The sequence below is a fragment of the Musa acuminata genome, chromosome BXJ2-9 (assembly GCF_036884655.1).
Source record: "Musa acuminata AAA Group cultivar baxijiao chromosome BXJ2-9, Cavendish_Baxijiao_AAA, whole genome shotgun sequence".
Taxonomy (NCBI): Eukaryota; Viridiplantae; Streptophyta; class Magnoliopsida; order Zingiberales; family Musaceae; genus Musa; species Musa acuminata.
In genome coordinates, this window is record NC_088346.1 from 47465998 (window position 1) to 47609263 (window position 143266).

General features: G+C 37.5%; 15 protein-coding genes across 20 annotated transcripts in view; 7 read left to right on the forward strand and 8 right to left on the reverse strand.

Annotated features, from left to right (window-relative positions):
• Positions 1-4018: 4018 nt before the first annotated feature.
• Positions 4019-31113, reverse strand: LOC135623720 (pantothenate kinase 1-like). Its single transcript, XM_065126978.1, has 17 exons — positions 30801-31113; positions 30548-30667; positions 29171-29211; positions 25074-25190; positions 24462-24581; positions 24274-24368; positions 24103-24196; positions 18790-18921; positions 15754-15866; positions 15420-15549; positions 14058-14180; positions 13868-13962; positions 13702-13795; positions 10591-10716; positions 7319-7431; positions 6923-7118; positions 4019-4453 (listed from the first exon to the last, which is right to left on the reverse strand). Exons 1-17 carry the CDS (start codon positions 30928-30930, stop codon positions 4304-4306), a joined length of 1989 nt encoding a protein of 662 aa, XP_064983050.1. The 5' UTR covers positions 30931-31113; the 3' UTR covers positions 4019-4303.
• A 3027-nt stretch (positions 31114-34140) lies between these two features.
• LOC103999189 (protein PHOTOSYSTEM I ASSEMBLY 2, chloroplastic) lies at positions 34141-42817 on the reverse strand. Of its 2 annotated transcripts, none has more exons than XM_009420856.3 (5): positions 42641-42817; positions 41347-41432; positions 38730-38913; positions 35891-35983; positions 34141-34722 (listed from the first exon to the last, which is right to left on the reverse strand). In XM_009420856.3, exons 1-5 carry the CDS (start codon positions 42744-42746, stop codon positions 34592-34594), a joined length of 600 nt encoding a protein of 199 aa, XP_009419131.1. In that variant the 5' UTR covers positions 42747-42817; the 3' UTR covers positions 34141-34591. The 2 variants fall into 2 exon arrangements, with proteins under 2 accessions (XP_009419131.1, XP_064983051.1); XM_065126979.1 differs by having other exon boundaries at positions 41347-41416; positions 42641-42815.
• Positions 42818-43753: 936 nt separating this feature from the next.
• Positions 43754-45650, reverse strand: LOC135623918 (AAA-ATPase At4g30250-like). Its single transcript, XM_065127382.1, has one exon. It carries the CDS (start codon positions 45518-45520, stop codon positions 43934-43936), a length of 1587 nt encoding a protein of 528 aa, XP_064983454.1. The 5' UTR covers positions 45521-45650; the 3' UTR covers positions 43754-43933.
• A 5122-nt stretch (positions 45651-50772) lies between these two features.
• Positions 50773-52955, forward strand: LOC135622214 (uncharacterized). Its single transcript, XM_065123862.1, has 4 exons — positions 50773-51190; positions 51281-51562; positions 51858-52595; positions 52725-52955. Exons 1-3 carry the CDS (start codon positions 50978-50980, stop codon positions 52389-52391), a joined length of 1029 nt encoding a protein of 342 aa, XP_064979934.1. The 5' UTR covers positions 50773-50977; the 3' UTR covers positions 52392-52595; positions 52725-52955.
• A 934-nt stretch (positions 52956-53889) lies between these two features.
• Positions 53890-57042, reverse strand: LOC103999191 (replication protein A 70 kDa DNA-binding subunit A). Of its 2 annotated transcripts, none has more exons than XM_009420859.3 (2): positions 56576-57042; positions 53890-56134 (listed from the first exon to the last, which is right to left on the reverse strand). In XM_009420859.3, exons 1-2 carry the CDS (start codon positions 56833-56835, stop codon positions 54511-54513), a joined length of 1884 nt encoding a protein of 627 aa, XP_009419134.2. In that variant the 5' UTR covers positions 56836-57042; the 3' UTR covers positions 53890-54510. The 2 variants fall into 2 exon arrangements, with proteins under 2 accessions (XP_009419134.2, XP_009419135.2); XM_009420860.3 differs by having other exon boundaries at positions 53890-56145; positions 56576-56714.
• A 4649-nt stretch (positions 57043-61691) lies between these two features.
• Positions 61692-62934, reverse strand: LOC135622154 (transcription factor MYB1-like). The gene is made up of 3 exons (XM_065123799.1): positions 62737-62934; positions 62462-62591; positions 61692-62332 (listed from the first exon to the last, which is right to left on the reverse strand). Exons 1-3 carry the CDS (start codon positions 62867-62869, stop codon positions 61813-61815), a joined length of 783 nt encoding a protein of 260 aa, XP_064979871.1. The 5' UTR covers positions 62870-62934; the 3' UTR covers positions 61692-61812.
• A 478-nt stretch (positions 62935-63412) lies between these two features.
• LOC135622206 (F-box protein At3g56470-like) lies at positions 63413-64822 on the forward strand. Its single transcript, XM_065123852.1, has one exon. The coding sequence runs from the start codon at positions 63463-63465 to the stop codon at positions 64651-64653; it is 1191 nt and encodes a 396-aa protein (XP_064979924.1). The 5' UTR covers positions 63413-63462; the 3' UTR covers positions 64654-64822.
• A 1804-nt stretch (positions 64823-66626) lies between these two features.
• On the reverse strand, positions 66627-74722 carry LOC103999427 (uncharacterized). 2 transcript variants are annotated; one of them, XR_010491570.1, is made up of 7 exons: positions 74583-74722; positions 74331-74500; positions 74194-74256; positions 74054-74073; positions 73933-73977; positions 69893-69990; positions 66627-67822 (listed from the first exon to the last, which is right to left on the reverse strand). XR_010491570.1 is itself a non-coding variant. In XM_065127421.1 (6 exons), exons 1-6 carry the CDS (start codon positions 74653-74655, stop codon positions 71137-71139), a joined length of 447 nt encoding a protein of 148 aa, XP_064983493.1. In that variant the 5' UTR covers positions 74656-74722; the 3' UTR covers positions 71079-71136. The 2 variants fall into 2 exon arrangements, 1 of the variants encoding a protein (XP_064983493.1); XM_065127421.1 differs by lacking the exons at positions 66627-67822; positions 69893-69990 and adding an exon at positions 71079-71212.
• Positions 74723-91976: 17254 nt separating this feature from the next.
• On the forward strand, positions 91977-93125 carry LOC103975033 (F-box protein At3g56470-like). Its single transcript, XM_009389943.2, has one exon. It carries the CDS (start codon positions 91977-91979, stop codon positions 93123-93125), a length of 1149 nt encoding a protein of 382 aa, XP_009388218.2.
• A 15912-nt stretch (positions 93126-109037) lies between these two features.
• Positions 109038-110186, forward strand: LOC135622107 (F-box protein At3g56470-like). Its single transcript, XM_065123747.1, has one exon. It carries the CDS (start codon positions 109038-109040, stop codon positions 110184-110186), a length of 1149 nt encoding a protein of 382 aa, XP_064979819.1.
• Positions 110187-111162: 976 nt separating this feature from the next.
• Positions 111163-114931, reverse strand: LOC108951212 (uncharacterized). 3 transcript variants are annotated; one of them, XM_065123599.1, is made up of 5 exons: positions 114459-114931; positions 114322-114384; positions 114182-114201; positions 114043-114087; positions 111163-111446 (listed from the first exon to the last, which is right to left on the reverse strand). In XM_065123599.1, the coding sequence occupies exons 1-5, from the start codon at positions 114735-114737 to the stop codon at positions 111371-111373; spliced, it is 483 nt and encodes a 160-aa protein (XP_064979671.1). In that variant the 5' UTR covers positions 114738-114931; the 3' UTR covers positions 111163-111370. The 3 variants fall into 3 exon arrangements, with proteins under 3 accessions (XP_064979671.1, XP_064979670.1, XP_064979669.1); XM_065123598.1 differs by having other exon boundaries at positions 111163-114087; positions 114459-114628; positions 114711-114927; XM_065123597.1 differs by having other exon boundaries at positions 111163-114087.
• Positions 114932-116742: 1811 nt separating this feature from the next.
• On the forward strand, positions 116743-120659 carry LOC103999193 (protein OXIDATIVE STRESS 3 LIKE 1). The gene is made up of 2 exons (XM_009420862.3): positions 116743-117308; positions 119917-120659. The coding sequence occupies exons 1-2, from the start codon at positions 117034-117036 to the stop codon at positions 120401-120403; spliced, it is 762 nt and encodes a 253-aa protein (XP_009419137.2). The 5' UTR covers positions 116743-117033; the 3' UTR covers positions 120404-120659.
• Positions 120660-127233: 6574 nt separating this feature from the next.
• LOC135622108 (putative F-box protein At4g22180) lies at positions 127234-128526 on the forward strand. The gene has a single exon (XM_065123748.1). The coding sequence runs from the start codon at positions 127234-127236 to the stop codon at positions 128524-128526; it is 1293 nt and encodes a 430-aa protein (XP_064979820.1).
• A 10948-nt stretch (positions 128527-139474) lies between these two features.
• LOC103999194 (pectinesterase-like) lies at positions 139475-141501 on the forward strand. The gene is made up of 2 exons (XM_009420863.3): positions 139475-140556; positions 140664-141501. Exons 1-2 carry the CDS (start codon positions 139578-139580, stop codon positions 141356-141358), a joined length of 1674 nt encoding a protein of 557 aa, XP_009419138.2. The 5' UTR covers positions 139475-139577; the 3' UTR covers positions 141359-141501.
• A 283-nt stretch (positions 141502-141784) lies between these two features.
• Positions 141785-143266, reverse strand: part of LOC103999196 (aquaporin NIP2-1) — a 2956-nt gene continuing 1474 nt past the window's right edge. Inside the window, exons 3-5 of the mRNA XM_009420864.3 lie at positions 142617-142811; positions 142446-142507; positions 141785-142252 (exon numbers count right to left, since the gene is read on the reverse strand). Coding sequence (XP_009419139.2) covers positions 141988-142252; positions 142446-142507; positions 142617-142811 — 522 coding nt within the window. The 3' untranslated portion in view covers positions 141785-141987. The remainder of the gene's footprint in view (positions 142253-142445; positions 142508-142616; positions 142812-143266) is intronic.

The window sequence follows — 143266 nt, forward strand, 5'->3', positions numbered from 1 at the left end:
TGTTTTAAGCAAGGTTCGTTGTACCGTACCGAACGATATACTCTGGTGTATCGAATATTTTTTTATTTTTTTATACTGTAGTAGTGCTACAGTATAGTACTGTAGCATTATAGTAGTACCGGGCGGTTCGCGTATCGGTAACCTGTCGGACCGGTATATACTGTCCGATACGGGCGGTATGCTTCGGTACGACAAACCTTAGTTTTAAGTAATCTCGAAAAATAAAACAGTGTTCTCGAGGACTACACTTGGTATGATTCCTGACTACTCTTCGCATTATTTGTGCAGAACTAAATAGTGGCACCAAATCTTCTACGAAACGAGGAAACGCTTCCTAGGGAGCGGTACTTTTGCCTTGTGTCATGTAAGCCCTGTATTCTATTGTAGAGTTCATTTTCCATGTGGGTCGAGTAAACGGTGTTGGTTGCTTGTTAAATTGGTATTCCTTTGATCTTTAAAGAAAGCCATATCCAAGTAATGACAAATAAAAGAGATGCAGATTGGTATTGGTATTCTCTTGATCCGTAAAGAAAGTTGATTGGGAATATATTGTATGTCAATCATCGATCGTCTTTAGGTCATTTTTCATCTGATTGCTCATGTCGATAGGAGTTTAAAGTAGACAATTTGGGACAGTTGAGAATGATTAGAGATTGTCTTCTCATATAATATTTTACGGAATATTCTCTCTCTTTGAGATCAGGTATAAAAACTAGTATTCAATACAAGGTGAAGAGGCCGACTTTTTTATGACTACTCGTGCTTGTACTCTAGGATTTCGAGTTACTAACTGGGGTATTAGCAGGATCAGGTCGGGAAATTTTTTTTAACCTCGATCTTAATGTAGGTGATACCTTGGGAGTGCTACGTTTCTACCTCGAAGCAACCTTGGGTAACCTTGTGCATATGAGTTTGGATTACGTTGGGTTGACCAAGATGTATGATATTTTCGCTCATTATATTGACAATTGACATTAGAAGGAGGGCCCGATGTTGCAAGAACGCTCACCAACCAACCCTCTCAATGAACGCTTGAGCGATGAGGCTTTGCCAAATCCATAGTATTTTCGCTCAAAGGGGGGCAATAGTCACTCTTTCTGCATGTTGATGCATCCACCTTAGCTTAAACTTCCATGTGATAGTGGCGTTTGTTCAACGACTCAGGCCTTTCACTCTTGGGGTTGACCTCGAGCCACTTGCTTGACCTTTTTAAGGTGTTCTTGAACCTCACCTAGCGTGTTTAGACACTAACAAGCATGATACAAGTCGTCGCTCCACTTTTGCCATAGCTAGCCCAACAAATGATGCCACTAGCTTAGCTATGGTCAAAACGTCAATCGCCAACAACACCAATTCTCGTAGGGGTCCTTCCACTCGATGTGATGCCAACATCCCAAGAGCGCCCGAGGCCCATGGAATCACCGGCTCCGAGGGCACATCGCTCCTCAACTATAGAGTTCAGTGGACTATATCTCCATTGTACCCCACTTGAATTCGAGACCCAATCGGTAGATTTGATGGAGGATTCCCTATGAATTTAGCTACGACAAATGGATTGACGTTTGGAGGAGATACGATGAGAATTTCAACAATTTAGAAGGGAACGACAAGTTGAACCCACATTGGGTTGGTTGCTATTCACCTAGGAAATCTAGGAGGAATTGATCTCTGCAAACTTCTGCCTCCCATCATTGGAGGCATTTGATGGTAGTGCTGACCCATTGGAGCACATTGTCGCTTTCCGCGCTCAAATGTCATTGTATAGCACTTCAGATGCCTTGATGTGCCGTGCGTTCCCGATCACATTAAGAGGCTTGGCACGAGAATGGCACGCCCGTCTAAAGTCACTCTTTATTAGTTCTTTTGCTTAGCTCACAAGGGAATTCAAGTTTCACTTTCCTCAAGAACGTGCTCCCGAGGCTATCGACAACAACGTAACTCAGACTTAGGGTAAAATATGCTTGTGGTGTGTGACTAGGAAAAACTCGACCCATGTGAGGAGAAATCCACCACGATAGAGGCATAGGACAAAATGTGCTCGAGGCGTGAGTCGAAAAAAATTAACCCACGTGAGGAGAAACTTACCATGATGGGGAGTATAGGGCAAAATGTGCCTGAGGTGCATGAGTGGGGAAAATCCGACCCGCATGAAGAGAAACTCACCACGGCCTGAGCACACGACAAAATATGGGCAAGGTGCGTGAGTCGAAAAAACTCGACCTACATAAGGAGAAATATGTCACAGTAATGATATAGGGTAAAATGTGCTTGAGACATGAGTTGGGAAAACCTGATTCACATTAAGAGAAATCTACCATGATAAAGGTACAGGGCAAAATGTGCTTGAGGCATGTGTCGCGAAAATCTAACTCGCGTTAGGAGAAATCTACTACGCCAAAAGCGTAAGACAAAATGTGCCTGGGGCATATGAGTTGGGAAAACCTGACCAGTATGCGGAGAAATCCGCTATAATGGAGGCATATGTCAAAATATGCCTGAGGCGCGTGAGTTGAGAAAACCCGACCCTTGTGAGGAGAAATTCATCACGACGGAGCCACAAGGTAAAATGTACCAAAGACACGTGAGTTGGGAAAATCTAACCCACATGAGTAGAAACTCATTATAGTTGGGGCGTAAGGCAAAATATGCCTGAGGTGCGTGAGTCGGAAAAACTCGACCTACATGAGGAGAAATCCGCAACGTCAAAAGCATAAAGGCAAAATGTGCCCGAGGTACAAGTGTCGAAAAATACAACCCGCATGAGAAGAAACTCGTCATGACGAAGACAGAAGGCAAAATGTGCTCGACGCACGTGAGTCGTGAAAACCTGACCCGCATGAGTAGAAATCCACAACGACGAAGGCACAAGACAAAATATACATGAGGTGCATATCAAAAAAATTTGACTCACGCGAGAAGAAATCCTTCACGGCAAATGTGTTAGGCAAAATATGCCCGAGGCACATGTTAGGAAAGCCCAACTTGCATGAAAAGAAACCCACCACGAGGGGCACAAGGCAAAATATGCCCGAGATGTATGAGTCAGGAAAACTCGACTCTCGACTCGCATGAGGAGAAATCTACCACGACAAAGACACAAGACAAAATATACCTAAGGTGTATGATTCGAAAAAATCCAACCCACGTGAGGAGAACTCCGTTACAACGAAGATGCAAGTCAAAATATGCTTGAGGCATATAGTTGAAAAAACTTAACCCATGCAAAGAAAAATCCACCGCAATGGATGCATAGTGCAAAACATACCTGAGGTGTGAGTAAGGAAAACTCGACTCTTGTGAAGAAAAATCTGTCATGGCGGAGACACATGACAAAATATGCCAAAAGCGTGAGTCAAGAAAATCCGACCCATATGAGGAGATCCCATACGTCCTCATGTCACATGAACTAAACGTGGCACTTCGAACCCCTTTCATAAGAGCCCTGAAGCACATGCCTTGGGAGGGGGTGATATATGATAAAAAATATACTGTCAACTAATCATCATCTAATACGTAATCGTCATGTGAAATCTAGGTGACTTTCCATCCGTCTACTTACGTGAACAAAAATCTAAAACATGTCTAAGGCAAGCAATTTGGGGTTATCCCCCCTTTGTCGCCCACATAGACAAAGGACTAAAAGAAATTCGTTGGGAGCAATTAGAGACTACCTCCCTATAGAATATTTCACGAAATATTCTCCTCATTTTTAACCAAGTATAAAAGCTCATCTTCAATATGAAAGGACGAGGCTGAATTCACAACTCAATCCAGAGATCAACATCAATAATATTTTCCGTCGTCAAAAGTCATATCCAAATAACAACAAATGAAAGAGATGCAACGTATCGAACCACTACAGTGGCTCGTTTTGGACACAGATCAATGTGAAGAGGTTACCCAAATGGACAACCAAATAATAGTCTTCAACATTGTCCATTATTCACTATAGAATGAGATATACAATAATAAAAAGGAGAACAAAATAGCTACGGATTAATGTGAAGAGGTTCCCAGATTGATAACTGAACCAAATAATAGTCTTCAACATTGTCCATTATTCTCTAAAGAATGAGATATACAAATCATATGTTTTTAATAAAAAGGAGAACAAAATAGCTTGAGTACGCACATGAGACAAATCATATGTTTTGCATGAAAATTGATAGAATATCGCCAGAGACTACAACTCTAATGTTTTTAACCATAAGAGTACAAATAAAAGCTTAGAGACGAGAAATGACACCGAACCTATGTTTTTAATGAACGCAAGCTTGTTGACTATAAATTTCATGGTAATGGTCTAAGAGCTTTGCGATTTGTCCTGTTGCAACTTCTCTAACTTGGCTCTCAGCTCGGCATTTTCATTTCGCAATCTTTGCACTTCAGCATTTAGTTCTGTGTTCTCGTTCTGTAACCTCTCCGCTTCTTTCTTCAAGTTCATACTACCACCCTGAACAAGCAAAGAATAAGTTGAAATTTTACTCATATTTTCCCAACTTAAATATACAGTAAAAAAGAAGGTACCTAGTTCTTACTTTAAAATATAACCCTACTAATTGTCAAAGCTAAGAAAATAAACAAATGGATAATTTATCATCTTACAGATAACTTTACTAGTTACAAAAGCTTGCTATAAGCATGGATTAGAAAATGAACATGAAACTAGGGGGAACAAAGATACAAAACAAAAGATCTATTAAGATAGATTACCCTTGGAATCTAATAGCAGAAACTTGTGTGACCAACATTTGCTATTTTGTTGTCACAAAAATTACACTCAAGTGATCTCATAATTCTTGAAATATTTTAGAAACTTACGCTGAAAACGCAAAGGAAATAAATCAGAGCAACAAGAAGAATAAGCCAGTCTTAAAGAGGCTTGCCTATATGATATTAAAAAAACATTGACACCATACAATCTAGAGTCTAGTGCATTAGTTTCATCCTTTTTATGCTGGTCCACTCTTGTTCAGGTATGTGTTTGTACAAGCAAAAATATTCAGCCAGCAATACCAAAGAACTCTTTGACAGCCTAGAATTCTTTGCACAGAGAATGTAGAAGAGGAAGAGGTTGTTAGCAAGAATAATAAAAGATGAATGGTGAACTCAAGAGAACCATCGATACATTGCAAATTTTAATAGCATTACATGAATTGTTTGGGGAAGTAATGGGAATCAATATATAATTGAGATATTAAATATACATAACAAACATATGCTACTTCCGTAACTAATTGTACAAAGATTCTTAAATATTTTGCTCTTTTTACTTCCTCACTTTCAGTTTCTCACTAACTTCTGTAACTTCAGATTTATGTGCAACTGGTATAGCCTCTCTCTCCCTCTCTCTCTCTCTCTCTCTCAATTGCTTCTTTAGCTTGTTATCTTTTTGTTATCAGAACAGGCATAATTTTACTTCAACATATAAAGTTCAGAGAAGTTATTTGGGAAGGCCCCAAATCTTGACCTTGCACAAACTTGTAATTAGTTCAGCTACACTATGATATTAGAATTCCAAGACCATGCAATCATTACGGCACTGTATTGGTTAGTATGCAGTCTTTTGTATTAGAAGAAACAAATAACAAATTGAACCCACAATCATCCTGAAGATTAGCAAGTTCTTACAAATTTATTGAACCACAGTTTTCTAGGCACCCACTTCCTAAAGCCTCAATTAAGAGAAACAGAGTAATAAAACTATATCTAGAAGGTATTCCAGTTATTCATTCATATTCTGTGAAACTCATTTGTTTCATGGTTTACACCACGAGAAAAAGGGAGTTCTAATGCATGAGCCTTATTCCATGTCTATTCTATAATATAGAAGCTTTCAAATAAGATTTTAAATACCAGTCGTACCAATACATACAAACCAATATTTAACAGTTTGAACAAATACCAGGTATCAAAAGGTATCCATCAAAAGTCATGGGAAGTCCAGAAATGATTTTGACCTCATACTAAAACTCAATTTTCAACATCTTTTCCAAAAAGCCATACTGAAAGTGTGTTACTAAACAACAGATAGTTGCAAAAGGATCTTTTTTTGCTTCAAAAGCTAGATAAGGCCTTTCCAAAAGTTAAGCCAAACATGCCCTTACAACTTATTTTTGTAAAACATAGAAAACTTTATAAATAGACATGACTGAGGACCCCTGGTTATAATTATGTAAGCCAGTAAATTAAGGGCTTCTTATAATTTCATCAAGAATTATCTAGGCACCATAAAATCCTTTCAAACATAGATAACTTCATATCTGATATAGCACGTTGTAGCCTTCCAGTTGAAAGAGAAACATATTTCGCACCCATATATATTATATAGTAAATCTTTTTTCTAGAATTTGGATTTTTTCAAACTTCAAAACAAGACTTAAAACAACTTGACATTCATGAGAGAGGTACTGGGATACAACTTATACGACTAAAGAGACGATGAAGGCAAAAACATGGACAAACCACTTAAGCTCGTCATTCCGACTTTTGACATTTATTTACATTACTTACCCAGTGTGAATCTTCATTTGATCGACAATCATGGTACGAGGAAAAACAAATTATCTAAACAATATTTGAATATATCAAGGAACAAAGATCATCTTATAAACTTAGACAAGATATAGCATACCTAAGATTTGCTAATTTTAACACAATCTCAGAAATACGAACTCATTGATAAAAGTATCATGTCCTCCACTATGCCTAGCTAACAATTTGGTCATCAAGTTACTTCTCTGCACTTTTTGAATATCAATAATTGCATATGCACTAGTTGAAAGCTTGGAGTATATGATGCACATAATACAAGAAATGATAAAAACCATCTAAATATGATTCCAGTTATGAAGAAACAAAATGGAGCTATTTGGCAAGACAATGTCACAAATTATAAAACGAGTTCTGTTTCATCACTTACATTGTTAAATATCTGTCTTGGTGAATAAGAAGATGGAGAGTTTCCTCCAATATAAGGAGCACCTAGCAAAACTTGTTTCATGACTTCCTTTGTTGCGAAGTCATCAATACCCATGTTCTCATAACTCCAAAATGCACCTACAGCTCCTAAAAACCCTTCGTGACATAAAAAGGTTGTTTGTAGCTGACCTTTTGACCTGAAGGATATTAGAAAAATTATATATATGATGAATAAACATTAAAAAATTTGCTTAAAAAATATAATCTAATAAATGATTGAGAAACTGTTATATTAACACTAGTAGTCAATATTTGAAATTTAACAGAATGAGTGGAAGAGATATTTAAAGAACAAAAAAGGACTTTAATCAATTCTCTAAGGATAAAGGTGAATTACCAATATTTCATTGAACAAGAAATCTTGTCCATAATCTTTTCATGACCACATATGTAAGTTCCTCGGAAGAAAATTTTCTTGAGCCCTGAGAGCTTTGCCACAAAACAGGATATCTGGAACAGATTCATAGCTTAGAAGTGAGAGAACACACTTAAAATTGCCAGAGAGCTGAAGAAATGCACCTTGACCAGTTAGGTATGATGAAAAATAAAGAAGATAATAATCTAAAGTCAGGTCTTAAGTTGCATTAAAGTAACATAATCATGTCAACTTGCATGAAGCAACACTAGAATAAAAAATGTCAAATGAAGTCTCTTGTTTCTTTTAGTAATAAGAGAAAATTCACCAATCTAAATCATTTTGACAAGGAGAATGTGCGACAGAAAAAAAAAAGAAAAAATATTGATGACCACTATAATTTTAACAAATTTAAGCAGACTCTGATAATATCTTTTACAGGAATTCCTGAAATAATTTTCTCCAGTCAGTTATGGTTTCCTGGAAAACATCCACTATTTTGTATGAGGTTTGTTTCTTTCAGATTACAGATTGACCCCTTGCACGAATTTTATGATTTGCAAGGTAAATAGCTTGAAGAGGAGCTAGCTTCTCGGAAAATAGGTGCCTTGGGTTTCAGAAGGACATAGTAGCTTTCTCCACGTGCATATTGTTGAACCTGGCATAGCTACAGCCTGTAGTAGCAATTATTTTAAAAATTTTGTTTCAGGAGTCTACGCAGCATAGTTCTTGCTGCAAATGAGAATATGTGATGGGCACCAGACTAGACATAAAAGGTTGGGATGTTACAGTATATAAGTTGCTGAAATCTAACATCTTCAAAGAAAAATTGATAAATAAAATTTCAAGAGCTATTGGTACCACATAGTGCTTAACAATTTAAATCCATTAGACTAAAAAGAAACACATGCCATAAATCATAACTCAGAAAGATGTATTTATATTTCAGATCCTCATTCTTCAACCTGAATGCAATTTACCTAGAGTGAATTGTTAAAAATGGCCTTTTGCAACTGCTTTTCAGGTTCAATTTGGATAAGAATCCTCCCAATAATTATCAACTCTAAGATCACTACTAAACTAATATGAATTTAACTAAACTAGAAGACGAGAAACATGCCTATTTTTATATGGCTACTAATGCCCCCGATACTCTTATCCTGCTTCGAAAACCAAACTGGTCTAGCATAATTCCTCAAATATAGATATATACACTAAAAAGTAAAAGACCCTCATTGTATCATCTATTGTTAACTGTTTCTGCCATCCGCTGCTCCCCAAAGCTGGTTGAATGAAGAAGCCCTCACAAAGATACTAGGGTGACGACAGTGGTTGACACTGGCATGGTGGATATGGTTTTGGCAACACTCATTGGATGTTGAGAAAGATAAGAACATTCAAAAAGCTGGGTAGAACATCTTGCTTTAATACCAAGATGTCAAAATTAAGACTCCAGCAAGTCTTTCTCCAATTCGAGGAGAAAAAGCCTCCTGAATTACAAGCTAAAGAATTTACCTACAAAAATAAATTAACTTACTGTGTAGAAGACAAAGAAAATATCAATTTATCTACAAAAATAAAATTTTACTGCATAGAAAATAAAGAGAACATCTAAGTTTGAGCCCTCAGGTTCACATCAATATATATAGTTAATGAAGAGAACTTGCAGGAGAAATATACAATTTGCTGGTAATCTCATTACTGTCCAAATTAAAACAAAACTAACATCTAAGAAACTTCAAATATTATCGCTGCTAATAGCTAAGCAACTAACTCTCATGTCCTATAACCATATCAGGACTCTTACACATTAAATAAACCCAAAAAATACTATACACAACAACTAAAAGCCATAACACCGTGTCTGGAATCAGTTACATGGATCATTTCCTGCTATTAAGCATTGTGTCTAAAAAGACTTCAATCTCTGAAAGAGTTACTATAATTAACAATGAAAATGCATCAAAAAATCATAGAACAAAAAAGGTACACCCTAAGCTGTTGTCTTATTGCCATAATGAACCCAAAGAGTTCTTGAGCTGATCTGGCTCAAAAAGATTCCAAAGAATGAACCCAAAGGGTGCTGCAGCATTGTATCATTTGTCGACCATATTTTTCAATGATTAAAAAAAAAAACATATTTATTACATTGTTTTAGGAAGAAATCAAAGTTTTCTGCAATATCTCAAAAACTGATCAGACCATCCTGTATTTACAAGTCCGACCAACGAATGGGACATGAACCAAGCAACTTCTCCTGGTCCCATCTGAAACTTAGGTTGCTAGATGGGACATGAACCAAGCAACTTCTCCTGGTCCCATCTGAAACTTAGGTTGCTAGGTGGTAACGTTAGCAACCTAGCTTACCACCAGGTTTAGACTATTGAAGCGTCTACCTGGCCTACCTCTGGTTACTGTATCCAACAGGTACCTATTAAGGGCCTGTTTGACCTCCCTATAAAATTCCTTTTTCACCCTCTTTCAGTCTTTCCACCCTAATTTCGTATCTTTTCACTCCCTTTCTCCCAACCTACTTCCCCTCAAAGTCTCTCCTAGACCCTCTCAAGTTAGCCAAGTTACTTGTAGTGTTCTAGTATCAAATCTTAAAAGCTTGGTTTTATGTACATAAACATGCTTGTTTGTAAATGCAAGACATTTTATCAGATTCAATCACTTGTATGCCAGTTGACTTGCGCTATTATGTTAAGCTTATTGAACCAAATCTCAAGATTTACATTTTTCCGAAGATAATTTTTCAAGGAACTGGTAAATTACACAAGCTGGAAGATCTATAAGTCGAGGATGATTGTACCATTACATGAAAGCATACCAATATCTTTCAGGCATTGTAAAAGTGCATGCCATGCTAGATAGCATGTCCACGCACCAATCAGTACACTACAGATAAAAATTTTGTTTAGTCATGTGTTTGCACCTCTATCACAGGTTTGCATGGCATGTACTGTTATCTTTCTAGCATGGGACTTGACAATACAGCTGCTTGGTATGACAATCTTTGCAACAAATTACTGGGCGCTGAATTTTTTCAATTTGAAAACTTCCATATTGATGCAAGAGTAAACAGAAGTTACATATGATGAAAGATGCATATGGGATTATTTCCTCTGGGCATCACTTTTTTACTTTCTAGCTAAATTTTACAGCTTATTTCCAATAAGAATTTCCCTATGGGCTTGTAAAATCAACCTACTGGTATTTTCAAAGTTCAGCTGTGACTAGCATCTTATACTTACTTGTCCAATATTGTATGTGAAAGCATTCAAGAGAGCTGCAGCAAGATCCTCTGCTTTGTAATCCGAAAGCTTGTTTGAAGTTACTTTCCCGAAGCTAGATGCAGTTGTTGATGCTGGAAGACCATGCTATGATTTTATAAGAAAAAGTGAGTTACAATGGATAAACGTGATAAGAGAAAAGAACAAATGATTGATGCACCACATAAACTTGCTAGGTTTGGTTCATAACATATACATCTGTAAAATTAAAAAGAACCTGCAAAAGTGCTGTAAAACAGAAGTTTCTTTGTGATTGATTCCAATGCGTCATTGTTGTCATGTAGTCTAGAACAACCACTTTTGCTTACTTATGAACTTAAAAACAAGGACTAATGTTAGCCTCTAAGGTGAATTGGATACCAACAATAAGGACCATCATAAGCTAATAATGATCAATATAGGTTGTAGAAGAGCACAATCCCATAAGCTTTTAGCTTTTCCATAATCTCACACTATTTGGGTAGGATTCTTGAAAATCATTTGACAAAATGAAGGCTGTCACAGTTGAAGAGTTTAGTGTTTCAAGGAAGGATCCTCTTTTCAGTTGTTCAATGGAAAATAGTGAAAAATAGGGATATAGGCATGAATTCTGTTATTAATATTTTAGAGATTTATGTGGAGCGGACATCACTAATTGGGTTTGGCTAAAAGATCAGATGGAATTTACGTTAGTGGACATCACTAACAGTTTGGCCTTTGAACCTAGTCTTCTCCCTGTTCCACCCTTTAATGTAATATGTTTTTGGAGCATTGAAGAAAGAATTTAATTAAGGAAAAGAACATTGAGATTAACTTTTGATATATTTCCTTTGAAGTACTCGGAATGCCATTGCTCCTAGGTTTTCATCCTATGCATTTTAAGTATAACATATTATTTAACAAGAGAATCTCCCAGGGGAAAGAAAAAAACAAACAGAACAAAATAAAACAAAAAGTTTGGACATAGAAAGAAGGGGCAAATGAGATTCAATTAGTAAAAGAAGAAGAAGAAACAAATTCCTATCAAGAAGATATGGCAGTCATAATTCCCAACAAAACATGATATCAGGGTCATCAATTAAAATCGAGGATGGACAAAGTACAACATGATTAAATTGAAAAGCTAATGATATCTTATACTACTGTAGGATGAGCTTTAGTTAGGTGTCTAAAAAATTCACAAAGTAGGTTGGGCAATTGAAACTCAACATCAGTCTCAAAAAAGAAAAAAAAATCAAAATTTTCATAATCACATTTTATTTAATGAGAGAGCCTCTCAGTGAAAGGAAAAGAAATATCAAAAGTTTAGAGACAGAATGAACAGGCAAAAGAAACTCAATATCACAGTGTTGCAAAAGATATAAAACAAATTCCCATCAAAACAAAATGACATTCAGGTTAAACTATGTTTTTGGGACCATTAATTTAAGTTAGGGGTGGCCAAAACAAAATATGATTTGATTGAAAAGCTGCTAGGTTTCTATCCCATTCTAGGGTGAGGTTATCCTGGGTGTCAAAAAAGGTTAATAGAATAGTAATATGAAGACACTATCTGTCACGATCCAAGCCTGATGGGCTAACTAGGCTATCAACTTCGTTTGGTCTAAACCACTAACTAAAATGCTTAAGCTGAAATTTATAGTAGTACACTCATCAGACCCTTATAAGTCAATTTTAATCTTACCTACTTTCGATGTGGGACTAATCAGAGGTGTTACAATCACCCCCACTCAAAGGCTTGACGTCCTCGTCAAGGCCCAACATAATCTAGATCAGGCCCTAGCATAGTGCATGTGAGGCGTAGCCCTGTGGTGGCTCCATGCCGTGACGAGTCCTCTAACTCCGTCTACGGGTAGCCCTTTCCTACTCGGACCCCTCACCGACCAAATGCTAGGTCGGCTCTGATACCAAATGTCACGACTCGAGCCCTAGCCTATCAACTTCGTTTGGTCTAAACCACTGATCAAAATGCTTAAGCTGAAGTTTATAGTAGTACACTCATCAGACCTTTATAAGCCAATCTTAATCTTGTCCACTTTCGATGTGGGACTAATCAGGGGTGTTACACTATCATCTCTTAAATTTAAACAAGCATCTCTAAAATTTCATCAAAACCAAGATGAAATGGGAACTAAATGAGAAGAGATATAATTTACCAAGTTCAGAGAAAGAGCTCTATTCTCCATTCAAAATATGAGATAAAAATTACATCATGTTGAAGGAGCTAAAATCAAAATATTAAAATTAGTATGGCAGGCCATGTACCCCATGTAGTAGAAAAATTGGTGATATGGATTAAATAGAGAAAAGAAACATATCATCATCCATTTTTAATCAGATATGAATTTGGTTACTCATAGCAAAGCATAGTAAATGATGCAACCTTATCTGTCTTAAATGGCCTCGAATATGAACTGGATATATAATGGATACAAATTGGAATGGGATTAAAATATGTCTCAAATGAGTCCGCGATAACATTATATAGATAATTAAGAAACTATTCAAAACTATCAATCATTGTTCTCAGATGGGAAAAAAATTAAAGCAAACACAAAAAGCAAAAGAAGCATGCAAAAATAGTACATATAGTGTACATAGACAAACCTATCAAATAACAGCTTTTCTACAATTAATTTGGCTAAATTCAACATTGCAAGGTATATTCATATATTTGGAAACTTGAAGAGGTTGGAACCTGAAGAATATTTGTGCTCATCTCCAAAAAATTTCAGATAGCTATATTCAAATATAGAACAAATGTGACAAAACATGAACTTATGCAACCATTTCCATCTCTAACTGGATATGGAAACAAATCTGGATGAGTATTATCCGACCGAATTTCACCCCTATCTCATATGGTGAAGGTTTACAATATAATTTGAAATACTTGGTATGTGAAAAAAACTGCAGAAAGTCTCAAGAGCTTTTTATTTTCAATTTTTATAGAGCAATTAATTAAGCCACCTGTATTGTTAATATAAGTGATAAAATAATTGATGATGGTCATTATTAGTGATTAATACTGAATCACCTATTTTTCTAGTAGATCATAACTGCTTTATAATGAAGATACTGAGGGAAATATACCTTTGGATAACCCTCCTTTCCATATATGTCCCCAACAGTCAAATCTACTGCTAGATTATTACCTCTCTGGCTAAGCTCCAAGAACTCTTCATAACTGCAGAAAGGAGATAAGGAATACATAAAGGCAAAATAATATAAAGAATGGAACTTTTCAATCAAACGCTACCTTGTACACCCTGTCAACAGTCTTGCAAGGCCAAGTATAGTACCACCTCCCAGATGTGTCCCAATAATACGTTCAAATTTCCATTTCCCGATCACCTGCTTCATGCCTTCGCATTAATTTCTATGTTATAAAGAAAATTTAGTCATCAATAGAAGTTTAAACTATTACTTCATTCATATTAAAGAAGTACCTCAATCATGCTAACACCTGAGCCAACATTGACAAGAAGATATGGAAATATGTTGTGTTCATTGGGGTCAGTTGTCACACTTTCATCAGAATTTGAGGAAGGTTCATGTAAATCTTGATCTTCCTGTCAAAATAGGGACAAAACTAAAATGTAAGAGCATATCTAAGGCTTTCTTTATTTTCTTAAAGTGGAAATGATCAATTATATTTTTTAAGTTTTAACTAATAATATTAGTACCAAACGATTAAGACAACTTAGAAGAGAAATAACATGCAGAACATAACCATTCATTGCTTCAGTTCCGTACGTAAAACATGCTCTATACAAAAAGGGGATAAAAGGACAACATGACCTGACATAATATTATACTCCCAAATCGTAAATCAAAGAGCACCTAGAAGTTATTATGGTCAATGCTCCATGTTTCACATGGCAAGGAATATCTTAAGCAAGGACTATGAGTCAGAAGGCATCATTCACTTGATAACCACATTCAGCTTGATTAATCTAAAGAATCAAGCCCATTGACACAAGCTGTAATTAAGCGAGAATCTTGCTTTGTTTAGCATAATTACCAATAACTAAAGAAATCAGAAAACCAAAAACAAATGAGTCCAGTTTGTTGGAATCAAACAGATTGGTACTGTTAATTGTTCTTGGAAGCAAGATTTGCCGTACCGAAGCATACCGCCCATACCGGGCGGTACGTACCAGTCCGACAGGTTATCGGTACGCATACCGCCCGGTACCACTACAGTACTATAATATTATACTGTAGCACTGCTATAGTATGAAAAAATAAAAAAATATTCGGTACACCGGGGCGTACCGCTCAATACGCCCTGATGTACTGTTCGATATACCAGTACCGTACCATACCGAGCCCGGGTCGAAACGTCGGTACGGTACGATACAACGAACCTTGTTTGGAAGAATCATAAAATGCACTTGGACTATCTATAACTGAGATAGAAGGGAAAATCAAGAGAACTGAAGTAGAAGCAATTATTGCCTAAAAGTACTATAAAGAGAGCAAAAAAGAAAATAATACAAACAATCTTGATAGTACAACCACATTTCAATCCCTACTTTGTTTATATCTTCAAGGATATTGAAACTTAAACTTTTACAGAAATATTATTCTGCCAAACTACAGAGAGAGGGGGCTCTATCTTCCAAGACATTTTCCAGAACAAACCAGTGCAGTCAAAATAAAGATGTCAACAAATGAACTAACTTAAAGAAACGAGTATAAACTTAAGCATAAGCCAGTTTTCATCAGCCAATGCTAATCTATGACAAACATAATCTAGAGAATATCCACACAAAATGGATATATTTTTAATTTGTAATGAGACTTACTTTATCGTTCAAATGTACATCTACCATTTCAATATCTTCGATACCAAGTTCCTTATAACTCATTAAAGCACCAAGAGCTCCTAGAAATCCCTCATGGCGCAAGAAAGTTGCTTGCATTTGACCCTTTGACCTGAACACAAAAATAAAATCTAAGCCCGGCGAAAAACATAATCCCTCCAAGGCTCCAACTCAGAATTTTATAAGCTGCTCTAAAAAAAAATTCATATGTGTAAAAATACGTAAAATTAAAAAGAAATGATACGTCAAGTATCATTGCTGGATGATCAAAGAACAGCGTTAACTAATGTCCTAAGAGACACAATAGAATACTCACCAATAACTAATAGCATAAGATATGTTGTCCATTGTGCTGGGATGTCCACGAATGTAAGATCCTCCAAAGAAAACTCTATTAAAACCTAAGAGCGCTGCTACAAGAAAAGCAACCTGAAATGTACACATCATAAAGAAAAACACAAGTTAGTCTTTGATCAATTCTCTAACATAATATTTTTGTCTTTTTATCACATTCTTCATCCTTTCTTTCTTTTTCTCTGACTTGTATTCTTTTTTACTACACTTTTTTTCTAATTCATTCTGCTTTAGCCTTTATATGTTAAAAAACTAGGGATTATTGTTTCTTATATTGGTGGAAGTTGGAAATTACACTGTAGGTCTCCTAGGAATAGATTAAGACAATCTCATAGCCTAGAGAGATCATTTCTCAAACATGGATAGATTAAGAATGCTGCTACAAGAAAAGCAATCTGATATCTACAGATATAAAGATGAACAAAAGATATCATCCTCAGACATAATAGGTTTTGCTTTGTATCACATTCTTCATGCCAGACATATACAAGTTGTTTTTCATTTTTCTGCTTTTCTTGTTTTTTCTGATTGTATCTTTTTTTACTTCATTATTTTTTTCTAATTTATTCTGTTGAGCCTCCAAATGTGCACAAAACAAGGATTACCATTTCCTTTATTGCTCGAAGTTGGAAATTACACTTTGTAGGTTTCCTATGAATGGATTAGGACAATCACATAATAGTTACGGCTTGTATCACACTTCAGACTTATAAAAAGAGTTATTTTCTTTGTTTATCTTTCCGATTGGATGTATTTCTGTTACCTCATTTTTTTTCTAATTTATTTTGTTTTAGCCTTCAAATGTGCACAAAATAGAGATTTTAGCCTCCATTTCTTGTATCACATTTTGAAGTTGGAAATTACAGTATGTAGGTCTCCTAGGGATAGATTGGGATACTCCCATAGCCAAGAAAGATAATTTTCTCAAACATAAATTTACCTATGATGCACTACCAGTTTCAATGACCTACTAGACTGGTAGGTCAATATATGCTACTATATATATTGACCTGAACCACCAGGCATTAATAAATAAATAAATAAGGATGTATAATAGAAAAGTACAAGATTATACGTACACTTGGTATTTATTAGGGGTCAGCACATACCTGTACAACCAATATTTTAATCCTTCTAGGCCAAGCAAAAAGAAGTGTATCATCAACAAATTACAAAAAGAGTATATTTTATCAAGTATTATGCTTCCCCAAATCTCTAATAATGTTTTATTGTCTCACAGAAAGAACTCCTTTAATCTTTGGGAAATAGGAAAATGGAAATGGGAAATAGGGACACCTTGTTTTAATCTTCTTCATGTAGGAGACTATTTTGCAGCTGACTCACTGATTGAAACATGTTTTGGGAGCAAAATTCATAGTTCAATTCATTTTTCTACTTATTTCTTAAAATATAGCTTTTGGGGAGTTCCAATAAGACATTGGATGCTAATTTAACAAAAGACTTCTGAATATTTAGCTAGATAATAATTCCTTTAATATAGTTATTGCAGCTGTAGGGTTTGTCATTTCGGGTACCAGACCATCTTGGAGATTTGTTGGCACCATACATACCAATCTATATTAGTGTACCGACACATGATATGCCGGGGTGTGCCGATGGGGACTCGAGCGAGCTGCATCTTAGTGGAGAGTCGAACAGGTATGTACCGCCCAAGTTGGTACATGCTTCGTCATGAAACAATTACTAGATCCTAGACACTTAAAAGAAGAATGTTGGAAAATGACGTATTAGATCTGGCAGGATCTTTTTCTTAGTATCACCAAACTATGAAGCTTGAAAAAAAGCTATTAGGTGCTTTTAAAAAATACATAGTAAAATATCTTCAAAGATTCACTTTTTAATTAACCATTCTTAATAAAGGAGATGATGGAATTAAATAAAGTTCTTGTCTTCGCCTTGATATCTAATCAAGTCAATTTAGTTTATGAAGGAAAGATGATTCTCTGGACATGAAAAATTTTTACCAGCCATGAAGTTTAACAAAGAGAATAGAAAAAAGAGGAAGAATATCAGCGATTGATAAAGTTAACATACTTGCAAAATAACACAATCTCTCCAGATTGTGATGGGCATATATGGTGCACGACGCTCCCACAATGTGAGGTGTGGGGAGGGTCTCTGTTTTCCAGTTTGTAAAGGAACAACTTTATTGTATCAAAGCCCACCCTCTACATATACTTAATTTCCGAATTCCTTTTATCTTTATCTTCTGCCAAGTCCTTGTGGAATATTTTAGTTGGCCAACCACTAGTTAAAATGAACTACTATATGCCATCAGAATTGATAGATGTATTAGTTCATCTTTTTCATGGAAAGCATATTTATTTAGATTCACAAATTCAAGTGGATAAATCTAAGAGAATACCTGTCAAAAAATCAAGAGTAGCTAGTAAACAGAAGATATAGATGTATAATTTGTAAAAGTTGCCAAGAAAAGAATAATTATGTTCTAACACAAAAACAAGGTGTGTGATAGAAAACATTAAATCTAATATATTTGTTGTCTGAAAGTGTCCAAGTCTTCAAGGTATTATGTTGGTTTCTATTTTTGGCAAATGCATTTCTGTTGCATTCTGGAATTGTTGTGGCATGCAAGGATTATACCATAAAAAAATAAAGAGACTCGTACACTTGACTAAAAGCCAAAGAAAATTCTAGGCTGATTGTTTGACTGAGGTTTTACCAAAGCAAGGGCCTTCGTTCAAAATAGATAAACTATATAATCAAGTGCAAGAAACTGGATAAGCTTTTATGACAAAGTGTTAAACTAAAATTGTGTGTACCAAAATTCTTGGAACATGAATTACATGCAATAAACCTAAAATACTATCTACTAATCAAAACTTAATTTCAATGTTTAGAAAAGAAGTAGGTGAGAATAATAATCTCAAATCAAGATTTGACTGGCTTGATCAACCTTTCCTCAAAAAGAAAATATTTACTCAAGCATACAATAAACTGAGAAAGCCATACATACTTGTGCAATATTATAAGTAAAAGCACTCAACAATGTAGTAGCAAGATCTTCAGGTTTGTAATCTGAAAGTGTCCTTTTTGATGTTATCACCTTCCCAAAGCTTGAAGCAAGGGTTGATGCAGAAAGACCTTGCTGGGGCAATTTGGTTAGACATAACCCAGTTAGATAAGTACAAAAAAGACGATGTTGGACCACCATAAGTATTATAAATTGCCACTTGTCATATATATATATATATATATATAATATTTTGAGCCAGTGATTCACCAGATAATTTATGAAACTAAGCATCTATTCATGACATCCAATACGTTACTAGATAGCATAACTATCTTGAGCATCCATGACATAATAAATAACATGTCTTCCTCCTTTATAGAATTAGGTTATATCTTTTATCTGCAACTTTATATCTGTTCAGAGCTGTCCCAGCAGCAAAACAGTAGTTAGTTGGGAACTAGCATAAAAGTTTGTCAAAACAAACATAAAAAATAGACCATTATCAAATACAATGGAGCAAGATCATCATTATGAAGTAACATGTTGCATCAATAATACATTTCAAAACACACTAAATGTGACCCACAACATTAGTGAACAAATTCAGTGACAACTAAGATTTTAGCATGAGGATTGCCATCAGAGAGGTTAGTCCAAGATCATAAATTTAAAATAGAAACATAAAATATAAAATCAGTAAAAAATTCAAGATATGACTGAACTGAATCATAATAAATGTCAAAATAAATCACATGTTTCAAAAAGAAGCTGAATGCCCATTTATTAGATTTCTCGGGCTCTTAAGCCAACTTAACTCTTTCAGAAGGAAACAAAATCAAACAAAGTTTGCATAGTCTACACCTACCTAAGACAGACTCCTATTTCTATGGTGAAAAGTTCTACATTCTTTAATATCACTGTCAAAACTTAACAAGAGTATCATCAAAATCAACCCCTAAAATCATTAGAAATAAAAAAAAAATTCAAAGTCAGATCTAGCTCAAATGAACTCAACTTAGATCCAACTAGACAGTAAACGAACCTAATATAGATGTAATCGATTTGCATAATTCACTATCTTGTCCTTAAGATATTCACATGTCTAAGTCCATGATCAACACAAGGAGCTCCAGCAATCAATAATGCATTGTGGTGCATGCACTATGATCTGTTGAATTGAACAACTAATTTTCATCTGCAACCAACACAACAAACCTTATAAAATTTGATCTCTGTGACCTTGAGATATGCATTCATCTATGATAGATAAATTCGGTTTAGAAAGGCAAACTATAAGAATTTGGTCCCTTAACCAGAAGCAGCTTACATTGTAACATCTTGACTAGTAATTGAACAATTTGATTCCGAATCTTAGAATTCAATTCATCAATTTAATCATGTGGTAGACCTCTTGTTTCCCTCTTGCTGTCGGATGACTTCTAGCACTTCATATCATCCTCATTGGGATGACCTACATGACGAACACAATATATTGATCAGTATTAAAATGTGAATATTCTATGTTCATAGAATGAAATGGAGAGTCTCTAGATATTTGAGTGTCCTATCTTCAATTAATGATACAGAGATATGGTTCAAGTCTCTCCACATCAGGGATTGTCTTAATATTAAGAATCTCTAGAATGTTGTCTCATGACCACTTCATACATGTTTCGATGCTTTCAAGATTCCACAAATTCTTCTTACAAGCTCGAAATCAATGTTGGCATCATCCCCGAGACCCTCATGGTCACCATCCATGGCCATCACATATGTCCACCTATCCATGGCCGCCACAAAGGACTAATATTTGGTAATTGTCCAGCATTGAAATTTTGAACCATGACTAAAAAAAGTTCTATTACATAAAAGTGAGTCAGTTCAGGCAAACTGAAATAAGAATCTTCATAGGAAACAATTATCTCCATGTGCCATATGTTGATAGAATATTTGAAGCTTTAGAAGCAGAATGAAAGCTAATGGACAAAAATTTGTTTGTCTTTCGGAGCTACAATCCACCTGCTTGCTTTCCTATCTTCTCTGAACCATACTACACTAGCATTTCTACTTCTGGTAAAGTTTTTCTTTTCCATTCTGGGCTAAAAAGAAGAGAATGGTGAGACCATATGTTTGATCAATCACTGGAGCATGTATTTCTGATGCAGTTTCTTTGGATCTACAATGGAGAAATGAGGAAAGAGCCTATGAATTAGAGGAAGAGAAGAGAAAAAAAAAACAAGAAAGATAGGGATGGACAAGAGAGAGATGCCCAATCAAAAGAAGGGCTCAATGATGAAGAAAACTTAAACATCATATATGGTCTCAGTGCCATTCACTCAACACAAGAGAAGTTAAATGACATTTATAACAAATGATTCCTTCAGCTTTAAGTTAACTAAAATTATTCAAAATGCAAGTATATAATTAGATAGAGTTTTTACTTAATTTAACTTGTCTAAGACAGACTCACTTACAATAAAGACCCACTATATCTTATACTTTAGAAGGATAAAATATCAAAAAAATCACACCAAATATTACCAATAATAAGGTTTCAAATATTGGTTGATATGTATTGTAGCAACCAGTGTTTACTAGTCTGAGCAAGGATCATGTACCGACTGGTATTTACTGGTCCAAGCAAGGATCAACATCAGACCATATGGTCTGGTACTGATCAGTATTTAAATTTTTAATATTTTCTTCAGCTAATAATAGGTGGTATGAACTATGAAGTACACGAGTATTATGTCAGTCTAGTAGATCACCAAATCCAGTATCGAACTAAGATTTAAAACCTTCTGAACTTATAAAGATTACAATCAAACTCTGATCTAACTCAAACAAACCTAACATAAGACTATAATATAGCCCAACTTCCTAGCATAGATGAAACTTGGAAGAAGCTGACATTAGTATAGTGTGAAGATTGATGACTAAAGACTTTAAAAATTGGCTAAAGTTCTTGGGGAAAATAAGTGTAATGAAGCATCTTGAAAGTGTAAAAGTTAACGAGTGATAAAATCCAAATGTAATTGAAGATAAAGAAAATGTTAAACATCAACTTATTAAGTGCTAAAACTAAGATCAAGGAGGTGCAATAATTATGAGATAAGATGCAACTAGCAAGGACCTAGCTTTTGATGTTATCCATACAAAAGTTTACAAGATTGAAAATCAATTTGCTTAAGTAGTTACAATCAAAATTTAAACAACTACAAAGGATGCCACCTTACAATTGAAGGTGTAGCATTTGGGTATACTGTAAGAACAAAGGATACATAGAACTTCACAACTCATCAAGCAATTAAGTTGGGCAATCATATATAACTTTGGTTGAGAGTGAATGAACCAAGATTAAACGATAATTATTCCAAAATTAATTTTGTGTTGTTAATTTAGATAGAAGAGAAGTAAAAAATCTTAAACTATTTTAACAAACATGGAAAATTTTAATATAGTTATTAAAGAAATAATGAGAGAAATTTTAATCTAGAGAGGAATAAAACATCCTTGTAATCGTAACATGAATTAACAAGTTTTTGCTATTGTAAAAACAAGAAAAGGTGACAATGAGTAAAATTTCTATTATTACAGGGTTGTATCAAGAGCAAACCTCAAGTCCCTTACCTTCTTATCCATGGTGAATAAAACTTATTAGAATTGTTTATGATGAAGTCCCATAGTGCACAGTTTCATTAAAGAAAATTTTATAATCACCAATACTAGAAGAACCTCTAAATTACTCTGGTAGACAACGGATTTAATTAATGACCAAGATGGATTTAAGTTTAACTTATATCACAGAAAGAGAGCACATCTAAAATATGCAGTCAAGTAAATTCAGAAAAAAAAAAAAAGAAGAAGCTTGATACTAGGAACTATAGTTTGAGATTGAGGAACTAATTTTCATATGCAAAGATTGAAGAAAAAAATACTTCTCTAAATTAAGATATTTAAAATGTTAAAGTACAATGTAGAATACACCTTAGATTAAAATGAAAGTTTCACTAATCAGTTATATAACAATCTATTCTTTTTGGTAAGAGTTGATAGTGGAAGGGATAATTTATGATAGATGAGGATGTTGAGATAACTCTCTGGAACAAGAAACATTGACCAAAACATCTATTAAGGGTCCACAAATGCACTGATAGGACAAGGACAGTGATATCAGAGATAATAGGAGGGGTAGAAGAAGATCAAATGGATAATTAGTAAAGAATACGATGACAATTGGATTGTCCAGTTTCATGGACCTCAATAGATATTAAAAGAAAGAAAGAGTCCATATAATCAATCCAAGATATTAGGGAACAACAAATTGTGTATAACTGATCCAAGATGTTTGGGAACAGTTAAGCAACTATATATGAAGGTCATGGTCCATTTGTTGGACTTAACAAGATTATAAACTATTTCTCATGTTACTAGATTGTTCTAAGCAAGGTATGCAATTTCGTATCGTACCGGAGTTTTGACGTTCACTCGGTACGGTACGAAACTGTATACCGAGCGATATACCGCTCGGTATATATATATATATATATATATATATTTCATTCCGTCTGGTAACGGGCGGTCCGTGTACCGATAAGCTGACGGACCGGTACATACCGCCTGTACCGGACGGTATTATTCGAAATTGCATACCTTGGTTCTAAGTTCACAACAAACAATGACATGCTAAACGAGAATAAAACACAAGGTCTAAAATCATGATCTAAACCCCATCTCCCAACACTACTGTGAGTTGGTATCACCCAGACCAAGAGAAAAAGGGAGAGAGAAGGGGAGGAGGAGAGAAAAGGAGGAAGGAAGAGGATTGATAAAAGGCAAGGATGAGCCGAGGAGGAGGAGGAGGAGGTGGAAGGGGAGGAGAAGCAGAGAATGAAGGAGAGGCAAAGTTGAAAGAGGAAAAGGTAGAGGAGGAGAAGCGGAGAGATAGGAAGAAATCACAGAGGAGGTATTGAGGAGACAGGAGGTAAGGAGGAGGAAACCGAGGAGCACTAGAAGCGGAGGAGGAAGCAACAATGCAGTGGGGTATTGGCAATGACATGGTGGGGTGGGTACTGTAGATCCATGAAAGAGACTGAGAAAGAATGAAAGAGAGAGAGAGGAGCATAAGAAGATAGAAAATTAAAATAAAAAGAATAAATTTCAAGGAAAAATTAAAAATAATAGGGGTATCAAACAGTGGACCTACTGTTTGGTGCCTCCAGTTTCAACCATTAAAATTGATGATATGCCTGGTACAGCAAGCATACTGGCCATCATACTTTAACTAGCAAACTTTATTATATAATCTCATACCTGTTCACTAACTAAATCTCCACAGATATCCTTCACAATTAAGTCAAGTACTAGATTATCCCCTTGCTGACTCAGCTTCAAGAATTCATCATAACTGTACACATTCAGGTTACATGATTCAAAACCAAATCAAAACCTTTGAATAAAAGCATATGATGGAAGCAAAATTACCTCAAGCAACCTGTTAAAAGTTTTGCTAAACCAAACATTGTGCCACCACCAATATGTGTTCCGGTTACCCGTTCAAACTTCCTGTTTCCTGTAACCTGCATACCATTATATGCAAACACCTTATTGGATTTATGCAATTAGCAAATGGTTGGTTGAAGTATCACAAAATAGTACCATATGCAAGTTACCTTTATGAGACCGACACCTGAACCAATATTGACAAGGAGGTAGGGAAATAAGTTGTTTCTGTCAATTTCTACAGGTTGCCTTTTCCCATCCATGTGTGTAAAAGATTCTCCAGGGATTTCCTGCCCATAAATAACAGTTAATGATTTAATCTAAAGAAGCTATCAAAACTCCTGAAGAATTGTTCCAATATCATACATGTAGAAACATTTATGCTTATTTGACTGATACAGTACCAGCAAAGTAGTAGAAAAACATTACTTTAGCAAAAAAATTCTGATCTATAAAGTTATGATTAGAGCAGTATAACAAATACATTAGTTGTTTAAGCAGAGTTATTCAGCTTTAAATTTGCTTACCTGAGTTCTGACATTCCACTCACCATGTTTAACAGTACAACATGATATGCAATGAGAAGACCTGCAGTCTCTAAGTGTTATCATCAATGCTAAAAGTATAACACTAATACAAAAACACATCAATTTCACAAAGAAAGAAGACGCAACTCATTTAATGGGATAATCAACCTGATCAATCATTAGTAAAAGAATTGACTACTATATTGTAATGCAAATCAGTAACACAAGAATCATATGAGAGTTTCAGCAGTAGACCTTCAACAAAAAGTTGGCTCCGGCTACAACACTATCAATTTCATCCAGCTTATCAAGACTGACACCTAGAATCTCCTTGAATCTGCCAGTAAATTTAAATGCTCCACCACCTGTAGCCTAATCAAGCATTGAGAACACATTAATAGAAAACCAGGTCCAATCACTCAGCTACAATTTTTTTAAAAGGAGAACAGTATGCAATATTCTAGTATAAGAGAGGCATTTAAGCATTTAAAATCTATGTCGAACAATTACCATTATTAACATGTCTAGGTGTCCCAATTTTAAAGTTGAGATGAGAGCTTTTTACTAGATTGCTTGATAAGAGACTCGATAATGGTGGAAAATAAAAAAGCATAGATCATGTCAACTTTTATTCTCTCTACTTTCTTTATTCAAGAGCATGTCAATTGAGAACACCAGTGTATCTTATCAAAATTTATATGAAAATTAATTGAGTGCCATTGTTGTGAGTCCGACTTATACAGATTATTCCTACATGCATAAGGTCCTAAAGAAACAAAGGAAAAGAGCTAGTTAGTCAGTGACAATTGTGATAATTGAAAGTTTAGCATTGTCAATATGGGCAGGGGTGAAACATTATAAATGTTATTTTATGTGTTCGTAAAGTTTCTCTTATACAAATGAAAGTTTAGTTCTGTTCAATCTGGCATATGTCTGTTTCTGAACAAAATGTCATAATTTTCATTCTTTGTTATGGTCTACGTTTGCTGTATCACCCAAAACGGTACGTACCAATCCGGGCATAGGCTGATATGTGGACCTCCTGTTTCGGGCAATCTAGTTAAAATAATAAAAAAATTCAAAAAATTGGTGGGGCCCTATCCAAAGCAGCCTTAAAAAATAAAAAGAAAAGGATTAGGGCTTGCATTCACGAACCCTCTTCTTGCATAAGATGTTGCCACCTTGCCATCACCGCTTCACCACTACTACTTCGACGCTTCCTCGCTGCTGCTGCTGCCACTTTGACACTACCGTTGTCTTGCCGCTGCCACTTCACTCTGCTCTTTTCCTTCTCTTCTTTCTTCTACTTCCTTCCTCCCTCCTTCCTCCTCTATTCCTCCACCGCCCCTTCCCCTTCTCCCCCTTTTTCTTCTTCACCAAGCCACCGATACACACCAGCATACCATGTGTCAATATACCGGTATAGACTGATACTCACCGGTCCAAAAAATAGCCGAAACGGGTTTGGTACCCAAAAAGGCAATCCTTGGTTATGGTTGTCTTTCTAAGTAGATTCTCTGTGTAAACTATTTTTATGCATTCTCTTTGCTACTATGTGTTGCCTTAATTGTCAAAGTTTTGAGCGTAACTTGCTGATGGATAATGTACACTTCAAATACATTGATCTAATGGTAGTGGAGCTAGATCCACTTAACAAAACTTGAAGGTTTGGAACCTTACCTGAAAATTTGAAGATGTCAGTTAGACTTTTATTGTTTCATAACAAGGTCTATTGAGTCTTATCATATTCTCACCACTTATCATTTGTGAAAAAAATGATGGATAATGTGTCCAGAAAACAAGACACTAAGGAAAATAAACAAAACCATGTAAGGATATAAACAACTACCTGTTTTTTTTAAGTTGAATTTATGCAACAATTTCAGCAATATATGGCTTTGGAGTGAACATATCATACTACACTTAGCATATGGTGCATGAATCATAATAATCTACATCTATTTATCGTTGAATACATGAAATATATATATATATATATATATATATATATATATATATATATATATATATATATATATATATATTATTCATGATACTTCTCTTTACTTGTTTCTTCATACATATCACATAATTTGTGTCATGTGAACACTAAAGGTTAACGAACTTTCTCCAAACTATTTAGAAGAACAGTCACTACCAGGTATGTTTTTACCGCCCAATACATACTCGTTACTGGGCTTGTACTAGGTGATAAGTGTTGTTTATAGGATTTACCTGGAGGTGAACCATGTACCAGACCAGAACCGCCCATCTGGTTAGGATTGGTCCATGTCCTAGCAACTGAACGAACTGATAAATCAACAGCAGTCCGCGTGGTTTTGCAATCTATAGTCATGCATCTCAATTACAAGGATCAAAGTATGCTAGACTTTCTTTTGAAAAAAATTTATTATTGAGACATTTGCTGCTTTTGAAAATATTTTCTTATTTCCTTAGTCTTCATTATCTAAAAGCCAACAACTAAGAAATAACTTGCTTTATGTGTTAGGTTTGTTTCCTTACACCAGGGTTTGCTGTACCGACACATATCGCCTAGTACGGGTGGTATATAATGGTCCGACATGGAACCGGTACGCGAACCGCCGTATACTAGGCAATACCATTACATAACCCCATATCATCCGATACACAGTCTGTACTAGTCAATAACGGTCAAAATCTGACCATTACCGACCAAGGGCTGAGATTGCCCTATTTCAAATAGTCAAATTGACCGTTTGAACCATTGAAAAAGGTTTTTAAACCCTTTCCTCCCCCCTCTTTCAACCCATTTCACTCTCTCAATCTCTTCAACTCTCTCAATCTCTTAAACTCTCTCAAACTCTTTCTCACTTACATCTCTTTCTCATTCTCATATTTTCACTCTCCTAAGCTCAACAAAACTATGATTTATGGATTAGATCAAATTTGAGAGGCTAATTTGGGAGGATTAAAAGGAAGAATACTCTAATCAAGAGATATGTATTCTCTTTCTAGATTTTTATTGATTTATGAGATGATTAAGCATATTCTATGTTGTTAATGACTTAATGTCTAATATGTTGTTTGATATGATTTTAGTGATAGAATAGTATTAATTAAAGAGTAATTAAGGACTTAATGTTGTGATTAGTGTGTTTAATGCTTATTTTTTTGAAATTAGACACTTAATGAGTCAAATCTTTGTATTTCATGCATATTAAGGTGATTTATATGTTTGTGATGATCTAATAGGTGTAATTATATTTTAATTAAGATTTTTAATACTGTGATTAGTGGTTTTAATGATGATTTAATCAAATTTTGATCAATATTGGGTCAATTCAATATTTTTAATACCTATTAGGATGTTTGACATGTTTATAGTGATGAAAGAGGTCTAATTATGTTAATGCTGCGATTAGTGTCTTTAATTATGATGATATCGAAATTTGACCCATATTGGGTCAATTAAATGTTGGTACACCTCGATATGTACCGTACCGACACATGGTCGATACATTGGTACAGACCAGTTCCGCAATCCTTACCTTACACTACAAATAACAACATTATCTAGACATGTGGTTGATAATATAATCCTTACATTACCTTTAAATATATTAAGCTTATCTAAGACTAGTAAGAGAATAAGTAAAAAATATTTAACATTCATATGCAGGAGTTTTTGAATAATTTCTGAGACAAAAGTAAGTTTAACTAGAAGAGGATAACATGGTACATGAGTTATCCACCAATGTGATGTTGGGGAAAGTCAGTGTAGGCCCCTACAAGAAGCAATGTTTCTGTGAATCCAAACCTTGGCCAACCAGATTGTAAAAGAACAACCTTACAGTTACAGAAATGCTCACCCTCACAAAAGTAAGTTTGACAACTAATTTCTTGTACAATCTTGGTATCAACATCCTAACAGTATCTATCCTGCATAAAAGTACTCAGCACTAAAATAGACTAACATCCTATGATAGATTATAATTAACAATTACTCTTGTTAAAGGAATTGTCAAATCTAGATCACATTTCTCGAGATAAAATTCCTTACCAATTTTTTCAAATCCCACCAAGCACTAGTTCGATCACACAACCGGTTCTACAAGAAAATTTATGTTCCAAAAAGCAAAATAAATTTTTACAAGGAATTGAAATAATTTAGTAATTGGTTTTTCATGTAACATAACAAATTTCTATATGGAAATTTTGAAAGGGAAAATTTATTTGCTTTCTGTAACACATAAAACAATAACCTCATCTGAAACATCCTGCTCCATCATGATTCATGCAAGGAGATTGTAAATCATGTATGGAGAATAACAATCACAGAAATACAAAAAGGAGACAAAAAAGTGTGTAACCTTTATTGTTGCATGTCCATTTGATGGTTCCGCAGAAAAACCTGCCAAAATGAGTTAAGACTTAATAGTATTCAGCAAACTGTATCACAAACTAATGAGTGATGACATATGAAAATTTCAATAAAAACACTAAGCAGAACACACATATTCTGGTTCCATTAACTGTAAAACTTATGATATAAACCGAAAAAAAGAAGCCTGTGATACTTGGAGAAGAACATGGGAATACATGTCTCACACAACTTGCTTGGGTCCTTACCAAGTTTATATGGCTTCATGAAAGCATCCCTGAAAGGGGATATCTGACAATATGTGCTGGTGAGCTAAGGTGAAGATGTACATAAAAAAAAATGACTTATGAGCATGACCTTTTGTCTGCTGAACTATCAGGACAGGATATGTTTGACTGCATGAAAATAACAGGTTAAGAAGTACAAACACTGAGGATTTCCAACTCAAGACTACCAAATATACTAGCATTTAATTCTTTAATTCTCTCTAGAGCTAGGTTACATTTAAATTATTTAATAGAAAATCAATGAATTAACAAAGAATCCTCCCTCTAGTTCGATGATTCCTCCAGATCCTGCATTTTAATGATACCATTTATAATTCAGTATCTTATTCCATTATGAAGTTGATATGCCCATTGGTCATTACTACACCTCCAGCAATTTGTTGATTTCCTCAATGATGTAGCATGGATCATGCGTTTTCCAGTCCTTCATTATATCTATGTTGCAGCTTTGCAAGTCTCTTCATTTTTACTAGAATCCACTTGGTTCACTATCATCATGCATATAAGTGAATCAGTGATGCCAATCTTCCACATGCATCTCTCGTGTAAGGCGAGGAAAAGAGTGCCAAAATACAGTTATACAGTCCTCCAGAATTCTTCAAGAACTGTGATAAATCATTTCGTAGAAGCAGGTAGAGATTTCTGGAATTTGTCATAAGAGACAACTAGAATTTGACTGACTCAGGGCAACCACTTGTGTAAATATGCTGAGGTTTAGTAGTTCTCTTCTTGTTATATGCTGATTTTTGTGAAAGAATCCATTTTACACATTTTTGTTGGATATTTGGCTACTTGCATTAGTTCATTCATATTATCTTCAACTGCAGAATTAGTGGATCTTTCTATACTAGCTAACCAAGCTTTGAATCGTATAGATCAGCCAGGAAAATTGTACACTCCTGGCACATCTTAATTGAATTTTCACTAAAGTTTTAAACTAAAATGTATTAACAAAACATGACGTGATCGTGCGCATCACATGCTGTCATATTATATACCCTTTTATCGTATTTACGTAAAATTGTAATATGGAAAAAAAAAAGGTTAAAATTGTAATAAGGAAAAGAATAAAATCACACCATTGGGGGATATAAGCTTTTTGGACCGGATGAAATCCAAGCAATCATGAAGGCGCCTCCGTTCGAACTTCACAAAATGTAGAAGCCCTTCCGAGAAATACACCAACTTAATCAGAGTCCCTACGGTCACCAAGAAATCATGTCAAAAAAATTCAGATAGGGGGATTCCTATTTGAGGCTGATTACTATGCGAATCCATGCTAGGATCGAAAATTCAAATACCAAAGCATGCCAAGAAATCAATTGCAGCTACCTCCAATGTCGAGCGCAAGGAGGGATGAATCCGGAGGCTGATTGGGGAGGAAGATAGGAGGATTCCTCTCGTCGAGATCGCCACGAATCTCCGCGCCGCCGAGGTTGAGATTCGCGGGACATCCTGCCATGATCTCAGAGCTGGAAACAGAACAATTTTTAGTTTGGTGGCATTGGCGATCAGCGGATCGGATCCGAAATGGAGAGGAGCGGGCCAAACAACTACGGTGGAGGTAGGGTTTCTGTAATCATCATCATCATATTAATAGGGAGCAGATAAGAACCGAGAAGGTGCACCTACCAACATCGTTGAATTCAACATGCACAGAAAAATACAGTCGATCGCTGCAAGCATTGACCGACGGACACAACCCTTTTGAATAAGGCAACCGTACGGTAGAAGACAGTTGTCAAAGAGTACATCCCCTTGCAGCAAATCGGATAGCAGAAGTCTTGTTTTGGATCCGAATGAAACATTTCTGGAAGCCAATTAACGCATGTGCGATCAGACGCGCTTTGACGGCAAGTAAATGCGGGGAAGAAAGAAGAATCAGACTGCATCTATCGCACATCCCATCATGCGTTTGCCAATGCATTTAAAATCAAATATGGTTCAATGCATATATATATATATATATATATATATATATATATATATATATATATATATATATATATATATATATATATATATATATATATATAACCTGGATATTACATGACAAATGCTACCTCACTTAATATTATCTAAAATTACAAAATTACCAAGATGAACATGATTTATATATTCTATAATATAAAATTTTATTTATTTATTTTTTAAAACTTTTCTTTATATTTACCTATAAGGTTGAAATTTTATTTATTGTATATCTAGGTCATATGAATTTTTTTAAAGATTACATATTTTTATTTACTTATTAATTTAAAATAAAATATATGTATTCACTCTTGAATAAATATTTAAAATATTAGAAGGATAAATTTATCATATAATCTTTAATATATTTTTGAAATATAATTTTGTCAAACAACATTTACGTGAGTACATACTTCAAATATAGTTTTCATCTATTATTTACCAATCACTCAAAGCACTTCACAAAAACACATTCACTCAAGTCTTCTTATCCAAATGCATATTAAAAATATAAGCATATTTCTAAACATACATGTATGTATATACATATATACATATATATACATATACATATATACATATACATATATATATATATATATATACTAAACACATTTAATGGTGGTTAACTAGGCTTTTCAGAGGGATATTAAGGGGAAAATATATTAGTTTTTCTTGCAGGGGTATATGTGTCAGTGAATTCAGGGAAATACCATACATTTTGAGTTTTTCTTGGATGGAACCTTTTTTATTATTATTTTCTTCTCCTCAAACTCCTTTTTCTGTCTCTTCAGTTAAAATTCCCCTCTTCTAAAAGCTCCAATTCATTAAATCACTGGCTATCCTTAAATATATTATATTAAAAATTTTAAGAAAATAGTTATTAAATTTTGAGAAAAATTCTTATCCATATCAAATAGTTATAATTGGTAAGTAATTTTTAGATATTTTTAATTGAAAACTAAGTTGCATGGGAGGCATTTTCTATTAGTTGGAATGAATACACTGAATCCAATACCAATAATTCCAACATTCCAACATTAATCACTAAATCAATTTTATATTTATTTTTATTTTACATTATAATAATAATAATACAAGCATGAAAGAAACTAAATCGAAGATATTAAATAGTAAAATTACAGGATCTTCATCACTTACCTTTATAAAAAAGAAAAAACAACCATCATTGAATGTAAATGATAGAAACTATATTTGTTAAGGCAGGAAGAATATAAATGAAACTGTGACAGAGTATTATTGCATGTATATTGAATGATATAAACTGCAATTATGTTGGCGTCTATGAGAAGCTCAAGATATGTTCAACTTATCTTGTTTGCCACAGCCATGCTCATCACACATTATGATGAGTGAACTCCAATCCATCATGCAGGAGTTGTCATGTTTTGAGAAACAAAAACAGAGTTGAAAGCTCCATCTCAATCTACCCATACTCTTGACTTAAATTCTTAGAAAGTGAACAACATTGTTTCTAGGGTCAACTTAAATGTTGGGACCATTGAAATAAATGGGCATGTTAGCTCTCTCTGGGGAGAAACTTGGTTGTCCTAAACACCTGTGTTAGAGTGCTGCTCTTTCCATATTCTTGACTTAGTTTCTGGGAGAAGTGACCAACATTGTCTCAGCAATTAATTCAAGGTCAGCTTACATGTTGGGAACATTGACATAAATGAATATGGTAGCTATTTGGGAAGAAACTTTATAGTTTTAAACACTTCTCATATAATTGATTTGATAGTTTCTGAGAGAAGTAAACAACATTGTCTCTAACTATCAATTCAAGGTCAACTTACATGTTGGGAACATTGATGTAAATGGAAATGCTAGCTAATTAGGGAAGAAACTTGGGAGTCTTAAAAGACTTCTGCTGGCAGTCCCCAACATGAGAGCCAATTCCATCATTCATATCATCACCAAGATAGTGAGAGGCAACCCAATCCCTTAGCAAACAACAAATGAAAATAGTATAATATAATATTCAGCTGAGTGATCTGAGGAACACAGCAGCTTCATGTGGTTGAGCAAATTAACAAGCCATTATCCGAGCTAATTTAATCCCATGCCTTAACATGGTTGAAAGAGACTTCATTTATCATCATGGTAATTTTTATAGATCACAATGACAATTTTACGAAATCATTTATGATGATGGAAATTGATTGTCATACTAAACATGCTCATGCCTTCCTCGTCTGTCTTAACGCTACAATGTAAGAGCTTTCTTCTCCATGGCACTTATATTTTATATGCTATATAAGATAATAATTAAAAATATATGAACATATTTCTGCCAACTCAGTTATGGAGACTGACAAGGTTTGAATCTTTATTCCACGTATTCAAAAAGCATAGCTAATTTTGACCAGTAAGACCCTGCTGGATCATAAAGTTTTGGAATCAAAACTTCATCATTTATCTTAAAAAAATAAAAAAACATCTGTATGAATCTTATCTTTAAAAATGACTTATTGTAAGCTCCAAAATCTCTAAAATTTCAAATAATACTGATTAAACCTAACAAAGTATTAATTATGTCATGGGTGGGTGCCATTTCCACTTGGTACATGAGAACACATTACATGAGTCATTGGTAAGAGGGTGGAGTATCAAAATACAAGTAGAAAAAATGATAGGAAATGCTACAATGGAATCCACAACTTTGTAGTAGTTTCGGAAATAATAAGAAACAAATGAATATTCATAGCAAAAAGCAAGTTGGTTCATAGTATATATATATGCTCACATGTCTCTCAAGCATGAATCACCATTGACCCAGAAATAGGAATACATTAGACCTTTTTACCAGTTGAGCTCAAAATATGCTTCTGCACAAACATTTGTGATCTGGTATATACATTAAGGAAATATTTTTTTCTAAATCAGCACTGAAGCATTTGTGAAAAATCCAGACTATACTAACTTCTTGTTGTGTGCATCCTTTTTCCATCAACAGGTTGGTTGAAGTTAACAATCAACCTTGTAGGTATGCTCATAAGCTCCACAAAAGAATCCATATAACCATTGCTTTGGTTGGAATGGTAGATCATGTAATCAAACATGTAGTTCTGCTACAAATAAGAAATTATGGGCAATAAACTGCAAGCTGTCGAACATGCCTGGAACAGTAGTCAAGATGTGGGCAACAGCCTGCCATTATACATCTTCTCTAGCAACTTTCGTGCCTCTGGTCGCCGAAGAAGCCCCTTGTTGTTGGGCAAGCCTGTGCCAAGACAAACTGGGCAGACCAGCTTTCCACGACCTGAACCATCATGTATAGCATTCTACTCAATGAGTCTAAATTTAATAAAGTGGTCAATCCTTTTAACAATAAAAAAGGACATGTTCCAAAGTTCATGCATGAGGTCGATTTTCCAGAACAAAATGAAGCTGGCAAATAAATAAATAAATACAAGGGCATCTTGTAGGTGAAGGAGAACCATTGAGTCCATTAGAAACTTCAATTTTCAATGATGGCTAAAGGAGCAAATGTTTAATAATAACAAATGCACATAACAATTTATGACCTAAACTATAAACTTTTAGAATTTAGATAAATGAGGAATGCTAGCAGAAGTTCATCACAAGTTTATAGCTGCATGCTGAATCACAAGCTTCTTTTAGCGCTACCTCATCAAAATTCAAAATATAAGCATAAAATTTGTGCAGATAAGAGTTAAGTGTGACAGGATGAGTAAAACTACCATATAAAGCTTCAAAACCGATTGAGAATGGGTAAAGTCAACAATATATAGAAACTTAAATAGAAATCTGAAGCAAGACCATAGAAGAATTTAACTTGTATATTTCTGTGTCAGTAGAACATGATACAAGTGAACATTTTATCTATTATGTAAAAGTGTTAAACAATTAACAAATCCAGATAAGTAACAAGCCACACATGTGGTCAGATTTAATAGTGAGAAACATAAAAAATTACAACACAGGATTACTTTGTCAATCTAAATTATAAATGGTGCACCATTCTTTACACTGTGGATATGTATTGACTGTGTCCTGGTAAAACTCTATATGTGGACTATGTGAAAATCCTTTTGCTGGACTAAACCTACTCCTTGATTCCAAACACTCTACCTCTGCATGCCAAAGAGGTTTGAAAGTGTGGATTTTGTACATACTGAATAGTTTGCATAAGCTATGACTGGACTTTTCCTTTTGTGTAACCATATTTGTATAGTTCCATTCATTGGCACCCAGCACAGTGATCATGGGAAGAGAGATGATTAAACTGACAGAGGAATTTGACAGATCAAAGAAAACTAAGTACTATACATCTTAATGTAGCCAAAAACGAAGACACAAATTGCCCAAAAACTTAATGAAGCATACTTAAAAAGACATGCGGAATATATGACAAAGGCTCATAAAACTACATACAAAATTTATTATACAAAATACCAAAGACACACCATAACAATTTGGGCACTCAGTAAACTCATATACATCCTTTGCTCGCTTTCGGTTGAGTGCTTTCCATTTTCCTGTGCCGCCACACATGTCACCTAAGTCAAAGCAAGAGAAGATATTTATCAGAAAAAGTCCTATGGTATCAGTCCTTGAATATTTCCAAATGTTGTCATTTACATGTTGCATTTTGAATGGAATGCACCAATTTAGTATCTCATGTGTATGGGTTCATTCAATGCGGAAATAACTTGTGAGCATGTGTTATCATAAACTGTAACCTCTTTGGCTCAAATTGAAGATTCAATGCTAGAGTGGCTTATCTCTTGCGAGACCACAAATCAACAAGGGAATATGAAATTTGTGATCCATCATCTAGCTTCTTGTGAGCTTGTGATTGCAACAGTTTGCTATCCATTTCACTGTGAGGGAAATAGGGAATCATTTAAACTCTTCACAGACAATCTGATCAACTTGAATTCAAATTGAAGGTAAGGATACCTATCCTTGGAACAGAAGATTCTGAACCAGTGCCTATATTCAGAAGTGGGAGAGATTAAGATTATGTACATATGCTGTGGAAGCCCTTGCTCCTTATACCATCCAAGCATGCCACAGTTATCTTATAAATCACAATTACCAGTTCCTGATGCCATGTTTAGATTTTTCCTGCTTCATACTACAATTGAATTCCTATCATTTGAAATGACCTGTTTACACTAATATCACATTTAAAATGTAACTAGAATATCAACCAATAATAAGATAAAAGGTTCAAACAACATATTTTAGAAAAGGTTGTTCCACAATTAGGAGAAACAAAAGACAAAGCATTAAGAGGAAATTACAAAAAAACGCTAGAGATATGCAGCCCAAAGAAGCAAATCCACTCGAACATCATCGGCTGTTGACATGCATAATTTGTTATCTGGATGGATCCCCCCTACAATATAAACTATTAAGTTGCTACATTGATTAGTACTCTTAAGAATGTGAGGAACCCTCTCTCTCCTTCAAAGTACATATTTGGCAATAACCGATCTCCACACAGGAAACAAAATTAACTTCATTAAGAAAACTACATTAGCTGAATAATAGTGTGTGACAAGGTTGTATGACCAAACTATAGCTAATATGAGTTCTTATGTGACTTCAACAATCATCAGGTATTGAAAATCCAACTAAATTTCAAAAAGGAAGTAACATGATTTATATCCAGACTTAATCCAAGTTTGTTTAATCCTAAACCTCACATGGCTCAACTTGAAATACCAGTGGACTAATTCTGGCACTAAGTCAACTCAAGCTAAATCTTATGTTGCATAAACTCATATCTAAGACAGCATTGTAAGTGTCTTGCACTTAAAAAGAATAAAAACAATAACTTATAAAAGCAGACATTGTTTGTGCAACAATTTACGAAGTCTATGGAAAAAGTAACACGACTTTTTAACTGAAAATTTATGTATTCAAGTTTTCATAGAAAATATTAGGTTCCATTTTTGTCTCGGGTATGGAATCCGACATACAGGAGAGAAATCCAGCGTTTGACATTTTCCTTTGGAGAGGGAAAAGGTACAGAAGGAGGAGCATATTGAAGGCAAAGGAAGTGTGTGGGAGGGAAGCAAAAAGAAAAAAAGAAAAATACAACTATCAAAAGCTCTTAAACAAGAAGAACAATAAGATTATAGGAATACTATGTGGTTAAGCCCTGATAACCCTGGATTTAACCATTTAAACCGAGCAGCATGACAATATGGTAATTGTAGCCAATAGTAAGGGACCAGGCAAAATTGCATGGTGCATGTACAGGAACCTGATTGGAAATGTAAATACAAGTTGATACATACTGGTCTACTGATTTTTTTAATCCTTACTTTAACATGAGGTTTGATTAGCTACATCAACTGACATTAAAGTTGCATCTTATTGTCAGTTTTATTATGGGCCAATTTGTCTACTTGAGTTCAGTTATAGGGCTGGTCAGATTTGGTTGGAGTCTTTAGCGGATCATGTTTTGTTTACTAAAGTTGAGTCAGGGTCTATGTTCTAAATGCTTCTATTAAGAAATTCATAACCGTCTGGACGTCTGTCTCCATTTTCAGTACCTAAACAGTCCTATTAGTATAAAACTCCAGTTAAATTACATGATGGGGTATTTTAGGGAGATCTTAACTGTAAGATGACTTTAGTTTAGTCAAGTGTAAAAATTGTAAGCTGTATTACTATTACAACAGAAGGGGTTCTTTTACTGACACATCACAGACCTTCCTTTCATGCTAGTTATGTTTTCTATGCTTCAATCTCTCCATCACAATATGCAACACCTCATTCTGCTAAAAGTTATCCTACAGGAGATCTTTTATAATTAAACAGCAGAAATGATGTTTCTATAAAGACCTGACCTTATACAGCTTTCTTGATATATCAAAAGAAAACATAATGTGTATCAATACAATTCTTACTGGACAGCTTTCTGCTGGTCAGACCTAACCACAAAACCAATCTTAGTGTCATTGGATCAACCAGAGAGTAGGAAGTGAGTTTATTTCATCAAAACTCACCATTCGTGTAATAAACTGCCAAGGCTTCTTGCATGTTTTCATTTGAATCTCAAGACCTGGTGAAATACCTAATTACTAATTTCAATTATCGAAACCTGAAAATATCAGTGTGAAAAACCTAAGGATTCCACATTTACCTCTTACATCTAATAATATAAAACTTTGATTTCATAAAGCTGATAGGTAGTATTGAAACAGAAATATATATAAGGTAGTAGAACCACTTGAACAACATAATTAGAACACAGGAAAAAAAATATAAGAAAGGAAGATGTCTCACATAATACTACGCCACTTCCAGCACAATTTCGACATACAGATTTTAATTTACTAGAGGAGCCCTCCATCTTCTCTGAGGCAAGTCCAGTGGGTGCATAGAATGAAGGACCAGAGATATTTATTACTGCTAGAGATGCACATAAACAAGTAAGGCATTTACGTCTTGATGGCAGTGACTTAGTTTCCTGCATGAGAAAGTAAGACATTAACATGGTCATATTCCAAAACAAGAAGATTTAGAAGGTTATCAAAATTTTAAACATCTTTTAAACAAACAAGGTATAATCATAAGAGTATCTATTATAGTAATGTATATTTCTGTACATCTAATGAGACAAAATAATAGTACATAGATGATCCTGAAGCTATTTCAGCAATTGGCCCATGATAGCTCACAATAACAATAAGGGTCCTATCACAAACTATATCGTCCAGCAGTTGTCAGCATAATTGGTTGACATTCACCTTGACGCATACAAAAGTTCATAACCAGCTTTCTTATAAACTATTAGAAAAACATGTCTTGTTAACTATAACATGCATTTCAGATAGAGTTGCCATGAATTGGACAAAGAAACTGACATAGATCTATTTGATCTAGACTTCTGTAATGATGACTCAAATCCAATGATTGATTCAGTATGTGCACTGAAGAGCCTAACAGCAGAACCACAGGTCCATCTTGTTTCATTCTTGAGGGAGTCGAAGAAGAGGTACAGTAGAGATCCCAGGAGATTGATCAGGACACAATCAATAAATATCATTGACTACCTAGCTTGCAGGAGTCAAACTGATGAAGGACCGATATGGGTCCCAAATGATACTTCAAACCTTGATAGAGAGACTCTTGAGCATCATCTGCCATATTTTTTAAGTGGTCTTTCTACCTCCTAAAACAAGTTAGTTATAAGCTTGTACATCTAGCTTGTGTAGAATATTAAGTTGTATTGAGTTGAGCACACGGAACTCCCTTTTGCCTGGACATACTGGTCCAGGTGTGAACTGGTACATGGACTGAACCCATTTTGAGCTGTCTAGTCTGGCTATATATATAAAAAAAAACAATTGCATATCCTCCTACTCATGCTCGTGATCGAGCCCTAGTCACAAGAGCCTCATCGTGCATAGTCACCCTCTGTCATGCACTAGGATGCCATTTAGGTGCACTCCTCTTCTCCTCTTCCTCCTTCCTCCACCGCCTCCTCTTCCTTCCTATTCCTCCTCCTTCCTCCTACACCACCTTCGCTTCTTCCTTCTTCTTCCTTCCTCTTCCTCCATTAACTAGTCTTCTTCGGTACATACTGGTCTACCGAAGAGAAAAATTCTATCTAGGTCTGCAAAAGAGAAGATTTGACCCTGGAAAACTGACAAGTTTCTCTCTGATATTGGAAAGAGACAAGCTACCTCTAATTTGAAAAGTGTAGGAAAATTTTTAATCTCTAACCTGGAAAAAGGAACCAGGTAATGTTCTTGATCTTGGCAAAATGCAAAAGAATGAATGTAGAATTTACTCTAGAGATAGGGGTACAATTTGTTTGATCTTCACCAATGGAAGAAATCTTAATGAACAGGTTACTTCAAAGAGTAGAGGAGCCTAACAATGGATGTAGTCAAGTTTTCTGAGCTAGTATAAATCTTGCATCTCCTAGATCTTTTACTTGATCTTTGTATATAAGATTTGTGCTTCTTACTAATCGGGCTTTGGGAAATTTAAAATTTCTTTTATTTCACTCCACAAAGCACAAATTGACTCCCCTCTTGGTGCATAAAAGGTCCAATAAGCCTTTCTGGAACACCACTTCTGTTACAATTGTAATGAAGTTGGGAGCTACACAGGATGCAGTAACAATGAAATCCTCCCACCAACTAACCTTATCCATGGAAGCATATTTTATGTATCAGCAACATAAGTTTCTTCTAAGCAATAGACCAACAAGTCATTAGTTGATTTTTGACTTGCTCTGGATTGTGTTTTACACAGCTCCTTCATGGTTCATCAAGGAGTTTCTGTGTCATGTTTGAGTGCAACACTTATATTAACAAACCTTAACCTAAATTGAGGAGCAATGATGCATCTTTTCATCAATGTGAATCTAGAATACCAATTGTTCCTAGTGCGAGAGCTCGTGTAAACAATGATAATAGTTATATACAACTGCATAAATACAATAAATGATATCCAAATATTTACTTTGCACATGGTTAGGCATTTTTTAAAAAGCTATTTCAAGTTGGTTCCATATTTGTGGAACCAGAAATTAACTATACGTTGGTGCCAAACCCATTGTAGTCACAGGATAGCAGTCTCTGGTAACATACTGTAATGTGTCATCTTTAGAATTCACAATCAAGTGCAGAAAGGGATTAAAATTTGAAAAAGTAGTCTAAAGGTCATGTATGCATGCTCAGTTCATATTGGATTCAATAGTAATCTTATGCCTCGGTAACAAAAGAAGGAAAAAAAGAAGCTTATAGATGCAATACTTCCGTGCACAGAAAAACCCTAGCAGAAGAGAGACAATTTTAGTGAAAGACAAATGTGAATATATATATATATATATATATATAGTCAAGAATTTAAGTTTTAAAGAGCTCCAAAAAAAAGCAGATCATCTAACCTTCATGTTAATTTTGCCCGATGAAGATTCAGGGTCATTGTGCTTCATAGCTTCTTCCTCCAAATTGGAGCTGACATGAAATTTAGCTGTCATTGGATTAGTTAGTTTTGACATGCAAAAGCATGAAGCACTTTGGATGCTGTAAAGATCTATTATTTAAAATTGAAATAAATGGAACCCATAATATATATCGATCACACGTCGAAATAAGTGACAGGTACTTCCTGCAGCAAGTATGAACAACTTAATGGAAGAATATACTGAATACTTTGTTAAGAAGACAATGCAGTAAAAACACCAGCAAATGATAGATGACTTTCAAAAAGTACACAAAATCAACCATTGTGGTTTTACATAAAAACATAGAAGATCAACACTACAGCTTTGAAGCCAGTTACTTGTACAATTGATTGTGAAAAGAAAAGGTACAACATCGAACCAGATTCTTATCTTGCAAAACCAAATTCAAGTCAAGTGTTTTTTCCATTACATACTGTGATGTGTATGGATATACAGTTACAGTGTAGCCATGAAAGATTTTATTGAAAGTTGATAGTTCAAATTCTATGTTTCCACTTATACTGAAAGGCAAGTTTATTATCAATCTTTCTTAAAGAATTTTTTATCACTTTCATCTATGCAACTTTAGGCCCTCTCCTTGTTCTGTTTATTTAGTGCACTTCCAAACTGATGTTATCATAATACAGCTTAAGTACTCTACTCATGTTTCCTACTTTTCCACGTTATCCAATTCAAACCTCTCACTTATCTCATGTTTTCGTTTCCTGATTCTAGTATGTTTTAACAACAGTTTCACATAAAGATACTCATCTTTCATATGCATTTGTATGATAGTAGTTTCTCAACAAACATTGGCTTATCCCCACAAAACAACTGAATCTCCTCAAGGAGAAAGGAACAAATTATTGCATCATTCAGGTCAGGCACAAGTTCACAACATCTGGGTATGCTCAAACGAAACAGAATTAGAGTGCCCAATTTTCTGCAAAGAAGAAAACAAGTCCGCTATCGGGTGACAGTTACAGTTAATTGTCGTTCCTGTCATCATCATCGCTTTCCACTAATTTATACTTCGTAGACAAAAACCCAGTACTATTTCATACCTCAAATCACCGACAGAAACAAAAGAAATTAACAGCTAAAAACATACAAGAAATCTGCAGAAAGAAGATGCCTCAGATCGTGCAACCTAAATTTACTCAAGAAACCTTTTTAATGATATTACAAAATGGTATCTTCTGCCACGATTAAAGTGGGAGAGAAACGAACTCACCGCCACCACTCGCGAAGCCACCGCTTCTGCTTCTCCATCGACTCCTGCAGAAGACAGGAGGGAGAGCGGCCGAGAGGAAGACGCTACAACTGCTCGCCAACTCCATTCCCACCTTTCCTCTCCCACTCCGCTCTGGCGTCTCGGCCACACTTGGGTGCGAAGCAGCAGAGCCCGCCACAACCACAGGCCGGGGTTATCTTCGGGAAACCACGCATAGAAGTGCCCACGCGAGACTCCACGTGGAGTGCCAGCTGCCGTCGAATGGATCGCCGTAGCCGTTAACAGCAACCCGTTACATCCGATTAAAACGGCCGCTATGGATCCTCCCCATATCATAGTTAAAATCTCATTCAGCCAATCTCCCAAAAACATTTTTCTTTAAAGATAACTTAACAATATCCACTAGATAACACCTTAAACATTGATTGATGATAATATACCAAACTCTTTTATCAAAATGGAGGGTTTGAGATATCAACTAATATATTTTTAGCATGTATCAGATACTTGGTAAATATATTGATAATTTATTATAAGATCTCGTCTTTATCATTTATTCTAAAAAAATCTACAAAATAACTCGAGATAATAAATTCTTAATTTAGAAATATATATAAATGTGCACCACCATTATATTATATTTTTTTTAAATTTTTTTTAGCCACCACTTAAAGTTGTAAATATAAAGTTTTTAGGGAAACCAATTATATATCTCTCGATATTAAGATGAAATTAGAAAAATTAAAAGAGTAAGACTCTTTTACTCCTTAAGTTTGACCTCCGAGAATCCAAGAAGTTAATTATATATTAACTCTTATAATTAGTTATATTTAGTATTCTAATTTTATATTTTTAAAAGTTATATTTGGATTCTTATACTTATGAAAGTGAAATATTGAGATCGGTTAAAAAGATATTTTCATAAGATTAAAAATAAAAGATTGTATCAAATGAATATAAATAAATAATTTATTTTATTAAATATAGAGATCTCAATATAATTTTAATAGTATCATCAGATTATATATATATTTATATATATATATATATATATATATATATATATATATTCTAATTAGGTGAGTTTATCTTGCGATTTGATATTTTGAAGATAAAAGGAAAATTAGTACCATCACGATCATAAATTACATCAACAGAAGATGACACAAATCTTACAGTTGGACGGTAGCCTCACACTAATGCTACGGAAGGACCAAAGTCTCAAAAGAACCCTCCTAAAAGGAAGAAAAGTGGATTCGGTCCACCTAAAACAGCAGCAGTAGTACTCGTGCACTATACTCCCCTGCTTTCTGAATCTGACTTGGTCAAACTCCTCAGCCTTCTAAGAAACCTCACCCTCCTCTCCCACCCGGCTCTCCTCTTCCTGCCTCTTGCCTTCTCCGGCGATTCCTCCCAGCTCCATGCCGCCGACCCCTCCTCCTCTTCCTCTCCTCCTCCTCCACCACCGCTGTCACCACTGCTTCCCACTCTCGCCTGCAGCTCCGCCACCATTTTCCTCACTGCCTCCTCTGGCTCCTCCCTGTGCCGTAACAGCACCTCCCCTACCTCCGCCGGTGTCATCTCCGCCCCTGCCCGAATACAACTCTCCGCCACTCTTAACATGTCATGCTCCGTCGCACCGACGTACCGCTCGACTAGCTCCCTCATTGCATGCGCTCCACATGCCCCCAGTCTCACATGCACGTCCATCCTCCCCGGCCGCAGCAGCGCTGGGTCGACTGCTTCCGCATAGTTCGTCGTGAACACTATTACCCTCTCCTCTCCGCAGCATGACCACAGGCCGTCGATAAAATTCAGCAGCCCTGACAATGTCACCCTCCCATCATTGCTATTGCCGCAGCACTCATCTTCGGAGTCAGAACTATCGTTGCTGATCGAAGGTTGGGGTCGCTTTCTTGCTGCTCTTTTCCTGCTGGCAGCAAGAGCTGCTGCAGAGGATTTCGCGGTACCACGGCGGTCGCCAGTGAGGTCGAGAGAGCAATCGATGTCCTCAATGACGATTACAGAGCGATTGCTTGTTTGGATGAGTAAGGAGCGGAGGTCTGAGTTGTGGGAGACTCGGGTCAGCTCCAAGTCGTAGACGTCGTAGCGGAGGTGGTTGGCTATCGCAGCAATGAGCGAGGACTTGCCGGAGCCCGGTGGGCCATGCAGAAGGTACCCGCGCTTCCATGCACGACCAGTGCGGCGGTAGAACTCGCGGCCCGCCGCAAATGCATCGAGATCGGCGAGGAGGCTGGTCTTGACTGGGGGATCGAGAGCGAGCGTTGCAAACGTAGCCGGGTGACGGAAGGGAACAGAGGACCACGACGGTGGCCCGCCGCGGGGAGAATTGGTGTAGAGGCGACGGGGGCGGGAGGAGCGCTCGAGGTGGTCGGCCTTGTCAGATAGGTGGGAAAGGTAAGAGCCGAGAAGAGCAGCAGCCGCGCGCTTTGGCAAGCGGAGGGAGAAGGAGCGGCGCTCCTCGAGGGAGTCCTGGAGGGTGTCGGCTTGGTGGGTCCAGAGGAGCCTGTGGCCGGCGAAGGAATCCTCAAGAGACTGGTTAGGGGAGAGGGAGAGCGAGGGAGCGGCGGCGGAACCGCGAGGGAGAGACAGGGTGAGGCGAGGAGGAGCCGACACTGAGGCGGCAGCAGAGCTGAGGAGGGACTGGTGGAGGTAGAGGTGGACATGGCGGTAGAGGTCGTTGGGCTCGACGGCGGAGGAGCCGAGGAACTCGGGAACGTCGAAGTAGGAGTAGGGGGTGATGGAGTCTTGGAGGGACTGCCACATGGAATGGAGAAGGGAAAGAAGCTGAGAAGGGAGAATGTTTTGGAGGATGGTCAGTAAGCCCAAGAGTGACCACATCTGCGATAGCAGCTCCATTTTCTTCCGCTGCAATCGTTGCTGCTGCTGCTGCTTCCTCCAACTAAGCTTCGAGTGTTTGTATCCTTGTGGATGAAGGTTGGTAGAAAGTAGAGGACGAGGGGGCAATGTCTAAGGCTTATATAAAGGGTAGAGAAAGAGAAGGGTGGCATTGGAGGGAATCGGGCAGCATGGGAATATTGGGAACAGTCCATGGAACGAGAGAAAAGAAGATAAAGACATTAAAGTGAAAAGAACAGAGCAGCTAAGAACTCTACTTTGTGTTTTGCTTTTCTTTGCTTCTTTTTGCTTTTACTTTTCCTTTGTTTTGCTTTCGTGCCTCGAGGGAAGGAGAAGGTGATAGTGATGGAGGAGGGAGAAGAAGAAATGCTTGTTTGAGCCCAGTCCGTGCACACGAAGAGTAGCTGACTTGCTGAAACTTTCTAGCTTCATTTATAATGCTTCTTTAGTTCATGCACAAGAAAGATAATATGGAGTTAGCTCAATTCTCATTGATACAGCATCTAAGAAATGCATCTCGTTGCTAAAATGTTTGATATTTGTGTGTAAATGAAGCCCCATTATAATTTGAGGATTTTATTTCTCATTTTTTAATATTATTTACATCGATCTTAGAAAAGAGATCACATAATCAAAAAAGAAAAAATCCACATTATGTGGGGTTTGATTTGGGAACAATGAGGCCATGGAAAGTCATTGGAAGTGGAGCAAGGAAAGTTATAGCATGTTAGAACCGAGAGAATACACGATTTAGAGTAATGTTGTCGTCTACAATGTGAGATAGCCTCCCTATCTTCAGGAGAATTGACATTAAACACCATAAAATAGAAGGTTGGATGATCCATAAAGTCTTCTATGGGTGGTAAGATTCTTGTTATATTTGCCATTGTAGTCCAAAGTAAGAATATTCATTCTTGTTATATTTACCAGCTAAACTGAAGATCCAACATAGTTGATCTATCCAGGATATGTTCATCAATTAACTATACTTGATTCGCTTTAATTATTTAGTATGATTTAAGGATCGATCGCTTTGTTGTAAACACGTAACTTCAATTAATTTTAAATTTAAAATTATCTAAATTATTAGTCTAATTAAGTTAAATTAATAATAGTACACTCGTCATATCACTTAGGCCAATTTACTCATTCTTAACATATAAGGAGACATAATCCAATAATAACTATGTGAACAATTCATCGCAATCTAGTTTGATGGATTACTGATCTACTAAGTTAGTCGAGTTTGGATCAATGATCTAAAATATTTATATACTCATAAAGTTGATATTACGAGTATCCAATTGTGCGAGGCAATTGCATCACCCATCAATCTGCTTCAACCCTTCCAACTGGCCATAAAACTCCTGCATTCTTCTTCTCAAGAGGAGAAGGTTTTCCTGCCATAATCTATAGTAGTAGTAATCCATCATGGGTTGCGCTTAAAGATCTTCATATAAGAACAAACCTTTTTCCATTGTTCAATCTCACCTGTGTGAAAAATACAAAGAAAAAGCATTTATTCTCTTCCCTCTCGTATTTTCTTTAGACAAAGCCAAAGCCTTTAGTCTCCTCCTCGTATGCCCTTTGTTGACATACAACGCTGCTGGCCGAGGAAATTGGATGCTATTTTAGCTGCGTTACAAAAGCTGAGAAAAGGATGAGAGTTATAAGTCGGTCCACGTGAAAAGGAATCATGTTGATAAGAAAGAAATAGACCAAAGACAAAACATAAAGGATTATAAAGAACAGCAACGAGGGAATGTCAATATTCTTCGGCCCAGACTTCTTTTGTTCCCCTCCTAAGTCACTGATAAAAGAGATGATGTTGTGAATACTATGGTGCTGTGACGAAATTTGGTCAAAAAAAATAATTATAATTGATGAAAATAATAAAAAATAAGAACAATTATTGAAGAAGCTTTATTGATGAAGTGAAAAAGCTTAAATATATTAACATATCCCTCTCCTATTTATACAGATTAGATCATGCTCCCGCAAGATGATACTTCTGTCAAGGATACCAAATAGAGCAAGAGCAGATCGTTATTGTTGCTACGATTGCTGTTGCTGTGAGGGCACAAGCGTTCCTTTCATTCCCTTAAGTCTGCTCTTCGTTCTCTTAAGTATGTTGACCTCTCAACGACGTTGGTCGTTGGTAGTTAAGGAAATATTATCTTCTATCAATAATAAGTGACCAATTATAGTATTAGAGTTCAAATGCTTTAGATAGAATAATGATATATCTGTATCAGATTTAATTCGTCTCCTTTTATGCCACAGATATAAATATTTTCAGCAATTACGTACTGTAGGTCTCTATTATAACTGTGTCAAGTGTGTCTTGCATCAACGAGTGAGTCACGTCTAGATTTGATTGATCTGAAGTCAACCTGTCTGTATACCTCTTGTTTGGTTTGCATTGGAGATGGCATCTTCAGCACATGATTAGGAATCCGATTAAAGTTTCATGATAGCTTTCTCGTGGGCTTGTTTTATTCCTTTAGTTTCGATTCCTGCAACTTTCTATCCCTTTCATAACCACACTCCTTATCTTTCTCTTCTCTTTAGGCTTCTGTATCAGTCTGCTGCTAAAGGCACTTAGTGGCATTGAGTAGGAGCTAAAGCTTTAAAGAAAGTTGATAGTCCTCAAACCAATACAACATAGTGGCTCAAGAATCTATCGCTCACAAGTCTTATATGCTCATAATTATGTTGCTCTCAAATAAATCCTCCTGACTGGGAACATGAACACAAATAGGTGACTGCCAATGAAGTTACCAAAAGTAAGAGCTTGTATTAGAATAGCTTAATGGGGTTTCACGCTTGTAAAAGCTGACTTGGAACGAAATTAGAATCTTAGGTATGTGTGTTATACTGCTGAAACAGAAGAAGATTACACAGAAATGTGCAAGCCATATGCTCGAGCAGCTGTCATGTTGTCATTATCTTTAGCTAAAAGCACTTTAAGCTTCGCTCGAGTTAAAGAACACTTTTCAGAGGTGAATCCTTTTAGCTACAAGACAATGCTCGGATAGGACGAGAATGACTGAAACCTCAAAGTCAAGAGAGCTTTTCTTTGCTTGGAAATGCATTAGTTGTTGTACACCTGAATTACTATGCTTGAAGAGCTGCCGAAGAGAGCTCTTCTTCATGCCTTGGCCACGAATCGCTTGTGATTAATGCAGACCAGAGTTCTTTGCATCAATTCGCTTGTGATTAATTTGTAGCATGGAATCTTATCCTATTATTTGGAAAGATGTGTAGGCATTTCAAGTTGATTGAAGTTGAAACTTGTGCTGTATGATCGAGAATTTAGGACTTCTTTCTCTTGAGTGCTCGGTCTTTTCCTTTGTTTCTGACCCCTGCAACTTTTCTCTCTCTTTCTTAACCACTCTCCTTATATCTTTGGTTTATCTTTATGCTTTTCTACTTGGGCTGTTGATAAAAGCTATTAGGTGCCATTGATTAGGAGCTAAAGCTTACAAAAGCTGAGATGGTCATAGTTGCACAAGAATCTATCATCAGGTATGAAGATGATATGCTCATGATTATGTTATTTCCAAATCCATCGTATTGGGAACATGAACAAAAAGGCAGAACCTTCTCCTCTACTAGTTGAGTATATGAACATGGAGAGTTGAAGCATTTGAGAAGCAACATCTGCTGTTACAGGAAAGTCATCAACTGTATAATGACTGCTCTTCATTTCAAACAAGAGATCGCCTTGACACAAGATTTGAATCAAATGATACTGAGTGTAGCATTCAAATCTGCTGGTTTTTAAGTGTCAGGCAGGTGAATGGCACGCATGAGCACATAGTTAAAGCTAACAAAGAGGTAACAGTTTGTTTTGGAACAGATTAATGGGACGCATGCTGGTAAAAAGTGGATTTTTAGACTCAGATTAAAGTCTTGGCCATGTGTGTCAGACAGATTCCATCTCTAAGATTTCAAGAGTCCAGAAATGTGCAAGCCATTTGCCCATGCAGAGCAATCTTGATGTCAATGTCTTTTGCTAAGAACACCTTTAGACCCTTTTTACTAGATGCCAATGCAGTGCATTCAATCTTTCATGTGTTGATGTGTCTCTACCATTAGCTGCTATATTGACAAGTTGGATGAAGTTCTTTGGTGTGCCATTTTATGAGGATGAAACATGCAACGAAAATTAAAGTCTAAAATCTGTAGAGAGAGAGAGAGAGAGAGAATTAGGACACATATTTCAAATCAATGATGTTATCTCATCTACATGAAACTGCTACTCACCCAGCTTTTTTCTTGAAGGCATAGAAACAGTGAGTGGCACGCATTAGCAAATCAATAAAGGGAAACATCCTGTATTGCAAAAGCTCAATGGGGCCGCATGCTCGTAAAAAGTGGATTTTTAGACTAAACTTAAAAATCTTACCCATGTGAGTTAGATTCCATGCTTAGGGGAACCAACAGAAGAAGAAGATTGTACAAAGAAAGAGAGAAAGGGAAGGAAAATTAAAGATTCCTGAAATGTGCAAGCCATATATGCTCCACAGAAGTTTTTTATCCATAGAAGTCTTTTGCTACAAGATTGAGTGAGTTATATAGTTCTACAAAATTGTCACAACATAGGCTATTGGCCATCAACTTCGTCTGACTTAAATCATTGATTCGACTCTAATTATCACTAGTCAAAATGTTTAAATTGATATCGATAAAATTATATTCATCAGATCCTATAAGTGCGTCATTTTGCTTAAATTTTACTCATTGAACCTCCCCATAAAATTAATTTTTCAGTAAAAGCTGAAAATTGGATATAATCTTGTGGTCTTTTGACAAAAAACAAATGTATTGGTATGTTCAATGTAAAAAAAAAAAAAAATCATAAATTGACTGAAATTTAAATGAGATGATAACCTTATGGATTCCGTCGATAAAATTTTATTGATAAAGTCCTAAGATTTAATGATTGTTTGCAAACAATAAACTGAATCAATCTTGACTCCTAAGAAACATCATACAATTGAATACATATGACATGAAATCATAATTATCAAGAATCGGACTAGACATTGATTCGATCTCATCTTTAGTCATTAGGTCATTGGTTGAGATCGATTGATCGACTGATCCTATCGCAAATTTAATATTTTTTAAAATAAAAAAAATTAGATTAAATATTAAAAAAAAGTTTATAAAGATGAAGTGGCTATGATCCCTATCAACTTAAATCTGGACATCAATCCAGTCATTTTGTAGCTGTATCTGTCAGAATTATTAAAGACTACGAATGAAGACAGTAGCAATTGTGAGGAGAAGAGCTTCGACATAGGAACATCCATCCGTCCCATGAAGCCAACGTATTGTACAGAACACGCCTAGCTGCTATTATTTTGGCCATTGTCATCATCTCCTTGGAGTAGAATAGCCTGTATCCACTCGGTCCCTCGGATCAATCGATGAACTCGTTTGGTTCCCATGAAGCATTCTCATCCAACGAATACAAAAAGATCCACTTTCTGGTTCTCCTCTCTCCTTTTTCCTTCTCTTTGCTTCGGTTTCGAGGAACAGAAAGGTATGAGTTCTGAGCAGGATGATCAGCAACGTCGCGGCTGTTGCAGTAGCCTCGCCGGTTTCTTTTCTGTGCTCTCGGAGTCTCAGCACACAAGCATGCCAAGACTCGATAAGAAGGTATCCGACATCCACAATTATGTTTGTGTATGTCTGTCTCTATTGCACCAAATAAAATGGTTGTTATATAGTTTCCTATTTCTGGGCAAGATTAATGAGCTCAAAGAGGAGGTTCGACGACAGAAAGAGCTCAAGGAGACCTACAAAGCCCGGCTTGAGAGGACGCAGGATTATCTCCGGTACTGTCTAGAGGTGGCAAAGGAGAATGGATTCTTGCACCACATGTCCGACGATCAAGAAAGCACTCTCCCCACGCAAACCGACCATCAGCGGCCAAGTTTACAGGCAGTGGATGTGGTGCCGAGTGACCCTCGTTTGGCCGCCGTGATGGATCAAGCTAAGCTGAATGGTTGGTACATTGAACCGGAGGAGGTAAGTGCCGTCGTTTCCTCTTCTCGCACAAAGCTCTTTCTTCAGCAATTAAAGCTCACAATTTTTGCTTTTGTAGTTGTAATGAATGCAACCAAAAATGATCAACCTACACTAATTATAAATGAGTTTTGAATACTTATTTCGAAAAACACAAAAATCTCGAATCCGGTCGGTCCTTTGACTCCTTCTTTGTTCATATGCTTTAACATTTATGACGTCTTGTAATGAGATATCAATGTCCAATACCAATTAAGACAAACGTTGTTATGGCAACTTTGTTCATGCTCGCTAGCAGATAGAGTTGCATGAACAAATTGGTAGAGGAACTACTGCCGATATATACCGAGGGACATGGAGAGGGCTTGGTGTTGCCATCAAATGGATTCACCCCAGCGTCTTCGATGCCAACGGAAGCGGCCAAGCCTGGTTCGCCGAAGAACTCCACACTCTGTCACGCCAACGCCATCCCTACGTGCTGCATCTCATGGGCGCATGCTTCCACACGCCACAAAAAGGATGGCTGGTCACCGAGCTGTTGAGTGGGAAGACGTTAGCGGAATGGCTGCATGGGCACAAGGAGAGGCGAAGAGGACGGTCTGTGCCTCTTCCTCCTCTGGCGGAAAGGATAGAGAAGGGACTGGAGGTCGCCATGGCGCTGCTGTATCTTCACCAACAGAAGCCCAGGGTCATCCACAGGGATCTCAAACCAAGCAACATACTTTTGGACGCTGCTACGCACGCTCGAGTCACGGACTTTGGACATGCTCGGCTTCTTGCTGACGGAGAGCAAGCTCTCACCGGTGAAATGGGTAAGACCGACAGACCATGACTGTCACAGTACACAGTAGTATGATTGATCGATCGCGTGTTTCGTTTTGGATGATGATTAGGGACTTTCGTGTACATGGCTCCTGAGGTAATCCGTTGTGAACCCTATACGGAGAAATGTGATGTTTATAGTTTTGCCATCATACTGAATGAGCTGATCACCGGTGAGCATCCCTACATAGAGACGAGCTTTGGTCCCGCTAAGGTACGATTCATTTACCTGCTCCGGTCCTCGAACGGTATAAGTATGTTAACGATTCCTTCCAAATATGTGGTCTAATCTCCATGAGTGACTGAGATCTAGTAGTCTAATCTGTGCATTTCTTCATGGCAGATTGCGCTAGAGGTGAGTGAAGGCAGGCTTCGGCCAAAGCTGCCCGAGCATGATCATGAATGCAGAGAGCTCACAGAGCTTATATGCTGTTCTTGGTGTGATGATGCTTCAGCTAGACCCTCCTTTGCAACGATCAACTTGGCTCTTAGGAAGATCATTGACAAGTTAAACTAGTTGCCAAGTCCAATTTGCAAGGCATTTTTCTTACTGTTCTACAAGGAGAGGGAGAGGGAGAGAGAGTGGGAGGGAGGGAGGGAGGGTACAGTTTATAAACTGACATCATGACATGCCAAATGAAATATGGTGCCTCTATCTACTTCAGTTAGATTGTCTTGAAGCATAAGCCAATACTGTTGCAAGGCAAATACGATACTGGTTTATTTCGCTAAGAAACAGTATTTCTCTGTTTAACTAACAAGAAAATCCAATTTTTAATCCATGTCAGTATAGAAGTATCAAGAAACCCTTAACTGCTGATACAAGAGGATCAATTTTCCATTGGTAATTTAGCGAAAAGAACCTTTCTGTATATATGATATGTAAAAGAAATATAGTGTCGAATAGTACTTTGAAACATGAAACAGGTAAACATTAAATTACATGTAACAAGATTGTTTTCTCCAAGCCAGACATATATATTAACACAATAAAAGTTACTGCAGTAAGTAAATTAGAAGATACCCAAGTTCATTCAATAGTGAGCAAACCAAGTGTCCTTGGAGAGAGAAGTATCATCACAGTTCTAGTTTCAAGAAAACAAACATAATGACAAAAAAATGGCAGTTACTTACCACAGGTATGGAAGTATTGGTACTGGAAAAAATTTATTGCAGTATGCCACTAAAAGGTTTTAAGAGCAATGTTTTTTATTAATTTGTGAAAAAGTAAGTCCAAGGTTAAATCACTGCATAAATTTTATCATGAAGTAAAGCGAACCAATGGACTAGTGAACCAAGGCTCAGCCGGCCCAATTCTCAGTCCGGATTTGATAACTAAGATCATTAAAGAAGTAAATTGATCTGAACCTTTTCATGCATTCTGCAACATTAGCAACATTAGAGTAGAACAATATCAACAATTAGGCTAGGATTAGGGAACAAAATACTGCTGATGCCTCAAGTCAAAAAGTCAATCTAGTTATAAATATGGGGACACCATGGTAGGAGACGCAAATGGATTTCAATTTCTCCAAATGACTTTAAAGATATAGTAATACTATCAGAAGAAACAATATAAGTCATGAAAACTGCAATAATAAATAAATCCAACTAACGCACCTGCTCCACAATTAGCACCGCAAGTACAACACCAACTTTTGTGAAAAGAACACACGAGCTTCCAAGATCCAGAATGGATCATTTGACAAAGAATTTAAGTTGTTTAACAAAAATTCTCAGCTTCAATGGAAATCTATAACAGAGAACAGCACTTCGCTCAGAATGGTACATCTATCTGATCAAGAAATATCTGCATAGAACTCAGCGAGTTGAAGATCACTTCTGACTGATGTAAAAAACCAAACAATATCTGAAGGTTGAGAAACCATGGTGTATATATTTTTTCATATGCGAAAGAACCATAAATTCTGAATGATGAATTAATAAACTGAGACCTCAGCATCAATAAAAATATCCTTGGTCCACTGCAACTGAAGCATGATAAAGCTCGACCCAGATTCTGGCAGTGATAACTTTCAAGTTAAAAGTAAAATGGTGGTTGTATTAGACCAGAATTCATAATTCATTCTCCCCATGTGCATTAGAAAGATACGAGAATCCAGCAACAATTATGTACAGAGCTTTCCAATCAAGTCAAGCAGGTATTTGCTCTCCATGGAAGGATTAACTGTGTCTGTCTTCACAACAGTTATTTTCACTCGCTGCTCTTCACCATAGTGTTCTTCCTTGATTTTGAGCCTAAATAGGTACTGCTCAAAGAGGCAACGCCGAATGATGTCTCCAAACTTTTTATCATCATGCTCTTGATGTTTTAGCTGATAGAGCTCCTTCGCGGAGCAACCAATGATCTCCTCTCCAGACTCCTGGAAGGCTGTCACCCAAGTCACTCCTGTATGGTCCTGCACTTGTGCCTGAAGAAGATACCGATAATCACATTCTTCAAATTCTTTAGAACATCTATCACAGCACCAGTTCCCACTAGCAAGCTTTGTCACCTTCTTATTACATGGTCTATCACCAATTAGTAAAGGACAAGCTGTGTAACAGAAATTATCTGTTTTGATGAATGAGATGGTGGCTTTGACAGTCACCCAGTCAGGCTTATTCCCCCTTCCAAGACCCTCATCTTTGATCTGAGACACGGTCTTCCGGCTATCATTTAAAGCAAGCCCAGGCATCATATCTTTAGAAATGGAGTGGCTGGAAGCATCCTTTCCTCCTCCATCAAACCATTCTCTCAAGATATAAGTCTCAGGAAGATCAGGATCTATAAAGAGTTGGGTGGAAGAAATTGTGCCAACTGACTTACCACTGAAGTCACTAACCTTTCCTGCCTTCACAGCTAATGCAGGGAATAAACCAGAACCAAGCTTCTCCTGTAGTTGTCTACCTTCTCTGTTGCAGAAGTCTCCCCATAAAGTTAGCTCAACACTTCGACCAGACACATCCTTCAAATTAAGAATTCTTCTTTGTGTTTCCATACCATTCTTCCTCAGTATTGTCATCGAAGGGTTAATAGATTCAACAATCCCAATAATATCGATGATTGAATTGTTCTCTGCATTCTCTATATCAATGATTTGTCTGAAATTAAAATGTTGTGTTGGAATAGAGCTGTCTTCATCTGGACAACACTCCAAAGTTGTTGTCGACTCCAAAAATATTTCCCATTGATTGTTGAGGTGGTTAAAGTTCTTCTGCGCAGGTTTTAAGCTTCCCTTTGAAATTAGGTAAATCTTTCCAACCTCCACAGCTTCATAGAACCGGTCAACAACAGTGTTGAAACAAGTTGCACGTATCTCTCCTCCATCTGAATCAAGGAGATCAAAGGAGAACACTTTGCCATCTCCCTTAGCATTATTATATCGCCGGATGTCTCCTTTGGCTGTCACTCTTGCTTTGATGGCCCATCGCCCCTGATAAGGATTTAGAGCAGCTATCGGAATTACCCTAGCAGGTGCTTCATTTTTCATGATTGACCCATAGCTCTTGTAATTGGATGGAGGCCGATAGACGGATTGCACATTGAAGTTCTGGACTTTGTTGCCAGAGTTCATTGCTGAGCTGGAAACAAGTTTTGCAGCCGGGACTAGTGACTGAACTCTTGAATTCCCAAAATTGCTACTAGATGATAAGTCAAGAGTCTCTGATGCAAATTCTGGATGTAGTTTGCGATTCCCAATAGTCTCACAATCTCTAATTATAATCTTCATTTCCAAAATGACAATGATCCTGTGTCATGACTGGATCCATTATTAGTAAAAAAGTAAAAAAATCTGAGAAGGCATATTTAAACATATGAAATTCTCAGAAAAGATGCATCATGTATATCTCCCTACTATATGGGGTTGGCTACACCGATCTTTTTCTGCTATTGAGTTCTAATTAAGGAACCATCAGAATTATGGAGGAAAGAAAGATACAATTTCTGCTTCATTTTGAAGATGAACCAAAAAATGATTCATCTGAACTCTAACAATATTTCCACATCAGACATACTCTTTCTCCAATTTGCTCCTCTACATAGAACGTACTTACCAAATACAAAATAAGGACAGATATACATATATTTACAATAAAAGAATTTTTTTTTAATTATTTTCAGTGCAATTCAAAATCTCCATTTGTATCAAAGAGAAAGGGGAGAATCAAAGAAGCGATCGATAGACAAACCTCTGGTTCTTGACGGTGCTGCAAACGTACTCCAGCAACTGGACGACGGACCCACTCCTCACCGCGCCGCTCTTTGCGGCCTCATTGAATTTGACAGCCAGCAGCGCTTTCTGCGCCGCGGAGCCGTCAGACACCACCGCCCGGTACCGCTCCTGCGGCTCAGCTATCCGCTTCAAATCCAGCACCTGCACTACAGGCTTCAGGTCGAGATCGCCACCGTTCACCGCCGCGATCGCGTTCGCCGTCAACCGCGCCGCCATCCCCCGCGTCCAACTCCCGCCTCACGAGCCGATAATCGAGATGGAAGGCTGGATCTGATTCTTGCAGCTCCAATCGGCGACGAGAAACCGAATAATATGGGCAAGAGCTGGGAATTCAGGGATTAGAGAGCTTAGAAATCGATAATTTAGGGCTCGAGGAGAGCCAATGAGGTATGGAGGATAACCGAACACGGAGTTTCTCGGGGCCGTGATTGTTACGGTTGAAGTGAATTAAAAACTTAAGCATATATATATATATATATATATATATACATTCTAAGATTTACTTTAAAATATTATAAATAATCTAAATAAACTATTAACATCTACCAAACTTACTATGAGTCTAAGAATATGATATTATAATGATATATGAGTAATGATAATAAATAAAAATAATATAATATCACTCATGATATTTTTTATAATATTTACGGTATTTTTAATGTATTAATAAGAGATTATAAATATTAAAAAATAATATAAACGATCCAAATAAAAATATTGTAACAGTTTCAATCGGTAAAAATAAAAAAATAAAAAATTTAACAAAAGATTTTTTGATGAGTATTTTTTTAAATTAGGGGTATTGTTTGAGAAAAAGTAAAAAAAGGGGTGTCTTTTAAAAAATACTTTTTTTTTAAATCACACACACATATATTTATTTATTTATTTACACGTTAAACTTGTGATTTGACTCAAATATTGATTCAGTGATTCGAGATTTGATTGGATTGATATGAGATCTAATATTAAATTCTAAGATATATATATGGGTGCGTACTCGCATGTGCATTCGAACTTGAAATCAATCAATCTTATGTCACAACATATAGAGACATATAGTAATTGGCTATCTATTTTAAAGATTTTTTTCCTTTTCTAATCTAAACTTTTGGAATTATTGGACACCCAATTAATTCCTTAAGATGGTATAATAATAGGACATAAATTGGAATCTTAAATCTGTCCCTCAACCCAAAAAGATTCAGTAGAAGCATAAAATTGGCAATATGGAAACGAAGGCTCAATTGGTGTTCAGTCTTCTCTCTAATTATGTTCTTATGCCAAAGTCTTCTCTCTAATTATGTTCCCTACTCTTTGATCCGAAACATCCATCCTTGCAGGCTATTAACCATAATGATTTTAGTGGAAGCTTCAGGCCACAAAATTTGTTTCTGATGCCAAGAAAAAACAACTCGTCTTCATATATAAGAAACATGATATTATAATATACTTATTACAACTCTATTGTTGAATTTAATTATAATTATTATTGAATTAGATTTTGATTATCCGACATGGAAACTAATCGAAGTTCTCTTTTATATCTATCCCACAGTGATATAATAGTATTAGGTGAACCCGACAAAATTCTCTGATGCTTACATTAATCTCTTGTTCAAAGGATTCAACAAATAATGAATTTATATGGATACAAATGTATTTAAATAATTACCTAAAGGATCTTTTCTATAATATAGTCATGGTTAAATGCCTAAAATGGTAGACACCTTCTTGATTACAAGTGTAATTATGTAGCATTATGATGATATATCGATCGTGTGACGATGATGTGTGTGGAATGATTCACGTGCTACAATCTATCTATCAAATATGATACTTATATAAAAATCTTAAGCTTATCGATTTCTTCCGTTGTAAAATATATTTTGAGGGCTGGCCTCAACGTTTAATGTCTTCTCATAAGATATTTATTTTGATAGACTAAATTAAATCATTTATGTCTATTAATATATTTGATTAATATGATTGATGGTCATGTTGTTATGGCAACTCCTCGAGGCTTATCAGCAAAATTAAGGTGACGTAAGTAAGTAGACTCATCGTGTGGGGGGCATCGAGGTTTGACATAAAGAAAGACTCAAATAAAAATGATGTCATTGATATCCACTAATTAAGCATGGCAATATTTGGTAAAAGGAGTGTTGATGCCACGGTAAAAATGGCAACAAAGGCAATCATCATAGAGTTATCCTTCCTTCCTAAGCGACATGCTATTAAGAACTTGAGTTGTCCGTAAATGTAAACAAACGTACACGAGACCATGGAATTCGATGCGTAGGGATAAAGATCTATTACCGATAACGAGGGGGTAGAACTCGTCGCCTGACATGGGGAGCACTGACCTGCTATCATAGGCATATGACCTGCTATCATAGGCATACGATCGGTGGTGGAGTAACTCGGGTACCCGATCATAGTGTCTATGCCCCTTCTAATATTCAAATAAACACTTAAACACTTTGATAGGAAATTAAGTTAGACCCAATTCCAACTCAATTATATGTTAACTACGAAATTTAAGACATACACTAAGTTAAATAAATTCGGTAAGTCTAGGTTTCTTCCGGCGATCTTCCAGTGAATTTTTGACGATCTCTCGGTAATGTTCCAGCGGACTCCCGGTAAGCTCCTGGACTTCACGACGATCTTCTTGACGAATTCAGATAAGCTTCGTTGGCTAGCTCTTGGATTTCTCGGTCAATTCTGACAGAAGTTCCGATGAACGTTCGGACTTCCGACGAACCCTTGAACTCCCAACGAAATCTCCTTCTTGACTCTAAGACTTCATTTTGTTTTATGCCTTGCTATCGTAGTTAATCCTGCACACTTAAAACCCACTTCGATCTAGACAATTATTACAAAGCTTGAATTAAGTGTTGTCCGACATATCATTGGTTTATCGATGCCTCGTCCGATTATTCAGCGCATCATCCTCTCTTGCGGCCTATTGCTCAATCGGTCAGTTGACCTCCGCAACTCCGATTTTCTTAACGTAATTTCCGCTCTTCTTGGTCCGATGCCCGAACCAATGGCTCGAAGCCTTCTACTGTCAATACATCGATCGATTCTTCGGCTTGACGTCCAATTTTCTAACATATTTTTCTCCGGCCCAACATGATTCTTCCTGCTTTAATCGTCTCTACATGATTGAAGCTTCCTACGTCACTCAAAACACAGATCAAATAAATACTTTCAATTGGTTTCATCATCCAAATCCAAGATTCAACACTAATATCCAAATAAACCCCACAGATCATCCAAATCAATAGATTATAATGAAAACCTCTAAGTCAAGTTGATCTATCAAATTTGAAATCAGATTCAAAATAATTATAAGCGATTTGGTTCATATAAAGTTTTTATCTGAAAATCATTCAAACTAAAAGACTATAATGAGTTGAACTAAAATTGAAACGGTCTGTTTTATTTTTAATTTTTAAAAAATATTTTTTTTAATTATTTATTTATTACAATTATTAGAAGATGCATATTCGCTATTTGGGGGGGCATTTAATTGTTTAGATTTTTGTTATTCTTGAAACCTAATTGATGTCATCGTATCTTGATCGGTTTGATTCCAATTGGATTCTTGATCGATCTACTCTATGCATATAGCTAAAACCAAAACAAGACGGTAAAACGTCACATCATATGTGGCTCTCTCGAAGATGAAGTGACATGATGATTGGAAATATAAGGCGCAAACTACCAAAGCCGTATCCCTACATTCATGGTTGTCCCCTTTTGAGCCCTACCAAAATGATCGCAATGTGACAACCCATCGGACTGTGATGTTTTGTTCGGGTTCCAAATCGATGGCCGGACCGGTAGGTTTCCATCACGAGCGATCACATCTTCGTAGATATATTAGTATGATATTTCTCACAAGTTTTCTTTACTCTCTCTTAATGTTACCATCTTTCATTGACAAGAGAAAGTGAATTCATGAAGCAAATGATGTTCTAGTTCTCTATAAATATAAATACGATAGTGATCTAAGCAACTACTACTAGTCGATTAATAGATGGGAGTGTTCACTACCTACTTTGAACAACGAAACAAAATGTGTAGCTATATGTGGAATATGAAAGAATAATAAAAAATAATAATTTATTGGAGGAGATATCATATATTATTAGGATTATTTTTTAGAACAATGGGTATGAACTCATTAATGTAGGGAGATTCTTCATCTACCAAACCAAATATATCAAGGTTGGCATAATGATTTCCAAAATATTATTTAGGTTTTTTTTTTTTTTGCTACATAATATTTTGGAAAACACTCAACCCACCTTCTTAAAAGGACTAGAAGACACCTTATATTTTGATGATTTTTCTTTCTTTTTTGAGTTCTTGAATGTATGATGGCATAGTGATTTCCAAAATATTATGTAGGTTTCTTTCTGACTTGTTAAATATGGAATCAGATGAAATAGGATTATAATGGAAGAATAAAAATAATATTTTGGAACCATTATTGAACCATAAATACTTTGAAATGAAACATTTCAATCACTATATTCCCATCCATCACTTTTATGTTTCTTCCTTATGAAGTCTCAATACATTACCAATCTTTTCTAAAGTTCCTAATTGGATACAAAACTAAAAGTTTCTTGGAAACTTTATTTTCCTGGTCCACTATAAGCTTATTTCTTTTATTAGTTTATTGGTCACTGTCATTCCATTTAAATAATAAACCCTTAGATTCTTATACTCTAATGCTATAAAGATGATCTAAAAGCATAGTGCACATATGAGGCAGACCTTATTAATTATTAGGCATGTGATGTGTGTATTCCCTAAAGTTAGAAACATGATGTAGTTCAAGTGCTTTGCATGATCTGCACTTCTCCTTCACATGCATGAATGAATGCCTGCATTCTCGTTCAAATGCTTAAGGAATGAGCAACATTTCCACTTTGCCATCGTATTAGTAATCGTCATCATACGTAATTAAGTGATGTATTCTTTCCTTTTTCTACAAATAATAAGTTATAAAGGTAGAATTCAAGTTCAGAATCTTGCGATCGATCATTAAAGTCTTTAACAGCCAAACTAACGATCATTTTGATCCTTTTTTTTTCTTTATTCCGATATATACTGTGATGAGTTATCTTTGGAGACAATCTTTCTGAGTTAAGATACTGTCAAGAGGCAATGGTTTTAGGTCCAATTCAGCCACTCCTCCGTATCAAAGAAGGAAGCTACTGAAGTGAAGCTGAAATCGATGTCCGGCTGAAAACAATCACTCCCGATCCAGTCTTCCATGGACGGCATATCGAGCAAGAGAGTGCTGTTGGGAGACATGCTAAAACAGACAGCCTCGTCTTCTTCTCCTGGTACTAGGGGAACGCCGTCAAGAGAAACATCACTTTGAGGAGCTTTGGAGGGGCTGGTGGGTTCGGCCGTCGTCGATTCATGACGCTGGTGGTCGATTGGAGCTGGCAGGAGTCCTTGGTCCTGGTGGAAGAACGTCTTGGTGCACCTCTGGGCCTTGGTTTGGACGACGGATGCATCTCCAGCTGCTCCCGTTCCCGCCGTCGTCGAATCGGCCAGGGAGACATTCAGGATGGGCTTCGTTTGGGATGCGTTGCCGTGGACTTTCTTCCCTAGGGTTGTGTTCCAGTAGTTCTTGATTTCATTGTCTGTTCGCCCTGGCAGCCTTCCTGCGATTAGAGACCACCTGGGAAAGAGAAAACATGGCATTTCTGGATGATCCAATGTCTAACCACGCTCTTCTTTCAATGATTCGCATTTCACGACAAGGTTTTAGGATGTTTGGAGGTTGAAGTAGCCGTAAGGAGGAGGATACCTGTTTCCAAGGAGCTTGTGTAGTCTGATGATGAGCTCTTCTTCGTCATCGGATATGTTGCCTCGCTTGATACCGGGCCTCAGGTAGTTGAGCCACCGCAGCCGGCAGCTCTTTCCACAGCGCTTTAAGCCTGGCAAATTTGCGTTCATGAGAGAGAGAGAGAGAGAGAGAGAGAGAGAGAGAGAGAAAGAAGAGTGTGTTGTTGTGTGCACGTCGACAGGCTATTAGTTGGAAGCAACACATCAATTCTATCCCAGTCTAGCATAGAAGTGCACCTGCTCGTTTGGGGAGGCTCCTCCATTTACCTTCTCCATGAACCTTGATGTAGGACACAAGTACGTGGTCTTCCTGCGCAGTCCACGCTCCTGTCCTGAGCCCTTCCCTTACGCAGCATGGCTTCCTTCCCATCTCTCTCTCTCTCTCGTTTGAAAGAAGCTTGATTAGTTGTTGGCGACATTTATAGGTTGCTTCTCCAGATGACGGCATCCCACGAAGGCGGTGTGTGAGCAGAGGCTTTGAATGTTAGTTGGCAAGGTAGCTGGGGATCAGAGGTCGAAGGAGCGGTGCCTATAAAGCCTTTTCCAAAACGTGGATGGGTAACAAATTAATGACTTTATGATTTGTACCCGAATGTCTTTTACTTTAAAGATATTTTTATAGCATAAATAATTCAAAGCTACTATGTGATATTATATAGTATAATAAATTTATATATATATATATATATATATATATATATTACATTAAAAATTTATCTCAAGCCTAAATTACCCACACAAAGTGGCATCCTTCGCTTACAACAAAGTCCGCACTGTCATCAGTCGTCTCCGATAAGGAGACCTTGTCCTACTCGGACTCGTTTTCCCAGTTGTGTTCGTCATCGGAACCTTCTCTATATAACTCATCAACGTTGGTCCTCCGCCACCTTCAACAACTCCTCTGCCATTGCGATCGACATCTCTGTCCTTGCTTTGGTTCCTCTTTGCCACCAAAGGCAGCAGATGAAGAGAAGAAGAACACAAGGAGCAGAGGCGGAGACCACCATGGACAGCCCTGACTGGACATCGCTCCCGCTGGATGTCCTCACGAAGATTGGCGAAAAGCTTCCCGTCCCTCACCGTGCCTGCTTTCGTGCCACATGCAAGGATTGGTGTTCCGCACTCCTACCCGTTGTCATCCCGTCCCCGTGGCTCTTCTTAGTCGGCAAGAACAGCGATACCTGCAACTTCTTGTCTTTCCCCACCAGACGCTCCTTCACCTACTCCCTTCTCCCTGAGCGGCACGGCGTGCGGTATGTGGGCTCTCAAGCTGGTTGGCTAGCAGTCTACAATGAAAACCTGGATGTCAGCCTCATAAATCCTCTAACAGCGGCTCGAATCTGCCTCCCCTCCTTCCTCACCCTACCCAATTTTGAGCTCGTCGGCGGCAGCTGTGTCCTTCCTCATCTCCACCGAATCTCCCGTTTTTTTGTTTCGAAAGTTATCTTCTCCGCAAATCCAACTACCCATAATTACATCGCGGTGAGTCTCTATGGCACTCCCCAAATTGAAATCGCCTACGCAAAAGCAGGCGGAGACAAGTGGAATCTTCTTCAGACGACATCGACTCAGAATCGTTCATACGAGGATATCATGTACCACAATGGGAAATTCTACTGCATAACAGGTGAAGCCGAAGTCTTCGCTTTTGACCTCAGTGGAGTTTCTCCCACCGTGACGGTGGTCGCCGAGAGCACGTCACTCGGTTTGACATATTTCGACTATCACATTCCTTGCTTCGGTGTCATACAAATTTACGGCAAATACTTGGCGTGCTCGAGCACCGGGGAGCTGTTCCTGATTTTTAGGCGCGAAGTTCTCTGTCATGAATCGCTGAGATGGAAGGGTATCATGGTTTGGAGGTACAATCCTCAGCGTCAGCCATGTTGGGAAGCTGTGAAGAACTTGGGGAATAAGTCCTTGTTGATCGGTATCAACAACGCTATATCGATTTCTACCGAGAATTTTCGAGGTGTACGACGAGATTGCGTCTACTTTACGGAGGCGCTGGTCAGAACCATAGTCGATGACCGGCCCGAATTCATTCTTAGCATTGGAGTGTTTGATGTGGAACGGGGAAAGTGGGCGCGGGCAAACTCTCAGTTAGAATCACACTCGCAGCCACCCATCTGGTTCACTCCCTCCATGCTGTGAACCAAGAAACGAGCAGTTCTTGCTCTTATTTGACTTACAACTCCTACTACTACATATAGAGATGATAGATACATTACAGGCCACAGTAACTATATCAACTTGTGCTTTGATATTGTGCACAAGAAAATGTTTTGCTTGATTTATGAAGTTGCACATCTGTTTTACAAGTTTGATATGACCATAGAAGATGAAAGCAAGTTTTCCTTCAAGAGGAAACAACATAAAGAAACATGTAGATGCCTTTTGCTCTTATATGAAATTTTGATTTTGAGTGATTTCTTTATGGCCTTATCAGTCATCATTAGTTGTGGGTATCACTAGAATTAGTGATTGATTTGAGATCCTATACCTGCAGGTGGTGCTATTTGATGAGGTTACTGTAATGAATTAAATATGAAAGAATTACATCATCTAATTGGAAATAAAGAAAAATAGTTACTTAATACCACATGTTGCTGAATACAGATCTTACTTTGAAAAAGATAGTGACTTGTGATGTGTGAATGATATTATGCAATTTGGTGAAAAAATAAAGGACCCAGAATCTTGAGAACTGCAGGAGAAGAATTTATCGGATGAAAAATATTAATGAGATAAATCAAACGTGCATATCCATTTCTTGTCGCACCTTATATTTTATAAATATTAAAAAGATAATTATCGATACTTGTCTTACCGCCTTACTACACTGTCGCTCTATTGTGATCGTTTTCGTCAATCGTCTCCACCCTGCTATGACTGTCTCATTGCGCTACATTGTGGGCTCACCTTTGCCACCAAGAGGTCCCGTAGCGAGACCTTCGTTGTCGTCCTCGTCACCTTCGTATTATTATGAGACCAAAGTCATCTCTACATAGCCACAACTATTATTTGTGAAGCCCCCCTCCACAAGGCCCTAGCCTTGCCCTCGTGAAGCCTCCATCCCCAGCATCTACATCTCATGTTATTGTTCTTATCATCCATTTGTTCTCTAAGGACAAAGGATAGGGAGGAGGGGATGGGGTGGTCATTGACGTTGAAAAAGGTGACGAGGTATGGTCGTCCGTGATGCCCATAGTCTCACCCTCGACTTTCCATTGCACTCTTCGAATGCATCATGCCTTATCTCCTCTTATACCGCCAACTCTTGTGCCCTCTATCATAGCTTTTTCCCTTCACCCATTTTCAACAAATATCTATTCTCTTTCTCTCTTGTGATCTTCTCCCTATGCACCAGCCTACCCTTGCCCACTTTCACCATAGTACCATGCTCACATCCTTCACCGTCATCACCACATCTAACTTCTACTAAAGAGCCCAACGAGGAACTAGTTGACCTAAGATTTTGGTCCTTTCTAAGAAGCCCTCGAGCAAGAAGCACTAGGGACCATCAACATCACGATCGACATCGAAGAATAATGCACTGGGGCCTCTTTGCCACCCATAAGAACTACTATCGACTCGCCTCCAAGCCATTGGCCAACTCATATAGTTGTGCTTCGATGAGTGCTCCACAAGAGGTGGCAAAGGGATTTTGTGGAGGGGCCTCCGGAATGGAGGTGGTGACCATGTGGAGGGTTGGAGGTGACATTGCGAAGGTGACAAAGGTGACAAAGATAATGACAAGGGCCTCACAATAATAGAGATGACTCGTAACATGACGAGATAGTGGGGAGAGATGAAAATAGCCACAGTAGGATGACAATCGAAAAGGCGAAGATTAGGAGTAATCTCATCTTTTAAAAAATAAGGGATATTTTATGAAATAAAAAAAAGCAGAACACTCTATGAAAAAAAAGTAAAAACTTAGGGTTTTTTTTTTTGAAGAATTTATCCTTCTTCTTTTTTAAAAAAAAGATTTTATAAATAAAAGCTAAATGAGTATAATACAATCATCCTAGTTCCCATCACACAGCAAACTAGAAAATATCAAGACAGGAATTTAATTTTTCCATCCAAGAGCAATGATATTATCTGTAAGTTGCTTAGTTTTGTAAGAGTATATAAACTAAACCTAAACACGGAGGGATAAGTATAAATACTAAAGCTAGAAGGTTTTATACACGTAGACAACTCTGCCGGCAACTTAATTCGCTGCAGCTCCACGTGGAATACACCTCAATTAATAGATACAATCCCTTTTTTTTATGGCTTTCAGCTTTGAAAGGGCAATTATCCTTAGCAACTGTTTAGCATTTTGTATTTTGAATTAATATAGCTTTTGCTTTATGAACCCCCCAAAAAAAAAAAAAAATCTGTCACCAACAGCAAACAGTAATCTCACACGTCTTAAAGCTTAAAATCTCACCTTCAACACTTATCTTTTGTCAAAATAAAAAAAAGTCTCTTTTTCCTTAAGCATTATCTGCTACTCTACATTAAACATTATAATGGAACACTTATTACTTGTAAAACAATAATTCTCGTTATCATTAGCCATTCCATTTTACATTAAATTCAAAATTTGCAGATTAGCGAGGTCAACTATAGAAAATATTGGAGACCTGAATCATCCCCTTTCCACTCAAACAAACAAAAAGAAACTTGGTAATATGCAAGGTTTTGTGTGTAAGCCAATCTAAGCTGTATATGTTCAGACTTTTCCTCTTAGCAAGATGTAACATATATCATCCTTCTGGCACAAGTCTGCTTCGAAGTTAAATTGCATCCGTTTAAGGTAGCATCGTTTCTATTTTTATAAGAAACCGGACATGATCATTCAAAGATGTGCTGTGCAAGCCGCAATATTTGCCAATGGCTTCATGGTCTTACCTATGTCTTGTATCTAGAATTGCAGATACTGGATAAGACATACCTCAGGTGGCTTCAGTTCCCTCCGTCTTCAATGTTGTTTGATCCACAGCCTGGACATGTGCACCTCTTCTGCAAGTCCTCCCCAAGAGAAGCATATACCTTCTCCAACTCAGATGTCTGCTTTTTATAGTTAGGGAAACATTCTGAAATATGTAGCGGCCTCTCCCTCTTCCTATGGTTGAGTTATCATCAGGTTGATAGGCACTACTGCATGTTGTATATAGAACATGCTGCATACGCTTGCTGTGCATGTTAGCATAATCATAAAACCAAACCAAGAAGGATATTCAGCTAGTTCCTGCAGCTGCTTCATTTCTTCCATGATGGCCATCACAAGAAACCATCTCCTTTCAACATGGGCAAGCTGTTCACAAACCTGCAAGAATACACGTAAGATAAATACTTCCATTATTTATCATGTATTACATGATTCAGACACCTAACACAAAATTTAATGGCCTAGTTTAGTAAATTAAAATCCTAGCTTTGTTTATAGAAGCTTCAAATATAAGTAGCAGACTCCCAGAAACTTACGATATCTTATGTCATAACAAGCATCATCAATTTCAAATGAAATATGAGCTAGAAATGTAGAAATCATCTGCAAGTGGACAGACTCGATATGCAGAAGCAATGACCATAAAGCCACCAGAAACATTTTATATATCATAATGATTGAACCACATATTCAGTTGTTAAATCTGTTATGTTTCTCAAAAAACATTGGAGAGTTGACAAGATAATGAGAAAATTTCCCTGGATATTTCTTGAACTAGGAAAAGCGTAAGATGACATAGGAAAGTACAGTCTAACATCTCTTGCTCATTAGATGACACCAATGGCATTTGGACTATGAGAAGAAAGTCACTTATAGTTAATCTAGCAAATTTATTCATTTATAACACTTGCTAACCATGAAGGTTAAGCAGATAACTAACCAGTTTCAAAAGAGAACATAAAAGTACTGAGGTAAAACCATTAATCAAGACCAGGTTGCAAAACGATATACTGGATTGATGATGATGTCGCAGGTTATTCAATCATCTGAATTAGTAAAAAAATATACTCTAGGTTGTCTAATTATAAATCCTACAACAAAAACATGTTAGAACCATAAACGAAAGTTTTGTTGCTGCCTATGATGAGATAAATGAACCAAGCCCAAATATGTTAAACAGAAAAGCTATCATTCTCGTTAATAGCAAGAATGAATGGAGGGAGATTAGCATCCTTGTTCCACATTGAAACATCAAATTCTTTTGAAGCAACCATGTGCATGATCTAAACAGAAAACATGTAGTACCAGAGTCCAATCTATATGTTAGAGTTGAATGCCAGATATCTAGTACACTTGTGAGTATCAAAAGGTCTTCTAGAAAGATATGGAAAGAAGAAAAGAAGAGGATACACTCTACTTATCTTTTCATATCATGCCTGGTCTTTTTTATACCAATTAAATGTCAAGTTATAGAAGTATTCAAAAATGAAATTTCTCAATGTTCACCCATTTTGATATAGCAAGTACTTTTATTTGGTTCAAATGTATTTGGGCTCATCTATAACCATATAGTATATGTTTTAGTACAACTTGAACTTCAGTCACCACCGAAACAGACTCATTGGTTTTGGAAACATCTGAAACAGGAGATGGGCTACGTTTTGGATATAACTGCTTTGTGAGGCTGTATAAATGACATAAAGGAGGATTTCGCTAATCATCATCATTATAACAAAAAAAATCAAATACAAGTCTAATAATTAATTATTTTGTTTAATATTTAAGGTCTCAAACACAAAATATAGGTCCACTTGAAGCCCTTGGTCTTATTTTAATATTATTTATTTACATGGGCTAATATTGTGTTTGTTTTTGCCAAACACTATATGTGTTTTTTGCTGTTGGTCTATATTATTTAAAATCTGATAATTTAAAATCAGCAAGCTGGACACCCAGTAGTTAACTAAATTCTTGGTCTGTTGGTTGGAGCAAAGCAAGTTGATCGGTTGCCCTCCTAAGTGGCCTTTTAAACTAGCAGATGGGTTGCCGTTCATATATATTCATTCTGCCTAGCTAAGGAGGCTGAGTGCCCACTCCAGGAACTGATCACATAAGAGCACGCTTTTTATGAAAAAGATAGTAAAGCTAGAAAATCACCTAGGATTAATGAAAGTCTAATATGATTAAATTACGGTATGTTTGCTTTATAAAAGCCTTTTTACCTTGTTTATAATGCTCTATTGTCTTTTTTGCTGATTTACCATTATTTTCCAGCAATGAAGATAGGGGTTCCATAAGTACTGAAAATTACAAAATTTCAACAATCTAGAACTTCAAGGAAAAACAGACACAGAGTGACTAGCACAGATTAGTATAGCATGCACATTTTTAATCTTCTCATTCATGGGAATTAATACAGAAAAAAAGAAAAAGAAACAAAAAACTGACCTTATCACGATTATGTCTTTCTTTTTCGTACTCTGCTTCCAACTCATGCATCTGAGTGCTGAGGCATGTAATGTTATCTTCAAGACCTTTTAGAAAGCCTTGCATATCAAGAAATTTTGTGTTTTAGAGTCTGTTTTGCCTGTTTGAATGTTTACAAATATATATACCAGATTAATAGTACTGGTAGTTCTGTTGTTTGATCATGAGTTTGATCACAGAAAGTATACTGGCGAACCCAGTTTAGTTGGCAAACCTTGGCAGCAGGTACTACCAAGCTTTAGATAAATAAATAATAAGCTAAATATTTCTGGTTAGTCAGTGCCCAAACATCAAAGTAGACTCTACTGATAAATTTTCTGCATTGGTACAAGACTTACAAGCTCTAAATTTCAATTTTATATGGACTTGATAATTATGCTTTATCAACAAAGTTGTTCCCATATAGATGAGATAAAAGCAGCTAGTTGTATTTATTCATGTTCATTTTAAGACAATGGCAACATAATGTAACATTGTGTTATATCCTTACTTTAAACATGTGTTGGGAGCATCACTCTGCAGGGTAACTACCCAGCCAAATGCATAGGTTGGCCCAAACAAATGATGAGGTAATAATGAATTTTCATTTAAGTCAATTACATTGCCATTTTCAATTTTTTTTCAGGCAACTAGACAAACATAAGCTCTATAATAAACCTATTTGTTCTGGATAAGTTTACTTTATTTGGCCTCATTGCGAATGCATGCATGGCTTATTATGCACCTTTGATAATTATATGATCAGTGAAAAAACAAAAATAGTTTAGTTTAGGAATTTTCAAGATGTTTTAATAGTCAAAATTAATCATATGCATCTGAAGGACTTCAGAAATTGTATCTTTCATGAAACTTTAGTAAACAAAGATCCAGAAGAAAATTTATAAGAAGATCCGGAAGGATTTTACCAGATGAAGGGTTCAGATCTAGTTATAAGTTTACAGGTTGTTTTCCTTGTGAAGAAAGACCAGAATATATCAGATGAATCAAATCACAAATGAATTCTGAATTCTGTAACTTTTCGGTATTGATCTTGAACACATAAGTTGCTACATGACATGCTAAGTATACAATGGAAACTTAAACCTGGACTGTTTACAAATAAAATCTACAGATCATCTTCCCAGTTAACCAAAGAAACAAAGCAGATCAGCACATCACTTAACCATGTCTATTCAGAATGTATAAGCTGCATAGTCAACTAAAAATCACTTGCCATTATCTGAACAAAGTTGTCCAGGTTGCTCTTTCTGGAAAGCATTGACAGTAATCTCTTGAAATTGCCTGAAGGAGTTAACTATTACAGATACTTTGAATTTTAAAGTAAATATTATATATTTTGAGAACTAAAAATTAGACTGTTGAAATGCTAGTGTCATAAAATTTGTTAGACATCAAATAGAGCATCAATAAATAGATCAATTATTCATTTAAGCATTAAAAGAAAATTTTCAATCATTGATTTTCAACAAACTTTGCTAAATATTTAGATAAGTTGGTTAGACAATAAAGCCTACCTAGTTTAAATGTTTGTTCACCAAACTTCTTCAAACAATGTTTTGTCGATGTACTGGACTTCTTAGTTCTGAAAAATCATTCTTTCAATCATTATTTTTTTTGTATAGCTTTTGATGACAATTGTTTCTTTTTTTTCTTTTTCCTTTTTCTCCTCTCATACTCTGCTCTCTCTCTCTCTCTCTCTCTCTCTCTCTCTCCTTCTCATGAAGATATCACTCTCCCTCCACCATCTCTTCTTCTCCCTGCCCCTCGTAGACTGCTCCGTTGTGTCATTGCTTCCTCCCCTCTGTACAGAACTTCCTTTTCCTCCTCCGTTTCTCTTCCATGACTCCTCCACTTTCCCTCCTTCGCTCTCCAACTCCTCTTCCTTCCTCTTCCTCCTCCCCTCTTCTCTCTCTCTTTCTGTTTGGTCACTGGTGACCAAAATGTCAGTGTACCATATGTTAGTATGCTAGTACAGATGGGACCCGTGCCAACCCAGCCAGTGATTGGTATAAGTCTCACACGGAAACTAGAAACTTTGCCTTCTTCCCTTCTCCTTCTCTCTCTCATTTTGTTTAGTCCGTGCTGACTGGTACACTAATGTACAATGTATCAGTATGCTAACATATACCTAACCCAACCGATCCCACCCAACTACCAGTAGAGGTCTTGAACCAAGACTTAAAATCTTGACCAATATAATTGCAAAAGCAAATAATAAAAGTAAAAGAAAGCCCATGTTTTATAAAGGAAATTTTAATCTAGTTAACAGAATGGAATGTCTATTATGCATTATGACATAACATTCAACAGAATACACACAAGTTGGCTTTGTCATTGCTACATTGTTGCTTAACTCCATTATCTGCATTCAATAAAATATACACAAGCTGGCTTTGTTATTGCTACATTGTTGCTTTACTCCAAGACTGAGAAATTATTGTCTTATTTAAGCTTCCAGATCATAGGGCACATATCATTGCAAAGCATCATCACAAAGTGGTTTTTGCACACCCTCAATAACAAATTGTATTCTCTTGGATTTATCAAGATATTTGACACTACAGAATAGGTTCCAAGTACTTGAACATTGGTAAATGGACCAGAGGAATAATATAGGAAAGCTTACAGAAAATTGATTAGGTCCTTTGTAGGATTACATCCAATAGGAAAAACAAATCTGAAGGATACCGACAATATATAGAAGAACTTTGGACTTTGGACTTTGGACTTTGGACTTTGGTGTTGCATAAACTGGATTAATTCAACTATATTAACACTTATTTTGTAAATCAGGCTTGAAAGTTTGTGCTCATCTTCCTTTTTGTCGTATCTGTATGTACTGAAATAAACTATACTTGAGATAAAAAGGCACAAGGGAACTCTATCATAGTAGGAATTTTTCGGAACAGATACCTGAAGTTACAATCAGCATTATTTTATTCTTAGAATCAGCATTTTGTAAAATAGCAAGAGCATCAAGAAAGAAGAGGGAATCTATCTCCAGAATAAAAAATTGTCAGAAACACCATTCATTAATATAGCATCGAGTTCTGAAAAATCATCCAGTGGTTATCCAGATCTAATTCCAATAGTCCCAAGAACTAACTCCAAAGAAACAGAGTGCTGATTGTAGCTGCCAGACCTTGGTGGGCTTTACTGACTAAAGCTAACCCACAGCAGTTCATCAATCCTAAGTGCAAAATGGTCCAGAGTGGTCCGTGCTGCAGCCAGCAGTGCTGATTTTGACCAATCAGAACCATTTCTAGTACATATTGGCTGTTCTCATCAGCATAGCATATGAGAACAATTTCCCATTTGAATTTTTCTTAATTTTTTCTTTTCTTAATTTAGTAAATTTTCAGTAAGACAAACACAAGGATCAATGGTGAGAAAATATTCATGTAGCTGACTCCAAATGGTTGGAAATACAGTTTGTTCTACAAGTGGTTGCTGTCCAGTAAGACAGATATATTCATCTACATTTAAGACTTGTGATAACTTTGTAGTCATGTTTACTGATGTTTTCAAAATATATGGCATTTTACTAGTTCGACTACTGACCTATCTTCCCTTGGATGAAATTGTGTGCTAAACATTTTGACTTTATAGTTCTTTTTAATATTTGACATTGCAAGTAATGAATCAAATATAGAATCTGTGCAAAGCTCTATTGACACAGGATCCAAATAAAAGTAAGGGGCAAGAATGGACCAAGCACATTAAAGATGTATAGCTAGTCAACTTCACACGAATGTTTGGGAAGCTACACCTTCTACAGAAGTAAAATAATATGCCAACAATGTGATAAATCATACAGCTGTTTTATGTAGCTGAAATTTTAACCGATGTGGCCAAGATGAAAAGGCATGAGCAAAGGTCAAAATGTAAAAATGCCTGGAATCGTGCAAAACTTAGCTAAGGAGTTTGGAACAAAAAGATCATATACAAGTAAACAAATAAGAAAACTAAACAAATGAAAGTAAAAGCACGTTGGAATAGACCTTATTTTCTTGTTCAGCTCGCACATACTGTTAACAAATTCGTCTCTGCATCAACATAAAGATCGTGATTGAGTTTATACAGTTTTTAGTATATCGCACAAGAACAAAAAACTAGTATTACCGCATGAAACGCACTTCACTCTGTTCACCGATGCCAGGTGGATTAAGAAGATCAAATAACAAGGTCAAAGTTCGAAAACAAAGAATGACAATAATGAAAGAAAATCTAACAACATTTGAGAGCATGCGAGCGATTCTCACCTTGAGTGTATCCAGATCAGAACGGAGCTTCAATATCTCCTCCTGCATTAGAGAAATCCTCGCCTACGCACGATAGTTACTATAAGAAAAGGATTTACAAGATCAATCGGCAACTAGAAAGGACGCGTAATCAGAACCTCTTGCGCATGGATTGATGCACCAATCATAGAAAGCTGAACCTGCGATCCCCTCAGCTCCTGCTCGACCATCTCCCTGGACCGCTTGGCCCCATCGAGGTCGGCATTTGCAACATTGAGATCGTTCTGAAGTTCGAGGAGCCGCTTCTTACGATCGGACACCCTAAGCTCTGTGTCGAAGACATGCGGATTGAGCGGGGCGCATCGGAGCTAGAGTGGAGGCACGAGAAGCATGGAGCGGCCATAGTGTACCTTCTTGGGATTTCTCCGAGGCGAAATTGCGGATCAGCGAGAGGAGATGTTTCTGGGATTCGCCGGACGCCATGGCGAGAAGGCGCCCCGAGGGCTCGGAGATGGCAGCCTAGCTTTTTGGGGAACAGCACTCGTCTCCCGCTCTTTGGTTCGAGCTTCAGCACGTGAAGAGAACGAAGGAGAACATAAGCGCGCATCGGCTCAAACTCGAGCTCGTTTTTGACTCGGATCGAACTCAAACACGAATTGAATTGATCGTTTTGACTCAATAAGAGTTATTAAAAATATTATATAGTAAAAATTTTGGATGATAATTTGATTATTATTATTTGTTAATTTCAGAATAATCTGGTCCGTCAATCCAGCTATAACAAATCATTGATTGACATCGGAACTCAAATGTCGGAGAAAATAAAGTATCAATTAGGCATGTCGTATTGGGTATAAAAAAATATTCTTTATTAAGTTTGTTTACAAATCAAATATATACAATAATTTTTTTAGTTATATTATCGTTTAAAACTCACTAAACTTATTTAAATACTCAGACTTCTTAAAAATATTTATCATAAATTAAAACTAACTTAATTATCAAAGGAATCTTATTGTAGATTTTTTTTTACCCTTAAATCGAAATAGGATATTAGATACATATATTTTATTATGCTTCGAAATGAAGGCATGCCAACTACGATATTCATTTAGGAGTCTCAACCAGTGATACTTGCGTTTGAACATAGCTAAGTGGTGCTTTGATTACTTGTTTTTATCTTAACAAATAGATTAGGGGCAATAGGGATGCTTTGGCTCTAGTCGATCATATTAAATACTTTGACTATTTTATATCGTAGTTACACTCTACACATCATAGGCAAAAGGGATATTTTATATCGTAGTTACACTCTACACATCATAGGCAAAAGGGATACATCGATTATATCGTGCTTCATATGCTCGTTTGTCTTTAGTGAATACATCATGCTCAAAAGAGATATGTTAGTTTATTGAATATTTAAGATATTTTTTATTCACAGTAGACACTTATATTACGTGCATTTTAAATAATTTTATTTTTCTAATAGAAGTATCACAAAGGAGATGCATTGGCCATAATCAGATTTTGTTTTTGTTTTTGTCAATGACAAATACATGAAAATGAGATGGTTCAATCCTGTCATGCACTTCAAATTATTTCTTTATCATACACAGATGTATCACAAGTGCACCTGCTCGTTTCGGGAGGCTCCTCCATTTACGTTTTCCATGAACCTTGATGTAGGACACAAGTATGTGGTCTTCCTGCGCAGTCCACGCTCCTGTCCTGAGCCCTTCCCTTGCACAGCATGGCTTCCTTCCCATCTCTCTCTCTCTCTCGTTTGAAAGAAGCTTGATTAGTTGTTGGCGACATTTATACGTCCTCAACTGTACGAGACAATTTCTCTGATCACCATATGATATTAATTGTGAGGAGCCATCGCTGATATTACAGCACCCCTATCGAGTCGACGTCGAGAAAAATTCTTACTGTCTGATATCACACAACTGTCAAATTTCTCCTCGTATGTGGCAGTCCCCCCCTTTCTAGATCCTAGGCAGATCTGCCCCCCCCACTTGTCACCCACAGTCGGTCGTTCGACGGCAGCTTCCCTGCTTCCCGTCTCAACCACGGCTACCGTACCAAGTTCCAAGCCTACGGTGCCACGCCAAGCATTTGTTGGGCCCAGTCAACGCATTTGGTGACTTTGCATCACAGGGAGCACACACTCTTGGTTCCTCCTTATTGCAGAATTTTTTTTTTTATTCTTCCTCCTTCCTTACCGTAGAAAAGTACCAACACTTCTTACTTTTTATTTTTCTTCCTCTTTATTGTAGAACTTGTTGATTCTTCCTGCATTCTTACTGCAAAAGTACTAACACTTCTTCCTTTTTATTTTTCTTTTGATCCTTGTCATTGCTACATACTTCAACTTGCTCCCACATAGTAGTCCATATCTTCCATTTGTCTTAATCATCCACCTCTGTTGCTCCACTTACTATTCCAACAGGGAATTATAGTACTTTCCCACATACAAATCTTATCTCCATAAATGCAGCATCCCTCATCCATTTCAAATTATCCAAAGGTGACAACTACGCATCCTAGCGTGCTCAATTTTCTAATATTCTATTTGGCTATGACCTTCTAGGCTATATCGATGGCTCTCTTCCTTGTCCACCAACGATGATCAACATCCCAGGAGCATCCAGTCCAGTATCAAATCCGGACCACAAACTATGGTTACGCCAGGATCGTCTCATTCTTCAAGCAATCCAAGCTTCAGTCATTGGATCCCTCGCCCCACTCATATCTTCGTGTGACACTACTGTTGAAGCCTGGTGCAAGTGATGGGGATATAAACAGGAATAACCTTTGTATAGGAACAAATACTAGAAGACCATAATACGCAACGGAATTAAATGGAACCACAATAAAATAGAACACCAAGATATACATGGAAAACCCCTTCAATGTGAAGGGTAAAAACCACGGGACAAACTAGAGATAATCCACTATAAGAATAATGAATATACAAATCTCAATCTCTTGCCCTAAACCCTAGCAACAATCACAAGAGAATAACTGGGGTACAAGGATCACGTCACTGCCCACAATATCTAAAACCTCCCCAAGTAATCACAACAAGAGTCTACTGTAGATTTGATCTAACCTGAGAGAACACTGCTAGATGATTGAGAACAGTCTCTCTGCGTTGTCCTTGTCTTCTTTCCTTTCTTTCTCTTCTTTTTCTGCCTTGTTTTCCTCCTTTTCTTTGGAATCCCGTAGCTGTTTTCTTCTCCCACGTTGCTGCCCTATTTATGCCTTTTTCTGCCTCCAAAACATAGCCACCACACCCCCCTAATGTTAATTAGGGTTAGGTTAAGAGGGAGTATGGGTTGTGGGCTGCCCAAGCCCACTATGGGCTGAATTTGTGGGCTGCCAACCCAACAACCTTCCCCTTCAGCCCATTAGGGAGGCTGTCCCGCATGACCAGTTGTCGGCATATCTCCTGTCTTTCTTTTGGTAAGGTCTTCATTCCATTTGGTAGCAGTACCAAATCATTAGTGTGGTTCTTCTGAAGAGCATCCATCTCTTCCTGCATAGCAACTAACCACTTCTCTTTCTGCTCACTTTCAACTGCTTCCTGGTAACTCTCTAGTTCACCTGCATTAGTAAGCATCACATACTCATATGTAGAGTATCTTCTGGAAGGTTGACGTTGTCTAGAAGATCTTCTCAACTGAGGTTTTGTTGGAAGTTGCTCTCCAACTTCTTCTTGCTCAACATGTCCTGCAGGTAAATCAACATCAAGCTCTACACTATCTTCCTACACATCTCCCCCATCACCTTGATATACTGGAAGAATAATTGGGTCACAATCTGCTAATCCTTCTGCAGAAGTATTGGCTGGTGCCTTCTTCTTCAAATCTTCAAAGGTTTGATCCTCAAAGAAAACTACATCTATGCTTCTAAACACCTTATGCTTTTCTGGATCCCAAAGCCTGTAACCAAAATGATCATGTGGGTAGCCAAGAAAAATACATTCTTTAGTCTTACCATCCAGCTTGGGCTTCTCATTGTCTGGAATATATGCAAATGCGCGACAACCAAACACTCTTAAATGCTTGTAGGAAACATCTTTCCCTGACCATATATGCTTTGCAACATCACCATCTAGGGCTATACATAGTGATAAGTTGATCACATCAACTGCGGTCCTCAAAGCCTCATCCCAAAACCTTTTGGGTAGCTTAGCCTGTGAAAGCATACATATGATCTTTTCCATGATGGTGTGGTTCATCCTCTCTGCAATTGCATTATACTGAGGTGTACCAGGAACTATCATCTCATGTTGGATCACATGTGACCTGCAATAGTCATTAAACAAACCTGTATACTCACCACCATTATATGATATTATGCATTTCAATTTCCTTTCTGTCTTCCTTTCAACCCTAGCATGAAACTCTTTGAAGACATTAATCACCTGATCTTTAGTCTTCAAAGCATAGGCCCAAACTTTCCTGGAAAAATCATCTATAAAAGTGACAAAATAAAGTACACCACTTATACCAAGAACATCAACAGATCCACCATGAGTTATTGTCCTCAAAGGATCACATATATATGTATAAACACGGTCTAAGGCATGCATTTTTCTAGACAAAGCAGAACTAGCAAATGAAACTCTATGTTGTTTACCTGCCAAACAATCAATACAAGGGTTCAGATGTATACCTTTGAGGTTTGGTAATACCTCTCTCTTTGAAAGAGCTTGCAGCCCCTTTTCGCTCATGTGTCCCAATCGCCTATGCCACAACTCCATGCTAAAGTCTTTTTCTATAGCATTTAACTGCTCATCATAAGCTTTAGCCTGCAACTTGTACAAAGTATGACATTTCTTTCCATTAGCTATAACAAGAGAACCCTTACTGAGCTTCCATTGCCCTTTGTGAAATCTGCTATCATAGTCTTCATCATCTAGCATTCCAACTGAAATTAGATTCAGCCTCAAGTCAACCACATGCCTCACATCCTTAAGCACCAACTTGCAGCCTAAGTTGGTCTTTAAATGGATATCAACCATGCCTATGATGTCTGCTGTGACATAGTTACCCATCTTGACAACACAAAAATTTCCAAACGTGTATGTAGCAAAAAACTCCCTCTGTGGTGTAGCATGATAAGAAGCACCTGTGTCAATCATCCACTCAAGATCCTGACACACACAAGAAAAAATATCATCAGAATGAGACAAAATCAAATAATCACCACCCTGCATTGTAGCTATGATATTATCTTTTGACTCTATAGACTCTACTTCTTTTCCCTTTTTCTTGCTCTTCTTAGGTTGCTTACATTAGTTCTTGTAATGTCATTTCTCACCATAATTATAGCAAACAATATCTTTTCTTGATCTTGACTTGCTTCTACCTATGCGTGAACTGCTTCTAGACTTTGACCTTCCTCTGTTCTCTGAGATAAGTGCTTGTGAATCATTCTGAGATGTTGCCAAACTCTTTCTTCTCAACTCCTCATTCAACAAACTGCTTGTTACTTGACTCATAGTGACAACACCATCTAGCGCAGAATTACTAAGGGAAACCACCAGTGTCTCCTAACTTTCTGGTAATGAACTGAGAAGTAACAATGCTTGCAACTCATCATCAAGCGACAATTTCATAGAGGATAACTAGTTATTAATACTTTACATTTCATTCAAATGTTCAGCAATAGAAGCACCTTCTCTATATTTTAGGTTTATAAGTTTTCTGATCAAAAAGGTTTTGTTGTCAGCTGTTTTTCTTTCATAGAGACTTTTCAACTTTTTTCAAAGAGAATATGCAGAAATTTCAGTAGAAACATGGTGAAAGACACTATTATCAAGCCACTGTCGAATAAACCCAATTATTTTTCGATCTAACCTCTTCCACTCATCATCTGTCATAGTTATGGGTTTTGCACTATCCCCCTATAAAGGTCCATACAAATCTTTACAATACAAGAGATCTTCCATTCTTGGTTTCCATATCATCCAATTGTTTCCATTTAAACTAATCATGCGAGAAACATTACTGGCCTCCATGTTCAAATACAAAATTGAAATCATCAAAACCTCAGTGCTCTGATACCAGTTGATGGGGATATAAACAGGAATAACCTTTGTATATGAACAAATACTAGAAAACCATAATACGCAATAGAATTAAATGGAATCACAATCAAATAGAACATCAAGATATACGTGGAAAACCCCTTCAATGTGAAGGGTAAAAACCACGAGGCAAACTAGAGATAATCCACTATGAGAATAATGAATATACAAATCTCAATCTCTTACCCTAAACCCTAGCAACAATCACAAGAGAATAACTAGGATACAAGGATCACGTCACTACCCACAATATCTAAAACCTCCCTAGGTAATCACAACAAGAGTCTACTGTAGATTTGATCTAACCTGAGAGGAGAACACTACTAGATGATTGAGAACAATCTCTCTACATTATTCTTGTCTTCTTCCCTTTCTTTCTCTTCCTTTTCTGCCTTGTTTTCCTCTTTTTTTTGGAATCTCGTGGCTATTTTCTTCTCCCACGTTGCTGCCCTATTTCTGCCTTTTTCTGCCTCCAAAACGTAGCCACCACACCCCTCTAATGTTAATTAGGGTTAGGTTAAGAGAGGCTGTGGGCTGTGGGCTGCCCAAGCTCACTATGGGCTGAATTTGTGGGCTGCCAACCCAACAACAAGTTGCAAACCACCCTGACAAATCGTTCACGAACTCGCATGCTTAGTCTCCTATTCGGACTTATGAAAACAAAACAAGAGGGAAGTACTGTTACTGAATATATGCACAACATAAAGATTATTATTGATAAATTGGCCTTGATAGGTCATTCCCTCAGTGATGAAGAAGTTACTGTCCATATCCTCAATGTCCTAGGAGACGAGTACAAGGAACTGGCAGCAGCAATATGGGCACGTGATTCACTAGTATCGTTCGAAGAACTCTACGACAAGCTGACTGATTTTGAGATATATCTCAAGCGTGAGGACAAATTGTTAGGACCATCTATCATGGCTCAAGTCAATCAAAAATCCACGAGGATGGGCTATCAGTATAACAAGACTATTAACAAAGGTTCGACTAAGATGCCTTCTGAACCTTTGAGCTCCAACCAAACCCCTCCTCCACATCATCAACATTTCAATCATGATAACCAAGGTGGCTACTTCAATCATCAGCAGTCCTGGCGCCCTGAACACACAAATCAATGAAGAGTTGTTTACAAATTATGTGATAAAGTCGGTCACTCTGCAAAGGTCTGTCGATCTCGACCCCGACTTCCTGTACAATCACATTGGCCTCAACCAAATCTCACAACTACTCCAAACACTACTGATCATAATTGAATCGTGGACTCTGACGCATCCCACCACATTACCTCTAATCTACAGAACTTGTCGATCCACAATAATTATAGTGGACATGACGACATCATCATCGGTGACGGTAAAGGACTTCTTATTATTCATACTGGTTCCACAATGCTTAATTCACCTACCATAACTTTTACACTCGATGATGTTTTGTGTGCACCTCACATTAAACACAATCTTATTTCTGTTTCTCAATTTTGCAAATAAAATAATACCTCTATTGAATTCTTTCCTAACTATTTTCTTGTCAAGGATTTAAACACAGAGGTATCTTGGTCTAAGGTCATAGTAAGGATAATGTTTATGAATGGTCGTCCATTCCACAACTCAAACAGCCCACTGTTTACTCCTCAATGGCAGCTCCAATTGATGTGTAGAATCGTCGTCTCAGTCATCCCTCTCTCTCTATCCAAAATAAATTACTTTCTCGTTATTCTCTTTCTACTCCTACAAATAATAGCTTTTATTGTGATGCTTGTCTCAGTAATAAAAATCATAGACTCCCTTTTGGTTCTTCTTCCATATCATGTTCTACACCATTTAAAATTATTTATACTGATGTTTGAGGTCCTGCTCCTGTCACTTCCTTTGACAAGTTTAGATTTTATGTCATTTTTGTAGACTATTTTACTAAGTACACATTGATTTATCCTCTCCGTCATAAGTCAGAAGTTTCAACAATTTTTACCAACTTTAAAAAGTTGGTCGAAAACTTCTTTCAATCTACAATTAAAATAGTCTACTTTGATGGTGGGGGTGAATATCAAGCTCTCACATCCTACCTCTCAACCTGTGGTATCCAACACCTTAATCATCCCCACACACTCCTCAACTAGTTGGTTCTACTGAACGCAAACATCGACATATTGTAGAAACTAGTCTCACGCTTCTACATCAAGCCTCCATACCAGCAACCTTTTGGTCTGTAGCCTTCCAAACTGTCATCTACCTTATTAATCGTCTGCCCACTCCAGTTCTCCAATACCAGTCTCCATTTGAAAAACTATTTTCTAAATCCCCAAACCTTCAAAAACTTCGAATATTTGGTCGTTTATGTTATCCGTGGCTATGTCCCTATGCCCCACATAAGATAGCGCCAAGATCTACACCTTGCACCTTCATAGGATATTCTCTTGAACATAATGCCTTTCGATACTCTGAACCAAAAACTCAAAAAGTCTTTATTTCACGTCATGTTGTTTTTGTGGAGTCTGTCTTTCCATTTCAAAACCACGAGTCTCCTACAATGTCGACCACTATAACAAAGATACATCATTGGAGTATACCATCCAGTCTCCCGGTTCAACAGCTTCCCACTCCCTCCATTCCTTCTCATTTCCTTCTTCACAAGCCTCCCCTACTACTGATATAATATCCTCAGAATCACAACAACCTTCTTTACATAGTACCACTGATGTATCTCAGCCTATCTCGACCCCTGTCGATGCCTCTCCACCACCCATACTAATACCACAACTTTCAGTTCCTAGACATCCAAGGACAACACGCTCAAAAGTGGTATTTTTAAACCACGTCAGGTTCTCGATCTGCATGCTATCACCAAATCCTCTCCCGAGACCAATGAACCGACCACAATTACTCAAGCCTAAAAATCTCCTCACTGGCGTAAAGCCATGTGTGAAGAATATGATGCTCTTCTCTATAACTCAACATGGACTCTAATACCTTTTCATCATACACAAAACATCATCGGGTGTAAATGGGTCTTCCGAATTAAGCGGAACCTCGACGGGTTCGTTGCTAGATATAAAGCACGATTAGTAGCCAAAGGGTTTCATTAACGACCTAGAGTTGACTTCACAAAGACTTTTATTCCTGTAGTTAAACCCACAACAATTCGGCTTATTCTAAGTTTGACCATCTCCAAAGGCGTCAACTTACGACAACTGGACGTTAACAATGCTTTTTTACAAGGGACTTTAACTGAAGATGTCTTTATGCAGCAACCCCTTAGCTTTGTTCATCACCAGTATCCGAGACATGTCTGCAAATTATAAAAAGCCATTTATGGACTCCGTCAAGCTCCACGAGCTTGGTATACTAAACTTGGATCGTTTATGATATCAATTGGCTTCATCAACTCCAAGTCTGATACCTCTTTATTCCTACGACAACAACATGGAAATACAATATATCTTCTAGTATATGTAGATTATATTATTGTTACAGGCAATGATCCCTTGAAGATTCAGACATTTTTTAAGCAATTGGCTGATCGATTCTCCCTTAAAAATTTAGGACCCTTGAGCTACTTTCTGGGAATGGAAGCAACATTTACATCGTCAGGTCTCCTCCTCTCACAGAGAAAGTATATTCAAGACTTATTATTAAAGACAAATATGTAGGATGTGAAAGAAGTTGCTACTCCTCTCTCTACTAGTGAATCACTCAAATTATGTGATGGTAGCCCTACCACGGACTCAACTCAATACCGACAAGTACTTAGTTCCTTACAGTACTTGGCTCTCACCCGTCCAGATATCTCATTTTCAATAATAAATTATCTCAATACATGCACCAGCCTTCTGCTATGCATTGGTCTGCGGTTAAACGAATTTTGCGATATTTTAAAGGGACCCTTAATCATGGTATCTTTCTCTGCAAAACCACTCAACTTCATCTTCGTGCCTTTGCTGATGTTGATATGGCTGGAAACTTTGATGTGAGAACCTCCACGTCAGGGTATGTGGTCTTTCTTGGGTCTAATCTAATCAGTTGGAGTTCTAAGAAACAAAAGACAGTGGCCTGATCTACAATTGGAGCTGAATATCGTGCTATTGCTACTGCTGTTGTTGAACTCAATTGGGTCATAAATCTCCTCAAAAAACTCAAAGTCAGCTCTACCCATACTCCTACTTATGTATCAATTTAGTGTTCCACTCACGCATGAAACACATTGCCATCGACTTGTCAGACATCAACTTCGTGTCTCTCATGTTGCATCGATCCATAATAGAGAGATTTTATCTGATAACAAAGAGATTTTATCTGATAACAGAGAGATTTCCTCAACTGTACAGTAGATGAGATTTTCTATTAGGTAATCTTTCTGCTCAGTTAAAGAAATCTTATTTTTCATTATGTAAAAATAGACTTCATATTATACTAATTGAAGTACTAACGGTCGATGGCAAGGTAGCCGGGGATTAGAGGTCGAAGGAGCGGTGCCTATAAAGCCTTTTCCGAAACGTGGATGGGTAACAAATTAATGACTTTATAATTTGTACCGGAATATGTCTTTTACTTTAAAAATATTTTTATAGCATAAATAATTCAAAGCTACTCTGCGATATTATATAGTATGATAAATATATATATATATATATATATATATATATATATATATATATATATTACATTAAATAATTTATCACAAGCCTAAATTACCCACACAAAGTGGCATCCTTCGCTTAAAACAAAGTCCGAAATGTTATCAGTCGTCTCCTATTCGGAATGCTTGTCCTACTCGGAATCGTTTTCCCAGTTGTGTCCGTCATCGGAACCGTCTCTATATAACTCATCAACGTTGGTCCTCCGCCACCTTCAAGAACTCCTCTGTCATTGCGATCGACATCTCTGTCCTTGCTTCGGTTCCTCGTAGCCACCAAAGGCAGCAGATGAAGATAAGAACACAAGGAGCAGAGGCGGAGACCACCATGGACAGCCCTGACTGGACATCGCTCCCGCTGGATGTCCTCACGAAGATTGGCGAAAAGCTTCCCGTCCCTTACCGTGCCTGCTTTCGTGCCACATGCAAGGATTGGTGTTCCGCACTCCTTCCCGTTGTCATCCCGTCCCCGTGGCTCCTCTTAGTCGGCAAGAACAGCGATACCTGCAACTTCTTGTCTCTCCCCACCAGACGCTCCTTCACCTACTCCCTTCTCCCTGAGCTCCACGGCGTGCGGTATGTGGGCTCTCAAGCTGGTTGGCTAGCAGTCTACAATGAAAACCTGGATGTCAGCCTCATAAATCCTCTAACAGCGGCTCGAATCTGCCTCCCCTCCTTCCTCACCCTACCCAATTTTGAGCTCGTCGGCGGCAGCTGTGTCCTTCCTCATCTCAACCGAACCTCCCGTTTTTTTGTTACGAAAGTTATCTTCTCCGCAAATCCAACTACCCATAATTACATCGCGGTGAGTCTCTATGGCACTCCCCAAATTGAAATCGCCTACGCAAAAGCAGGCGGAGACAAGTGGAATCTTCTTCAGACGACATCGACTCAGCATCGTTCATACGAGGATATCATGTACCACAATGGGAAATTCTACTGCATAACAGTTGAAGCCGAAGTCTTCGCTTTTGACCTCAGTGGAGTTTCTCCCACCGTGACGGTGGTCGCCGAGAGCACGTCACTCGGTTTGACACATTTCGACTGTCACATTCCTTGCTCCCGTGTCAGACACATTCACAGCAAATACTTGGCGTGCTCGAGCACCGGGGAGCTGTTCCTGATTTTGAGGCGCACAGTTCTCTCATATGAATCGCTGGGATGGAAGGCTATCATGGTTTGGAGGTACAATCCTCAGCGTCAGCCATGTTGGGAAGCTGTGAAGAACTTGGGGAATAAGTCCTTGTTGATCGGTATCAACAACGCTATATCGATGTCTACCGAGAATTTTCGAGATGCACGACGAGATTGCGTCTACTTTACGGAGGCGCTGATCAGAACCATAGTCGATGGCCGGCCCGAATTCATTCCTAGCATTGTAGTGTCTGATGTGCGACGGGGAAAGTGGGCGCGGGCAAACTCTCAGTTACAACCACTCTTGCTGCCACCCATCTGGTTTACTCCCTCCATGCTGTGAACCAAGAAACGAGTAGTTCTTGCTCTAATTTGACTTACAACTCCTACTACTCCATATAGAGATGATAGATACATTACAGGCCACAGTAACTATATCAACTTGTGCTTTGATATTGCGTACAAGAAAATGTTTTGCTTGATTTATGAAGTTGCACATCTGTTTTACAAGTTTGATATGACCATAAAGATGAAAGCAAGTTTTCCTTCAAGAGGACACAAAGAAACATGTAGATGCCTTTTGCTCTTATATGAAATTTTAATTTAGAGTGATCTCTTTATGGCCTTATCAGTCATCCTTAGTTGTGGGTATTACTAGAATTAGTGATTGATTTGAGATCCTGTACCTGCAGGTGCTATTTGATGAGGTTACTGCAGTGAATTAAATATGAAAGAATTACATCATCTAATTGGAAATAAAGAAAAATATTTACTTAATACCACACATTGCTGAAAACAGATCTTACTTGGAAAAAGATAGTGACTTGTGAAAAAATCATTGGGCCTCAACAAAATTTTTGAGTGTGAATGATATTATGCAATTTGGTGAAAAAATAAAGGACCCAAAATCTTGAGAACAATGCAGGAGAAGAATTTATCGATAGTTGAAGAGATGTAAATCTATTGTGGAAAATTCTCTCTTCTACCATGTATAAATAGGGCATATTGTATTCAACTCAATGCATTCTTCTTCTTTGTATTTTATTTCTATTATGGTATCAGAGTCATTCCTGTCTTAGGAAGGCTCTACTCTCCCTTCTGTAGCCTGTTGTCGTCAGAGCTAGGCATGTGCTCGGCACCTGACCTCTGATGATTCCCATCACCATGAACACAGTTGCCATATCTTTCTGTCGCTACATCTTATAGCCAAACACCTATGCTGCATTGCAACAGCCCCCTAGGCGTGACCTCTACCTCCGGCGATTGAAGCGATATTGATCCTACTGCAAGTGATCGGTACAGGTGGCATCAGTAGTTTTTTTTTACCCATCTATATTTTTTTTACCTATCTAATTGTTACAGACTTCCACTTTTTCTACTTTAGTACCTTTTCCTCTACCGGCCTTATTTCTATCAATGCTGCCACTCTCATTCCCTTCAAATTATCCAACGGTGGCAACTATGCATCATAGCGTGCTCAATTCTCTAATCTACTATTTGGCTATGATCTTTTAGGATTTGTCGATGGCTCTTTTCGTTGTCCGCCGGCGATGCTCAACATCCCAGGCACATCCAGTCCAATACTAAATCCGGACCATAAACTATGGTTACGCTAGGATTGTCTCATCCTTCAAGCAATTCAAGCCTCGGTCGTTGGTTCCCTCGCCCCACTCATTTCTTCATGTGACACTGCTGTCGAAGCTTGGTGCAAGTTGCAAACCACCCTGGCCAATCGTTCCCGTACTCGCATGCTTAGTCTTCTATCCAATCTCATGAAGATAAAATAAGAGGGAAGTACTGTTGTTGATTATCTACACAACATAAAGATTATCATCGATAACTTGGCCTTGATAGGTCATTCCCTCAGTGATGAAGAAGTTACTGTCCATATCCTAAATGGCCTAGGAGACGAGTACAAGGAAATGACAACAGCAATACGGGCACGTGATTCACCAGTATCATTTGAAGAACTCTATGACAAGTTGACTGACTATGAGATATATCTCACGCATAAAGACAGGTTGCCAAAACCATCCATTACAGCTCAAGTCAGTTAAAAACCTAAGAAGAAGAGCAACCGGTACAACAAGAGCTCCAAATAAACCTCCCCTCCTCAACAAAGAGTTGTCTGCCAACTATGTGACAAAGTTGGTCACTTTGCAAAAGTCTGTAGAACTCGATCCAGACTTCCTCCTCCGTCGCGTTGGCCTCATGCAAATCTTACAGCTACTTCGACAACTAGTGATGAAAATTGGATTGTGGACTCTGGCGCATCTCATCACATCATGTCTGATTTACAAAACTTATCCATCCATAACGACTATGGCGAAACTGAAGACAACATCATCGGTGACGATAACAGACTCCCCATTACTCATACTGGTTCCATAGTGCTTAATTCACATAGTACTTCGTTTATGCTAGATGATGTTTTGTGTGCACCCCAAATCAAACGAAACCTCATTTCTATTTCCCAATTCTACAAATAGAATTATACCTCAATTGAATTCTTTCATAATTCCTTTCTTCTCAAGGATTTAAGCACGGGGACATCCTTGGTCCGAGGCCAGAGTAAAGACAACATTTACGAGTGGCTGTCGGTTCCACAAATCACCCAACCCACTGCCCATTCTTCAATCGCAGCTCCAATTGATGTGTGGCATCGTCGTCTTGGTCATCCCTCAACTCTTATTCAGCAAAAACTGATTTTCCGTTATTCTCTTCCTACGCTTAAATCCAATAACATCATAACTCATTGTGATGCTTGTTTAAGTAATAAAAGTCATAGACTTCCCTTTGGAAAATCCTTCATATCCTGCTCTAAACCCCTTGAAGTTATTTACATTGATGTTTGGGGCCCCGCTCCAATCACTTCCTTTGACAAATTCATATTTTATATTATTTTCGTAGACTATTTCATCAAATACACATGCTTATACCCTCTTCATCATAAATCTGAAGTTTCAACGGTCTTTACTAACTTTCGAAGATTGGTCGAGAACTTCTTTCAATCTAAAATTAAGAGTATTTACTCTGATGGTGGCAGCGAATATCAAGCCCTCACATCCTGCCTATCTGCTTGTGGTATATAACACATCAAGTCACCTCCACACACTCCTTAATTCGTCGGCTCTGCTGAACGCAAACATCGACATATAGTTAAAACTGGTCTCACACTCCTACACCAAGCCTCTATACCACCAACTTTTTAGACTGCAGCATTTCAAGCTGTCGTCTACCTCATTAATCGTATACTCACTCCAATCCTCGAGTATGAGTCACCATTTGAAAAATTATTTCATAAATCCCCGAACCTTCAAAAACTTAAAGTGTTTGGTTGTCTATGTTATCCATGGTTGCGTCCATATGCCTCTCATAAGATAACATCAAAATCTAAACCTTATGTTTTCATTGGATACTCTCTTGATCATAATGCCTTTCGATGCTATGAACCCCAATCTCGAAAAGTCTTTACATCCCGTCATGTTATTTTTATAGAGACTACATTTCCATTTCCCAACCCTGAGTCTCCTACTGTGCCACCTACTCCATCACATATACATCACTGGAGTACACCATCAATCCTGTCAATCGACTCTCCCATAATATCATCCAGTCATTCTCCTCAGGATTCACACTCTCTCGTTCTCCCGGTGCAACAGCTCCTCACCCCCTCCATTGTGCCTCTCCTTTCTTCACTAGGTTCTCCTACAACTGAAGGCATTCCCTCAGAATCACATTCGCTGCCTTTATCCTCTCTTGAGACCAGTGACACTGAAGTCCCTTAGCCTCTACCGCCCATACCTACAACACACCCTATAGCCCCTGGATATCCAATGACAACATGATCCAAAAGTGGTGTCTTTAAACCACGATAAATCCTTGACCTACATACCATCACAACATCCTCGTCAGAGACCACTGAACCTACCACAATTACTCAAGCCCAAAAATCTCTATACAAGCGTAAAGCCATGTGTGAAGAATATGATGCATTCCTTCATAATTCTACATGGACCCTTGTACCCTCTCATCCCACATAAAACATCATCGAGTGTAAGTGGGTCTTTTGAATTAAGCCAAAGAGTTTCATCAATGACCTGGTGTTGACTTCACAGAGACATTCAGCCTTATTATTAAACCCACAACAATCCGACTTATTCTAAGTTTGGCCATCTTACAAGGCTGGCATTTACGTTAACTCGACATTAACAATGCCTTTCTACAGGGGACCCTAACTGATGATATCTTCATGCAGCAGCCTCTTGGCTTCATCCACCCTTAATATCCAAAGCATGTTTGTAAACTACAAAAAGCTATTTATGGTCTTCGTCGGGCTCCAAGAGCTTGGTACACCGAACTTAACTCGTTTTTGGCATCAGTTGGCTTCATCAACTCCAAATCACATGCAACAATCCTATGGAAATCAAGGCATTCCTCAAGCATTTAGCAAATTGATTCTCTCTTAAAGATCTAGGACCCTTGAGCTATTTTTTGGGAGTGGAAGCAACATACACATCTTCCGGGCTCTTCCTATCACAACGAAAGTATATTCAAGATCTATTATCTAAAATGAATATGCAAAATGCAAAGGCAGTTACAACACCTCTGTCTACTAGCGAGTCACTCAAACTTTATGACGGAAGCCCTGCTACAGACCCAACTCAATACCATCAAGTCCTTGGCTCCTTACAGTACTTATCTCTCACCTGTCTAGATATCTCATTTGTGGTCAATAAACTATCCCAGTTCATGCATCGACCATATATTATACATTGGTCTGTAGTCAAACGAATCTTGCGGTATCTTCACGGGACTATCAATCATTGTCTCTTTGTCCGTAAACACTCTCCTCTTAATCTCCATGCCTTTGTCGATGCTGATTGGGCAGGGAATTTTGATGATAGAACCTCCACGTCAAGGTATGTGATCTTTCTTGGGTCTAATTCAATCAGTTGGAGCTCTAAGAAATAAAAGACAATGGCCCGGTCTACAACTGAAGCTGAATATCGTGCTATTGCTACCGCTATTGCTGAACTCAATTGGGTTACAAATCTCCTCAAGGAATTCAAAGTTAGCTCTACCCAAACTCCTACAATATATTGTGACAATGTTGGAGCAACCTACTTATGTGTCAATCCAGTGTTCCACTCACGCATGAAACACATTGCCATCGACTTTCACTTCGTGCGAGATCAAGTTGTCAGACATCAACTTTGTGTCTCTTATGTTCATACAGCTGATCAACTAGCAGACTCACTCACGAAACCTCTAGCCCGCAAACTATTTTTTGTTGCATCGGTCCAAGATCATTCTCTCAATTCTTCACAGATACGTCCCACGAAGGAAGGTGGTGTGTAAGCAAGGGCAAAGGCTTTGAATGTTAGATGGCTAGCAAGGTAGCTGGGGATCAGAGGTCATAGGAGTGGTGCCTATAAAGCCTTTTCCAAGTCGTGGATGAGTAACAAATTAATGACTTTATGATTTGTACCGGAATATGTCTTTTACTTTAAAGATATTTTTATAGCATAAATAATTCAAAGCTACTCTGTGATATTATATAGTATAATAAATATATATATATATATATATATATATATATATATATATATATATATATATATGTATACATTACATTAAAAATTTATCTCAAGCCTAAATTACCCACACAAAGTGGCATCCTTCGTTACAACAAAGTCCGCACTGTCATCAGTCGTCTCCGATAAGGAGACCTTGTCCTACTCGGACTCGTTTTCCCAGTTGTGTTCGTCATCGGAACCTTCTCTATATAACTCATCAACGTTGGTCCTCCGCCACCTTCAACAACTCCTCTGCCATTGCGATCGACATCTCTGTCCTTGCTTTGGTTCCTCTTAGCCACCAAAGGCAGCAGATGAAGAGAAGAAGAACACAAGGAGCAGAGGCGGAGACCACCATGGACAGCCCTGACTGGACATCGCTCCCGCTGGATGTCCTCACGAAGATTGGCGAAAAGCTTCCCGTCCCTCACCGTTCCTGCTTTCGTGCCACATGCAAGGATTGGTGTTCAGCACTCCTACCCGTTGTCATCCCGTCCCCGTGGCTCCTCTCAGTCGGAAAGAACAGCGATACCTGCAACTTCTTGTCTCTCCCCACCAGACGCTCCTTCACCTACTCCCTTCTCCCTGAGCTCCACGGCGTGCGGTATGTGGGCTCTCAAGCTGGTTGGCTAGCAGTCTTCAATGAAAACCTGGATGTCAGCCTCATAAATCCTCTAACAGCGGCTCGAATCTGCCTCCCCTCCTTCCTCACCCTACCCAATTTTGAGCTCGTCGACGGCAGCTGTGTCCTTCCTCATCTCAACCGAATCTCCCGTTATTTTGTTACGAAAGTTATCTTCTCCGCAAATCCAACTACCCATAATTACATCGCAGTGAGTCTCTATGGAATTCCCCGAGGTGAAATCGCCTACGCAAAAGCAGGCGGAGACAAGTGGAATCTTCTTCAGACGACATCGACTCAGAATCGTTCATACGAGGATATCATGTACCACAATGGGAAATTCTACTGCATAACAGTTGAAGCCGAAGTCTCCGCTTTTGACCTCAGTGGAGTTTCTCCCACCGTGACGGTGGTCGCCGAGAGCACGTCACTCGGTTTGACACATTTCGACTATCACATTCCATGCTCCCGTGTCAGAAACATTCACAACAAATACTTGGCGTGCTCGAGCACCGGGGAGCTGTTCCTGATTTTGAGGCGCGCAGTTCTCTCATATGAATCGCAGGGATGGAAGGCTATCATTGTTTGGAGGTACAATCCTCAGCGTCAGCCATGTTGGGAAGCTGTGAAGAACTTGGGGAATAAGTCCTTGTTGATCGGTATCAACAACGCTATATCGATGTCTACCGAGAATTTTCGAGATGCACGACGAGATTGCGTCTACTTTACGGAGGCGCTGGTCAGAACCATAGTCGATGGCTGGTCCGAATTCATTCGTAGCATTGTAGTGTCTGATGTGGAACGGGGAAAGTGGGCGCGGGCAAACTCTCAATTACAACCACCCTTGCTGCCACCCATCTGGTTCACTCCCTCCATGCTGTGAACCAAGAAACGAGCAGTTCTTGCTCTAATTTGACTTACAACTCCTACTACTACATATAGAGATGATAGATACATTACAGGCCACAGTAACTATATCAACTTGTGCTTTGATATTGTGTACAAGAAAATGTTTTGCTTGATTTATGAAGTTGCACATCTGTTTTACAAGTTTGATATGACCATAAAGATGAAAGCAAGTTTTCCTTCAAGAGGAAACAACATAAAGAAACATGTAGATGCCTTTTGCTCTTATATGAAATTTTAATTTAGAGTGATTTCTTTATGGCCTTATCAGTCATCATTAGTTGTGGGTATCACTAGAATTAGTGATTGATTTGAGATCCTATACCTGCAGGTGCTATTTGATGAGGTTACTGTAGTGAATTAAATATGAAAGAATTACATATTCTAATTGGAAATAAAGAAAAATAGTTACTTAATACCACACATTGCTGAATACAAATCTTACTTGGAAAAAGATAGTGACTTGTGAAAAAATCATTGGGCCTCAACAAAATTTGTGTGTGTGAATGATATTATGCAATTTGGTGAAAAAACAAAGGACCCAAAATCTTGAGAACTGCAGGAGAAGAATTTATGGATTCTTGGATGAAAAATATGAATGAGATAAATCAAACGTGCATATCCATGTCTTATCGCACCTTATATTTTATAAGTATCAAAAAAGGTAATTATCGATATTTGTCTTATCATCTTACCACTCGAATTATGGTCATCTTCATTAATCATCTTCACCATGTCATGATTATCTCATTGTGCTGTATTTTGGGTTCGCCTTTACCACCAAGAGGTCCCGTAACGAGACCCTCGTTGTCGTTCTCATCAACTTTGTATTGTTACGAGACCAAAGTCACTTCTGCATAGCCACAACCTTTATTTGTGAAGCCCCCCTCCACAAGGCCGTAGCCTTGCCCTTGTGAAGCCTCCATCCCCAGCATCTATTTCCCATATTCTTGTTCTTATCATTCATTTGTTCTCTAACGACAAAGGATAGAGAGGAGGGGATGGTGTGGTCATTGATAGTGCAAAAGGTGACGAGGTATGGTTGTTCATGATGCCTACAATCTCAACCTCAACTTTTCATTGCACTCTTCGAATGCACCATGCCTTATCCTCTCTCATGCCTACAATCTCACCCTTTGTCGTAGCTTTTTCCCTTCACCCATTTTCAACAAATATCTACTCTTTCTTTTGTGATCTCCTCCCTATGCACCAACCTACCCTTGCCCATTTCCACCCATAGTGCCATGCTCATATCCTTCATCATCATCACCACATCCATCTTCTACTAAAGAGCCCAACGAGGAACCATTTGACATAAGATTTTGGTCCTCTCTATAAAGCCCTCAAGCAAGAAGCACTAGGGACCAACATCACTATTGACATCGAAGAATAATGCACTAGGGCCTCTTCGTCACCCATAAGAACTACTATCGACTCACCTCCAAGCCATTGGCCAGCTCATACACTTGTGCTTCGATGAGCACTCCACAAGAGGTGGCAAAGGGGCCTCGTAGAAAGGCCTCACGAATGAAGGTGGCAACCATGTGGAGGGTTGGAGGTAATAACGTGAAGGCGGTAGGACAAAGGTGACAACAGTAATGACAAGGGCCTCACAATAGTATAGATGGCCCACAGCATGACGAGATGGTAGGGAGAGGCGAAAATAGCCACGATAGGATGACAATCGAAAAAGACGAACAACAGGAGTAATCTCATCTTTTAAAAAATAAAGAATATTTTATGAAATAAAATAAAGTAGAGTACTGAAAAAAGTAAATGTTTAAATGTTTGTTCACCAAACTTCTTCAAACAATGTTTTGTCAATGTACTTGACTTCTTAGTTCCGAAAAATCATTCTTTCAATCATTATTTTTTTTTATAGCTTTTGATGACAATTTTTTTTTTCTCTCCCTTTTTTTTTCCATGTGGTTCTATTTAATTAGGTAAGATATATTATAGATATGATTTGATTGGTTATTGATTAATAGAAAAGAATTTCAAAACCGTTCGCTCGTGGGCAAAGGCAGCCCCACGGCGACTATGGCTGTGTGCGGGCAAGTACCGCCACAGACCGCATGCCTGGCAACAGCCGCAGCCAACCGTGCAGGCCGTCCGTAGGCAAGAAAGGCCGCAGCGGCGCAGGCTTGAACTACCGCAGCGGTCGTAGGAGCCGCACGCGGACAGAGGCAATGCTGCACGCGTAGGCTAGGGTTTTGACATATTTATAGTTTTACCCTCGGGTCTAATTTCTGCCAAATTATAGTTCTACCTTTTATAAATCACATATTTTCGATTTATATCCTATCGAATATTTACAGTTTTATCATTATGAAATTAAAAATTTTAGTTTATATTCTCAATTATAAAATTGATAAATATGATTTATTATAATTATGATTAAATTTAATCATGATTATATTTTTGATTATTTGATTGGATTTAATTTTGATTAAAAAAATATAAATTATGATTTACTTTATAGTTTTCTCATATGAATTATTGATTATAAATATGGTAAATAAAATCCAATTATTGTTCTTGGATATTCATTTAGTTATTCACATGTATATATTTGAAATTATGAAATAATATTTTTCTTTCACATGAAGGCATGATTTATATGTTATCATGATTATCATACGAGTTTTCTTTTGCTGATTAATATTCAATAATTATTATGGTTATTATTCTATTATTGAATTGCTTAACATTCATGTTTAATAATTATTATGGTTATTATTCTATTATTGAGCTGCTTAGCATTAATGTTCAATAATTATTATGGTTATTATTTTATTATTAAACTATTTAACATTAATGTTCAATAATTATTATGGTTGTTACTCTATTATTAAACTGCTTAGTTTAAATTAAAGAAATTTGATGAATATTATTTGTAATTTATTTCCTTAAGTTTTATCTAACTTGTAGCTGTCAAAGTAGCTTGAAATGATAAACTTATGAGATGTGAATTACAATAAATATCTTATCATTTATAGGATATTTTAAATTATATTTTATATTTTTGTATTGGTCTTACAACTACTAAAGTGACCTAGACCGATAATTTATAAAATACATTATGAAATTAATCTTAAATGATATTAAATAAAATAATATTCACAATGACATGAATCAGGATAAAGTAATTTAGTGAATATTATTTGTAATCTATCTTCGTAAGTTTTATATGATTGGTAGCTACCAAAGTAGCATGGGATGATAGATTTATGAGATATGAATTACAATAAAGTTCATGTCATTCATAGGATATTTGAGACTGTATTTTATCTTTTTTATTGGTCCAAAGTGACCTGGACCAATAATCTATAAAATACATTATGGAATTCTTCCTAAATGACATTAAATAAAATAATATTCATTATGGCACATATAATTATGAGATTTAGATAATCCCGAAGGAGAATCTATTTCAAATAATTATGTGATGGGGTAGAATGATATTATTTTGGATATTCTTGCAGTTTAGGGTTGTATACCCAAATGTAACAATACTATTCCACAAGGATGATATCAGTCCTCCATTAATAATCTTGAGTGATCACTAGATATGTCAATATTTCACCTAAAAGTGAAATATAGATGATATCAATAATTCATCATATTTTAAAAACTCAAAGTATTAATGTTATATTATTACTGTGCCACTTCCTTTATTATGTTTTTATAAATATTCCTATACTTTTTTGAAATAAATGGCTTGAGCATATGTAAGTTGTATTGATTGAGTGAGACATTGATTAGATTAATTGAACAGGACATAAATTACTGAAAGTTCTGTGAAATAAATAATTGAGGTGACCGATCAAGAAAGGTATGAAAGACTCAATTTTATAATACTTAGACTTCAGTACAATTTACAACTAGCATATAAAAATATCTAAGGATAAATTTAAATTTTCTGATGAGTCATTAGTTGACATTTTAAAATGATAATATTTGAGGAATTCAAGATTATATTCTCAAAATAAATGATAAAATTGTAAGCTCAAGACTCATAATATTTTGAGTACTACTCAAGGAATAGATAACACTAAAATAAGAATGAAGCGTAAGTCAACTTGAGTTTATAATTACTTTACTATATAAACTCATAAAATATCTTCACAATAAAGTGTTATTTTGTAGCAAATAAAGTTATGTGAATAAGAAATATAATATAAGATTTGATTTGAAATAAAAAAATATATATAAATATAACTTGGTCCAAATCAAATATTATAGATATTATTGATGGATTAATTTGATGCTTCAACATATGTTACCAATAATAGGTATTCATTAAAATAAAAAGAAAATAAAAAGGGATAAAACCAAAAGAGAATGAGATATTTATTAATGTAGACAATCATCTTAAAGTGAAAACGATATTAATTTGTATTTATCGGTTATGTTTTGATAAATCTTGAGAATCCATGTTCTTATAATTCTAAGAATTTAAGTTTTTTACCTAAAATTGTTAGAATATTATTTCTTTTTTGGTGATTGTAAACTTATAGTGATTCAATAAAATTAACCTTTGAATTCTGTATAATAGTTTATACAGAATTAACATGAATCATAAGTTTATAATGATCCTACAATTAAATATTAAAATAAAATATAGTTTTATAAACTCATTGATATTATGTTTATCACTCTATGCTTTCGTTTCATTAAAGAGTAATATTTTATCACCATATAAATAACCTATTGAGATATGATTATATATATCTAATTTATGTAAAGTCTATGATCGTTTACACTATTGAAGTGTATATAAATGAAGTTGATAGACAATTAGATAGAAAAGTCAAGATCATCATATCTGACAAGAGTGATAAATTTTATGGTATTTATGATGAACCAAATTATAATTCTTTTGCCAGATTCTTAGAAAAATAAGGTATATGATTTACCAGATGTGTTACAACAGAATATGATTACTAAAAGATATCATCATTGTTAGGATCGAGAGCACTAAGAGGGGGGGGGGGGGTGAATTAGTGCAGCGGAAATTTTTCAGCGATTAAAACGAAAGCTGCGTTCGTTCGATAAAAAACGATTTACGTCTAAGTGCAGATTTAGAAAGTTCTGAATTTAGAAACTTGTTCGAAAGATCGCAGAAGGCAGTAAGCAGTTATGATTGAAATTAAAACGTAAACGTAAACTGAAATATGATGATCGTACGAGAAAAGCCGATTTACGTCTAAACGCAGATTCAGAAAATTCTGAACTTAGAAACTTATTCGTAAGATCGCAGAAGGCAGTAAATAGTTATGATTGAAATCAAAACGTAAACGTAAACTGAAATATGATGATTGTACGAGGAAAGCCAATTTACGTCTAAGCGCAGTTTTACGTCTAAATGCATATTTACGTCTAAACCTTGAAACTCGTTCGTAAAATCGTAGAGGGCAGTAAGCTATTGAGAAGTTTGCAGTGAAGGTAAAATACTCAAAGGAAATGCAAACCGAGATTTAGAGTGGTTCGGTCAATCTTGACCTACTCCACTTTTGGCTTCCTCCACCGACGAGGTCACCGACGTCAACTAGAGGCCTTCCTTCAATAGGCGAAGGCCAACCACCCTCTTACAGATTCACTCCTTTTGACGGGCTTAGGAGACAACCCTTACAGAAGTTTTCACTCCTCTCTTTACAACTCAAACTTGAAGAATAGAAAGAGGAGAACTAGCAGTTTTGAGCTCTAAGAAACATAGAAAGACAGCAAGATTTCGAGTGTGTGTTCTATGCTTTCAGTGCTGAATGGGTGGGGTATTTATAGGCCCCAACCCAGTTCAAATTTGGAGCTCAAATCTGTCAATTCCCTGAATTCCGGGATCAGGCGGTTGCACCTCCTGACTGGGGCGGTTGCACCGCCTGGCAGAGCTCGAAGACTGAGCCTCTGGGCGGTGCCACCTCTGTCAGGGGCGGTTGCACCTCTCTGCCAGAGCTCGAAGACCGAGCTCAGGCGGTTGCACCGCCTGACTGGAGAGGTTGCACCGCCTGGCAGAGCTCGAAACTTGAGCTCTGGCGGTGCTACCTCTTGACAGAAGAGGTTGCACCGCCCAGTCTCGCTCGGAGACTGAGCCCGGGGCGGTGCCACCTCTTGGCTGGGGCGGTTGTACCGCCCAGTCTCGCTGGGAGACATAGCCTGGGCGGTGCTACCTCCTTGGCTGGGCGGTTGCACCTCCCACAGCAACCTGGGTCCGAATGGGTTGATCCATTCGGCCCAATTTGAGTTCTTCAGGGGCCAAATTGCCCCAAGATTAAGCTAATGGGATCACCTCTCATTTCTAACTTAATCAATGTGCTAACTACGATTATTTCCTAAGACAAATTCTGCAGCTTGCTCCGGTGCGTCAATCGCTTCTTCCGGCGAGTTTCCGGCGAGTTTCCGGCGAACTTCCGTCGATCATCCGACGAACCCTCGGTGATGCTCCTGCGGACTTCCGGCAAACTCCTGGACTTGCGACGATCCACTTGGCAAGTTCCGATGAGCTCCTTTGGCAAGCTTCTGGACTTCTCGGATTTGTTCCCGCAAAACCTCCGACGACTGTCCGAACTTCCGTCGAGCTCTCGAACTCCCAACATGATCATTGTCATGACTCCGGCGCAACTCCTGCTGCATGTCTTACTTTCATCGTAGTCAATCCTGAACACTTATCTCAACACATACATTAGACAACAAATGACAATTGACTTCATCATCAAAATCCGAGATTCAACAATCTCCCCCTTTTTGATGATGACAATCAATTGATAATGGAGTTAACCTTAACTCCCCCTGTTTATATGCCATACTTCTTGAATTTAAAATCTTTATAAATTCAAGAGACATATTCCCATCATGATTCCTATCATGATGTATTTCTTTGAAGATGATGTCAAGGCTTGACATACATTTTCAAATATAACAAGTTTGAATGATGGTAATGTAGCAATTCATTATTTTGTAAGATATCGACATGTAAAGCTGTGAAGCAAGATTTTGATATCATTACATGATGTACACATTTCGAATATTTTAGCAAGTGTAGCATTGCATCACATGGTAAGATATCAGCTCGTACGATGCAAATTTTTGTTTGATATCTTGATACAGGGCATATAGCAATGATAGCAATCCTATATTTCTTGGTGATGCAAGTATAGCCTAATCATAGCATCAGTAATAGCAATCAGTGATAGCACCCATATCATCATTAGTGATAGCAAACATATCAGCATCAGTGATAGCAACCATATCATCATTAGTGATAGCAAACATATCAGCATCAGTGATAGCAACCATATCATCATTAGTAAACATATCAGCATTAACCATATATTTCAGCATCAGTGATAGCAACCATATCATCATTAGTAAACATATCAGCATTAACCATATATTTCAGCATCAGTGATAGCAACCATATCATCATTAGTAAACATATCAGCATCAACCATATCAACATATCAATTCATATATTTCTCCCCCTTTGTCATCAACAAAAAGCATGGTAGATGTGATTCTAGGAGAACAATATAAGCAGGTTATCAAGCACATAAAGGAAGGCATGACACATATAATACTTTGAATACCTCTTCCCCTAGTATGTTATAATTCTTTGTGTATAAAGGAGGAAACTCATTTTTCAAAAAAAAATTTCATAAGAGTGTACAGGAAAATCCGATTTTTAGCATTCAAATTGTTAAGCAAATCCGAAAATAACTTCTTTCATGCATTCGGATATGAGTAAACTATTGATTTTCAAAAACATTTTTATATTTGACACATAATTCCCAACATGTTATTTGATCAAGTGATACCAAGGCATGTAATACTAATCAAGTGTTTTGATCATTCAATAAAGTCCGAAAAATAATTTTAACTAGTTTAAGTATTCGGACACATCAACATTCCTAATTCTCTTCTTATAAAATCAAATTGTTCTTCACTTAGAGGTTTTGTAAAGATATCAGCTAGTTGATGTTTCGTATCAATGAACTCTATGATTACATCATGATTCGTAACATGATCTCGTATAAAGTGATGTCTGATATCAATATGTTTTGTTCTTGAGTGTTGTATAGGGTTCTTTGTTAAGCATATTGCACTTGTGTTATCACATTTAATGGGAATATTTTTAAGATGAACTTTATAATCTTCTAAGATGTTTTTCATCCAAACAACTTGTGCACAGTATGCACTTGCTGCAATATATTCAGCTTCGGTTGTTGATAGTGCAACCGAGTTTTATTTTTTAGATGACCAGGAAACAAGGGCATGTCCTAAGAATTGACATGTTCCTGATGTGCTTTTTCTATCTTGTCTATGGCCAGCAAAGTCTGCATCAGCATAAGCAATTAACTCAAGATTCTCTGATTTTGGGTACCATAATCCTAGATTTGTGGTACCATTAATATATCTGAGTATTCTTTTAACTGCTTTGAGATGAGATATCTTAGGGTTTGATTGAAATCTAGCACAAAGTCCTACACTGAACATGATATCTGGTCTAGTTGCAGTGAGGTAAAGTAAACTTCCTATCATACCCCTATAAGTTTTTTGATCGAAGTTTTCTCCACTTTCATCAATTTCTAACTTAGTGGAGGTGCTCATAGGAGTGTTAATAGCTTTTGAGTTATTCATATTAAACTTTTTTAGTAAACTCATAGCATATTTAGTTTGACTAATAAAGATGTCATTGCTTAGTTGTTTAATTTGTAGACCTAAGAAGAATGTTAACTCTCCCATTAGACTCATTTCGAATTCAAGACTCATAGTTTTAGCAAAAGATTCACAAAGAGATTCATTCGTAGAACCAAAGATAATATCATCAACATAAATTTGAACAATGAGAAAATTATTTTCAAAGTTCTTGATGAATAATGTAGTATCAACCTTGCCTTTTATGAAATTATTTTCAATAAGAAAAGAACTAAGTCTCTCATACCAAGCCCTTGGAGCTTGTTTTAAACCATAGAGAGCTTTAGTTAATCTAATCACATGATTAGGGAGACTATTATTTTCAAATCCAGGAGGTTGTTCAACATAGACTTCTTCGGAAATAAAACCATTAAGAAAAGCGCTTTTAACATCCATTTGAAATAACTTAAAATTATTACTACTAGCGTAGGCAAGGAGCATCCTTATGGCTTCTAATCAAGCCACAGGAGCGAAGGTTTCTTCGTAATCGATACCTTCTTCTTGGTTGAAACCTTCTTCTTGGTTGAAACCTTTGGCCACTAATCTAGCCTTGTTTCTAACCACGATACCATTTTCATCTTTCTTGTTTCTAAAGACCCATTTAGTACCAATAACTAAATGGTCATTTGGCCTAGGAACAAGCGTCCACACCTCATTTCTCTCAAATTGATTTAATTCATCTTGCATTGCGATAATCCATGAATCATCTTTCATGGCTTCATCAACACACTTGGGTTCAATTTGGGAGAGAAAAGCGGCGGTGGCACAAAAATTTTTAAGAGAAGATCGTGTTTGAACCCCCTTTGATGTGTCTCCTAAGATTAGCTCCTTAGGATGAGCATCTACATACTTCCAATCCTTGGGTAAGGAAATCTGGGAAGTGGATGCATCCAAGTTGCTAGTTGGAGACGGGGTTTCGTTTAAATTCAAAGAATCAAAATTAACATCATCATCAAGTTCATTTTTCCTAATTTCGGAAATCTCATTGAAAACAACATGGATGGATTCTTCAATAATTAAAGTTCTTTTATTGAAAATACGAAAAGCTTTAGAAACAGAAGAATAACCAAGAAAGATTCCTTCATCAGACTTAGCATCGAATTTTCCTAAGTTATCCTTTTCATTCAAGATAAAACACTTACACTCAAAGACTTTAAAATATAAGACATTGGGTTTTTTGTTATTCCATAACTCATAAGGAGTTTTGGTGAGTAAGGGTCTTACTAGAACTCTATTCAAAATATAGCATGTAGTGTTTACGGCTTCGGCCCAAAAATATTTTGGTAGGCTATGTTCATTCAACATTGTTCTTGCCATTTCTTGTAGATTTCGATTTTTTCTTTCTACTACCCCATTTTGTTGAGGATTTCTTAGAGTAGAGAAATTATGGTTGTATCCATTGAGTTCACAGAATTCTTGGAAATCATGGTTTTGAAATTCTCCACCATGATCACTTCTAATTGACGAAATCATAGAACCCTTCTCATTTTGAACAAGTTTACAAAACTTGGTAAAATATCTAAAGCATTCATTTTTCTGTTTTAAGAAGTAGGTCCATGTATATCTGCTATAGTCATCAACAATGACAAAGGCGTATTTGCTACCTCCTAGACTCGATGTAGAGATTGGTCTGAATAAGCCCATATGGATCAATTGTAAGGGCCTAGAGGTACTTATTTGATTCTTAGCTTTGAAACTACCCTTAATTTGTTTACCTAATTGGCAAGCATCACATACATTATCTTTGATGAACTTGATATGAGGAATTCCTCTTACAAGTTCTTTAGATGATATTTGAGTGATTAGTTTCATGCTAGCATGACCTAATCTTCTATGCCATAGCCAAGCATCCTCATTCATAACCGCAAAACACATTTCATTACACAAATCATTGATGTCAATAGCGTATACGTTATTTTGTTTTAATGCAAATCATAGACATGTTCTTATGTGGTTTTTCAATGATGCAAGCATTAGATTCGAATTTGATAGTGTATCCTTTATCACATAATTGACTAATGCTCAAGAGGTTATGTTTTAAACCATCAACTAACAAAACATCTTCAATAAAGAAGTTGGATTTGTTACCTATGGTTCCTTTGCCAATGATTTTACCCTTGTTGTTGTCTCCGAAGGTGACATAGCCTTCGTCTATGCTAGTGAGCTTAGAGAATTGAGATGGATCTCCGGTCATATGCCTTGATCATCCACTATCAAGGTACCATCTCTTGCTCCTAACTTGCGATGGTGTGGGTTTCTCCTCTCCGATGGCCATTAAGGCATAATGAGCAACTTGCTCGGTGTTGGACTCCTCTTCTTCGGACGCGCTCGAATCATCCCATGTTGCTTTGAGCGCCTTCTTCTTTGTTGTTCTCTTTTTGGCTTGGAGACAATCACTCTTGTAGTGTCCCGGCTTTTTGCACTCATAGCAAATAACTTGGTCCTTCTTGGGTTCAAGTTTATTTTTAGTGTCATTCTTAAACTTGTTTCTTTTAATGAATTTTTTAAATTTTCTTGTTAGAAGTGCCAAGTCATCGTTACAATCCTCATAACTTGAGTTTTCTTTCAAGTGGTCTTCCAAAGTTCTAAGTGCCATATCCTTCCTGTTCTTTGGAAGGATGTCTTCTTGCTCTTCATGAGCTTTGCAAGTCATCTCGTAGGTCATTAATGACCCAATTAGTTCTTCAAGAGGGAAGTTGTTTAGATCTTTTGCCTCTTGAATAGCAGTGACTTTAGGATCCCAACTCTTAGGAAGGGATCTTAGAATCTTATTTACGAGCTCAAAATCCAAAAACCTTTTTCCGAGTCCTTTTAGACCGTTGACGACATCCGTGAAACGGGTAAACATGTCGCCAATAGTCTCACTCGGTTTCATTCGAAAAAGTTCGAAAGAGTGTAACAAAAGATTGATTTTTGACTCTTTCACTCTACTTGTGCCTTCATGAGTCACTTCGAGTGTGTCCCAAATATCAAATGCAGTTTCACAAATCAAAACACAATTAAACTCGTTTTTATCAAGTGCGCAAAATAAGGCATTCATAGCCTTTGCATTAAGAGCGAAAGCCTTCTTCTCCAAATCATTCCAATCGATCATTGGAAGAGAAGACTTTGAAAAACCATTCTCGACAAGATTCCAAAGTTCAACGTCCATAGAAATAAGAAAAATCCTCATTCGGGTTTTCCAATAGGTGTAGTTTGTCCCATTAAACATGGGTGGACGTGTAATAGAATGGCCCTCTTGGTTTCCGGCGTAAGCCATCTCTCTTGGGTTTTAATCCGTTTGAGAGTTAACCGGGCTCTGATACCAATTGTTAGGATCGAGAGCACTAAGAGGGGGGGGGGGTGAATTAGTGCAGCGGAAATTTTTCAGCGATTAAAACGAAAGCTGCGTTCGTTCAATAAAAAACGATTTACGTCTAAGTGCAGATTTAGAAAGTTCTGAACTTAGAAACATGTTCGTAAGATCGCAGAAGGCAGTAAGCAGTTATGATTGAAATCAAAACGTAAACGTAAACTGAAATATGATGATCGTACGAGAAAAGCCGATTTACGTCTAAACGCAGATTCAGAAAATTCTGAACTTAGAAACTTATTCGTAAGATCGCAGAAGGCAGTAAATAGTTATGATTGAAATCAAAACGTAAACGTAAACTGAAATATGATGATTGTACGAGGAAAGCTGATTTACGTCTAAACGCAGTTTTACGTCTAAATGTAGATTTACGTCTAAACCTTGAAACTCGTTCGTAAAATCGCAGAGGGCAGTAAGCTATTGATAAGTTTGCAGTGAAGGTAAAATACTCAAAGGAAATGCAAACCGAGATTTAGAGTGGTTCGGTCAATCTTGACCTACTCCACTTTTGGCTTCCTCCACCGACGAGGTCACCGACGTCAACTAGAGGCCTTCCTTCAATAGGCGAAGGCCAACCACCCTCTTACAGATTCACTCCTTTTGACGGGCTTAGGAGACAACCCTTACAGAAGTTTTCTCTCCTCTCTTTACAACTCAAACTTGAAGAATAGAAAGAGGAGAACTAGCAGTTTTGAGCTCTAAGAAACACGAAAGACAGCAAGATTTCGAGTGTGTGTTCTATGCTTTCAGTGCTGAATGGGTGGGGTATTTATAGGCCCCAACCTAGTTCAAATTTGGAGCTCAAATCTGTCAATTCCCTGAATTCCGGGATCAGGCGGTTGCACCTCCTGACTGGGGCGGTTGCACCGCCTGGCAGAGCTCGAAGACTGAGCCTCTGGGCGGTGCCACCTCTGTCAGGGGTGGTTGCACCTCTCTGCCAGAGCTCGAAGACCGAGCTCAGGCAGTTGCACCGCCTGACTGGAGAGGTTGCACCGCCTGGCAGAGCTCGAAACTTGAGCTCTAGCGGTGCTACCTCTTAACAGAAGAGGTTGCACCGCCCAGTCTCGCTTGGAGACTGAGCCCGGGGCGGTGCCACCTCTTGGCTGGGGCGGTTGCACCGCCCAGTCTCGCTGGGAGACATAGCCTGGGCGGTGCTACCTCCCTGGCTGGGCGGTTGCACCTCCCACAGCAACCTGGATCCGAATGGGTTGATCCATTCAGCCCAATTTGAGTTCTTCAGGGGCCCAATTGTCCCAAGATTAAGCTAATGGGATCACCTCTCATTTCTAACTTAATCAATGTGCTAACTATGATTATTTCCTAAGACAAATTCTGCAGCTTGCTCCGGTGCGTCAATCGCTTCTTCCGGCGAGTTTCCAGCGAACTTCCGTCGATCATCCGACGAACCCTCGGTGATGCTCCTGCGGACTTCCGACAAACTCCTGGACTTGCGACGATCCACTTGGCAAGTTCCGATGAGCTCCTTTGGCAAGCTTCTGGACTTCTCGGATTTGTTTCCGCAGAACCTCCAACGACTGTCCGAACTTCCGTCGAGCTCTCGAACTCCCAACGTGATCATTGTCATGACTCCGGCGCAACTCCTGCTGCATGTCTTACTTTCATCGTAGTCAATCCTGCACACTTATCTCAACACAGACATTAGACAACAAATGACAATTGACTTCATTATCAAAATCCGAGATTCAACAATCATATCATTTATATATGGTTAGGAGCATGATAGATTATTTTTTTGTACCCAAATCAATGTACGAAGAAGCTCCAAGGACAACTATGTATATCTTGAATGGTGTTCCTAATAAGTAAATAATATGACTTCTTTTAAGTTATGAAATAATAGGAAACTTAACTTAATATTTACAATGGTCTTTAACTCACATAAAAGAAAAATCGATTTAATATCCTTTTGATTTTAAATCTTTTTGTATCTTACTGATTAATGAGCCAAATCGGAGAATGTTAGATTATCTAATCCTATTTAATTAAGTAAGATATATTATAGATATGATTGGATTCTGATTATAGTTATTAGCTAATAGAAGAAAAAAAATTTAGTTAAAGTAGGATTCCTTAGGAGATAATTTTGATGGGAGAAACTCTCCTAATAACTTATCTTAGATCATCTGCTCTCACCTATAAATAGATAGGACCTCTGGGGGCTATATGTGCATCTGACTATCATCTCTGAGAGATTAAGGTTTTTTCTCGATCTTTCTCTTCTCTAATCCCCTAATCCATTAATTTAGATGATCTTGTAAAAAAATAGAAAGAAAGGAGAAAGTATCTAGTTCCTTTATACAGCGATCTTGGATTACTCTCGCTTCCTTTTCTTCTTCGCTCTCCAACTCCTCTTCTCACACAGCAATCACGACCAACATGTCAGTGTACCATATGTTAGTACATATGTTAGTATGCTAATACATATGGGACCCGTGCCAACGCGGCCAGTGATTGGCATAAGTCTCACACAGAAACTAGAAACTTTGCCTTCTTCCCTTCTCCTTCTCTCCCTCATTATGTTTAGTCCGTGCTGACTGGTACACTAATGTACTATGTATCAGTCTGCTAACATATACCTAACCCAACCGATCCCACCCAACTACTAGTAGAGGTCTCGAACCAAGACTTCAAATCTTGACCAATATAATTGCAAAAGCAAATAATAAAAGTAAAAGAAAGCCTTTAGGAACATGTTTTATAAAGGAAATTTTAATCTAGTTAACAGAATGGAATGTCTATTGTGCATTATGACATAACATTCAACAGAATACACACAAGTTGGCTTTGTCATTGCTACATTGTTGCTTAACTCCATTATCTGCATTCAATAAAATATACACAAGCTGGCTTTGTTATTGCTACATTGTTGCTTTACTCCAAGACTGAGAAATTATTGTCCTATTTAAGCTTCCAGATCACAGGACACATATCATTGCAAAGCATCATCACAATGTGGTTTTTGCACACCCTCAATAACAAATTGTATTCTCTTGGATTTATCAAGATATTTGACACTACAGAATAGGTTCGAAGTACTTGAACATTGGTAAATGGACCAGAGGAATAATATAGGAAAGCTTACAGAAATTTGATTAGGTCCTTTGTAGGATTGGCAAGTGGTCTTCCTGCGCAGTCCACGCTCCTGTCCTGAGCCCTTCCCTTACGCAGCATGGCTTCTTACCATCTCTCTCTCTCTCTCTCTCTCTCTCTCTCTCTCTCTCGTTTGAAAGAAGCTTGATTAGTTGTTGGCGACATTTATAGGTTGCATCTCCAGATGACGGCATCCCACGAAGGCGGTGTGTGAGCAAGGGCAGAGGCTTTGAATGTTAGATGGCAAGGTAGCTGGGGATCAGTGGTCGAAGGAGCGATGCCTATAAAGCCTTTTCCAAAACGTGGATGGGTAACAAATTAATGACTTTATGATTTGTACCCGAATATGTCTTTTACTTTAAAGATATTTTTATAGCATAAATAATTCAAAGCTACTCTGTGATATTATATAGTATAATAAATATAAATATATATATATATATATACATTACATTAAAAATTTATCTCAAGCCTAAATTACCCACACAAAGTGGCATCCTTCGCTTACAACAAAGTCCGCACTGTTATCAGTCGTCTACTATTCGGAATCGTTTTCCCAGTTGTGTTCGTCATCGGAACCTTCTCTATATAACTCGTCAACGTTGGTCCTCCGCCACCTTCAACAACTCCTCCGCCATTGCGATCGACATCTCTGTCCTTGGTTTGGTTCCTCTTAGCCACGAAAGGCAGCAGATGAAGAGACGAAGAAAACAAGGAGCAGAGGCGGAGACCGCCATGGACAGCCGTGACTGGACATCGCTCCCGCTGGATCTCCTCACAAAGATTGGAGAAAAGCTTCCCGTCCCTCACCGTGCCTGCTTTCGTGCCACATGCAAGGATTGGTGTTCCGCACTCCTACCCGTTGTCATCCCGTCCCCGTGGCTCCTCTTAGTCGGCAAGAACAGCGATACCTGCAACTTCTTGTCTCTCCCCACCAGACGCTCCTTCACCTACTCCCTTCTCCCTAAGCTCCGCGGCGTGCAGTATGTGGGCTCTCAAGCTGGTTGGCTAGCAGTCTTCAATAAAAACCTGGATGTCAGCCTCATAAATCCTCTAACAGCGGCTCGAATCTGCCTCCCCTCCTTCCTCACCCTACCCAATTTTGAGCTCGTCGACGGCAGCTGTGTCCTTCCTCATCTCAACCGAATCTCCTGTTATTTCGTTACGAAAGTTATCTTCTCCGCAAATCCAACTACCCATAATTACACCGCAGTGAGTCTCTATGGAATTCCCCGAGGTGAAATCGCCTACGCAAAAGCAGGCGGAGACAAGTGGAATCTTCTTCAGACGACATCGACTCAGCATCGTTCATACGAGGATATCATGTACCACAATGGGAAATTCTACTGCATAACAGTTGAAGCCGAAGTCTTCGCTTTTGACCTCAGTGGAGTTTCTCCCACCGCGACGGTGGTCGCCGAGAGCACGTCACTCGGTTTGACACATTTCGACTATCACATTCCTTGCTCCCGTGTCAGACACATTCACAGCAAATACTTGGCGTGCTCGAGCACCGGGGAGCTGTTCCTGATTTTGAGGCACGCAGTTCTCTCATATGAATCGCTGGGATGGAAGGCTATCATGGTTTGGAGGTACAATCCTCAGCGTCAGCCATGTTGGGAAGCGGTGAAGAACTTGGGGAATAAGTCCTTGTTGATCGGTATCAACAACGCTATATCGATTTCTACCGAGAATTTTCGAGGTGCACGACGAGATTGCGTCTACTTTATGGAGGCGCCGGTCAGAACCATAGTCAATGGCCGGCCCGAAATCATTCATAGCATTGTAGTGTCTGATGTGGAACGTGGAAAGTGGGCGCGGGCAAACTCTCAATTACAACCACACTTGCTGCCACCCATCTGGTTCACTCCCTCCATGCTGTGAACCAAGAAACGAGCAGTTCTTGCTCTTATTTGACTTACAACTCCTACTACTACATATAGAGATGATAGATACATCACAGGCCACAGTAACTATATCAACTTGTGCTTTGATATTGTGTACAAGAAAATGTTTTGCTTGATTTATGAAGTTGCAAATATGTTTTACAAGTTTGATATGACCATAAAGATGAAAGCAAGTTTTCCTTCAAGAGGACACAAAGAAACATGTAGATGCCTTTTGCTCTTATATGAAATTTTAATTTAGAGTGATCTCTTTATGGCCTTATCAGTCATCCTTAGTTGTGGGTATTACTAGAATTAGTGATTGATTTGAGATCCTATACCTGCAGGTGCTATTTGATGAGGTTACTGCAGTGAATTAAATATGAAAGAATTACATCATCTAATTGGAAATAAAGAAAAATAGTTACTTAATACCACACATTGCTGAAAACAGATCTTACTTGGAAAAAGATAGTGACTTGTGAAAAAATCATTGGGCCTCAACAAAATTTTTTAGTGTGAATGATATTATGCAATTTGGTGAAAAATAAAGGACCCAAAATCTTGAGAACAATGCAGGAGAAGAATTTATCGATTTTTGAATGAAAAATATTAATGAGATAAATCAAACATGCATATCTAAGTCTTATCGTATCTTATATTTTATAAGTATCAAAAAGATAATTATCGATACTTGTCTTATCGCCTTACCACTCTCTCGCTCTATTACGATCGTTTTCCATCAATCGTCTCCATCCTACCATGATTGCCTCGTCGAGACCCTCGTTGCATCTGAAGGACTTCAGAAATTGTATCTTTCATGAAACTTTAGTAAACAAAGATCCAGAAGAAAATTTATAAGAAGATCTGGAAGAATTTTACCAGATGAAGGGTTCAGATCTAGATATAAGTTTACAGGTTGTTTTCCTTGTGAAGAAAGACCAGAATATATCAGATGAATCAAATCACAAATGAGTTCTGAATTCTGTAACTTTTCGGTATTGATCTTGAACACATAAGTTGCTACATGACATGCTAAGTATACAATGGAAACTTAAACCTGGACTGTTTACAAATAAAATCTACAGATCATCTTCCCAGTTAACCAAAGATACAAAGCAGATCAGCACATCACTTAACCATGTCTATTCAGAATGTATAAGCTGCATAGTCAACTAAAAATCACTTGCCATTATCTGAACAAAGTTGTCCAGGTTGCTCTTTCTGGAAAGCATTGACAGTAATCTCTTGAAATTGCCTGAAGGAGTTAACTATTACAGATACTTTGAATTTTAAAAGTAAATATTATATATTTTGAGACCTAAAAAGTAGACTGTTGAAATGCTAGTGTCATAAAATTTGTTAGACATCAAATAGAGCATCGATAAATAGATCAATTATTCATTTAAGCATTAAAAGAAAATTTTCAATCATTGATTTTCAACAAACTTTGGTAAATATTTAGATAAGTTGGTTAGACAATAAAGCCTACCTAGTTTAAATGTTTGTTCACCAAACTTCTTCAAACAATGTTTTGTCTATGTACTGGACTTCTTAGTTCCGAAAAATCATTCTTTCAATCATTATTTTTTTCGTATAGCTTTTGATGACAATTGTTTCTATTTTTTCTTTTTCCTTTTTCTCCTCTCATGCTCTGCTTTCTCTCTCTCTCTCTCTCTCCTTCTCATGAAGATATCACTCTCCCTCCACCATCTCTTCTTCTCCCTGCCCCTCGTAGCCTGCTCCGTTGTGTCATTGCTTCCTCCCCTCCCAGTACAGAACTTCCTTTTCCTCCTCCACTTCTCTTCCATGACTCCTCCACTTTCCCTCTTTCGCTCTCCAACTCCTCTTCCTTCCTCTTCCTCCCCTCTTTTCTCTCTCTTTATGTTTGGTCACTGACAACCAAAATGTCAGTGTACCATATGTTAGTATGCTAGTACATATGGGACCCATGCCAACCCGGCCAGTGATTGGCATAAGTCTCACACAGAAACTAGAAACTTTGCCTTCTTCCCTTCTCCTTCTCTCCCTCATTTTGTTTAGTCCGTGCTGACTGGTACACTAATGTACTATGTATCAGTATGCTAACATATACCTAACCCAACCGATCCCACCCAACTACCAGTAGAGGTCTCGAACCAAGACTTCAAATCTTGACCAATATAATTGCAAAAGCAAATAATAAAAGTAAAAGAAAGCCTTTAGGAACATGTTTTATAAAGGAATTTTTAATCTAGTTAACAGAATGGAATGTCTATTGTGCATTATGACATAACATTCAACAAAATACACACAAGTTGGCTTTGTCATTGCTACATTGTTGCTTAACTCCATTATCTGCATTCAATAAAATATACACAAGCTGGCTTTGTTATTGCTACATTGTTGCTTTACTCCAAGACTGAACTTATTGTCCTATTTAAGCTTCCAGATCACAGGACACATATCATTGCAAAGCATCATCACAATGTGGTTTTTGCACAGCCTCAATAACAAATTGTACTCTCTTGGATTTATCAAGATATTTGACACTACAGAATAGGTTCCAAGTACTTGAACATTGGTAAATGGACCAGAGGAATAATATAGGAAAGCTTACAGAAAATTGATTAGGTCCTTTGTAGGATTACATCCAATAGGAAAAACAAATCTGAAGGATACCGACAATATATAGAAGAACTTTGGACTTTGGACTTTGGTGTTGCATAAACTGGATTAATTCAACTATATTAACACTTATTTTGTAAATCAGGCTTGAAAGTTTGTGCTCATCTTCCTTTTTGTCGTATCTGTATGTACTGAAATAAACTATAGTTGAGATAAAAAGGCACAAGGGAACTCTATCATAGTAGGAATTTTTCGGAACAGATACCTGAAGTTACAATCAGCATAATTTTATTCTTAGAATCAGAATTTTGTAAAATAGCAAGTGCATCAAGAAAGAAGAGGGAATCTATCTCCAGAATAAAAAATTGTCAGAAACACCATTCATTAATATAGCATCGAGTTCTGAAAAATCATCCAGTGGTTATCCAGATCTAATTCCAATAGCCCCAAGAACTAACTCCAAAGAAACAGAGTGCTGATTGTAGCTGCCAGACCTTGGTGGGCTTAACTGACTAAAGCTAACCCACAGCAGTTCATCAATCCTAAGTGCAAAATGGTCCAGAGTGGTCTATGCTGCAGGCAGTAGTGCTGATTTTGACCAATCAGAACCATTTCTAGTACATATTGGCTGTTCTCATCAGCATAGCATATGAGAACAAATTCCCATTTGAATTTTTCTTAATTTTTGCTTTTCTTAATTTACTAAATTTTCAGTAAGACAAACACAAGGATCAATGGTGAGAAAATATTCATGTAGCTGACTCCAAATGGTTGGAATAATACAGTTTGTTCTACGAGTGGTTGCTATCCAGTAAGACGGATATATTCATCTACATTTAAGACTTGTGATAACTTTGTAGCCATGTTTATTGACGTTTTCAAAATATATGGCATTGTACTAGTTCGACTACTGACCTATCTTCCCTTGGATGAAATTGTGTTCTAAACATTTTGACTTTATGGTTCTTTTTAAGATTTGACAATGCAAATTCACACAACATTTGGGAAACTACACCTTCTACAGAAGTAAAAGAATATACCAACAATGTGATAAATCATATAGCTGTTTTATGTAGCTGAAAATTTAACCGATGTTGCCAAGATGAAAAGGCATGAGCAAAGGTCAAAATGTAAAAATGCCTGTGATAGTGCAAAACTTAGATAAGGAGTTTGGAACAAAAAGATCATATACAAGTAAACAAATAAGAAAACTAAACAAATGAAAGTAAAAGCACGTTGGAATAGACCTTATTTTCTTGTTCAGCTCGCACATACTATTAACAAATTCGTCTCTGCATCAACATAAAGATCGTGATTGAGTTTATACAGTTTTTAGTATATCGCACACACAAGAAGATTAAAAGAAGAACAAAAAACTAGTATTACCGCATGAAACCCACTTCACTCTGTTCACCGATGCCAGTTCGATTAAGAAGATCAAATAACAAGGTCAAAGTTCGAAAACAAAGAATGACAATAATGAAAGAAAATCTAACAACATTTGAGAGCACGAGAGCGATTCTCACCTTGAGTGTATCCAGATCAGAACGGAGCTTCAATATCTCCTCCTGCAGCAGAGAAGTCCTCGCCTACGCACGATAGTTACTATTAGAAAAGGATTTACAAGATCAATCGGCAACTAGAAAGGACGCGTAATCAGAACCTCTTGCGGATGGATTGATGCACCAATCATAGAAAGCTGAACCTGCGATCCCCTCAGCTCCTGCTCGACCATCTCCCTGGACCGCTTGGCCCCATCGAGGTCGGCGTTTGCAACATTGAGATCGTTCTGAAGTTCGAGGAGCCGCTTCTTAAGATCGGAGACCCTAAGCTCTGAGTCGAAGACATGCGGATTGAGAGGGGCGCATCGGAGATAGCGTGGAGGCACGAGAAGCATGGAGCGGCCATAGTGTACCTTCTTGGGATTTCTCGGAGGCGACATTGCGGATCAGAGAGAGGAGACGTTTCTGGGATTCGCCGGACGCCATGGCGAGAAGGCGCCCCGAGGGCTCGGAGATGGCAGCCTAGCTTTTTGGGGAACAGCACTCGTCTCCCGCTCTTTGGTTCGAGAAGAATCCATAATTATTCTAAAATCATCATTGATATTATGGATCTCAGATCAAACCGGAAAATAGAGTCCTCGATCTAAGGTTAATTGTTATAGTGAAAGTTGAGAACAGAGTTTTTTTTTTTTTTTTTTTTGTCAACATGCTAATATAGGAATTTCTATGTTTGGTTTTACTATGACATTTTTCAAAAAACCACATATTCTAATATCAATACGATATAATCAATTTTGATCTTTTAATCTGATATGATGAAAATGATCTAACCTATTAAAATTTTTAAGCCCTGTTGAATCTGAAAAAAAGAAAAATAAGTTCGATTGGTCAGGAGACTTTCACTTGAGAGAAGAAAATGTCCCATATACTATATCTTATTTCAATGTGAGGGTAGAAATTATTTGTTCTTGCAAAAGATTATGTTGGAATATAGGATCACTCACCCCATCCCCACTATATTAATGTTGAATGTTGATATTGTTTGTTTTAGTTCAATTAAATCAAATAGCTTGTAATTAACTTGTAATCTACTCAACCAAAGTTCAACTCACCCATCTCTTCCTATATCCATAGGAGTAATAAAAAATATCTTCTATCTCACCTCATTAAGGTTGAGTCTCTATGAAAACTCATACCTTTAGGCATAACTTGTGTTTATTAACTCACCCCATTAACTCTCACCCCAGTAAAGCTAACTTTAGTGCTTATTAACTTTTAATTCTCTTACTTCTTCCTTGATCCTAACTTCAATATCTTTGAGGGGTCACTTTAGTAGTTGGGTTTTGGTAATCCAGCTAAAATGATCTTAACTTCTTTAACTAAGCTTTAAAAGTATATATATATATATATATATATATATATATATATATATATATATATATATATATTTGTGTACAAAGATGTGGATATGACTGCCCTGATTGGTCTGAAGATAAAAGAAAGACGCGTGCATCACAAAATTATCATTCACGAAGAAGACATGTTTGCTCGTGGCAGCGACCGATTCGGTGTCCGGCCACAATCACTTTCCTTCAAAAGCGTGGAGAGATGAGGTGATCAGAGAGCGAAGGGTTGGATGCGATTTAGCTGTGTGACTCTGCATCAAGTCACGACAAGGACGTTACCACCAAGTCCTTCTCGCCGTGTGGCCTCCCTGAGTTCTTTAACGCGGACCCCACCATTTTCTTCTCACACACTCTCTCTCAACGGTTTCGTTCATCACGCAGCCAGCGTTGCTTTCCCCCGAACCGTTTGTTCCTTGAGCGAACGGTTACGTGGGGGTTTCGTTACCCGCTGGGGGCCCTACCGTTACGATCGGTGCGATTGATGTCTTGATTTTTATGGCTGTGGTTTGGGTGGTGCGTCGTGCTTCGGGCTCGAAGAAGATGCGAAGGCGGATACGTCATGATCTCCTCCCGTTGATCGTCACCATCCGTGATCTCTACGGACGTGTGGACGGCAGATCTTCCTTTCGTACACGGTATTCTAAGAGGCAACGGTTGGAGATACTCGAGCCATGGGCCCGGATAAGCCTCGCCTGTTCAAGCCCTGTGAAGCATGACCGGACATGAAGTTCCACGTGGCAAACTAGCGTCCGTTCACAGGCACGACGATGGACACGCGTCATTACGGCGGACCGCACGAGGAAGCCTATGCTGAAAGGAACAGGACTGGAATGATCTCGATTAATTCCGCCGTTGCGTTAATTACCTAATCATCTAATTAATTATCGCACTGCTCTTTCTATCTGTAAGGTTGTACACGATTAGCCACATGCGTTGCTATTGGAGAGAAAGATGGGGACCACTGGTGACCCACCTGCGCTCGTCCTCCCGACTTCTACAAAATTGCAGTCTGACGCTGAGTGGGTAAGCCTCACACGGCAACACTATTTTTGTAAGATGAGGCTCCACCTCCGCTAATGACCATCCTAAACTGATTCTTGTGCAAGAAAAGGAGGATAAGCTTTTTTGCTTTTACTTCTTGTTGTTGGTTTTTAAGTCTATAAATTGGTGTGCCGACGGCGCAGTCTTCCGTCGCTTATCCTTTCGGCTATTTTCTCTTTTTCCTCTTAGAGGAGCAACTGTGATCGGAGCATCTGCATCGCCGACAGATCAGAACCGTCGCGTTCTTTGGATTTTCGGTGAAGGCGAAAAGTTGATATCGATCGGACGGATGTCGATCGCACTGGAGAAACGGGGCGACATTGGGCGGTCGGGGCTTCTCCAGCGGCCCGCCTGCTTCCCAATCTACGAGGTGCCAGAGGCGGCGGCAAGGCTTGCGGTGGCGGGGGACGGCGGCGAGGATTCCTGCAGCTCTTCGTCCATCGGGAGGAACAGCGACCTCTCTGCCGATGGATCGGGGTCGGACGGCGGGGAGGCGGAGGTCCAGAGCAGGTTGAAGGGGCCACTAGAGACCATGGACGCCCTCGAGGACTCACTGCCCTTGAGGTATCCTTCTTCATCTATGCAAAAGTTCCTACGTTGACTAGCTTCTCTTGAATGCTTCGGATTAGGTTCTTGCTTTCTTGGTGCATTTGGGTGAAATGTAACGCGGGTACTGTTTGTGAGAAATGTTTCAAGAAACATAATGGTGTTGCCTTTTTGTTCTTGATGTAGCAAATATTTCTAGAACTTGTTTAGCCGTTGTTACGATTATAGTTATGATTGCTTGTTATGTATTATATTTTAGGGTTTGAGTTGTTCTTTTCTTGATATTGCTTGAAATTCCCCCAGATATAAGTTGGATTTGTGAATTAGGGCCCTTCAGAAATTGTGCCTATCCAACGCTTTTAGATTGCCCATTTCTTTATAATCAGCAGATATCCATATCAGTTACTAGTGTCTGATCTCTCACTCTTCTTTGAGCAATTTCATTGGATAATTCAAGGGCTACTATTTCATTTGGTATCTTATTTCTATCCCCCTGGTATGAGTTGACTTTTGAGATCTCTACTTAGAAGACAGTTAGCATTGAACTCTGTAATTCGTGCGATGCATACATCCTGTTGATTTTTCAAATGTTACCGTAAGTCTCCTATACAAGCCTACTACAGACAAAAAAGTAAGGATTCTCACCCGAAGTGGCGGCTGGGGTTATAATATGAGACCAGAGGGGCTTTTATTTGTGATTCTGGAGCAATGGAGAGCCTTTTAATGCCTTCTACATATCTTTATTGTTTTTGACAAAAGTTTTTGGTCCTACTATCGCTCGCTAATCAGCTGTGATCGAGATTGATAACCGGAAAACCATTTCGATGTTGGGATGAGTTGGAATGAGATGCATTTAACTTTGGGTAGACAAAATCTTGGATGAGTTTTGGCATCATTTTATCAACAGGATTAAATCTCCATCTTATTATAATGCAGACAAAATTTAAGGTTTTTAAAATGATTTTCGCCACATCTACTGAGCAGAACGTCACTGACATAGTAAACCAATCAAAATGTTGCCATAACACTTTTGTTCGTAGAGCATGAGACGCTAGAATAGTTTGCATGTAATCTTACACTATGAGATAGAGGTCCGACATCATCAGTTCACTATTATCTGATGCATACTAATTTGGAGTTTAGTTTTCAGTTTGTTTTAGCTTAGTTTTTTAAAAGACATAATATATTTAATAAATTATAAATGTTGGCTTTGTTAGAATTAGTTTTATCTTATCACTGACATCATGGGACAACAAGATAATATTTTATTTTAGAAAGTTCGATGAGTTTTGCTGCTGAAAATAAGATTATGTCCTTGTCAAATATTTACAGTATTGACAATGAAATGATGGATTTTTTGAATGACTAATCCTGTGTTTTCTTGTGATGGGTGTTCTCCACACCTTCCAATCCAGTTTCCCTTTCACTCTTAATTCATTGAATTAATTATCTTGGTCTGGTGATTAATGCTATTCCAAATTAGAGCATGGATTTGAGCTTCCATGCCACTCCGTTTTGCTGCAGTACATATTCCCTGTACTTGGACAATGGATCTATTGTGTTTGTTGTCTCTAGACATTATTGGAAAATATTATCTTTGATCTGAAGAACATTTCTCAAAGATGACCTAGGAAGATCTTTTCACTCAAAGGATTGTGCTCTTGATTAGATCTTCAGAGATAGGTATAGATGGCATGTCCATCCCTTCATCATTGTATAGGGATTTCATTTGGATTAGCTCTTCAGCTGCATGCCACACTCTTTTTTCCTGCATCTTAATGTGATGGTGCTGTATCTAAAGTGCATTTTAGGTTTCATTTCTGTATTTCACTTCCCTACCTAGTCATTTGCCACACAAATTAGGTTCAACTTTGAGGATTGATTTTACCAGATTGTGTTAATTGAGATATCGGTGAGGATGTTATCAATAGATAAGTGATTCCGTTGCATGTGGATACCTGATCCATGCTAATGTAGTTCAATACACATACGGGCAGCAGTTGTGGTGCATTTGTGGTCAGTCATGGTGGGTATTGAGATGATATGTTATTATTATCCATGTTTTTACCATCATGTAAGGAATTATATTAATTGACATATTGTTGATGTTACATACTTTGTGGTGCATTTGTGTCCAGTCATGGTGGTATTGAGATAATATGTTATTGTAATCCGTTCTTTTACCATCATGTAATAAATTATATTAATTGAGATATTGTTGACGTTACATCCTTTTAGAGAACTGTCTATTCTGTAGAATTCTGAGAGATTTAATGAAGTCTGCATTTTTGAATGAGGCTGATTATCATTACCTACATTTGATTTGCATGAAGTAGAACACCATGCATTATTGTTCATGAAACATTTTATCATCCACGACATTGATGCACCGAGTTAAGGGCATCATGCTACTTATTTTGGGAATGGTTCAAAAAGACTTCGGAACATTTTATTGCAATGGTAGTGACTAGAGAGATGAACTATTGACACTTGGTTAAAAAAAAGGAGATATCAAGCATATAAGTTGGCAATTGTTGCCACAGTAATAGTAGGCTTTTGTTTCTAGATTATATTAAGGCCATATGGTTTAATGAGTCAGCATGCCTTGATTTCTCTCTCTCTGCAGGCGTGGCATCTCCAAGTTCTATACCGGAAAATCCAAATCTTTCACAAGCTTTGTGGATGCCAAATCATCTTCCTCTTGTAAGGATCTTGCAAAATCTGAAAATGCTTATACCCGCAAGCGCAAGAATCTTCTTGCCTTCAGTGTTCTATCAGATAAGTCTAGCAAGTTAGGAAACATGGAAGGGCGTATTTCAAAAAGACCTGCCAGTTCCAGCCGAAGCATGCTAAGCCCGATCCTAAACAGTGCCAGCTCCAGCAGCAACAGCTTCAGCAGTGAAGAGGATAATGTTCTGGGTCATCTTCTTCCTCCCCCTCACCATCAGGGCAAATATTCTGGCGATGCTACTTCAGCTACTGCTGTTTCTCTTTCAACTACTCCATTCGGTTCCTCCCCGATGAGATCATTCTCAGTGACAGATCTCCACGGCATCCTTCGTTCGTCCTCGATTCAGATTCAGACAAGGGATGACCACAAAAAGAATCAGTAGCTCAAAGATGTCTCTCTGAATTGATTTGGTCCCATGTCCCCTATTTTTTTGGATCATGGGTTTTCATCTATCTGCTTGGTGATTGTCAGATGGTTGATTGAATGTTTGTACAGGGGAGGAAATTTAAGTTTGTTTTTGCTAGACATGAGAGAGTGTCATATGAATGGCCTGACTAGGTCTCTAATTTACAGGGGTCCTCCTGTCTATCTGACTCCTTGTGCTTGCATTTATATACTTGTTATGCCCTGCTCTTCCATATGCTGCGTTATCACCTGAGGAAGACCACTGACGTGGAATGATGCATCTGATGTATGGTTTAATTTAAGCTCTACCATATCAGGTGTGGTTCAATTTGCTTTTTTGTTGGTAAAGAAAATTGATTGAAAAGATGTTTCGAAACTTCTAACCTTTGATGAGTGATAAATTCGGTTCATGATAGGCAGATCAATGCTTTAGTTATTGTGTAAGTGCAGCTGATTCAAAATTTTAACAAGTGCAACATTTGAAATTTTGATGCACAAGGAGAGTTAGATTACCTGAGTTATCCATGCCAAATGAATGTCATTAGCACATTCTTAATTGGTTTAATAATATTATAAACGACATATGAATGTTCGTTGCAATTCATGATGGATTATAAAGGGCTTCGCGGAAACGATATTAAAATGTTCTAATGTTTCCGGTCTCCAAATGATACAATTCTTATCACAATAAAAAGTCATTGATGCATAAGAAATCTGAAGGACTATCAATAAAATGATGACGTTGAAAATTTTGCTCCAGTAGGTTGATTTAAGATTCTGCCTCCATTAATTCGGGGTTGTTAAAAAGATATGATACATTCTATATGAAACCTGGCAACGAAAATAGAAGATGGAACCATATCAGATGCGTAAGATGAAAGTGGAAAGGATGCATGTGGAGGTAACATGTACTACGAGTAGTAGTGATAAATCAATATTTTACCCTTTCGGGGTGAGCAAAAAAAATATATATATTTTAAGGATTGTAATTCTTTAGTTCATCTATTCTTTTAAGGAAAGTTAGACTAAATGTCCTTATGACTCTCTGGTAGGGGGAGTCAAGGGCTCATGACCCTTGGAATCCAATATCGCGGAGGCACAAAATCAAATACGCTCGAGACACGTGAGTCGGGATGATCCAATCTTAAATAATCTCGGTCGTAGGATATTTGAGAGGAACATCTAGATAACCGGACAGATTGATATGCTGTATACCCATCCATATGATGGAGGTGATTGGTCTTATAGCTGCCCGTGTGGGGATACTAGGGATACAGTACAAGTGCTCATTGGAGAATGAGTTCACTAATTGATCCGCACACGGAATACTGGATGGTTGATGACACTTCATTATCAGACAACGATTTCGTTGGTCCTTAAACTTGAGACATCAAGGATGTCCTATATGAGTACTTCATTCTTTGATACCGGACTTATATGTATGAAAATTCTAGATCTAACACAATTGGTCATTGGGAGTGATAGCCAATCTTATGAGAACAATTGAGTGACTATAGAAGATCATCCGCTCTCGGTATCATGAGAAGAATATCTTATGTATTCTTTCTCAAGCAAATCCCTAGCTAGGGTCATTCGGATCGAAAGAGAAAGAGTTCTCCAAGAGAATCCGATTAGAGCGAGATTCGAGTAGATTCCGTATGGGCTGACAACACCATATCAGGTATGTTGTATACCCATCCATATGATGGAGATGACTGGTCTTATAGTTGCCCATGTGGGGACACTAGGGATACAGTACAAGTGCTCATTGGAGAATGAGTTCACTAATTGATCCGCTCACGGAATACTGGATGGTTGATGATACTTCATTATCAGACAACGGTTTCGTTGGTCCTTAAACTTGAGACATCAAGGATATCCTATATGAGTACTTTATTTTTTGATACCAGACTTATATGTATGAAAATTCTAGATCTAACACAATTGGTCATTGGGAGTGATAGCCAATCTTATGAGAACAATTGAGTGACTATAGAAGATCATCCGCTCTCGGTATCATGAGAGGAATATCTTATGTATTCTTTCTCAGGCAAATCCCTAGCTAGGGTCATTCGGATCGAAAGAGAAAGAGTTCTCCAAGAGAATCCGATTAGAGCGAGATTCGAGTAGATTTCGTATGGGCTGACAACACCATATCGGGTATATGATCTTTGGGATATTAGATAAATGAGGGACTATAGATGCACGGTAACTAAGGACAAACAAATCCAATGGATTGGATTTTCTTGTATCGTATGGGGACTGCAGTGTATTGGCCTAGTACGTTCATAGTCGATAAGTTGAATGAATAATTCACTAAGCCAAAAGGAGTTTTGACAGGTATGACTCACGACCAGCTTGATATTAGACCAAGAGGGTCACACATATATAATAAGTGTTGCGCCGAGTAGAGGTTTGAATATAAGATATCCGCTGAAACTCTTATTTTATTGGATATCCAATGAGCCCTTGAATTATTGGATTTTGTGGATAAGATCAAATAAGAGCCAATTAGAGATTATTGGATAGGGATCTCTATAAATAACAAGAAACTAAAGGGAAATATACTAGATAATTTTTGGCTGCCACCTCCTATTCTCCTCACTCCCTCTCCTCTTAAGTCGATAGCCCCAATTTAGGGCGTGTGGATAGTAAGAAGAGTCAACCCCTTCTTGATCATGTGATATGCATGGAGAGGAAGATCGTGTACCGATTTGAGGGGTGTTTTTGTCACATCAACTATATGGATCATCGTTAGAGAGGAGGATAGTTGACCTCCTTCATCCACTCCTATAGATCTAGGATTTTACAGGGATATATGATTTCCTTATGTAACAAATATGTCTTGACATGCGTGATTTTCATTTTGCGTTTTCGGTTTTACACACTAATTTTCACACGATGATGAAATATTTTTTTCTTTGTTCCTTTTCTCTAGCGGTGTCTTCATCGGTTGAGGATCTTTTAAGAGCCCTTTTTCCTTTATTTGGAAAATGACTTCAGTTCTAGTCATGTTCAAAGGAGTTGACTCAAACCTTAGGTGAGGTAGCTCGGGTTAGTCTTTTCTTCTTCCCAATGTTGACCTCAAGGTCAGGGTTTATGGTAGTCACTCTTATCTTAGCTTTTTATGTCTTCTCATGCTTACTTGAGACCATTGTCTTTGCGGCAACGTACTGGTTAACCCTCTAGAGCATCTTAGGTACCGTCATCGGTAGCCTCTCCACCAATGACTAAAAAAAGCGAGAGAGCTTGAGCTCCATCATGAAAGCTTGTATTACAACTGACAAATGAGCTTCTTGCACACCTCAGTTCTCATTAGTGAATCGAGCAACAAAGTCAAAGAGTATTTTTTCCTCCCCTTACCCGAGTCTGAGAAGTATTATCACTAATAGCCTCGGGCATATATTTCCGAGGAAGTAGAGCTCATACTTCTTTACAAGCTGAGCAAAGTAGTCGACCGGAAGTGACTTTAAGAAAGTGTACTATTCTTGTACTAGGCCTCTTAATGTTGTTAGGGAGGTACGACACATCAAGAAGTTTGAGGTATCATACAGTGACATCTGGTGTGGAAGGCGATAGTGTACTCTATTAAGTTGGTACTATCGTCAAAAGCCTCTAGTGATGGGAGGTAAAAGTTTGTTGGGATTAGCTCCTCTTGGATATTCCGAGTGAATGAGGATCGACTTGAGGTGGGGTCATCCGACCTCTCCCCTTTGGATTATTGAAATTCTCGTCGCATCTTTTCTAAGCATTAGTCCATTTGTCGTAGCTGAATTCTTAAGAAGTCATCCATCGAATTTGCTGACTAGGTCTTGGATTTAGGCAGAGTAAAATAATAGTGCAGTAGTGCACTGAATTCCACGGTTGGGGAGTGGGGCACTCTCTTGGTCGATAGTTCTACGAGCCTCGGCTAATCCTGAAATGTTGGCACTACATCGGGCAAGGGGATCCTAGTGAGTGCCGAGGTGTCGAGACTAACGATTAGGATTGGACAAGAGGAGGAGGAGGAGGTAGCCATTGCAGTAGGTCCAAAAAGGCTTACATCCACACATTAGTTCTCGTTCGGAATCATATATATTATTTAGTCACTATCCCAACTCAGAAAAAGTATGTACAACTTTTATTTTAGTGGGAAAAATGTGTCTCTTTTAGTCACTAAGAAACTATTAACTGAAAACGTAATATTTTACTTATATTCAAGGATCGTAGACAAGGCATAATGTGCACAATCATGACGCGTGAATGAACGTCTATTATGCATATACAATGCTTTCTATTATGTGTGGCCCCGTCAAGTTAGTCATATTGTTTGAATATTTTATTTGAGATTTGTCCTTATTACATGTATATATTTATGTATTAGAGTTAATTCTCAACTTATATAGTTTATGCTTCTTTGTATGGAATGATAAACACATTGCATAAGCTCCAAAAGCAAAGTCAATTTTGTTGGCAGCATAATGTTTTAAATGATTTTAACTTGTAGAATTATAATGATTCTAAACCGAGAAAGAGTAATAAAAGTGGGGAAATGGTAGATTAAGAACCACATTAGGAGAAATTTCATGAAGACCAGTAAAAGCAAAGCTGGGTTTTAATATCTATCCTTGTATGGTTTGGAAACAGCATTTCCTTCCTTGTAAATTTGATAAAGCATATCAACAAACGAAACCTCACATTATGTTAGAAATATTAATAATACCTTTAATATTCTTACCATCATAATATTTGGTTCCATTTTTATGGCTAAAAAAGAATATAACTTTTATCTTTTTTTTTTCCAAAAAAAACTGAATATATTACTGTCTAAAAACATGAACACTATGCGAGGACCTCCAAATTAGAGATGTTTTGAAAGAGTATGCAAAATGTGCTAATCAATTACTGCTCTTATTTCCTTCCCTAAAAACATGACAAAATTTGCATTCATCAAAATAGTCAGACAAATGCCAAATACTCCTAAACAAATTCAGCAGCCTCCAAGGTGGATCCTCTTCTTCATTTAACGCCTTGATAATGAGCTGAGAGTCAACTTCCATCTCTGACTTGGGAATGCCATCATCACAAGCCTTCTGCATCCCCCATTTAATCACCATCAACTCAGCAGCCAGTTTGAGGCAAAAATTAGCATCCAGCCATCACACAGCTCCCCTCCCCTCCAATCTATAAAATGACCCATCAGTGTTGAGTTTATATCACCCTATGGTAGGTTTAGATCAGGTTACATGCATTCTGCTCACAACACTCACGCAATATCTGGAGAATAAAGTTTTCATTCATTTAAGAAAAGATGATCTAAGTACAATTCCTTTGTTCATTTTTATAGGCCCATACATAAAGAAAATGGAAAACAGAATAAATGGAAGAAAAAAAATATAATGGCTAATCAACTAAAATATATTTTTGATTAGGAAACACAAGTTTCTACATATAGCCTTCCTTCCATTTAGCCTGATGGTTCTTTCCCCTTTTTTATCTCTTCTTTGTCAATCTAGGAAACAATGATAGAAATGCATGAGATAATTCAAATGGCCTCTCTACTATTTTTATTTTTATTTTTTAAAGCTCATCGCAGCGATTCAATTATGTTGAAATTTTTCGTAGGATTTTATAAAAGAAATAACTTATGAATTTAATATCGTATTAGAAACAATGACAACTTAACTTCTATCATGTATAGTTTGGCCAGGCCACCTAATAGGTATATGTTGTTTTCTTGCATGGAGTAAATTAGGTCATGTTACTAAATTGGTTTATAATGAAAATGGAATCATGACCTGCTATTATTTATTGTAATCTAAGATTGTTTTTTTTCAAAATGTAAGTAGTGAAGACTATATTCGAATCCAAGACATTACGATAAATTATCAAAATCTTTACCAATTAAGCTGATTAATATATTCTAAGTTCAAAATTTATACTAATATCCTTCCAAGAGATATGAGATATAAGCAAAATTCATACTAGCTAACACCTTCAAAGTTTTATATGTTAGGCCTGAATGTTTAGTAAAGCTACAATAGGAGTTTAAATCGATTTGGTTTTAATTAATAATCATGATTTCTATTTATTTTCCTATTTAGTTTAGGTTAAAAAAATTAAGAATATAAATTAAAGATGGTATGCAGTTATCAATTATTTTATTATGGAAAAAATTAGCATTATATCTTGAAAGAGACTATTAGGATCGAGTCGACACTAAGAGGGGGGTGAATTAGTGCAACGGATAAAAACAGGCTTGTCCTCTTCTTAAAGCAGCACTAGGCATCGCTAATTGGGAGATCGGTAGGCATCCTCACTTTTCCTTGACACCTTGCTATGTTTCATTAGTCTCCTTTGGGTGATATTAGATTCTTCTAAAACCTTTATACATGTTTCATGCGTAATATATCATCGTTCTTGTCTTCTACAATCTCTGTTGCGGATTTGGAGAGTAGATGGGAGGTGTTGAGGGACTTCTCTTACGTTTCATTGCAGTCATGTGGGTTGGACTGAATTTGGCCTGATACAAAAGTAAAAGAAGTGTTTTGACTTCTTGAACCTTTGTTTGAATTGTTGTTTGACTTTGGTTCAACTCAGACCTGATTTCTACTTGTGGGCATTATATATTGATTTATGCCAATTGTGATTATGCATATGATTTCGTGACTTGTAGAATATTGCATTTATTGTGGAACACTTAAATCGATAGCAAATTTTGAGTCATATTAACAGAATTATTTTGGAGTGGTATTCGAAATTAGAATATGACTGGACTTTTAATTGGTACAAAAACTGGTATTTAATTCTCTTAGGTACAAAAGATTAATGGAGAAGGCCAACATCAGCTCTACTGTCACCTCAAGAAGTCGAGAGGAAGAACCACAGGTGGAGGAAGAAATCACCACAGAGAGACCAGATTGGACATTACTACCACTCGATCTCGTAACAAAGATCAGCGAAGAACTTCCCATCCCACACCGTCTTTGCCTTCGTGCCACATGCACAACTTGGTATCATGCTGCAGTCTTGGACATGGATGTCCCGTCCCCATGGCTCCTCATACCCGATCATGAAAGTGAGCAAAGCGACTCTTGCACTTTCGCATCTCTCCCTACTGGCCTCTTCTTCACGTACTCCCCTATCCCCGAGCTTCGTGGCACACGTTGTGTTGGTTCTCATGCTGGTTGGCTTGCGATCGCCAATGTTCACTTGGACGTCAGCCTCCTAAATCCCTTAACAAGGTCTCAAATCTACCTTCCCTCCTTCACCACCCTACCTACTGATGATCTCATGCTTGAATGTGACGTCTGGTCTATGGACAATCCAGCAACTGATGTGCCTGCTTATAACCCTTTTAAAGCATTCCGCGATCGCTTCATTGGCAAGGTTGTCTTTTCCTCAAATCCTACTATCCATAACCACGTCGCGGTGACACTCTATGGTGCTTATGGTGATCTTGCCTACACGAAGGCAGGCAAAGATGCGTGGCTTCTTCTTAAGGAACCATCAACCAAGGATCATCAGTATGAGGATGTCATGTATCATGATGACAAATTCTACTGTCTATCAAATGAATGTGAAGTCGAAGCTTTTGACCTAAGTGGAGATTGTCCCACTGTGGCACTCGTCGTTGAGAGATTAACATTTAGTGTTACATACTTTCACAACATACGCGGCTCCAACCTCAGCTGTACGTATAAAAAATACTTAGCACGCTCGAGTACAGGAGAGTTGTTTATGTTTCTAAGATACATAAATCAACCCGTTTTACCGAATGAAATGGAACTGCTTAGGCCAAAAAAATTCATGGTTTTGAGGGCTAATCCCGAGACTAACCCTTGTTGGGCTGCTGCTACAAACGACTTGGGAAGCATGTCATTGTTCATTGGTACCAACAATTCCATGTTGGTATCAAACGAGGATTTACCGATAGTACATGGAGACGGTATCTTCTTCATCGAATCCTACACAGTAGCATTTGGCAATGGCATTGAACTACTCACTTCTGATGTTGGATGGTTCAATTTGAAAGAAGAATGTTCGGATAACTACTATGCATCATCTTGTCCTCAATTCGACTTGGCATCAGTCATCTGGTTCACACCCTCACTACAGTGATTACAAAAGAAAAACTGGTTCTGGTTGTCTTTGAATAACCTATTACTGAATGTAGAGATATGTTGATTGATCATTATTCCTATGAACATTATTAGTCTAGAGTTGATTAACCATCTCGATGTTAATTCATTTAACTTGTGCTTTGTTGTGGGCAAGAATATATTTTGCTTTATATTGGAAATTATATTTGATTGCACAAAGTTTCAATGCCCTGATTTGCATGTCTTGATGTGGCATAGAATATGAAATCGTAGATACAACACATAGCAATTCATTTTCCATCATGGAGAGACAACCTAAAGATACAATGGAACATTGAGCCCGGAGCTTTGTTTAGGATACTAACTATACCGATCCATCATTGTCGTTTTATTGGAACAATCACTGGACTTCATCATTGGAATTATTTTAGCTCTTAGAAATTTATGTGTTAGTCAATAAAACTACGACGACTACTTATCGCAGTTATAGATAGATAGAGATAGAGAGAGAGAGAGAGAGAGAGAGAGAGAGAGAGAGAGAGAGAGAGAGAGAGAGAGAGAAAGCACTTACATTTTGATGCTTACTTTAGAAATTATGGTATGGAATTGAAACAAAGACTGGCATGATCGATCGAATACAAGAAGTCGATGCAGAATTCTAGGTTGAAAATTTGGAAAATTAGACCATGTAGTATCAATCAAATTCAAAGAATTCATAAAAGTATCAATGGACTTGGGACTGAGGTCTCTACAAAGTTTAAATGGTAAAAGACACTTAGGCCATTAAAAATATTAATATGTATATTAGAGGATAGATTGATCGGTGGAGTTTCATTTCTTTAAAAAAAATTGTAAGGCGAAGATGAGAATTTTGAATTCATTGCTCTTTTTAATGGGTCTCCTTGTGAAGTGGCAAGCTTAATTTTTAATTATAAAAGCAAAAATTAAATTATCCAGGTGCTTTGATTGCCTCGATTTTATTCAAAGGGTTTTGAATTTATATAAATTTAACCTACTAAATTAGTAAGAAAACTAGAGTATTTTTTATCAATTTTCTTAAAAATTAAGAAAATTAAAATTACTCAACTTCGCCTACTTCGTAAAGGGTATCATTCCATACATCAAACCAAGTAATAGCCTTTGCCTTTAGACTTTTGGAGCATTCAAAGTATGCACTTCTTATTTATAATTGATTACTAAACTTCCCCTCTTTTTTATTGTCTCTCTTTTTTTTAAAGAGAATTATTGCTTTTAAGGGGTTAAATTTTGTCTCATAACCCTTTCATAGATTTAGCCATCCCTATGGGTTGTACTATCTTTTTTATTAATTTGTTATCTACTCCTCTAAGCAAAAAAAGGATATAAGATACTCTATACTTCATTCCTTAGTCAATCATCATCACTTCAATCCAAAGTTCATCACTTTGAATTATCTTAATAAGAATTTCTTTGACATAGGCCTTATGAAATTCTCTCACAATTATCCTTTTGTTTTATCTTAGTATTTAGAGTTTATCATTATATTCTCTACTGCTTTGACCTTCAACTAATATGTTCTCCTTTCATAAAAGCAAGAGATCAGGAACAACTAATAAGTATTGCCTCTGTTATACCATGATACACCATTAAGCTCATGGCCCTATTTCTATTATTTCACATCATTTTTCTCTATGATTGATAGTTACTGTCATTGTGGTCTAGTGGCACTCTTTTAGGAGTCCACATTCAATCTAATTGATGGATTACTAGTATGTACTTAAACATACTACCCCTTGTCTATTAACGCACACAACTTTCATCCGATGTAATTTTTATGCATGTATCAAAAACCTACCTCTGTAAGACCATGATACTCACTCCTTAATTATATAATCATTCTTTTAATACAAATTTAATAGAAGACTTGTTTGTATGATATCATAGTACTTATCACTTGAGTTCATAGTTCTTCTTAAACTAAAAATTTAATACATGTATAAAAGATTGACTTCTATGGCACCACGACACTCATTTATCATGTTGCCCACCACAATGCAGCTCTCAATAGTTCCAACCATCCCTCCTCCAAATGATCAAGTCCCTGATTATACTTGTTAGTGTATTGCTTTATCTCAAATTATTCCATCATGATCTACTACCCCTATGTCACTTCTTGGTGACATCTTTGTTGAATTTTAGATTTGATCGTCAAACTACTTAATGAATTTGTAGATCTAATCTTTAGAAAAGTCAAGCGACATACATGAACTTTGACTCGTAGTGTCAATCACTAGAGTTGTATATTGTTATTTTGGATGATTGAAAGTTGTATTGAAAGATCGAATATTATATAAGAGAATTGGACATAACGTAGGAGAATCGAATGTTATGTTGGAGGAGGATAACTCGACGTATCAAAAGGTAAGGCAATATGCCAAAAGACTAGAGGACATGCCAAAAGATTCAACAATGCACCAAAAGATTCAACAACAAGTTGAAAGAACCATTGATGTGTCGAACCCTTGGTCAAGTCATTAATACCTTGGTTGAGTTATTGAAGCCTTAGTTGAGTCATCGGGCCTATACACATTCTTAATTGGGTCATCAATGAGTTGTTATTTGGCCTCAAAATGGGCTTTTATGAGGATAGGTTGCTTAAGCTAGTTTCCGTGCTATTTTGGGCTTTTACTAGGCTTTATAGTCTAGGCCTAACCTAGGTGGTAATATTACTTAGATATGGAGTAGTATCACCAGGCACATCTAGAATGGTCTAGACAATGTTGATTTAGTGGTTTGATGATAATGTTAAAAGAAGTGGTGGTAGTATCACCTTGGAACATTTCTTAGGAACAAGGTTCATTATATTACAATATACTGCTCAGTATGGGTAATATGTACTAATCCAACAGGGGATCAGTGTGGGTCATGTATTAGCATGCCCCTATGTACCATATTAATATGCTTGGTACAACTCTGTATAGCTCAATGCATATCGTATTGATAGCTAGTCGATACACTAGCATGGACCGGTGAGACAAACCATGTTTACGAGAACTTTTTCTTAATTTGCTCTACATTCTTAGAACTTTTAAGGTTATAGATGCCCTATTTAAGCTTGGTTGGTGGAGTATCCATCTTCAAATTTTCTAGTGTTCAATTTCTCTTTTAGATATTTGAGTTTCTTCCAACTTCTTGAGTTTGAGTTATCTTTGTAATTAATATGGGAGCTTTAACACAAGGAATCTGATGACATATCATACTCATCTGTATACCTTGCCTGATCAATATAACAACTAAGTCATCATCCTACAATAAGGATCACTCGGTACTTATAGGGATAATGACTTAACTCTAATAAGATGGTCTACATTATCAAAAGAATAACTTGTTATCCTTAGCATTTGCATGAAATACCTTATTGATAATTGTAACATTTGACGATTCAATGCATAACATCTTGACTTAACAATGATTGAATATTTCACATAAAAGTTTATAGAGTTAATCCCCATTATGATTTAACGACTACCCAAGCATACCAAAAAAAGGCCCCCATGTGTATTCTTGATCATATCTAAGAAAATAATCTTAGTTATCTGTTGAAGCTTTCAACCTACCTAAGGTTATGGTAAATACTCCAAAATAATCTTATGGTAAATACAAATCCTTAGGTTCCTTCGGAATAAGTTAGTGAAAGTAAACACATAGGCAAACTATTATATCATTCTAAAAAAGCATAACCTTAGATTACATAAGTAGATATTAATTGAAAATATTATGGTAAATACAATAAAAGATAGATTTCGTAAATTCAAAACGATCACACGACAAAAGAATGAATGTAGCCTGGTACTCATATAATTGATGCTCACGAGGGCACATGCAATACCGATTGTTAGTGATATGATGACCTATCCTTAGATACTATCTCAAGCCCCGTAGAGTCTGATACCATCTAAAGGGTTTTAGGATATTAAGATAGCTAACATTTTACATCGCATCTCTGCACAAGAAAATCCTAATAAGTTTAAGTCGGGGGTTTTGTTTATGGGAATTTTTATCTCCAGGTGAGTTACGATTACAAACCATAAAGATCATAAAATTTAATCAAACTTGAGTTACCAAAGCTAATTTAGGCCCCTTATATATATTCTGAAAGACACATGTACATAGAAAAGCATAGACATTAACACCTTTGGGAACAATCTATAACAACATGCTAACCTACAAATTCTGTAAAGGGCCTTTGTGTTATACTAAGATTATTCCAAAACAAATCAAAACAAGTTAGCTATGGGAGTAGTAAATCCCAAGTGGACAGACACATGATCACTAATAAATGGTAAAAACACCTATTTACTATATTAGTTTGACGGTGATAGGATAAAGAAATACATAATTTTGTATTCAAAATTTTTCAGAAATAACATATGAATTTACTTTTGATATGAAAAATAATGGTGTATGATAGACCACCCAACCTAACTTTTAATATGAATAGTTTGGCCACATAATAGGAATCTACAGTTTTCTTGCATAGAATAAATCAGGCATAAGGAAAGTTTTATATATTAGGTCCGGATATTTGGTAAGGCTATATTATGAATTAAAATTGATTTCGTTATAATTAATAATTATGATTTATTTTGTTTCCAATTTAGTTTAGGTTAAGGATAGTATGTAACTGTAGAATAATTTATTGTGAAAGAAACTGAGATTGTCATTTTTGGGAGAGCTACAATATCCAGATTAAACGTACCATATGGCCCCTCTCTTCTCAAACCATCATAGGGAGAAAACACAAGCGATAGGAGAGAAGAGGTAGGGATCCTCACTTTTGTTAGTTTATTATACCTTGCTTGTTTCATAGTTTCCTGCTTTCATATCATGACATGCATTTCATTGATACCTTATCATCCTATTTGATGACCAATAGAGAATATATATAATATGCACAAATTGACCTATGAAATGGGAGGGATTCATTATAAAACTATTTTTGATGTATTTGACAAGATGATTATTCTAGGATGGTTTTGGACATTCTGTGAAGCATGAATTTGTTTATGATTATTAGCAATTCTTATGTTGATATTTTGATTTAAGTCTTTCCTTTATAAATTTAATTTTATAAATCAATATCGGTGATTGTGCCAATTATGATTATACACATGATTTCATGAATCACATAATGTTGCATTTATTGAGGAACATTTGGATGAATAGAAACAAACGTATAGAGGGATTTTGGGGCCATATTTAAGACCTAGAATTCTCCTTTAACTATTTTGTCTCTAATAGTATATTAACCGAATAATTTTGTAGTTGTATTCGAAATTAGACTTTTGATTTTTTTTCTCATTCTTATTCTCCACATCCTACAAAACTCTCAAACACGAAAGATTATTGGAGAAGGTCAGCATCACCTCTATCGTCGCCTCAAGAAGTCAAGACGAAGAACAATTGGTAGAAAAAAAACCATCGTGGACGTCAAGACTCGAGACTCGATTGTTCTAACACCCCCACAGAATGTCCTTACAATGATTGGCAATCAAATTAACATTCCACACAATATCTACTTTGGTGCCACATGCATGACTTAGTATTTTATCTATTGGGCTAATCATTCGTTAAAGAATAGATCAAAATTTAACTTTTTTTGAGAATTCGGTCAAAAAACTTATATAATTGAACCTAAATCTAGTCAAATAGTTAAAATACAGTAATAATCAAGTTTGATCAACTTATTTGGTTATAATAAATTAAATTAATCGATTTTATAATTGAGGTTACAAGTTTAAAAATTTTAATTTATGAAGGATAAAACTATAATTATATTAGGATATACGAAAAAAATATTTTATTTATGAAGAATAAAATTATCAAAAGAACATAGTTATAATTAAAAAAATTTATAAGGACAAACCTATAATTTTAAAATTTTACCCTCATAGTTGTAGCTAGTTCCATCGCGCCCATGCATGTGGATCGATGATGTAGTGATTGCCCATTGCCTACATGCTGCCTACCACCCATGCCTGTAATGGGGCGACTGTCCTCATATAGTCGATCAAACACCACACCGATAGAATGCCTTTGTGGTGCACTGCTAATCGAGCATCGCCAATGAATCGTCCCACCGCGTAGCCATGCACACGCGCTGACCGACAACCCCCATAGTCATCATGGTACGCGATTATACCAACACATCCTGTTGTACAGCCATTGGGAACCATGACCTTCAGCATTCAATTGATATTAGTCACAACCAGCAAGCTCTGCCATAGTGGTATTGCTGCAACCGCCACTGGTAGCGAAACTATTGTAGGCGCCAAACGTAGTGGTACTGCTACAGTCATCACACCCCATTGTGCTTCCACTGGGTACACAGCTACTACTAGTGATTCCTTAATGATACTGTTATCGATAGTAAACTGTTAATCGTGGTCCATCAATCAAGCACGAGGAACCTCACATTGCATAGAAGCAGATGATAAGACAAACTAGATAGAACAACAAATCAACACTATAGGTGATTTGTTCATGCATTGTAAATAAAAATCAAATAACACCTTTTTACAAGCAAAATATATTAACAAATAGATCTAAAGTATTTGATTTTACAAACATGGCTTTGATACCCATCGTGAGTATAAAAACCATCATTATGCTACTATTATACGAAAAACCTTAATGTTAAAATTTAAAATCAAATAATAATATATTAAATTTATAATGTATACCTTTCGATATCATTTAGAAAGTTTTTATCTAATTTGTGGGTGCACCATCATTAAATCCGAAAGTTATAGCGATGTCGAGAACTAGACTCGTCTTCTTCTCTCCTCCTATCCTTCGTAAGACTGCTATGAGTGATGGATTTAAATATTAAAAGAGATTGAGAATATATCAGTAATATCAATAACTAGTTGTATTGGTTGTACTCATCCCTATAAGATCATATTCTTTTATAGGTTAGAACAGAGGATTTAGGATAAATAATTAGGAGAGTCCCTCCCATCAATATCATCCTTTAAGGAATCCTATCATAATTAGACTTCCTTTCTATTGAATAATAATCATAATTAAAATCTAATCATATTCATTATACATTTTACCTAATTAGATAGGATCACATAATCTAATAGGATAATATCATTAAAGGATCAAATTTACGGGGATGTCACTTATCATGATGGCAAATTCTACTTCTTAACAAATAAGTGAAGTCCCTTTTAATCTACGTAAAGTTCTACCCAGTGTGACGGTGTTGTGAGGTGGTTATCAATTTGTATTCCCTAATCTCTCATATCGTAAAGGAACAACATCATTATTGTACTAAGGCCTACCAATATTACCAACTTTATCATTGTACCAAAGGTTAATGTTTTTTGTGCTGTACTTGGAACAAAAAGAAGTTTCTCTTTATTTTCTGAATTTACATCTGTTTGATCGAAGTTAGAAGATAGAAGGGAAATGATATGGTCCTGCTTCAATTATCAAATCATAGATACAACACATTGCAATTGGTTTTGCTGTATGGGGAGGCAACATAAAGTAACATATGGATCACTGACCCGTTCTGCTCAGAAGCAGTGGATGCCTTTTGCTCCTCTCAAAAGTATGTTTTTTTGATAGATTTCTGTATGTTCTTACCACACATCATTAATTATTCCAATGACTACACTACCCTTGGAGTCTTATTTGGTGAGATTAGTAACAGGAAAGAAATGATGAGATCTATCTTGTCTCTATATACTTATTATCATGCCATTTTATTTGGAAAAACCACTGGCAATCATCATTGGAATTATTTCGACTCTTAGCAATTTATGTGTCAAATAGCTACTGTTTCATTTAACTCTGGTTATCCATCCTAGTGCTACAGGAAAAAAAGATACATATATCTTCAAACTTACCTCAGAAATTATAGCATAGAATTGAAATGAAAACTTGCATAACATATCGAATCCGAGAAATGGATGACCAAAATGCCGGGTTGCAAAAATGAAAAACTATACTGTGGCTTTATGACTCAAATTTTGGAGAATTCATTGAAGCATCAAGAGAGAGACTTTGATTGAGGTCTCTTCAAATATTGTAAGTTGAAAGATGATCAGGTCATTGAAAATATAGATAAGTAGATTAGAGACTGGATTGATCGATCTAATTTAATTTGTCTTTAGAAAAATGTAAATCCAAGTGGACAATTTTGAATTCAGATTGTTCTTGGATGGGTTTCTTTGTGCTATACCAACTAGCATGAACAATAGATTGAGTAAATCAGACAAATTGAGTATGATAATATGAACATATCTTATATAGTGTGAACATCACCCGAACATGGGTGAAAACATCTTATATTCATTGAGTTGATTCAACCCGGTCCACTTCTCCAGAGTTGTCATGTTTAAGAATTAGAATCTTGCAATGGTTTGTCATTCTCTCTAGGTGATTTGAGAACTGTTTTATCTTATTATGATGCATTGGGTTCGGTCGATTCTAAGATTAAATTAACTTGAAGACGAGCTAAAGGTATAGTCGACTTGAAGACAGATCGAACTTAGATATGATCGGCTTAAATATGTGATGGACTTAAGGATGTGATTGTCTCAAAGGATATAAACGATATAAAATCACAATCGACAAGAAGATGTGACCAAGTTGAAGTTACGAACTATTTGGAAGACATGACCAACTTGAAGAAACAATCAATTTAGAGAAGTCGGTGTTGATATCAGTAATGGTACTAAGGGGAGTTTGTGAGTGAATTAGTTCTAGTATAAATTTGACAATCTTCAAAGGTTAAAAAAAAGGAAAAAGTAGAGAACTAATATAAGCAAGTATGCGAAAGTGAGGTGCACAAATAGAAGATAGACACACCAAGCGATCAAGATTTTACATCAAGCTTTCACTATTTATCTTGTTTCCAATATGTGAATATCAATTATCACTTACAACTTTTTCTTCTTCGAAACTTAGAAGTTTTAGACATGGAACACTCGAGCTTTTACAAATGTTCGACACTTTCCATGACGTAGCAAACCCAATAAAACTCAAAGCAAGTTTTTAGGAGAAGATTTTCAACACTTGAAGAGCTCAAGGAAATTTTTTTCCGCCAATAGATATTTATAGACGCAAGAAATCCTAAAATCCTATAAGAATAAAGGGGTAAGATACCCTTTACCATTGTTATATTAGGCAGTATCACTATCGACTTGAGTGGTGTCACTACTTGTCCTAACTATCACTACTTCTAGCAGTGTCATCGCTTGAGCCTATATTAGCTTAGTATAAAATCCAAAAGCCTTTTGGTTCCAACCCAATAATATTATATTTTAGCCTAATGACTCGACATTCAATTCTTTGTGTGTGTGACTAACCCTTCAGCACAATGATATATTCGACTCATCATATGAACTTCTGATTTATTCGACTTGTTATCTATCCTTCCACTCAACAACCTCATCCTCCACAATGTATGCACCTTTAGTTATTTATGGACATCTTTGTTATTTGTATTTTTATTCCAAATTTCAATTTTACAATTTAGGAATTATTTAAGGAAACTCACTAGGTGTTGGAATTTGAGTATCTGATGTTGCAAATCATACTTATTACAACAATCTCTATGTTTAATGTTATAATTGTTTTACAATTTTGGTTGTCTGCAAAGCTCGCTTTTTATATAATCTGACTATTCCAAATGTCAATTATGTTATGATTTTGCAGAAGTGTGATTGGTTCTTAACTAATTCACATTGAAAACTGTATTGGAATCAGCATACCAAATCATCAAAAGAAACCAAGAGGTTGAAAAGAACTGAATTCAACAGTTTCCTGATTGAATACTGGTTTCCCGGTTTGCATGGGATTTGAGTTAATGAAATATATCCTAATTTTCCCAAGTTGATCCCGAATCCATCTGAAGTTGGCAATAATCCTAAAGAATCATAGATAGATCATTTAGCCCAATAATGGTAAAACATCATTATTTCATCCATAAAGATGACTATATTTATCTTTTGACCCGAATGATCTCAAAATCTTTTTCTTGACACAAATGACACAACTACTAGCTCAAAAACTTATCTAAAAGGACACAATAAAAGTCAAGAATTCATAGCTACTTTATGGGTCCCATATCACTTATTTTTTTATATTTAGGGGGTTCATGGGATCTATAACTCATAATGAGTATATAATTGGGATTGATAAAGTTTTTTCCTCTACAAATAACTCCTTTCTTTCATTTTAATTTTTCTTATTTTGCTATATTAAATTAATTATTATTATTTTTAAGGTGAATTAACAACACCCGATGAAAAAAAATATAGTATCACAATTAATCTCACATCAAAAGTAAATTAAAATTAAAATTAATTTATAAGTGTCTAATGAGTGTATAACTATTAATTTCGACTAAGTGGTTTTAGTCGATTTAGATTCAGTGAAATTAAAAGACTAGTTATCCTATCATGATAATTGATATTAGAATCGGTTTGACAATGACTTTATATGGTGAAAAAATTACTTTGTAGCGTTGACTTCACATGCATCATACTATAGTTTTGTGGATGTACATATCATTTGTAACAGTGGTAACCAAAGGTTAATGAAGCTCCAACCAATGCAAGGCTAGTGCAAATTAAATTTCTATAATGCTTATGCTTGGACTTAATTTGTAATTGTAATTCATGAATGGTCTAAAGCTTTCCCTCAGAGTTAGGAGAAGACTTCTTCAGGAGCCAAAGATATAGGCGATTAAAATGGCTAAACAAAAGTACAGATCGACATCTTGTTACAAAGAGGACCGAGTCACAAGGAAATGGGAAACGATCGTCCACATCTTGTTTCAAACAGGACCAAGTCACAAGGAAATGGAACCCATGCATGGCCTCTGGTTTGCTTGCTTTATCCATTCTCTTCCCCCCCCTCCCTCCCTCCCTATATAAACACCCCCCTCCGTTCATCCCTAGTCGGCCTATCACATCAGGAGCCAGGGCTCCAAAATAAACATCCTCCTTTCACTCCTTTGTATCGCCAATTTGATGCACAGGCCTATCTCGGAATAAAAGAATAAAAGAGAAGATGTCGAAGGCCATCTTCGGTGCTGTCTCGGCGGTCCTCCTCGTGGCCGCGGTGATCGGAGTGGTAGCAACTGTTGTGAGTTCGAATCATAAGACCGATGCTTCTGAGGGTGATGGTTCACTTACCACCACGTCCAAGTCCGTCTCGGCCTTCTGCGCCAAAACTGACTACCAAGCCGACTGTGAACGCACCATTGGTTCTGCCATCAATGGCTCTTCCTCCCCCAAGGAAGTCATCCAAGCTTCTTTTCAGGCGGCCATTGACGAAATCCAAGCTGCCTTCCACCTGTCCAACAACGTAAGTTTGAAGGCTAATGACCCGATGAACAAGGCTGCGTTCAACATTTGCCGGCAGCTCCTCGAGGATGCCGATGAGGAGCTCAATGCTGCCTTCTCGGAGACTCATGACCTTCAGGGTCTGGCGAGGAGGACCGATGACATCAAGACATGGCTCTCGGCCGTCATCTCCTACCAGCAGACCTGTCTCGATGGCATCACCGAACCGGAGCTCCAGTCCACCATGAAGGACGGTCTAAGCACGGCCACAAAGGTCACCAGCAATGCCATTGCCATTGTCGATGAGCTTAGTTCATTATTAAAGTCCTTCAAGATCCCGATTAACATAACCATGGGCAGTCGACGCTTACTGGTCGATGAGCAAGGGTACCCTTCGTGGTTCTCGGGCCATGACAGGAAGCTCCTGGCTGCCCAAGCGCGAGGCCAGCTGACCCCTAATGTGGTGGTGGCTAAGGATGGGAGTGGAAAGTTCAAGACGATCAACGATGCCGTTAATGCCATGCCAAAGGATTACTCTGGGCGGTACGTGATCTACGTGAAGGCTGGGGTCTACAAGGAGAATGTCATCGTTGGCAAGGATAAGGTGAACGTCCTCATGTACGGTGATGGATCAAGGAAGACAGTCGTGACTGGGAGCAAGAACTACGTCGATGGCGTGCAAACTGTTGATACCGCGACCTTCGGTTTGTGCTTTCCTTACTTTCCCATGTTATATATGCTTCTACTTTACTACTGCACTACTGCAATAGTATAGAGCAGAAGGAAAGCTCATGTTACTGGCATTCCCCAGCTGCCCTCGGACAAGGCTTTATCGCCAAGTCAATGGGGTTCAGCAACACGGCCGGAGCAGAGAAGCACCAAGCTGTGGCGCTCCGCGTGCAGTCGGACATGTCAGCCTTCTTCAACTGCAGGATGGATGCGTACCAAGACACCTTATACGTGCAGGCCCACCGACAATTCTACCGCAACTGCGTCGTCTCCGGGACGATTGACTTCATCTTCGGCGACTCCTCCACCATCCTTCAGAACTGCCTCCTGGTGATGCGACGCCCGATGGACAACCAGCAGAACATCTTAACGGCTCATGGGCGATCTCAGGCGAAGGAGACCACCGCGCTGGTGATCCAGAACTGCCGCATCGTCCCGGACAAGTCCTTGTTCCCGGAGAGGTTGAAGTTCCGCAACTACCTTGGCCGGCCATGGAAGGCATACTCGAGGACCATCGTCATGGAATCTACCATCGGAGATCTGATCCAGCCTGAGGGTTGGATGCCGTGGGACGGAGAAAATTTCCTTGACACGTTGTACTACGCCGAGTACAACAACCGTGGGCCCGGTGCCGGAACCAGCGGCAGGGTGAACTGGCCTGGATACCATGTTATCGGCAGGACCGAGGCACAGAAGTACACGGTGGAGTCCTTGATCCAAGGTTCCAAGTGGATCAAGTTCTCCAACATACGCTACTTTGGTGGCCTTAAATTTTGAGATCCGAGATCCATGGGAGGTTAGTGTGGAGTGAGCAACCATGTGGAGTTGGAAAGATGAGATTGAGAGGTGGGATTGAGGCTCCTTGCTTATGTATTGACCTGTGATATGGCCATTTTAATCGAACACTTCGTTCCAGGGTTGATTTGATTCCAAGACACATGTTCCTGCTGCATTCATCCAACTCTAACCTTAATCTCTGATTGGAAAGCTTCCATTATTACATAGCTAATGGGCTACATAATCAAATTCAAAATAATACTGACAGATACAGTATTTGAGCTGGTGTGTTCTTGTGCTAAGTAGACGAAGTTGCGAATTCCAATTCTTTGGTAAGTCCACTTGGAAGCGGAGAATATTTGTAGCATGAAATACCATTGAGCAGAGACAAGGAATGAAATCAGAAAAAGAATAGAAGACCGCAGCTAATACGAAGAACATACTGATTCATAGGGAGAAAATTATCATCTGCTAAGAGTAGTATCCAACAGCTACGAGACATGACTTGTCTTAAATCAGTGCCATAGCGGTCCAAGAGAGATGACCATATCATCCGCTAGCATAAACTACAATTAACCATCTTATTACATAAAGGAGGAAAGGCACAATGAGATCACTCCATCAGACAACTAAACGCCGGATTCAAAAGCATCATTAGTGGGACTCGCCATGTCCTGGCTCTGCATGCGACGCATCTTGAGGGAGGGTGACTTCTGGCTGTCCTTCTGTGACGATAACGAGTGCTCATCTAGTCGTATAAAGCTGTAGGCCAAAGCCCCTGCTACTGTGCCCACGGGCGGGCCAACGAAGTACACCCACAGCGAGTCAAACTTGTTGCTTGCCAACGCCGGTCCCAGCGTCCTTGCTGGATTCATTGACCCTCCCGAGATGGGCCTGCAAGTGTAGAGAAACCTTCTCGATTATGTGTCATTACCATATATTTTGGCTATCTTAAAAGCCTATACTTCTCTAATCCTAGAAATTTCACGATTTCCATAATCGCTGCTGCTTCTAATGAAATTGTATAAAATATTTTATATACATATATATGTATGAATGTATATGAAAATTAGATATCTTAATTTACCCCGCTAAGATGGAGGTGATGCAAACTGCTGAGCCAACTGCGAGGCCTGCTAACTCTCCTACCTGTGGTTGAGCAAAGGAAATGTGTTCAAGAGATCATCCAAGGGCACACGTAAGAAGGACGAACACTGAACTGCTAACGAGAATGAGGAAACTATATAGAGGGACTTACGGCTTTTGTGTCCGTCGCTACCGCCGCGGTCACGAACATCATGTTAAAGGTCACTACGATCTCCGTCACCAAGGCTTTCGCGGCAGTGTGAGACGGCGTCGTCGTCCCTAGATCATGAATGGGATCGAGCAGCTCACGTAGGATGTACGAGGCGGTCGTAGACCCTGCTATCTGAGCTAACATATAGAAGGGCACCTGCAAGTGAAGATAGAAGCAAAGAAAGCTCTAATAAGTGACTTACTGCTCGAAGAGAAGACCAAAGAATTATATTTAACTTCAGATTGGTCTGTTCCTTCTGCAAGGGTTGCAATGCAAATAAAGAATGAATAATATCAAGAATTTACTAGGAATAGTTCCTATTTTTCACTGTCTCTTCCTAATCACGCCTATTTTGGACGCTTCTGTTCTCACGGTCAGAGTTACTGTTGTGCAAGGTTTTGCTGGAAGAATTGAGGAAGATGAAATTACTTTAATTCTATCTGTCACTAATTGGAGCTGCCAACTGTTCCACCATACTCCATTATTGCAACATACAACTCATCAAACTATTTTCGACCACCTCAAGTTGCATCAGTTGACTGTTCCATAGAATGATGCAACCAGAGAACTATTGATAAAGGTATCCGCTCCCCAGTAGGCCTTAATTCATG

What these genes read in the sequence shown, in the direction of transcription:
- LOC135623720 (XM_065126978.1), bottom strand. Translation starts at nt 30,930, where the DNA reads ATGGCAGGATGTCCCGCGAATCTCAACCTCGGCGGCGCGGAGATTCGT. An exon ending in CAGGTGTCGGTCTCATAAAG is followed by an intron (nt 24,369 to 24,461) that starts GTAACTTGCATA and finishes AATGGTATGCAG; the next exon opens with GTTACAGGAAACAGGAAGTT. An exon ending in GAGATTTAGTTAGTGAACAG is followed by an intron (nt 18,922 to 24,102) that starts GTATGAGATTAT and finishes AAATTGCCCCAG; the next exon opens with CAAGGTCTTTCTGCATCAAC.
- LOC103999189 (XM_009420856.3), bottom strand. Translation starts at nt 42,746, where the DNA reads ATGGAGTTGGCGAGCAGTTGTAGCGTCTTCCTCTCGGCCGCTCTCCCT. An exon ending in TGGCTTCGCGAGTGGTGGCG is followed by an intron (nt 41,433 to 42,640) that starts GTGAGTTCGTTT and finishes ATCCAATGACAG; the next exon opens with CTAAATTTCATGTCAGCTCC. An exon ending in TGAGTGCCCAAATTGTTATG is followed by an intron (nt 34,723 to 35,890) that starts GTGTGTCTTTGG and finishes ATGATGGTTCAG; the next exon opens with GTCGTGGAAAGCTGGTCTGC.
- LOC135623918 (XM_065127382.1), bottom strand. Translation starts at nt 45,520, where the DNA reads ATGGAGCTGCTATCGCAGATGTGGTCACTCTTGGGCTTACTGACCATC.
- LOC135622214 (XM_065123862.1), top strand. Translation starts at nt 50,978, where the DNA reads ATGAAGCATTCTCATCCAACGAATACAAAAAGATCCACTTTCTGGTTC. An exon ending in TGCCAAGACTCGATAAGAAG is followed by an intron (nt 51,191 to 51,280) that starts GTATCCGACATC and finishes TTTCTGGGCAAG; the next exon opens with ATTAATGAGCTCAAAGAGGA. An exon ending in GGTACATTGAACCGGAGGAG is followed by an intron (nt 51,563 to 51,857) that starts GTAAGTGCCGTC and finishes GCTCGCTAGCAG; the next exon opens with ATAGAGTTGCATGAACAAAT.
- LOC103999191 (XM_009420859.3), bottom strand. Translation starts at nt 56,835, where the DNA reads ATGGCGGCGCGGTTGACGGCGAACGCGATCGCGGCGGTGAACGGTGGC. An exon ending in AGCACCGTCAAGAACCAGAG is followed by an intron (nt 56,135 to 56,575) that starts GTTTGTCTATCG and finishes GTCATGACACAG; the next exon opens with GATCATTGTCATTTTGGAAA.
- LOC135622154 (XM_065123799.1), bottom strand. Translation starts at nt 62,869, where the DNA reads ATGGGAAGGAAGCCATGCTGCGTAAGGGAAGGGCTCAGGACAGGAGCG. An exon ending in GAGCCTCCCCAAACGAGCAG is followed by an intron (nt 62,592 to 62,736) that starts GTGCACTTCTAT and finishes CAAATTTGCCAG; the next exon opens with GCTTAAAGCGCTGTGGAAAG. An exon ending in CACAAGCTCCTTGGAAACAG is followed by an intron (nt 62,333 to 62,461) that starts GTATCCTCCTCC and finishes TCTCTTTCCCAG; the next exon opens with GTGGTCTCTAATCGCAGGAA.
- LOC135622206 (XM_065123852.1), top strand. Translation starts at nt 63,463, where the DNA reads ATGAAGAGAAGAAGAACACAAGGAGCAGAGGCGGAGACCACCATGGAC.
- LOC103999427 (XM_065127421.1), bottom strand. Translation starts at nt 74,655, where the DNA reads ATGGCGTCCGGCGAATCCCAGAAACATCTCCTCTCGCTGATCCGCAAT. An exon ending in CATCAATCCATGCGCAAGAG is followed by an intron (nt 74,257 to 74,330) that starts GTTCTGATTACG and finishes TATCGTGCGTAG; the next exon opens with GCGAGGATTTCTCTAATGCA. An exon ending in AGTGAAGTGCGTTTCATGCG is followed by an intron (nt 73,978 to 74,053) that starts GTAATACTAGTT and finishes ATGTTGATGCAG; the next exon opens with AGACGAATTTGTTAACAGTA.
- LOC103975033 (XM_009389943.2), top strand. Translation starts at nt 91,977, where the DNA reads ATGGACAGCCCTGACTGGACATCGCTCCCGCTGGATGTCCTCACGAAG.
- LOC135622107 (XM_065123747.1), top strand. Translation starts at nt 109,038, where the DNA reads ATGGACAGCCGTGACTGGACATCGCTCCCGCTGGATCTCCTCACAAAG.
- LOC108951212 (XM_065123597.1), bottom strand. Translation starts at nt 114,737, where the DNA reads ATGTCGCCTCCGAGAAATCCCAAGAAGGTACACTATGGCCGCTCCATG. An exon ending in CATCAATCCATCCGCAAGAG is followed by an intron (nt 114,385 to 114,458) that starts GTTCTGATTACG and finishes TATCGTGCGTAG; the next exon opens with GCGAGGACTTCTCTGCTGCA. An exon ending in AGTGAAGTGGGTTTCATGCG is followed by an intron (nt 114,088 to 114,181) that starts GTAATACTAGTT and finishes ATGTTGATGCAG; the next exon opens with AGACGAATTTGTTAATAGTA.
- LOC103999193 (XM_009420862.3), top strand. Translation starts at nt 117,034, where the DNA reads ATGTCGATCGCACTGGAGAAACGGGGCGACATTGGGCGGTCGGGGCTT. An exon ending in GAGGACTCACTGCCCTTGAG is followed by an intron (nt 117,309 to 119,916) that starts GTATCCTTCTTC and finishes CTCTCTCTGCAG; the next exon opens with GCGTGGCATCTCCAAGTTCT.
- LOC135622108 (XM_065123748.1), top strand. Translation starts at nt 127,234, where the DNA reads ATGGAGAAGGCCAACATCAGCTCTACTGTCACCTCAAGAAGTCGAGAG.
- LOC103999194 (XM_009420863.3), top strand. Translation starts at nt 139,578, where the DNA reads ATGTCGAAGGCCATCTTCGGTGCTGTCTCGGCGGTCCTCCTCGTGGCC. An exon ending in TGTTGATACCGCGACCTTCG is followed by an intron (nt 140,557 to 140,663) that starts GTTTGTGCTTTC and finishes GGCATTCCCCAG; the next exon opens with CTGCCCTCGGACAAGGCTTT.